The sequence below is a fragment of the Arvicola amphibius genome, chromosome 9 (assembly GCF_903992535.2).
Source record: "Arvicola amphibius chromosome 9, mArvAmp1.2, whole genome shotgun sequence".
Classification (NCBI taxonomy): Eukaryota; Metazoa; Chordata; class Mammalia; order Rodentia; family Cricetidae; genus Arvicola; species Arvicola amphibius.
Window position 1 is genome coordinate 111956570 of NC_052055.2, and position 144179 is coordinate 112100748.

Genomic DNA, 144179 nt, shown 5'->3' on the forward strand with positions numbered 1-144179 from the left:
TAGGCAATACCAATATACAACAATAAATAAGTAACCTGGTGTGGTGGCGTGCCTGTCACCCAGCAGTCAAGACGTGAAGACAGAAGGATGGTGTAGAACAGCTTTAGGCAACACAGTGAGTTCAAGGGCATCCTGACCCTGTGTCAAAAAAAACGAGGGCTGGGGGGTGCAGCTTACTGGCAGATTGCTTTCCCAGTGTGCGCAAGGTCCTAGATTCAACTCCCCACCATCAAAAGTCAAAACAAAACCCACAAAAACACGGCAAAGGGAAATTATCCATTGGAAAAGTGTCTGCAGTACAACCATGAGAACCTGAGTTCGGATCCTAGGAACCCACTTAAATAACTGAGAGTGGTAGAGGGTGGCTGAACCCCTAGCCCTGAAGAGGCAGAGGCTGCTGGATCCATGGAGCCTTCTGGCTGGTCAGTTTAGCCAATTTCTGAGCTCTGAATTCACTGTCTCTAAACAAATGAACAAAAATAACGTAGGTGGATTGGTGCTGGAGGACTGGCTCAGGGGTTAAGAGCTTACTCTTCCAGAGAACCCAGGCACAATTCCCTGCACCCACAGAGTGACTCGCAACCATCTGTAACTCCAGTTAGTCCCAGGGATTTGACACCCTGGCCTGGCCTCCTTGGGCACCAGGCATGCATACAAATGTGCATACATAGTGCACAGACATACATGCAGGCAAACACCCGTACATGAAGTAAATACAACTAGGTAAACCGGGAGGTGGTGGTGCTCAGCTTTAATCCCAGTACTCAGGAGGTAGAGGCAGACAGGATCTCTGTGTGTTCGAGGCCAGCCTGGTCTAAAATGCGAGTTCCAGGACAACCAGGACTGTTATATAGAGAAACCGGTCTTTTTTAAAAGGATTTATTTATTTTTATTTTATGTGCATTGGTGTGAAGGTGTCAGATCCCCTGGAACTGGATTTTCAGACAGTTGTGAGCTGCCATGTGGGTGCTGGGAATTGAACCCAGGTCCTCTGGAAGAGCAGTCAGTGCTCTTAACCGCTGAGCCATCTCTCCAGCCCAAGAAACTGGTCTTGAAACAACAACAACAACAACAACAACAAAAAACTATATAGAGCGCAATAAAGGAAGATACTCAGTGTCAACTTTTGGTTCCACATGAATGCATATGCATGTGTACATACATCCATGCACACACAACACACACATACACACACCTTCATATATGCGCAAAAACTTAAAAACAAAACCTAAAACAAATTCTCCCCTCCAAGCTCTCCTCTTCCACATCTTTTTTTCTTTGCTGTTTGCTCTCTTTGCTCTCATCTCACTTGCAAGTCTCATCCGAAGATACTTTCTTCCCTCTGGCCTTCATCTACGCCTAGCATGGAATAAAAAGGCATCTACTGGAAGTTCAGTCTTCAGAGTCAGAGAGGGCTGACTTTGACTCCCAAACCCTCTCAGAAGCAGCTGGGTGGAACTGGATACGGTACTTAGCTTCTCCGAAGTTCACCTGTGGTTAGGTGGGGTAGCAAGCGACTCTGTGCTGGATTGAGGTGAGTCGAAGCGGCATTTCCAGCCACTGCAAACCTATTGCTGGAATTGCCTCAAAGAAAGCTAAGCTTTCACGGTCAAATTTAGCCTCCCACCTGCACAGCTCCATCTACTGGGTGGTGCCTGTCTCCTTGTTGACAGTCCCTTCGTTTTCAAAGTCTTGGGAATCAAAGCGGAGGCACAAGGAAAGAAGTGTCCGACTGGGTCTTGCACAGCTGTCCCTTCCAGAACTCAAAGGGACTCTATTTGCAGTTCATAGTTGTGGCATTTCCTTCTCTTCACTTCCACAGAAAACTTTGAGCCATTGCTCATGGTGAGGGCGGAGGCTTGGCTCAGTCAGAATCTGAGAGCACTGTGTGTCATAATATATAGAAACTCCGAAGATGACACTTAAAAGCCATTAGAACCAACAGCCTAGTGTATCAGCGTGGTCATGTATAAAATCCACATCCCTATCAGTGGTTTTGCTGGTATTGCTGTGCAATAGTGAATTATCTGAAATAAGAATCAATGTAAACCATTTATAGTAGGCACCAGGAAACCAAAGGCCTAGAATATATTTAGCCAAAGAGGTGAAAGATCTCTGAGGTGAAAATTATGAAATACTGGTCATGAAAATTGAAGATAACGCACACATACATACACCCACCTACAAACATACAAACACACATACATGTTCACAAGATGTACACACTCCCATACATGCACATATGTGCTTACATATATACACACAGAGACACATACGCACAAATCCATACACATACGCATGAGTTGAAAGATATCTCTTTATAGAATGGAAGCATCAATATCATTAAGACACTACTCAGCAATTTGCGGACTTGATAAGATACATTTTTCACAGAACTGGGAATAACAGTTGTAAATCTTTATGTGGTGGGGGTAAATGTCAGTCACACAACATTTAACATAGTGGAAGGTGTTGAGAGCATGTGACAAAGTCATAGCCATCAAAACAGGGTGGATACATAGACCAGCCGGACAGAACCGAAAACCAAGGGCATGCTCGCATCCACAGCTCCTGAGGGCTTTCATCCTTTCTCTTTTGAGACAGGCTTTCTTGGGGCTCAGGCTGATCTGGAACTCACTGTGTAGCTGAGGCTAGTCTTCACCTCCTCCTGCCTCCACCTCCCGAGGGTGATGTGCGTCACCATACCTGAGTGTCAATTGATTTTTGGCAAAGGTGCTAAGGACACACACTGGAGAAAGGGCGACTTTCTTCATTTAGATTTATGAATATTCATCCTGTTCTTTGGGTTTGTAATTCGGTTCTCTTCTGTGTTGCATAAATGGTTCTGTCTTGTTTCTGTTTTCCTTTGTAAAGTCATGGTCCACATCTCTCCTCCCTGCTTTTACATATTTGTTTTAGAACAATGACTTTACTGTGTATGTATGTTGGGTTAGCATTTAATAATTACACGTAATAACGGGTTTCATCATGGTGGTTTTATACATGTATATAATGTATCTCCATCCTATTTACCCATTACTCTCCCGTCTCCTTCTCCCTCCTGCTAACCCCCTTCCAGTCTCCAACTGGTCTGTCCTCTACTTTCATGTCACCCCCCCGTCCATGACTCAATGAGTTTCATTCGGCTTGTTTCCAGGACACGGGTCAGAATCATCTCCCTCTCCAAGCAACAGAAACTGCCTCGAGATCCTTGGGGGTGGGAGCCCGGGGCCGGGGCTCAGGAATCCTTCCCCGATAACAGGTTTCACTATACACTGTACCTCACTCCCTCTTCTCGGCTAGCTACACTGTTTTCCTCCCCTGCCCCCAGCCTCCTCTGGCTGGACCCTTTCCTCCCCACAAATGCCCCACTTCTCTGTCTCATCATATAAGTGTGTAGAGATACATCAAGATTTTTGCCTGCAAAAAATGCTGAATTTTGTCTTTTTATACTCTCATTACCCTCTCTAGTTTCCCTATCCTTTCCTTGTAGACTCCTTGCTCCCCCTCTTAGAACCCCTCTACTTTCTTATGGTGTGTGTGTGTGTGTGTGTTTAAATATAGGTTCTTTAAATATAGGTTCTGCATATGAGATAAAATACTCAATACTTGTCCTCCTGAGTTTGGCTTTACTGGATTTAACACGATGGTCTCCAGTCCGGTGCCATCACTTCCCAGCAAATGGCTGGATTTCACTCCTCTCTGCTTTCCTAGTGGGTGTGTGCCACATTTTCTTCCATCCATCCAAGGGAGCTCTTCCCTAGTGTGGGGTTCTAGGCTCAATAACTAATGCCACAATAAAGTGGGAAGGAAAAAAAGAAAATGAACTCTCGATCATTGTTGGTGAATATATAAATTAATATAGACATTATGCAAAAACAGAAGCCTGTTCCTCAAAAGATTAAAAGCAGAAATATGGTACGGTCCAGGATTCCCTTCAGCTCGTCCAGGCACAGAAAGACACTTGTCTGTGGAAGGCCAAACAGTTCTCACAGGAACGGGAAGTAGAAGGCAAGCTGGGTACCAGGAGCCCCGCAGAAAGGCAGGTCCGTGGATTCCACTTTACAGTGTTGCACTGCCACAGTCCAGCACCAGGGGGTAGGAGAATCACGAGTCCAGAGTCTGAGGCCAGTCTGAGCTGTCTGGGGAGACCCTGTCTTTATCAAAACAAAAATCCCAGAATTAAGAAGTCCCGGTGTGCTGTCTGTGGTAGAGTGCCCACAGATGGAAGGTATAAGTTGAGTACCTCAAAAAGCCAGATCAAAGAAGGTTTTGTTGTGTTTTATGTTTAACCTAATTTAAAAACGACACAAAATCACATGTATGTATGTATGTATGTATGCATGCATGCATGTATGTATATGCATATAAAAGCAGTACTTGCTACACTGTTAATGTTGCTTTATTTTGTATCCCTTAAGGTTCATTTATAAAAGGAAACACTGGTGGGGGAGAGGGAGCAATAAATAAATAAAACAAACAAACAAAAAAAGAAATAGCATGTGTTGTTTAAGATCCTTCAGTGATGCCCTAAGGCCTGGGCACTAGATTAAGGCTATCTACTTTTCTCTTTGTCTTCTTGTTGTGACTTATTTAAACATTTGGAAGATGAAAAAATTATGTGAAAGACCCGCAATTGTATGCATACCACCTATATTTAATGTATGTGTACATATATATTATGTATAATGCATATACAGTATTCCATTTCACAGAAAAACTATGCTAATTATACTAATTATACTTATTTCTGAAGAGACAGTTCCTATGCCACAGTTTTGTGTGACCTTTTAAAAAGGTTTATTATTTATTTATGTGTGTGTGTACTTGTGTATGGATTTGTACGTGTAGGTGCAGGTATGGTTGGAGGTCAGAAGAGGGTGTCAGATGCTCTGGAGTTATAAAGAGCTGTGGGGCATGGGTTCTGGAACTGAACTCTGGTCCTTAGTAAGAGCAATCAAACGCTCTTAACAGCTAACCTATCTCTCCAGCCCAGTATTTATGGTTTTTAGTTATTAGTTTTAAGACTTGATTTTGCTATGTAGCCCAGGCTCTCTCAAACTTGTAATCCTGAACTCAGCCTCCACAGTGTAAGGATTACAGGCTTGCACTACCTGACCAGTCTCTGTGTATATTTTTTAAATAGTTTTGTTGTGTATTCATGAAAAGTGGCTGTGTAGCTGTTATCACTGACTGTAATATTACTGTGTCTTTTTTATTAAATTTTTTTGAGACAGGGTTTCTCTGTGTAACCCTGGCTGTTCTGGAGACCAACCAGGCTGGCCTCGAACTCAGAGATCAGCCTGCCTCTGCCTCCTGAGTGCTGGGATTAAAGCCCTATTGTCTAGCTTATTACTATTATAAAATATTAATTTATACTTTAAAATGTCACATTTATCAGCTTGCTAGTTTCTTTCCTTGTACGGTTTGGGGACTTACTAATTTGTATGTGCCTGCTGAACAATTTAAAATGTTTGATGCTTTTTATGAGCCCCACACAATTTATCCACTGGCTCAAGTCAGTGGGGATTTTGATTGTTTAGGCTTGTGCTACTACAGACAAAGTGTCATTTACGACTTTTGCTTTCCAGATCTTACAGCTGAGCAAAGGTTCTTCTGAGGGCCACTTTGTGAAGTTTGTTCTCTCCTTCCACCTTTCAGTGGGTGGTGGGGATGATTCAGGTCATCGGGCTTTTGCAGCAAGTACCTTGACCCTCTGAGCCATCTTTGCTGACCCAAGCAAAGGGTTTCCTGGGTAAAATTCTAGACACAGAGTTCATGGCTCTCACAGTCCACACACAATCTTCTCTGCATGCTGCCAAGTCACCTAAACTGCTGCTCCAATTCCCAGTTGCTCCTTCTTGTTCAAATTTAGTATGATGCCTCATACTGCTTTGTTGGGGCACTTTTACCCTACTGGTCTTTTGATTGTATATTACTAGTTTCCAATTTTATGCTTTTGTTTGTTTGGTTGTGTGCTGTATGTATCTGCATGTGTATGTGTTCCTCATGCTTTTTTATACTGCTTTAAAATCTTCCTTCCTTCGTTCCTTCCTTCGTTCCTTCCTTCCTTTCTTTGGTTTTGGTTTGGTTCAGTTTTTCGAGGCAGGGTTTCTTTGGGAAACCATTCTGGCTGTCCTGGAACTCACTCTGTAGATCATGCTGGCCTGGAACTCACAGAAATCTGCCTCTGCCTCCCAAGCGCTGGGATTAAAGGTATGTGCCACCACTGCCCGACTACTCTTTTTTTTTTTTTTTTTTTTTTTTTTTTTGCTGCTTGGTCAATAAGTTTATTATCTTTATGAAAACAATCTTCATAGAAAATTGCTTTAGGTCTCATCAGCAGTTTGTTCCTGAGCTCTGAGGAAGCTTGCCTTCTTTTGAGCAACCCTATCTTTCTTCTGGGCAAGAGACATTTTGGGACAGTTCCACCTCTTCTTCTTCCCTGCTCTCTTGGGCTTCTTTTCACAGACTGGATTCTCTCGCATAGCAGCATGAGCTTTCCATACATCTCCTCATGTCTGGAGTAACGCTGTTGTTCATGTACTGAGAACTGTTTCTTGTAAGCATCCTCATCTTCCTCCATTAGGTAATGCACGTAGCCTGCAACATTCTGACCCATGATGTGCCTACGATGTGCTTCTTGCTTTCAGAATCATACCCAGGAAATCATTTGGTACTATGAGGAATAGACAAGCCTCCATCCACAGCTCCCTTCAGGGCCCCGAAAACTTTATTGCCAGTTGTAGTTCGGGCAAGACCTGAATCCAGATAGCAAGTGAAGGCCCCAGGCTGACCATCGACGCCTTCCACATTGTATTCACCTCCAGTCACCTCCACTTGGCCTTCATAGATCTTGTCCATACCAAACCTACTGAGAAGCCTGTGGGCCAGCAGCAGGCCGGTACAATAGGCGGCAGCGTAATTTGTCAGGCCAGCTTTCACTCTGTACTTCGGCAGTTTGTGTGCTTAAGCTGTGCAGACTATCATATCCCCCTCTGTACGGGCACAGGCAATCTGGCAGATGATGTCTCTGTTAGTAACATGAACTATCATCCTGTATTTGGGTGTGTTGTACTTATTCTTGTCCTGGATCCCTAATCGCTTCCGAGCATAGTAGTCTGTTTTACCCTCTCGCTGCCTTCTGCATCTCACTTGGTATCTCTTGAAGTCGGCCTTCTTCTTGACAACTTTCCCAAACCCCATCCTGCGGAACAGAAACCCCGCAATCGTGGCTCCACGTAGAACTGCGGGCCCGGCGGTGCTAGTGGGGAAAGCCGGCTACTCTTTTTTTATGTTTTTTTTTTTTCTGCTTTGAATTTTTAAAACTATTTTTCTTCCTGTGTTCGGCATTCCTCTTTAAGCTTTTTAAATTTTACACGTGTCCATTTTCTAAGCAGGGAGAGAAAGAAGTCATGGAGATGGATGGGTAAGGAGGTGGGAGGATCTGGGAGATGAGAGGTGAAACCATGATCAGAATTTACAGTATACAATTTTTTTTTATTTAAAATACAAAACAATTTAAGGAAGTTGGGCGTGAACAGATGGCTCTGGTAATCAGTGGTATAGTCACTGGCACCCTATTGTTATATTTAAGTCAGAAATCTGGCCACACAGGAGGTGAAGCAGCTTCTACCTGCTCAGGTGTCCCTGCTTACACGATTCCTTCGCCCTTTAAAACTGCCTTTGAGGGAGGGTCAAAGGAGTAGGTTGTCCCCTTTCTCCATGTGGATCTGGTGAATGGGTGGGTGGGGAAGACCAAACTCAAAGTGTCAGGCTTGGCAGCAGGTACTGTCCCCCGATGAGCCATCTTGCTGGCCTTTCCTTTTTTTAACCTTATTCTTCTTTATAAATTCTGCATATTAGATGGGAGTTTTACATATTTATGTAATCAAATCCCGGAGGGATCTAGGCAATCAGCTCTTTCCCTTTTGAGTTTGTGTTTTTGGAATCTTATTTAAGAATTCTCTCTTCAACTCAAGGTCATTAAAGTGTTTTGCCGTATTTTTTTTCTCTCTCCCTAAATCCTTGTTTTTGTTTGAGCCCCAAGTTGGCCTAGAAATCTGGCTGTCCCTACCTTCATTCCCTGAATGCTGGGATGTATGCGAACAAACCTAGCTTTTCTAAGCACTTTCACGTTTGTGTTTTATTCTTGAGTTGTTACTGGGAATGTATGTGGAATGGTTGAGGAAGCCAGTCTGTCATTTTCCCTGTGATGGACAGTGTGTCCTTCACTGTTTAAGCTCAGTAAATCTCTTCAGTGCTCCTTTCTCTGGTATTATTATTGTCCCACACCAAATTATGCTACTTCAATTACTTTAGCTTTATAGTGAGTTGCACTTGGCTTATTCTTTATGTCTTTATAGAATCTCACAGTGTAGTTCAAGCTAGCCCAGAACTCACCCCGTAGCCTAGGCTAGCTTCAGACTCATTAATCTTCAGTCTCAATGGTCTGGTGCTGAGATTTCAGCTGTGAACAACCAGTATGCAGCTATTCTTTACAGTTTAATGTGCATTTTAAGGTCAGCCTGTCAAAGTCCACGGAAAGCATGGGGAAAGGACTGTAATCGCATCAAATGCAAAGATTACTCTGGGAGAAACTGACTTGTTAACACAGCAATCCTGACTGTTTTATATAATAGATGCTCTATCTATTCATGGCCTTGTATGTGTTTGCTTGTTTGGGTTCTTAAATTTCTTTCTTTCCCATGTTTATATGTGTTGTATGTGTATGTTCTTGTGGGAATGTGCGTGCTGGTGCATGTGCACACGTGTATGAGTGCATGTGGCTGACAGAGGATGATGATGTGAATTATCTTCAATGCCTCCCTGCCTTGTCTTTCTGAGGGTTTTCCGCTGAACCTGAGCGCATCTATTTGCCTATGCTAACTGACCAAGGACAAGGATCCACCTGCCTCAGCCTCCATAGAACAATTTAAGCTGTACCTCCACCTGCCTGGTTTTTATGTGGGTGTTGGAGCTCCAAAGGTAGGTTCTCATGCTTTTTGCAAGTCAAGCACTTTAAAGACTGACTCATTTCCCTCACTCCCTTGTTTGCTTGCATTTAACTGAAAGTTTAGACTTTTCTCCCTCAAAAAAAAAGCTATGTATTTTTTGTTATATTTATGACTTGCAAATTTTAGTTGTTCTTGGTTCCTAGGTTTTAACTGATTTTGGTATCTGTTATAATTCAGATCTTGAAGGCCACCCTCCTAGGAGTCATGTGTAAAGCTTTGGCTCTCAACCAGTGGCACTGTTGAGGGGTGGTAGATTCCTTCAGAGGGGTACTTAGCTGGAGGGAAGGAGTTCATTGGAGGTGTGCCATTGAAGGAGACGTTGAGACACAGGCCCCTTCCTCTTTCTTTCTGCTTCCCAGCTGGCCTGGCGTGAACAGGCTTCTTATGCCATGCATTTCAAGCAAGATGAACCATGCTGTCATAGGCCTGAACAACAGGGCTGGGTGACCATGGACTAAAACTCCAGAAATCGTGAGTCACCCCATCCCTGATTCTCTGTGGGCAGAACTGTGCTGTCCTTTCCTATCTATCCTGTTTTGGTTAAACACTGAGATTAATAATTTAATGACTATAATCAGGTAAGTGGTTTCACCATAGAATGCTATCCTTTGCTTGTTCGTCTGGTGCTGGGAACCGAACACAGGGCTCTGGCAACAGCAATGGTCTCCCACCACAATCCCCAGGCTCCCTGTCGTCATGGTTAGACTGTAGCTAAGAATTTCAAATTTCATCTTTCTGTTGTTTGTTTGCTTCTGATTCCCGTCTTATCTAATATCTATTATCTTAACTCCAAAAGGCTATTTGGTCTCAGTTAGCAGTGATGGGTGGGCATACTTTAGGGGTCTCTGTGTATGTCAACATTTTCTTGGGTTTTCATGTTGGGATGGGGTGAGTAGGGGGCGGGAAGGGAAGGAAGCAGGAGGAGAGAGGCTCAGGTCTTCTTGTGTAACATACAGAATTTCACCCAGCCATGCTAGGTGTGTTGTTATCCAGCTTGTTGCTGCATCAGGTACTCTGGGACTGGGTTCTCCTCCACAGCAACAGATGCTCACAGAGAACCCTCACTGGTACTTCTGAGGGTAGGGAAGGGAAGGGCATTCACAGTGTTCAAGGCAGAGATTCAACTCTCCTGCCATATTTAAGGTCATACTTCTTGGACACCTACGATCCTAGCATCCTGGAGGTTTGAGGACAGCCTCAGCTACACAGGAAGACCCTGTCCCTAAAACAAACAAATAAACAGAATTATACTCAATTCTTGGTTTTCTGTACATGTCTATTTTTGGTTGAGGACAGCCTCAGGTACATAGGAAGACCCTGTCCCTAAAACAAAGAAACAAAATTATACCCAACTCTTGGTTTTCTATAGAGGTCTATTTTTCTAAATGTTAGGAGTTTGCTTTTTTATTTTCTTTTTCTTTCAAGACAAGGTATCTCTGTGTAACCCTGGCTGCCCTGGAACTCACTCTGTGGACCAGGCTGGTCTCAAACTCACAATAAATCCACCTGCCTCTGCCTCCTGAGAGCTGGGATTAAAGGCGTGCACCACCACCTGGTTATGAGGTTTTTTCCCCCTTTTTTAAAAGATTTTTTTTCTAAAAGATTTATTTATTTATTATATATAAGTGTTCTGCTTGCATGCATGCCTGCACACCAGAAGAGGGCATCAGATCTCATTGCAGATGGCTGTGAGACACCATGTGGTTGCTGGGAATTGAACTCAGGACCTCTCGAAGAGCAGTCAGTACTCCTAACTTCTGAGCCCTCTCCCCAGACCAGAGGTTTTTTAAATAAAATTGTCATAAAGACAGAATATTGAAAATGATTATTTTTATGTCTATGATTTTCTATAGATTTCTATTTTTCTAAGTAGTGTAACATTTTTAAAAAATGTTATTAATATACAAATGTTGTTATAACTCTTTATCTAAACATTGAAAAAGTCCGTCCTATCTTCCAAAATTATAACGTTTCTTTGCGTTTATATTTTTGGGAAGGGGATGAATCTGGAGTTTGGCTTAGAATGCTTCATCAATGAATTATCATTGGGTGTATTGCTATATTTAAATCTTCAGTATTGTATGACAGAGAGGGTATGAGGGGTCTAACCTTTCCCCAGCTGACTCCCGTCACATCAGCAACATGCTCTGAATAATTTATCTTTCTCTTCTTTTGATGGCTCGAAATGACAACTTTTATGTTAAAGTCTCATTTGAATTACGGTCCTTTCTAGGTTTTTCTCCCCCCTCGTTTCTTTTTAAATCCCCGCTCCATCTCTCACATCATCTCATTTGTCGGTTAGGTGTGGCTCTGCTTTGCTCGTCTGAGGTTAATAATAGCTCTGCTCTTCATGCGCAGCTCTGTGGCGTGTCCCAGCACAAGCTCCCTTCAAAGGCCTTGCAGCGACAATCTGTTTCCTTCCCCCTCTCTCTACATCCGATCCATCTCAGGCTGTGTGCTAATCTACAGGAGGGAGATGCTACCAAACATGTACAGGGTTAAATATACTTTGTATTAGAGGAAACAAGTAACTAGACGACAAGTGTTTAAATTTGACAAAAGAAACCCACAAACCAACCTGAAACGAGCAGGGCACACACAGTGAAGCATTGCTTTTTGAAGGAAGCTAAAAATAAGAAATCCTTTAAAAATGATAGGGCTGCAACTATATATTAAAGGGAAGAATGGTTGGATTATAAGCAAATTATACCTATTTATTTGTTTGTTTGTTTGAGATGAGTTTCACTGTATAGCTGAGGCTAGGCTGGACCTTCCTACGTAGACCAGGCTGCCCTTGAACTCACAGCAATCTTCTTACCTCTGCCTCTGGAGTACTGAGACTAACCATGTCCAGCCACAAGTTACATTTACAGTACATACTTCATACGCAGAGCACAGCAAATTAAAGACACTCAGAAAACCTTCAGTAAGAGCAGAAAGACTTTCTAAGAAAGTACAAGGAAAAGGAAAAGTCATTCAGGGATGGAGGTCTCTCTCAGCTCGCCTCCGGTGGGCAAGGCCCTGGCTTCCATGTCTAGCACCATGAAACAAAGCAAGAGAGACGGAACAGTGTAAGCCAGCATGGAGGCAGGAATACGGAGCTAAGTGTGGGCAACACTAAGCAATGAACAGAGGCTTAAATGTCAGGCAGGTGAGAAGGTGTGTATGACAGAGGAAACGCTGAGCTCTGTTCATATTACGTGAGACAGGTGGGGCCGGTATCTGTGCTGTCTGTGAAAAGCCACCTCAAATAGGAGTTAGAAAAGCAGGAAAAGATGGGTCTGGATATATAGCTCAGCTGGTAGAGGGCTCCCATAGCACGCAACATCTCCAGCATGTCACGAAGTGGGCGTGTCGCTAACCTGACACACACCATCTCTAGCATGCCGTGCAGTAAACATGTTTTCTCACTTGGTACACAGCATCTCCAGCATGCCATGAAGCGGGTGTGTTGCTGCTCACTTGGCACCCACCATCCCTAGCATGCCACGAAGTAAAAGCATGTTGGTGCACATCTGTAATCCCAGCGCTTGGGTGGTAGAGGCAGAAGGGTCAGAAGTTCAAGGTCCTTCTAGGCTAAACAGTAAGCTCTAGACCAGTTTGGGCTACATGAGATCCTGTTGGGAAAAGCAAAAACGGAACCAGGACTGATGCACATATGAACCCACAGAGACTGTGAAAGCATGCACAGCGTTTGCACAGTCCCGGGGTTGAGAGGATCAGTGAACACAAGCTTCCAGGCCTAACCAGGACCTTATCTCCAATTGCAACTTGTAAAGGAAAAATCAGTTTTCTCCAGTGGAGTCTCACTGGGTATATAAACTACACTTCAGGGCAGGCCCCATGTCTAGCAGTAGATGGCAGCACAAAACGGATTCAATGGCAGTTTTGGAGATTTTCTTTTTTCATATTTTGTTTAGAAAACCTTACTGGTCTTTTACTTGTATATTTCACAATTTTTGTAGGTTTTTTTGGTTTTCCCTCTGTGTTTCTCATCTCTTTCTTTGTTTCTTCATTGTTCATCTCCCACCGCACCCACCCCTGCGTGCTAGAGAGAGAGAAAGCGGGCGATCGGATGGGTGGGGAGGATGTGGGAGGGCAGATTGCAATCAGAATATATTGTATGAGAAAAATTCATTTTCATTTAAAAAAATTTTAAGTTAAGAAAGTCAACAAGCCAACAAAACAAAGAAATCAATGAAAGAAATATTTATAAGTTCTGGCAACAAATAGTGGCAGCTGGAATAGAAAAGAGAAAGATCAGTGCAACTGAAGGTGAAAGGTCAAATGCCCATGAGGCGAAATGTCTGCTGGGAGCAAAGAAATGAATGAAAGAACTTGAAAGAAGCGGAGGCAGAGGGAGGAGACGCAGAAGAAGGCAAAACACGAACCTGGATGCACACGTCCTCTACACGAAAACGACAGCCGTGACACGCCGGAAACAGGTGGACACATCTGGGCTTCCGCACAGGGTCAGAACAACAGTAAGTTCGCAAGGGTGGGCCACACGTCAGAACCCCACCTTCTTTGGTAACCCAGCTAAGGCAAGGTGGGTTCTCTCATCCCAGCCTTAATCACTAAAGTTGAGTCCCACCATGCTCAGCACACAGTAAGTATAGCTATACATTTATATGTACACTTTTTTTATTTCAGAATACAGGGTAAAGAGGATACAGCAGATTTCAAGAGGGTCTAGAAATGGGTTGGGAGAAATGCAAATAGAGCCAGCAACAGGTATCCAGGGAAACCCAGAACAACCCCAAGGGAGCTTGCGCTGCAGAGGTCAGGCCGTTGGAAAGCGAGGCTTGAGATCCAAGGTGTCAGCTACTGAGGCAAGAGGGCAGAACAGGGTCAGACCAGGAAACGATGGGCTCAAGTCCAAAGAGATGAGGAGGCAGGCCGTAGGTCAGCAGTGGAACAGGCTGCATCAATGTCCGGAGACTGAGCTGAGCTGAAGCCCCAGGAACATTCCCTGCCTGTCAGTCCTTGATGCCCACTCCAGTTATCAGACATACGGTGGTGAGACCATTGCCCTCACGGTGCCCAGTCTATTAATGTAGGTAAGGGAGCTGAACCCTTTCCCTGGCCCGACACGTCTTATAAGCTTTCGGTCCTGGTTTTCCTGATACTGTTTTAATACATCCATGTGGCCTTCTGATCTCAGTCCTGGTAAATCACAAGGAGGCTCCCTGTCCTCTCTCAGGAATGTCTTTATCAGGCTGCGGTGTCAGTGGTGCCACACGGATGAAGCTCACCTGTCGACTGGGGGCACAGTCGCCTCCGCCCTCCAGAGTTAAGGGATGCTTGGAACATGGAGTCTCTCAGGGAAAGACACAGCGTGAAAACCCAGTTTTACATAATTAGGAATAATTTACAGTAGAAGCAGAGCCTGGTCTCAACGCAGTTTTTCCTTCCCTCCGTTTGGAGACTGAGCTCTGAGCACCGTGTCTCCCCAGGCTTCTCAATCTGTGGTTGGTTCCGGCCATGCATGCAGAAGCCACGGCTGTGTGTTTGAGTACGACACAGGAGGTGAGCTGTAGATGCAGTAGGACTTCGGGTCAGCATGTAGCTGATTGTGACTTCTGTCTTTCCCTTGTTCATGGTTTGACCTTCGCGAGGCATCTACCTGTTCTGGCCATCCAAAGATGAGGAGCAAGAAACCTGACCTTTCTGGGCTACTGTGACATCCACTGGGGTGATGCTGTAGGGAAAATGTCAAGAGCGCCATATTCGCTAGAGGGCAGAGTCCTATGAAGCCCAAAGCCTAAGTGGCTAAGTGAAGATAAAGGAGATACTATGCTATTTGTACGGGAGGGAAAGCACCAGAAAGCCTATGTCACAGCACACTTTTCTGCCACTGCCTTGGCCTATCTTCCCATGTTGCCAAGGGGGAGGCTGTATATCTGTGTCATTGCTGCCGAACACCATGGCATATCTTTTCTCCCATGCCTAATGTTTATATATATATATATATATATATATATATATATATATATATATATGTATGTATGTATGTATGTATGTATATATTCTACATTCTCCTTCTGCACCAGGAAGGTATGAACCAAGAAGGATGAAGAGAAGGGTGGGGGGCAGCGGAATGGCAGGGCTGTTCCTACTGCTTCTCTCATTCATTCCCAGAGTCCTCCTGTCACATGGGCGGGCGGGTTTTGCTCTTCTTATCCCTCTCCAGTTTCCTCTGAGGGAGTTTGATATAACAACGGTCGTGCAAACAAAGCAGCCTCGCCCTGTAGGAAATGGTGGGTCGATTGGGATTATGATTAAACTGTAGACTCTGCTCAAGGAAACAGCTTTTCAGACATGAAGCGGTCAGAATTCCTGTGGCCTGGTGGCATGCTATTCAATACCAAGCGATGATGAGTAACTGGACACCCTTAGGTGCTGGACGAAAATTATGTGTTGTCATGGCTAGGAGCAAGCTCCTGCTCCAGGCTCCAAGAGCCCAGAGTCAGAATAACATGAAATGCTTCCTAACCAAACGAGCAGCTCTCCCGAAAGCCAAGAGTCCGGGCTGAGGCATCTGGCCTTTGCTTCAGTCTTTATGGAACAGGAATGTGAGCTGGGGTGTGCTGCTGTGGTAAAGCACTGGCCTAGCATGTTCGAGGCCTTGGGTTTGGTCCCCAGAGCTGTGGAGATCAGCTTTGCTTGAATTTTTATTGTCTGTGTACTGTTCTCACGCAATAAACCTTGTTTTACTCCTGCCCAGTGGGAGCCCTTGTCCTAGTTTGTAGAATGGAGGCTGCTTCAACTTCATAAATCTCTAACAAAGGCCAATTAGAGTTGTAACTAATTCCATCGTGTGTTCCTTTTGACAAATATATAACCTGTGTTCTATTTTCATGACCACGCTGTGAGACAGTCCTATTACTTCTGTGTTCGAAGGGTTCAGGAGGGTTAATGACCTGACCAAGTGCTCTAGCATGATTATTATTATATATAATTAACACAGTCCCCTCTGAAATTACATATGGTGTAGCTTAATTTACAAGAGACATCTGCTCTCTCACGCTTATCGCAGCAGTGGTCAGCCATGAAGTCAACAGCAGTGTGTGTCAACAAATGAACAAAGGAAACGCGGTACCTGTGAACACCCGGTGGAGCCTGTCAGCTGCTGTAACACAGATGGAACCTGACAATGCGCTAAATGAAGTAAGCCAGATGAAGAAAAACAGGCATCCTGCAGTTTCCCTCGTAGACAGGTCATTCAGAAGGTGACCCATGGTCACCGGAGGTTGGGGACGATAAGGGGGTGGAGGGATGGGTGCTCAGTTACAGCTAAGGAGCAAGAAGCTGTGTGTGCTATTTCACGGTAGGGTGACAAGGGGAACAGTCATAAGGTACGCATCGAAAAACAAAACTAAAAAGACTTTGTGTGTCTTCATCACAGAAAAATGACAAGCGTTTGAAGACTGGGATGTTTGTATTGATTTAAACACTACATGATGAATAATTGTATCCCAACAGCATGTGATCGTCCGTATATGCAATTATCCTTCTATTGTAATACTGGGGACTGAACCCAGGGCTGTACCTATGCAAGGCAAGTGCTCTCTCACTGAGCTACACCAGCCATGCAGTTTTTATTGTTTTTATAATCTGGCATCAGTAAAAATTTGTTTTGGGAGACTCAATTACACTGTGACCCCCGAGTTTGTGTTTGTGTTGATTAAATAAAATCAACCTTGGGTCAGGAGGTGGAGTCAGCAACCAGCTAACAGAAAGTAATCATAGAGACTGAGTCAGAGGGAGTCTGGAAGATAGAGAGATACACAGGAAGTAGTAGGGAGAGACGTTTTGGTTTGGTGGAGCAGAAGGATGCTCTCTTTCTGAGAAGCTGGTGAAGACGGAAGGTCAGCTACTTGCTCCTCAGCCTCTCTGAGCTAGCAGGTTGTCACCCTGGCCTCTGACTCCCCAGTCTTATTGATAAACAGAACAATAGAGATATAGTTGATTTAGTTAAAAACTACATTTGGTGGCAGCTGCAGGAGGTGAACAGCCGCTGCCCGAGAAGTGGGCTAGTAACTGTGGACTCACAATTACTGGCTGAAACAACAGTAGATTTGGGTGCAGGCCACTGTGTTGGCAGAAAATAAACAAAAATAACAAGCCAACACTGTTTGTACAGAGGTCAGGGGAACATTTGGCTTGGACAGCTCCTCACTGTGTACTGACAATGGCTAAGCAGCAACCACTGATTTTCTACACTCTCCAATGAGGTCCTGGTAGGTAATACTCCAGTGTGTTCTGGTCTCCTCTGCCCCGACAATCAGGGAGGACAACTCAGTCTCCAACTGCACTGTACAAGGCAGGGAAAGACACAGCTTCTCTTTTAAGACATAGCCCAAACTTGTGACCTTTGTGCCTTGCCCCGATTCCAGCGTGGACCCACAGCAGCTGGCAGTGGGGCGCATGGCTGTGTGCACACAACCCGAGGAGTGAGTTCAGGACTGGGGCTCTGAAATTGGCCACACTTCGGCCTTCCCGATCCTTTCGGAGACTGGGTGAGGTCTGTGGTGCCTTGTTGGCGGTACTCTGCTTTATTTCATCTGCTGGCTGAATTTCATCTTACACACACACACACACACACACACACACACACACACACTCACCTACAACACTGATTATTGACTGGCCAATTATCCGCGTATCCCGTGTCCTAACCAGCTGACACGTATAACTAACCATCGCAGAGAATAACCTTGAGAACGCAACATTGAGAGTATCTGACTTGGACTCTTGCAATCTCGACACACACCCGTGCCTGCCATCATGGCCAGCAGGCTGTGCAGACCAATACCGGCAAAGTCAAGCTTGCTCAGGGCAGTGTCTTTTTTGCTTACAGTTTAGAAAGTACGTATTTGTCCTTCCCTCTGTCTGACCCTGAGCTGACCACTTTGCCCAGACTGTCCAGGGACACAGAGGCAAACCGTGCACGCAGGACAGATGGCAGAGAGCAATGGAAGGTGGAAAACTCCTTCACATGACCGAGAGGATGAGAAAGGCCAAACAGACAAGGAGCTCTGGCCTTCAAAGGGACAAAAGCCCAGACTGGTGTGGAAGGGCTGCTGCTTCAAAGGGTCCTGGCCTAATTAACAATGAGGATCCCACCGGAGTATGTCCCAGCCCCAGAGCCTGGCACTCTTTGTGGCAGCAGCTGTGGTTGTCACAGCTCTTGAAACAGCTTTGGAAGCTGTGACTAATGCTGAGATCAGGAGAGGGGAGACAAGCTGCCAAGGCTGGCTATCTCCTTGTGGCGTGGGTGCTGTTTGAGCAGCGCTGTAGACAGTGGTCAGCTCAGCAACTAAGAGGCTGTCCAGACTATGGAGTGGGTAGGGGATTGGCTGGAGAGATGGCCCAGCCATTAATGAGCACTTGGTGCTCTTACAGAGGTCCTGGGTTCCAGCACCCACATCAGATAACTCATAACTGCCAATTCCAACTTTAGGGGGGATCTGATGACTTCTCTGGGTACCTGTGCTCATGCGGTACACACAGACAAGTAGGCAAATGCATATACATGGAAGTAAAAACCATTTAAAAATTCATTACGCATATGCATTTGTGTCTGTATGTGGGTATATGATCATGTATCTAAGTGTCCTTGGAGACAAAAATCCTCTGGAGCTGGAGTTACAGGTGGTTGTGAACCACCCAGTGTGGCTGCTGGGAACCAAACCTGGGTCCTCTGTGAGAGCATTAACTGCAGATTTGACCTCTAAGCCATCTCTTTAGCCCCAAAATAAAGTTTTAAAGGGGAAGGGGGTAATGACAAACGAAGTAGGTGCCCTTGTCATGGGGTGATGGGCTGTGTCAAGAGAGCAGCTGCATCACAGGGTACCACACCTCTCTCTGCTGCCCCCTGAGCATGTTCAGAACAGCCTGGGGCGGTGGTGGCGCACGCCTTTAATCCCAGCACTCGGGAGGCAGAGGCAGGCGGATCTCTGAGTTCGAGGCCAGCCTGGTCTACAAGAGCTAGCTCCAGGACAGGCTCTAGAAACTACAGGGAAACCCTGTCTCGAAAAACAAAAAAAAACAAACAAAAAAAAAAAAAAAAAAAAAAAAAAAACAAAAAAAAAACAGAACAGCCTGGAGGAAGGGGTGTGGCTTTTCCTTCTGCAGTGCTGAAGGTGAGAGAGCACTCTAGCAGCACCCTCAGCTGGGTCGAACTTGGTTTCCTGGTTGTTTTTTTTTTTTTTAATATTTATTTATTTATTATGTATACAATATTCTGTCTGTGTGTATGCCTGCAGGCCAGAAGAGGGCACCAGACTAGTTGTGAGCCACCATGTGGTTGCTGGGAATTGAACTCAGGACCTTTGGAAAGAGCAGGCAATGCTCTTAACCTCTGAGCCACCTCTCCAGCCCCTCCTGGTTGGTTTTTTAAGCCAGCTAAGCCACAGCTTTACTGTTGACTGGATACATTACAGCCAAACCTGTCAGGGCAAGTTATTCAGCATGCTTTCCTGGCTGGGAAAGAACATACCACCCAAACCAAACCAATCAAACCAATCAAACCAACCAACCAAACCAACCAGCCAACCAACCAACCAAACCAACCAACCAACCACCCAAACCAAACCAAACCAAACCAACCAACCAACCAACCAACCAAACCACCCAACCAACCAAACAGCAAAAACCAACCCAAATTCAGCATCTGTAGCTTGCCAGAATACAGAAAACAAACAGGTAAAATAAAGAAACAAATCAAAATGGATTTTCAGGTTTGGAGAGGCAAAAATAAGAATGTTGGTTTCTGGGCATTATATGTAGCCTTACAGCTGCATTCCATTGCAGGCGTGGGCTCGAACCAGTACTCACTGAGCGCTGCTCTCAGCACTCACAATGAACGACCAAAACTTTTAAACACTTTTCCCTCGGGCATTAGAAAACTACTGGTTATTTCCCAAACCAGATGTTCCGAACCACAGGGAAGGTGAAAATGTCAGCTGCTGAAAGCAAATCTCGCTTTATGGGGACACAAGGTCAAAGACTTCAGTACACAACCAGATTTAATAAAACACAAAACATAATTAGGGTTCTGTGTTGTCAGTACCAGAGGCTATGCACTAGGTGGCACTCTGAGCCAAGACTGAAACGGAAAGAGCAAAAGAGCGCGCGCAATCTAGGGTTTGCAGGGTTCTGACAGAGGGTGCATTGAGTTGGAAGGGCTAAAGATGAACAGACTCAGAAAAGTTCACCGTGGGCGAGTGTGTTGGAAAGACACGACAGGCTGAGAAATTTATAGTCGCATTGATGAGTTGAACAGGTAGCTGGACTGTGTCAACAAAGAACGGAGAATGTGGATTCTGGAGACACAGTGCTGAGACGAAGGTGGTCAAGGCCAGGGCTACACAGGGAGAATCCTGGCTCAAACAACAAACACAAAAGGAAACAAACCCAAATAAATACAAGAGAAAGGATTACTCTGCAGGGACAGAGGACGTAAGAGATTGGACTTTAAAGGAGCTGGAAGGCTTCCTGAGTTTAAAGGATGCTAGCACCTGGAGCACACTTCTGGAGACAAGCCTAGCCCGACAGAGAATTCGGGCTTGTGATGGAAACAGAAGATACAACCTATCCCCGTAAGCAGGCAGGCAATGCTAGAAATTATTTTCAATGAAAAACGAAACAGGGAGCCAGCGAGACGGATGCAGCAGGGCAAGGGCTCACCTGCTGCCGAGTTCTGACCTCGTATTAGATCCCAGACCATGGAAAGGTGGAAGGAGAGAATTGGGCTCTTCCAACCTCCACATGTGCCTGCCCACCATTCACACACAGGAATAACGAATGATAAACTGGGAGATTCTACACACGACTTTCAATACTCACCTGAGGCCTTGGGCGTAATCAACTTCATTGGCTCTCCTTAGGAGACACGGGAATAGTCTGTCACCAGAGTTCCGCACACAGCATTTCATCTGCTTCCTGGCTGTGGATGCCGTGTGACCAGCTGCCACAGGGGAATGCACCCCTCTACCTGTGGGCTATCTCTGTCACAGGAAGGAGAAAAGTAACTAATTCCAGAAACATCAGAGGCGACAACGCACTGATCGGCAGACCTGCTGAGGTGAACCCTGGGCCTTGCAATGCGAGCAGGACTAAATTGCTGAGCTGATTCCCAGCCCAGACTTAAGCTCTGTAATAAACCTGGGCTTTGCTCAGGAAAGGTGGATGATCAGCAGAAATTCATCCTTTGGGAATCTTCCTTCAAGATGGTACGGCTTTCACCTAAAGTCATGCAGCACTGCCCTTGCTCTGGACCCATGGCAAGTTGGAAAGCATTCAAAGCAATTACTAACTTTCCGATGAACCCATATGTGCTGAGTCACTATCCGATTTGAAACTTAAGTCAAGCATCAAATGGCACTGACATCAACAACACATTCTAGAGCTTTAGATAGGAGCTTTGGCTTGCTGCGGCTCAGGCTTTGTGAGTTTGCAGAGCAGTTAAAAATGGTAGGGACAGATATATGTGGATGGCCTGCCATCTTACTTTGTCAAGGAAAGTAACTTAGGCAGGGTGGTAGTGGCGCATGCCTTTAATCCCAGGACTCGGGAGACAGCGGCAGATGGATCTCTTTGAGCTGAGGTTAGCCTGGGCTGTTTACATGGAGGAACTCATCTCGAAAAACCAAAATGGAAAAAAAAGAAAATTACTTAAGAGGAAACGATACCACTACCAAGATTTCATTGAAGAATACTTTGTAAATATTACTTTGTAAATATTGGAATGCCTTACAATAAAAAGTAAATTCATGCTGATGACTTTTTATTATTACTTTCCTTCCTGGATAGCTAAACATTTAGTCAAAATTTGGGGACCAAAGTCTCATGTCATTTAGCACAATCACATCCACTTAAAAAGCTGAGAAGTGGCTCCTGCCTGTCAGGGACAGGTCTTCCTCGGAAGCTTAGGTCTGTGACCCTAGCAGGAGAGAGGCCGAGACAGGCCTGTGTTAGCTAGCCTGTGTCACACAGTAAGACTCTGTCTCTAATAAATACATCTTGGCAACTAGCAGAATACACTCTCAGAGTGTGATACCACTTATGCTACTACTGGGGCCCTCAGCAACGTTTATCTTAAAGCCAAATGTCACCATAATGGATGGAAAAAAAGACAAACAAAACCCATTTACCTAACTGGCAGTGGCTAATCATTTATCAAATAAACCTTACTGTATGATGCCATAATTGAATGCTTATCTTTTTGGTTATATATCACAACTGTGATATCCAATTATGGGGGTTACACATCTGACAGACAGATGTCTCTGCATCTCTAACATGGCCCTTCACCACTGGAAACCAAGAGAACTCAGACCTTTCTGTGGAAAGTGAGGGCAGTCTTCCAGCGGTTTTCCCCTTCCTGGGGGAGACAGCCACATAGTGTATGCTGGCTGCAGACAGTTTAGTGGTAAGCACCTGCCGTGGTTTGCATGAAGACAGTCAGGATCCCTAGACCCCCCAGAAAAGTGATGTGAGGCCTGGAATTCCAGCATTAGAATCAGTGCTGTGGGGTTGGAGGAAGACAGGAGGATCCCTGGAGCTCCTTGGCCAGCCAATGTAGCCAAATCGATGAGACCCAACAGCCTACACATGGGACCACATACCCCATATGTGAAGAGAGCACACTGCTCATGGGGCTCAGCTCCTCAAGTGAGGAGGACATGAAGCCTTGGGTGTTCAGGCAGAGCACCAACTGTGCAACATTAACAGGTCTTCGAGCTTTGTAAGGGAAAGGCTGCACAGCTGATGGGATCCTTTTTATCTTCAAAGCTAGTTTCTTTTACTAGCGTGAGCCATGCACTTGATTATCCAGGGTGGGAAAGAATGCTTGACTGGAAACTTGTTACTCTCTGCAGGGTTATATGATTTCGAGATCAGTATACTTGAACATGGGTATTGAATCCCATAAGGCCTTCAGTCCGATGCCCTTCTACTATTGGGCTTAAGTCCTATATGACTTTTGTTTTGTTTTTTGCACATATGGATGTGTATAATCATATTCACATGTATGCGGTGCATGTGTGCGCAGGGGTATGTTCAAAAGAAGGTCTGAGATTGACACCAGTGTCTTTTTTGATAGCTCTCCACTGATCTGAGGCAGAGCGTCTGATTTTACTCAGACCTCATTGATTCTGGCTAGTCCAGTTGGTCAGCTTGCTTGGCTGATTCTTAACCCCTGCCTCCCAAGGCTGGAATGACAGGCAAGCCGCCATGCCTTCCTGGCTTTTACACAGACACTTTATCCACAGAGCCATGGTCCCAACACTCTTTGTGACTACTTAACCAACATCACTGTGGTGGTCTAGATTTCTGCTATTGGTGGATCAATTAAATATCCACTAGAGAGGAACACAAGGAAGTTGTTGCCCCTTTATGTTGACCTGGGCGTTTTTAGGGAGAATAAACATTCAGTTAATTCTGACTGAAAACATGTAAAACACACAAGCTGAACCCATTGCCATCACCTTGGCCACAAGGACAGACAAGGTCATGGCAGGTTTCCCTATGCTGTAATAAATCAATGCAACTGATCACACTCCATCACCTTCCAAGTTATCTAGGTAATCTGAAAAGGTGATTTTTTTAAATTTACAAGTACAATGTACATGACATGATGTTGAGAATAAGTTAATACGTTACCCTCAGATACAACTATACTCTAAGAGCCATTATTGTAAAGGAACGGATCCTTACATGACCAAAATAACCCATACAAAACCATGAGGTTGGTTTAGCCTTTCTTTTTTATGCTCTTTCAACAAATGTGCACCACGATGCTCCAACAGCAAGGCAAAAGCCATGAATACAGACGCTGCGATTTGCGAGGTACCAACCACATCTAGAACCCAGGGAGGCCAATCAGACAGACTGAGTTGTCTCATTAATTAATTAATTCTAATTAAACGATCAGGTGACATCACAACACTCTGGGGTGCAGCACTGAAAATGTCCATTAAGTTTCTTTTTTCTTGATGATCAGAGGTCCCACGTTGTCTCCAGTTTCTTCGTTATGTTTTATGTGAGCCCCATCACAGAATGGAAACTAGGAAGAGAGAAAGACTGTAAGCTGTGTAAGCTCCACATCAGTCTCTGCTCGCAGCAGGGGATAGGGATGACTGATTCCCACATATCACAGCTTCTATTTTTCTTGGCAAGCAAAGGTACTTCATTGAACAGGAGGAAGAAATGGACGGAGATAAAATCCAGATTGCTACTCAAACTTCCCTGATATCTGGTGACGCATGCTAAAGGCTACCACTCTAGGGACCTATGCCTTTTGCCTATTTACAAATAGGCAAAACAACAACAACAACAACAACAACAACAACAACAACAACAACGAGGTGTGTGCCGAGGGTTTAATCCTAGGTTTTGTGCGCACTCTACCCACAATTATGCCCATGGCTCTACTTGCAAGAGTTCAAGTGTATTCCATTAAAATCAATTTGTAGTTGGGGATAGTAGTACACACCTGTAACGTCAACATTTGAGAGGCAGAGGCACAAGAATCAAGAGTTCAAGGCCACATAAAATCCTGTCTCAAAAAACAACAAAACAAACAAAAAAAACCCAGAAGAAAAATCAATTTACTATGACCCCTATGCCAACCATCCTTGCTGCAATCTTTGTTCCAGCTTTTCCATTTTGCTCATCCCTGAGCCCCTAGTGTTTTTCCCTTTAATGTATTTTAAATGGGTCATGGAGACATTTTCTTTTGGAAATATGATTATAAATTCCCAATGTTCCTTCATCACAGATCTAACTGACATTGTGTCTGCCAGTGTTTTCCAGAGAGGTTCCAAGAGCCAACTTCTGCAGGACACGGACTTGCTTCCTCTGTGCTTCTAAAACAGATCAGGGACTGATCTGAGTCACGGCAACTTTTTATTATTATCATTATTTTATTTTATGTGTATGGCTATTTACATGTGTGTGCAGTGTCCATGAAGGCCAGAAGAAGGTGTCAGATTTCTGAACTGGAGCTACAGAGCTGCCACATGTGTGTTAAGAACAGGAAATGGCAGCCCTGGGTTTTAACTGTGGTGACAAAGAGTATACCTGGGGGGGATACTCTTGAGCGACGCTGCTGATCTACTCACAGTTTAATAGGCATTTAGGGCACCAGCTTGTACCTATGCTTGATTCTTTCTGAGATCTTAACTCTAACAAAGTCCTTATCCACTTATTGTACAAGTCAATGCCAGAAAGTTCCCTCCTGCCTCTGCGAGCCCTCTTTCCCTGTCTATTCTCACCGACAGCAGTTCATACTGGTAGCACTCGTTTTTTGGTAACATAAGCTTTCACTGACTTGGACACAGAGTTTTAATTATTCTGTTGAAATGGCAGCAAAAGGTCAGCTGCTAATTGCTTAATCCAAGAGTCTCCCCACCATCACCCACTCACCTGGCCATGCTGCCAGGCCAGCTCAGCACCAGAGCCTGGAAAACCCTCCTTCCTGCTCTGACACTCTGTCTTAACTTCTCCCGCAGGGCCTGTCCTATCTCCTGACTCTGTGCCCAAATGCAGAACATTCTTTGAGATTTCATCTCTGATTCTTATCGAGTCCATCGAGTCCACCGTGACTCACCAGTTCTGCTGGCCTCCCCTGCCACCTTGTCCCTAAGCCACGCCCACTGCTCCTGCACATGAGCACCTCAAACTCACTCTTTGCAACTGAACTGCTTAGCACTGCTGTGGAGACATTAGCTTTTCAACCTGAATTCCACGTTTCTGGTGAAGATGCCCCTTTTAAACCACACACTAAGACCCTGCAGTTTCCTCCCCAGTCTCCCTGACTAGTCCCTGCCAGGGCTGGAGAGACATCATTGGGTACGTGTGTGCTGCTCTTTCAGAGGACCTGAGTTTGGTTCCCAGTACCCATGTCAGGTGGCTTACAACTACCTATAACTCTAGTTCCAGGGGGACCCAACTCTGTGGGCACCTTCACTCATGCACATACATAAATAAAATGAATTAAAGCCGGGTTGTGGTGGCCCACGCCTTTAATCCTAGCACTTGGGAGGCAGAGACAGACGGATCTCTGTGAATTTGAGGCCAGTCTAGTCTACAAGGGCTAGTTCCAGGACAGCCAGAGCTACACAGAGTGACCCTTTCTCAAAAAACCAAACCAAACCAGACAAAACGAAGGAAAACAAGTCTTTTTAAACAGTCACTCTTTTCCGCGGACCCTGTAGATTTCTCCACACTTCCGCAGCTAGCATTCTACGGTACGTCATGACTGAAAGACCCATGGCCCAAAGCATGGAGCAGTTTGCACACTGGGTCTCCTCACAGACTTCACCTTAGGACAGCACTCCGTAGGACTACTGGTGTCTGGCACATGTTGAGAAAGCATTCCTAATGCCTGCATATGCTCATGCATGTGTTTCCCATTCGCCAGGGGCAGTCTAACTCTCAGAAAATTTTAGCCCACGGCACAAGCACTCCCATTCAGCAATGCACCTGAATTACACATGCCGGGCTCACCTGGGACACCAGTGTTTGCTTGTGAGCAGGGTCACACACTGAGCAGGCTTAGGAATTTACATTTCACATCACTGATGGAAGAGCTTCTGCGACTGGGGAAAGTCTCCATTTTTGGAGCCGGGCAGTGGTGGCGCATGCCTTTAATTTCAGCACTCGGGAGGCAGAGGCAGGCGGATCTCTGTGAGTTCGAAACCAGCCTGGTCTACAAGAGCTAGCTCCAGGACAGGCTCTAAAGCTGCAGAGAAACCCTGTCTCGAAAAACCAAAAAAAAAAAAAAAAAAAAAGTCTCCATTTTTCCTTCCTATGGTTTAATGAGCAGCAAGAACGAAGCCTTTGTAGGCCCAGCTTTGAAAACAAGTCTAGTCTACAGAGCACCGGAAGATGATGTCCCCGTAGCTCCGGGAGTACCTAGAGTTCACTCTACTCCATATCCACACCAGGCCTTGTGGGACACATGACATCTCTTAAACTGTGTTTTATGAGTACTGCTCCTGCACGAGGCCTGAGTTTGAACCCCAGCTCTCAGCTCTCGTTGGGCAACTGTAATTTGAGCTCCAGGGGCTCATCAGATCCCCCATTGGCCTCTGCAAGCATTTGTGCTCATGTGAACATATCAACACATGCACGCACACATAGAGTATTGAAAACTAAAAAGTAATAAAATAAATTACTCCCCCAAACACACTTTCTAGTAGGCATTATATAGCCCTTTCTATGTTTATGACACAATTCATGGTAGCATTCTCCCTGTGGCAAGCCTTCAATATACCGCCATTTCAGAAAATGGTAATTGAAATTTTGTGGGTTTTTTTTTTTTTTTCCTTTTTCTAAGATCTAGTACTAAACTCATGGCTTCTGGGAAGTTCTCCGCCACTGCCTATACTCCAAGCTCGGCATGCAACAGCCTTGGAAATCAATTTTCCACAAATGTGAACAGCAGCCCATTCAGAGACAGCACTGGGTCTCTTGGGACATCAATCCAGAAGTCACCCAGTCAAGACGTTTAGAAAGAAGATCCCACTGTCCATGCTTAGAGCCTGCAGGTGTCACTTCCATCTGACAGAATAGAATTCTTATCACATCAAGTAGATTTTAATGGATTCAAAATTGCCAGGTATTTAATTATAGGAACTGCAGCTAAAAGAAGGCTTAGGATATTTCCCAGTAAGGAATTTAAGCCAGGTGAGGTGCTGTACACCTATAATCCACACTTGGGAGCCAAGACGGGAAATCTGGCACCAGTACAAGGCTAGCCTGGCTACAAGAGAGCCTCTGTAGGTCCATGGGCTACCCAGCAAGATCCTGTCTCACACACACACTTGCTCGGTCTCTTTCTCATTTATACTCAGGCTGCAGACGTTCCTCCTGAGATCCCCTTGGAGAAGAATTCCCAATGGAAAATCAAAGAGATTTTTCCTTCATCTTGGGGACATAAGATGATGGTTAACTCAGCTTAACTCAGTGAGGGTATGATGTAATACAGCTGTGTGGCAGCTGTGTATCTGAGAGACTATACTCCACAAGACTAGGGGAAGCTGCGTGTGGTGGGGCAAGCCTGCAACCCCAGCACTGGAGGCAGAGGCAGCAGGGCAGCCTGTCTGAGCTGCCTAGCGAGACCCTGTCTCAGATGAACCCAGCCTCACACGGGGGCAGCGCTCACCTTTTTGGACCTCCAGCAGCGGCAGTACACGGCCTTATCTCCCAGGTCCTCCATGTCAAAGGCGTGCACGACCTTGGGGTTGTCTTTCTGGATATGGAGGTTCACCATAGCTTTGGTACGATTATCTTTACCATAGAACTTTTTGTAAGCCAGGTAACCGAGAGCAGCCGTGCCAGCAGCAAATGTCACGGCTGCAATCCACTCAACTGCAACAGACAGGGGAGGCATGGAGTTAGAGACAGAAAAGCTCACGAAACCTGACAAGCATATTTTTAAAATCACATTCATTTCTTATTTATGTGTAGATGGCAAGGGCTCACAGCACACGCTGAGGTCAAAAGGCAACTTTTGGGAGTTAGCTTGGAGTCTCCCTCCATCACGTGGGTCCTGGAAATCTAACTCAGGCTGACAGGCTTGGTAGCAAGCACCTTTACCTGCAGATGCATCTTGCCAGTCTGGTAACGATTTCCAGTGTTAATAAATGACCCAAGCCCAGCGGCGCGGCAGCCCTCTTCTCACGGCTTTCTACAGCCCTCACTAATACAGATGTGGTTTTCCCGCTGGATGGACAGCTAAGCTAATCTAAAGGAGGGAAGGGCAAAGATGACAGAAAAGGGACAGCAAGGCTTGATAACCTTTCAAGTGCCCACTAGCATCTTCAGCAGCTCGTGCACCTGCAAGTGCCTACTGCTTAAAGAAGAAAACTAAGTCTGAGAAATAAGATCCAGGTTATAAACAAAACAGAAAGATCAGGAGGTGATGGCTTTCACTAGCAAATAAGCTCACTTAAAGAGCAAAATCCTGTAGTGGCTCTGAAATGCTTTAATTTACCAAAACCGCTACAGTAACACAAACAGAACCAGATCTAGACAAGACGAAGAAAGACCTGTAACCCCCACCTCCCCAATCGCCAAGCATTCCCAGGATCTGCCTGGCAGGGTTGGGTCTGGGTCAGAAGTTATTCAAAGGCAACCAAAATGTGCAAATTACTTCCTCATAAACTACAAAGCAGACTGTAATAGTTTCATATGAAACATTCAATAAATTCTTCATTTCTATTTTCTTTCTGAATTTCTAAAACTTCATTTTGAGCAAAATATTATTCTACTTCCTAATAATAATAAAAATTATTGGACTAACAGGCCATGTATTTATTCCTTCTGCATCCAAGGACTCCTTAGAAACCCAAGTGCTTAGCAGCTACCCCAGCTCCAGGCAGTGAGTGCAGAAGCCAAGTTCAGCATTATCTGGTTGGCCTTAGCCTCAGAGGAGAGTTGTCTAGTCCCAGCATGGAGGGGTTGCAGGAAGAAGTCGAACAGGGTCAGGAGAAACACACTGGCTGCTTCCTAGCACTTCCTCAGTCAGGTCTTCAGTGTCTGAAATGAGTTCCCAGGCTATCAAATAAAGCCCTAGGGAGATAAGTACAAGAACATTTTATTGCCAAACACAATCCCATGGGCACAGTGGACCCCAGGACGTTTCTGCTGTCTCACAAGTGGGACGGATCTGATGGTGCCTACACAAACCGCAACTGGAGCTCAAGCCTTGTTTCTTTCTTTCTTTCTTTTTTTTTTTTTTTTTTTTTTTTTGAGACATGGGTTCTCTGTGTAGCCCTGGCTGTCCTGGAACTTGCTCTGTAGACCAGGCTGGCCTTAAAGTCAGAGGTGCACCTGCCTCTGCCTCCCGAGTGCTGGGATGAAAGGCGTGCTGGAGCTCAATCGTAACAGCTTCAAGTAGAAGAGCCTTCATACCACGCTAGCCCCTTTCATTTTAGTCTTCTCAATTCTTAATAACTTCCATCCAACGTTTCTAATGGGCACACTCTATGGATCATGGGCTCTGTTTTCAACCTCATACAGCAACACCTTTCTCTGTGAAAACCAATTTAGATTGGCTTCCATCCCAGGTCATTTCCATTTCTTCTTGCTAGGGCACCTAAAATAAACATTAACTGGTATTTTGTTATTCTCAGGTGCCACATGACCAGTGGTCACCTGACACCTTCAAACCTTTGACCTCATCGGGAAATTCTTCTTTTTACAGCACTGGGAACTGACCCAAGGCTTCTAGGCAAATGTTCTGCCTCTACGCTGAACTCCAGCCCTTCAGCATGTCTTGTAACTATGTATTCTGTGCACATTTCTCTTGAACACCAGTGTTCAAGTGGGGTTGAAATTTAGTTTAGTTTGCCGGACTCCCAGCCTTCTCCTTCTACAAAGAGTTCAGGAAGAAGCTGCAGGTAGCTACAGCCAATGCGAAGTCACTCACAATTCAGATGGAAGAGTTTGAGGCCAACCTTAGCTAAGCTAGACATTGGACCCTGTCTCAAAAGATGAAAAACCACAATGTCACAGTGTCTAGCGACATGTAATCGGAACTCAGAAGGCAGCTAGCTATAAGCCTGTGTCTAAATTAAGATAGCACAACTCCTTGAATATTGTGATCCTAGTTCTTTTGTTTCAGGAACTTAATTTTCCAGGTATATTAACCCACCCCTGATGCCCATTTGCTGTAATGGAGCCCAGGCTCCACCTCCTGAGAAGCCTTTTATATTTATTTTAATGATCCCCACAAACTTCAAATGTACTGAAGTTTGTAGAACAATTGGCTGGCATTTAGTTCAAGGTAGTAAACATTCTTCTATTCTCTCTTCTCAGATTATGATATTAATATACAGGCTGACATTAAAAAAACAAATCCCAAATAATCTTTTTACCCTTCTCCAGATTTTTTTGACCAGGGGGAGAAGGCAAGCAATGAAAGAGGATCGGACATAGAAAGTCAGCCATACCATAGATGTGGCGGAGACAGATACTCAAGGGTGTCTGTCCCATGGAATCAATATACAGGCTCTGTGACCACCCTGACAAGTGTCACAGTACCGCAGGGGTGCTGGAGAAACAGCACTGAATTCACCCCAACGTGAGTGCTCTAGACTCACAGAGCTACATAAACCTAGGGTGGGGGGGTGAGAATTCTAGTCTTCCTTCTTCCCCAATTCTGATTTTCTAATCTTCATTTAGGAACAAATTGCTATGTTTCCAGACAGAAGAAAAATGTTGCTATTTTATAACTCCATTACTGCACCCTCCGTTTTTTTTTTTTTTTTTTTTTTTTTCTGGCAGAAGTGGGCAAATACCCCCTGGTAACTCCAGGGCAAAGAAGGAAAGGGAAGTACAGAGACAGATATAAAACGATTCAAAGCCAACCCGGGAGGAGAAAGAATCAGAGAGTAAGCAAATCACACAACCCAAGAACACTCAGTGCTCGCCCTGCCTCTTCAGGTGGGGAGCACTCAGAGCATGGCAGAAGTCTCTTAGGATTAGTAAGACACCACACGCCTGTCGGGCTGGAGTTCTGCATTCACCACCAGACACTGAGCGCCCACTGGGGTCCTGCTCTTCACACTCAGAGCATGGCAGGGTCAGTCTTATGTTCATTCACAACTTCAGAGACAGCGCAGGACTCTTGAGAGGCTGAACTGCTCTCTACTGGCCCTTTCGATACTGAGCACTCTCCTGCCTCCTCCAGGGGCTAGCCTCTATCCTTTCCTATCTATATACAGTTCTTAAGGGTGGCCTCTTCCTGTAATCAGTCAAACCTGTTTTCTTCTACATAAACACCATTAAAGGAAGATTAGAAACCAGGCAACGGGGCGACAAGCTCTCTGCTTCCTCCTGCTGCCGTGGGCTTGCTTTATAGCCTCTGGTTTTCCTTGGACGTGCTCCTAAACCCACAGTCCTCTTTATGACTGACTGATCCCTCCGATCTGCTTTTCCGGGAGGATGAATTTGCTTTGCCTTAGAAATCTCACCCTTCTTTTCCTTTAGACTAGTTTCTGCCCAAAGGACCTTCACCTACCCACTACCACCAACTGCCACAGAACCGGAATGTGTGGGGGTCAGGAGAGGGGGAGGGGCACCATGCTGAAACCAAGCCTTCCAGGTCTGCGGCTTTTTTCCCTCAAGGTTTGGTACATGTGGCATCAATGTCAACACCAAGGGAGCAATATATAGTGGTAGATGACCAATTCACCTTGATTTTCACCTATCCCTTCCATGGCCTCAGTGTTCCTATACCTGAGCTTTACTTTCTCAGACTCAGAAAACAAAAAAGCATCCATCAGCATAGGGCACCGCAGACACCCACAGGATGCACTGGGTTATTTCTCCTCATTCTAGAAACTTCCACCAAAGACAACAGCTCATATTTCAGTTCCAGCTCCAAATCCCACTGCTCATTATCCGCTTACTATGTTCTTGGTGTGACCTGTACATTCTTTTGCAGAAAAAAAAAAACACTAAATAACTGTGCAAGACTCAGAAAACTTACTGAGTTAATAAACTGTGATAGAATGACCTGGGGAGAGAGAAAGGAGTTTGAAGAAAGTATGGATATAAACAGTGTCTAAACTGATGGGCCAGCACTAAGAGCCTGTGATGACCCAGGCTTGGAGTGAACAACAAAGCACACAAAAACACATAAATCCCTCTTTACAACCTGTGGACAGGCCCAAGTAAGAAAGAAATGGCAGGGCAAGGCAGCCGCCATTAAAACACAAGGCTTAGGGCTGCCAAGAGGGCTCAGAGGTGTAGGTGCCTGCTGCCAAGTCTGTCTCCCTGAGTTTCATCTCCACACTGCGGGAGGAGAGAATAATGCCCACAAGTTGTTCTCTGATCTCCGCCCAAGTGCTGTGATCTGTGTGCCTCCCATCCTCGACTCATACAAAATAAGTAATTTATTAAAAAGAATTTTGATTTGAGAGGCTGGTGGGATAGTTCCATGAGTAAAGGCACTTGCTGGGAAAGCCAGATGACCTCACCTACAGGACAGAACAGACTCTACAAAGTTGTCCTTAGACTGCTACTCTGCTCAGCAGCACACATGCCTCCTTCCATACCAGCAGATGCATGTCTCCTTCCACACCAGCATCATGCATGCCTCCTCCTTCCACATCATGTGCACACACACGTGTGCCTGTGCACACAAACACACATAGAGGAAATTATTCAGTTGACCTGGCTTCTTGGTTTTAGAGATAAAAATAAATCATGGTTGACTTTTGGCTGGATAGAGTAAATCATTTATATCAAGCGTGTTTTAAAACAAGTAGTCAGATGTGGCCACTTATATCTTTAACACAGCACTGGGAAGCAGAGTTACGCAGGTCTTGGTGAGTTTGAGTCCAGCCTATTCTGTGTAGGGAGTTTCAGGCCAGCCAAGGTTGTATAGTGAGACCTTGTCTCAAATAAATAAACAAACAAAGCAAATGAAAACAAGCATTGGTAAGACAGCACAAGATAAGGCTATCTAGAGAGCCACGAGAGAATGACTTCAGTCAGTCTAGTGGAAATGGAAGGATGAAGGACGACAGTTGGCTCTGTGAGGTGTAGAGAGGCATTTAGATCAGAGTGAGTCCAGAAAGGCAAGAGGAAGAATCACGAGATTGCATGCATGGGCACTGAAGGCCACTTTCCAGAAACCAGAATGAGCTTATGGGTACATGCCCAAACTGTCTCATCCTGACTAGGGGAGGGTCTCAAGTTCTATTGTTCTGCATTGCCTCTAACCCTAGTCCTGGTCTGACACCCACTTAGTGTTATTAACCACTTTCCCCATGCACCCAAGGCTTTCCCTCCCCAATATAAAGAATTCTGCGAGCATAGACATTCTCCCTGCCCCCTTTTATTTTTTTTATTTTATTTTATATTTTGTCTTGCCATAGCAAGACAAAATTTGTTACATAGCCCAAGCTGGCCTCCAATTCTTTGGCTCCAGCTTCAGCCTCCTGGGTTAGCAGGTTATTTGCAGCCACACCTGGCTGTAAATCAATATTTTATTTTTCAACTAAATACCAGTAGGAATGTGACTCTGGGGGTCCAGGATGTGGCTCAACTGGCACATTGCTTGCTTTGTAGGCACGAAGCCCCGAGGGAAATCCCTAGCGCCAAATAAACTGGGTGTGATATGCATACCTACAATCCGAGCACCCAAGTAGAGGCAGGAGGATCAGGAGTTCAAGTTAGAAGGCAGCCTGGGCTAAACAAGACTCTGTTAAAAAAAAAAAAAGAAAAAAAAAAGCAAACCACAACAATTTTATGAGGTACAAGAAGTAAACTTTAAAAGGTATATTGCAGGGGCTGGAGAGATGGCTCAGCAGTTAAGAGCTATTAAGACTGTTTTTCCAGAGTACCAGGGCTCCATCCATCCCCAGTACCCATGTGTCTGGAACACCAGTTCGTGGGTAACTAACTGATACCCTTTTCTGGCTTCCATGGGCACATCATGAATACTGTGTACCACATAGCCCAAAAACCCGTACACATTAAATAAATAAATCTTAAAAGGGGGGCATTTCTTTCCAAGGCATTCTGTATTCCAGCTTTGAGGGGGAAGGAGCTGGAAGAAGAGACTTGCAAAGTCTTTGGGACTTTCCTTGTGGTCTTCACAATGATCTCTCTGCTGTTCCTATTTTTAAAAAGTTACCCCATATGACAAAGGTAAGAATTTATGTTGGAGCTAATTGGGAGTTCCAATAAGAGGTTTTGTATACCTTCAAGAACGGTAAACTAACAGAGAGCCACCTTTGAGATTCCTTGTGCCCACAAATTAAGCAAAACCAAAACTTTATCTTCGTTTCAACAGCATACTAAATCAAGGCCTAGCATCTGCTCATACAGTAGGATCCCAGATTTCAAACAAAAACCTATTTTGCCATCAGGGTTCCCTTTGTCTTGGAGAGGGGTGGAGTGGGGGTATGGGTGGAAGGGAGGGGAGGGAAGGGGGAGGAGGAGGGGAGGAGATAGAAATCTTTAATAAAAAAAAATGAGAAAAAACCTATTTTGCAATCTCTTGGCTCACCTCGCACAGTGTTCCTACAGAGTTAAGGCAACTGCACCACAAATCATATGAATGTTTTATTCTATGCAATAGTATTACTGCCAAGAACATTTTTTACAGGTGTGGTGGCCCAGGCCTATGGTCTAGGCACTGGAGAGGTTGCTACAGGAAGATTTTGAGTTCAAGTCTAACTTGGGCTACAAGGAAAGATAATCTCTCAAAAACAAAACAAATCCACCAGATTTTAAAAAGTCATAAAGACAATTGAAACTCACCAAAGTGAATGTATTTAAAGGAGTCACGATGGCTATCCTTTGGAGTAAATTTGCAAAATTTAGTAACTTAAAAATGTTTGGGCATTAGCATGATGGCTCAAGGGGAAAAGGTGCTTGCTGCCAAGCCTGATAACCTAAACTTGATTCCCAGGACTCACATGGTGGGAGGGAATCAACTCCGACAAGTTGTCTTCTCACTGCCACGTGAGCCATGGCACCAGGGACACTCACACAAATACATGTTAAAAATAAGTAAAACAAAAACGTTTTTCTCCCTTTGACATGCCAAGTCGGTCTCGCCGACCTAAGTAAAACCTTCCAGTATACAGAACTCAACTACTACACAATTAATGTCCAAGTTAGAAATGGCTACAGAATCGAGCACTATAGACAACCAGTATTTGCTGGATGAATCAATGGGGCTCATCGTAACTTTTACCTTTATTTAACTAAGGTTAGAGGTAACCAAACCCTGGGGTGTGGCATTCTATACCTGGGCAGAGTCTATCGCCCATATTGTATAGCCTGTGGCCAACTTTAACATAAAACCTTACAGTAGCCAACTTTCACAAATTCTCTAAATTTCAGCCAGATTTCTTCAAAATACTGTTTTCAAGGCTTAGGGAAGAAAACTATTTTCAGTTGTTTCTTGGACCACTGCCACCAGTGGCCGGATGCAAGATGCGTAAGAAACTGGGAAATTGAAGACCTCGGTCGGATTGGATTTCTTCACCTTAAATTACAAAGCCAGCAAAATATCTACGACATGACCATTCCCGGACGCCAGGGACGCAGAAAGCTGCCAGTTTCCCCACACCGCCTTCTCGGTGCCCTGGGAGGGACTAAGGGGCAGAGGAGTTTTGGGGTGGACTGTGACCTGCTAGCCTGAGCCTGGCTGGGGAAGCGGTCCACGGTCGGGGATGCTGGCCCACACCAGCATCCCATGAGCTCCGGGCAGGCCTGCGCCTGTCCTTGTGCAGGTCAAGGTGACGGTCGCGATAAAGGTGGCGGGGACCCGGCCGCGGGCAGCTCACCTCGCACTGAGGAGTCGTAGCCGAGGCCCATGGTGCGGGCAGCGGGAAAGCCGTGGTAGGACCGCGCGGGCGAGCGCTGGGGACGAGGGAGACCCGGGCAAGACGCGACCTCCGGGAACACTTCCAATCACTGCGCAGGCGCCGCGGCAAGCTGGGGGTGGGGGGGGAGCACGTGTGAGGGCGCGCCGGTAGAGTCGCGCATGCGCACTGGCCCCAACTCGGGGAACGGTGAGGATTTGACAGCCGCGGGACAGCCTTGGATGCCTAGGCGGTGACTGCGTCTGTGCCAACTGGGCGAGACTATCCAGGCCGGGTTTTACAGGTGGTCCAGTTGTGAGCGGTTCAGGTGATTCAGGACTAGTACCGGCAGGACTGTCGCCCTATGGTCTGCCAGTTCTTTATGGCCGGCCATAAGCCCGCTTTGGCTACAGGTAACGCAAGGTGTGGCCAGCTCAATTGTGGGTCCCGCCAGACCAGACTTTGCTATAGGATGCCAGTGCAGACACTGTCATTGATGGACCCTACACTGGGCCTCCATCCCTTGTCTTTGACCTTGCCAGTCATCCACCCAGAAAGTCCCAAGAACACCAAAACAAAAACAACTTGCTCCGACTGGCAAGGCAGTTTAGCAGTACTGTGCTTGCTCAACGGCATTGTGCTTGCTCAACATGCACAACGCTCTGCCTTCAATTCCCTGCATTGCCTTGAATAAATAAACATAAATGTCTCGAGTGTTCGTCTCTTAAAAAAAAGTGTTCACTTAGAAAAATGACTTAGGAAGCCGCAGAGTCTTAGAGATTAAGAGCACATATAGCTTTTTGCATAGGACCCAAGTTTGATTCCCAGTACCGACGTAGGTGACCTGCTCCTCTGGCCTCCTTGAGCACCGGCATACACATACAATTAACATTTTTTTTTTAAAAAAAAAGAAAAGTGAATTAGGATTGACTGTCAATCTCTAACACAAACTCGTCAAGAGGACGTTGAGGGAGCGGTTCGACGGGGTGCCAACTGGAAGGTGTGAGAAGTAACATCTTCAATCCGGATGCTCCAGCCTCTTTGATCTGGGAGGGCAGGACGTGGTGGGAGGTCTGCCTATAACCAGCCTCGTCTCTGGGTAGCCCTGCCGCCGCCTCCCAGGCTTGGTGCGCCTATCCACTCTGGGAAAGCACCTGGATGCCTGTTTGCCCGGAAAGTTCTGGGGTGCAGGGAAAGACGCAACCAGTCGGCAGGTAGGACAAGAGTCCAATCCTGCGGCCTCTGAGCATGCTCAATGCTGTCCGGTAGCCGGTTCAGACTCAGTCAGACTCAGAACTTGCTCAGTTCGGCGCGGCACCGGTGGAGGGATGAGCGTGTCTCGTCGGTGGCTTCTGCGCATGCTCACGGAGACGCTGGCTGGGGTCCAGTAGGGTAGCCTCTGGGCATGCTCAACACGGTGGGGCCGGATCCAGGCTAGTAGCTTTTGCGCATGCTCAGAGGTGGTGCTGTCCGGGCCGGAGCGAAGCAGGTGGGGCGGGCAGAGGCGGGGCCGAGGCGCCCTTATCCCCGGCGCGGGCGGCCAGGGTTCAGAGTGCGGGCCGCGGAGCGGGCAGCGCGGTCTCGGTATGGGTCCGCGCGCTAGGCCTGCGCGGGCGATGCCGTCCGGTCCTCCCTGACGCCTGACGCCGAGTGCCGCCGCCCCGATGGCCGCCGAGCCCCCTGCGCTGCGCCTGCGGCCGCCGGGGAGCGCCGGGGACAGCCCGCCAGTGCCGCGCCTGCTCGGAGGCTGCGTGCCGCTGTCGCATCAGGTGGCTGGCCACATGTACGGCAAGGACAAAGTGGGTGAGTGCAGCCTCGGGTCCCCTTCCCCGGTCTCCGCTGTACCCTGTCGGGGCAATCCCCGGCCTCCGCTGTACCCTGCACCGGCAGTCCTCGGCCTCCGCCGTCCCCAGCTTCGGTGGTCCTCGGTACTAGGCTGTCGCCACCCCGACAGTCACCGGCCTCCACTGTCCCCACCCTGCAGTCCCAGGCCTCCGGATCGTGGTCTCAGCTGTCCCCACCGTGGCTGTCCCCAGCCTCCCATCCCGATCTCAGCTATTCAAGGCTCTTCTATTCCCTATCCGGCAGTCCCCGGCCTCCGCTGTTCCCGATCCAGGCTATCCCTAGTCTCAAGTCCCCAGCTCCCGCCGTCACAAGCTTCCTCTGTCCCCGGGGCTCGGAAGCCAGGCGCCCCCAGGAGCGGCTACAGGCTCCTGGTGGCGCGGAGAGGCGTGCCCCTTCGTCCCAGGGAAGGCGAGTGTTGATTGGAGAAGGCGTTGTTAGTAAAAATAAGGAACTTGGTTTTCTTGTCTGGACCGGGAAGTAAATTCTCCCTGGAGCTCAAGATCTGTTTATAACCGGGAGTAGTAATTGCAAAAAGGACCCAAATGCATATATACGATGCCAATCCGATGCTTTTCTGCTTAATGCAGCTGCATCGCTGGAGGGGAAGAAAAAACAAACTGCTGTATGTTTTTAAACTTGCCTTGGCTCATCCGAGATCACTCCCTGTCCCTTGAGGAGGGTTCTCGTGTCTTTGATTGCGCTGGGAGGCGTGGTTCGGCAGTGCAGAACCTTGCCTCCTGGGTAGGCTACCCGCCCTGACTGTTACATAGATCTGTACACATATAAAATATACATTTCGTTCCTTGTTGCATTTTTATAGACGTTTCCCTTGGACATTTGTCATATGTTGTTTGTTGAAATTCACGATTTATAGAACAGCACAGGGTCTACTCCAGGGCAGAGACTGTGTAATTCCATTCCCGCGACTCACAGCGGACCATGTGGTGGACCTATAAAGAATAGGATGGACTTGGGACTCCTGTAGATATCTGACCCGGAACAACCGTTAGAGACGGTTTGTATTTTGCTGATAAAGTGTTTCAGGTTTAGGCTGGTAAGCTAATACGTTTTCTTTTTCTTTCTTCGGCAGTATAGAGGATTGATTTAAAGACCTCAAATAGGCTGAGTAAGAGCATTACCGCTGACTGACCTACATCCCCAGCGCTCCTTTTTCCTTTAAGATAGGGTTTTCCTGAGTGCCACTTGGAACTCTCTGTACCCTAGGCGGGCTTTAAACTTTCGATCTTCCTGAGTGCCGGAGGTATAGGCATGAACCCATAGGCTTTGCTAAGGTAATACATTTTAAGACAAGCGTGGCTAAGTGACACACCTAAAGTCTCATTGCTAACAGTGTCCTCAAAGCAGAAACCTGCACCCACTATGTGTTGTGGCTGTGAGAAGCAGCATAGGGACAGACACGAGCTCTGCTATGTGCAGGAAATGTTGAAAGACTACGTCAGAGTTAAGGAACTACGCTTTTGAGGTTCTTGGCTAAGTAAGATATTTCCTCCTATGCATCATATCTGGAGTACGCTCACCCCTGAGTACAGGGTTTCTACAATGTAAAGGCGGAAGAAAGTGATTGTTTCCCTGGCCAGGGTCCTGGAGGTCTGCTTCTGTGCAAAGAACAGAACCAAATAAAGAGCATCTGTGATCTGTGACTGGCACTTGAGACTAGCTCATGATGCTAGCAGCCTCTTTAGAGTCATTGGTCATTGATTACAAAGTGTCCTGAATGTGTTCGCATTATAGACAATGCTGAAGGAGCTAAATTTCTCAGCCGACATGCCTAATTGAAAGAATAATCTAGATTGCAAAGAAAGTTGTTCCCAATTTTAGTATTAAGATTTTTTTTTTTTATCTCACTAGATTCCTTTGACTAGGAGAGATCAAATTCTTCATGTTGTACAGCAGTCTACTGCTTGTTGCTCTGGGCTCTCAGATACTTACCCTGTGGATGGCGCTTTTATCTTCCCTGCTCATAAACAGATAGCAAAGTAGTCAGCAATTCAAAGTTCAGCTGTTTATTAGTGTTCCTCCAACTGCCACATCTAGGTCACATAGTTGAGACCAGTGGTTCTCAACCTTGCTAATGCTGCGACTCTTTATCACAGTCCCTCACGTTGTGGTGACCTCCCCCCACAACTGTAAGATTTGTTGCTACTTCATAACTGTAACTTTGCCACCATTATGAATCGTAATGTAAACATCGGTCTTTTCCGATGGTCTTAGGCGACCCCTCTGAAAGGTCTTGGGACCCACAGGTTGAGAACTGCTGGTACAGACCCTACTCTGCGCTGCCTTTGCTCTTGATAAACTTTTGAAGACATCGTGGGTGTTTGCATTTGTTACCATCTTTAACTGCGTCACTCTTGCTATGTAACTGGAGCTTTCATTTTAGGATTGATCTTTTTTTTTTATTCTTTGTTTAGCTTCTTGTCTAGTCCATTATCCATAACATCTTGTAACCAACAAAGATAAATATCCATAATCCATTTTTGGAGAATGTGAACGTAGTTTTCCAGGCTACTTCCTACTGATTGGGGGCGGGGGGGCACTGATAATCTTAGGGGAACCTAAAGAAGATTTAGAATTATGATCAAGTCTTGACTGGCGTATTCTGTGAGGCTTGATCATCTCAGCCAGCAGTCTTGAATCTGTTCTGGATGCGGAACTCAGACATCTGGGCCATCCACTCCTATTGGAGATTTCTCAGGGGGGTGTCTTCCTTGATCAAACCTTATTTTTCTTAGCTCAGAATGAATCCACAACCTCTCATTTCCTTTGAAAACAAAAACAAAATCTCTTCTCCAAAGTAACCTATCTTTTGACTTAAATTTTGAAGTCAAAGCATTTTTAAAATATGTATGTTCGATTAATCCAACAACATTTATAATCAAATGTCTTTTAGCAGCTGTTGCTCCTTCTTCAGCATTCAAACAATTCCAAGAGAGCATAATAACACATAGTATCCAGATTCTCTGTGTGTTTTCCATCTTTATGTGGCTTTATTTTAAATTGTATTTCTTTTATTTTTACTTTTAATTTTTGGTTTTTTTGAGACAGGGCTTCTCTCTGTATCTTTTGCTGTCCCAGAACTCATTCTGTAGATCAGGCTGTCCTTGAACTCAGAGATCTGCCTGCTTCTGCCTCCCAAGTGCTGGGATTAAAGGTGTGTGCCACCACACTCAACTACTTTCTTTCTTTCTTTTTTAAGGACTTTATCCTTTTTCTTTTCTCTCCCAAGTATACTTATATTTTTAAACACACTGTAAACCATTTAGAGGTTTTCTTCATCTGAATCTATCTTTATGGTATATCTCTCTTTTTCTGACCACGTGAGTCTTTAATTTGCTAAGCATTATAGCCATAGCTTTGACCCCTGGATCCACCCCATTTTTTAGCTTTCTGAGATTCTAGCCTCATGGCAGAAGTACTGGTGGGAGCTAAGTTTATTGCCACAACGCTTTGGAGTTTCAAGGTCCCTGCTACCACCAAGAAGCATGCTGTGGGCTATTCATAAACACCATTTAAGTGTTTGGTGGCAGAGCCTCTTAAAAGAGCTGCAAGGTTTCACAGCTAAAGCCAGTCAAGGAAGCCTCTCTTAAATGATATGCGTGCTTGTCTCTAGCAAAGAGAGCCCACCCAAGGAACTGCTGAGATAATAAGCTGTGCTTAACTCTATTCTTTTCTGTCTAGAATTACTTCCCAAGCTCTCTCAGGCTTTATGTGGATGCAGTTGTCCACGTGGGCACCATTTGTTGACTGAAGTTTCTGTCCTGCCCAGTCCTGCAGCTGTTAAGCCCCAAAGAAATACAGAGGTCTACTACATTAATTATAAGCTGTTGGCCTAATAGCTCAGGCTTCTTATTAACTCTTTTTTTTTCTTTTGGGTTTTTCGAGATAGGGTTTCTCCATGGCTTTGGAGCCTGTCCTGGCACTAGCTCTTGTAGACCAGGCTGGCCTCGAACTCACAGAGATCTGCCTGCCTCTGCCTCCCCAGTGCTGGGATTAAAGGTGTGCGCCACCACTGCCTGGCTCTCTTATTAACTCTTATAACTTATATTAGCCCATAATTCTTGTCTGTGTTAGCCACGTGGCTTGTTACCTTTTTTGGCGAGGCAGACACATCTTGCATCCTCTGTGTCTGGATGACGACTGCCTTAGGATTGATTGTTGTTGATTTAATTATTTTTTTTAAAAAATGAAAAACACGGAACTTAGAAGAACCCAAGCCCTTGAACAAGCATAGCCGAGAGAAGGCTGTTAGTATTTCTGACCCCACTTTGGTTGGTGTTCTTGACGAGATCATATCTCATCAAAAGAACATTGAAAATTTAGCTTTCGGGATACAAAATATTTGGCTCCTAAAAATCATAAAAACAGCTCACAATCCTTTAGGAATATAAACAAGTGGTGCCCCTTACTCTGATTGTCCTAGATTCAATCCCTGGTGGCAGCATTCTGCCTGTCCTTGGGCCATTGTTTCCGGGTACTCACTATACACGTAAACAGCATCGGAACCTTCACACAGACACTACAGTGGCACAGGCTCTCTTTTGGTCTGTCCTGTACCTTGTAGTAAACCGTGTTCATTTGATGTATAGGTGTTCCTTGACTTGCGATGGGGGTACTAACCCTCACCAAACACACTGCTGTCTGGTGGCTGGTGGCCATCTGGGAGCTTCCCTTTGCCCCACTTCAGAGCGTCTCCTACAGAGTGCATGGATCTTTGCTTACCCGTTCCTCTCTTGCTGGATGCCCTTGAGTTTGCTGTAACAGAAGATGCATTAGACATTCCTGGACACCATAGCTCACCTCGCACATGGTAGCACCGAAATGCAACAGCTATGTCGATGTAGATCCCCAGAGTTCTCAAATGTTTGTTTAAGATCCCTTTAATGCTTTAGTATTTAACACATACCACTAGTTTCACTTAGAGCCGGAACTGGTGCCTTGACCAAACTTGGTATGCAGAAGTGAGGCAGCTGGTGGGGGCAATGAGGGTCAAGCTGACACCCCTAGTAGGAACCCTCACAGATATTCGACATTATTGGTCTGCTTGTTCTGAAGTTAGTACAAAGCTCTGTAAAGCTTTCAAGAGAGCTGCAGGGACAGCGGAGAGAGGGAGGGAGGCATGTTGCCCAGTCTGTGTTCTTAGTTCCTCTCACGTGACTTTTTTTTTCCTGAACTTTTCCGTAAGTAGGTTGCATATGTCCTGCCATTTATATAGTGACACTTCTGCGTGGATTTCCTAAAAACATCCATATTCTCTTCTGCAGCCAGGGTGTATTTCTGGCATGTGGGGATTTAACTGATACAGCTCCGTTGTTAGAATCCTCATCCTCATTTAGACAAGTTTGGGTAAAATGATTTATCCCTCTCGTGCTCCACCGGACAGCAGCCCTCCACCCTTACCACGGGCATTCGGTTATGCCTGGCCGTGTTTGCAGCACAGCCTCACCCTTACCACGGGCCTTCGGTTATGCCTGGCCGTGTTTGCAGCACAGTCTCACCCTTCCTCTTGAATGCTGTTGACACTGAAGAACACATGTTACGTTTTGCCTTTCAGGAAATGCTGTCCCGTCTTGAGTTTACGAAGGTTCCATAGAATGAGATTCAGGGTGTAAATTTCTGACTGGAGCAGAATGCTCATCTGGAGACCCACAATAACTGTCTGACCTTTATTAGTGGTTAATTTATTATCTGGTTCGGGGATGGTCCAAGTTCTCACCCTGTAGTTAGTATTTCTACCCCTGGAATGATGGGTAAGTCATCTGTGATAGACCCTTGAAGGTCATGTGGGGGTATCTGGACCGTCAGACCTCACTCCTAGATTTTGATGCCTAGTGATGCTTCTGGTTGAAGCAGACGGTTGTGAAACTACGATTTCCCCTTAGTTCTCCCACTGCCGTTAATAACCACGTTCTAAGAAATCATTCTCTTTATTCCTCTGCTTGTACATTATTATTTATGACCCATCGGGACTCCGTCAGACCCAACCACAGAACTATGGGGACTTTCTTTCTGTCCCAGGTTACCAAAGAATGACATTGGCCCTCCCCAGCTATAGAATTAGCCTTTTGTTCAAGATGCCCTGGCTCCCTTTTTAGTGGGAAATGCTGTTTCTGTTTTTTCTTCCTCCTCCAGTTCCTTGATTGAACTCAGGGCCACAGGGTCACTCTCCTGACCCAGGAAGTGACCCTTGGAATCGAAGACGGGTGTTAGGGGTGTTGGTATTGGGGTGTCATCTCTGGCAGGCCCTTTGTGGATGCAGCTAATGCTGTGTAGATATTTTAGAAGTCACAACTGCATAACTACCGGGGGCCTTCCTTTTCTGGACTCTCAATTTGCCTTTCTCCTCTTCCCCAGTGAGAATCCTGACTCCCAGTGTTCCCAGTCTATTTGTTCTGTTGCATATTGATATAATTTTTAGAATTTTTATACCAAGATTTGAACTGAAAACAAACTACAATAAGTAATTCAAGGTCAGGGGTTTTTTTAGTTTATGGTTTATTTGTTATATTTATGTGTATGTGTTTGTGCCTGCATGAGTTTAGACCCACTACATTTGTGCGGTACCTGTGTAAACGAGAGGGCATTAGTCTCCTGTCATTGGAGTTACAAGTGATTGTGAATCACTTGATGTAGGTGCCGGGATCCGAACCTGTGTACCTTGTACAAGCAGTCAGTGCTCTAACCTTTTTTTTTTTTTTTTTTTTTTTTGGTTTTGTCGACCAGGCTGGCCTCAAACTCAGAGATCCGCCTGCCTCTGCCTCCTGAGTGCTGGGATTAAAGGCGTGCGCCACCACCGCCCAGCAATGCTCTAACCTTTAAGTCATCTCTCCAGACCCATGGTCAGGATTCCTACACAGGGATTATAAGATTAGAAACTGCTCAAAGGGTTTTTTGGGGGATTAGAATTTTTAATTGTCATTTCTTTCCCCTCCCTTTTATAGCAATATTTATTAGCACTCTACTTGGTTTTGTTTGTTTCTTCTTGAATTAGTTTCCCCATTCCCATTTTGTTGCAAAGGTCAAAACCATAGCTAGAAAGGGTCGGGTGGTCTGGTGCACGCCGTTAGATCCCAACACTAGGGAGGCAGAAGCAGGCAGATCTTTATGAGTTGGAGGCCAGCCTGGTCTACAGAGCAAATTCCAGAGCTAATCCTCTACCATGTTCCTGAGCACTCTTCATAGGTAACATATTTTGATATTTCCCTATGCATCCTTTCTGAGTCTCTTTGATAATAACACTTTTCCCTCCTCTGCCTGACACATAGGGTGTTGTGCCGTAGATAAATTTCTGCAGGTGGCTTTAAATGTTCACACCATCACCTAGAAACTTTTTTTTTCCTTCATAGCTCTCTGTGCCCCAGGGTGTGCACGGACCCTGGTTTATTCAGCCGGTCTCTTGGGTCTACTCTGGCTCACTGCTCAGTGCTGAGGAGTAGGCATCAGGATAACTGAGTAAGCATCCTACTTTCTATTTCAGGGCTGTCTTGCATTTTTCTGCCCCTTCATGGCCAGGTGTAGATTTTCAGCCCCTCCTTACTTTCCCTAAGCAACCCGATGACGTCCCGCTTGGCAGTGCTTTCTCACATCACAGATTGCTCAGAAGCAGTTGATTTGATTTCAATACCACTTTGAGCCCTCCAGAGCTCAACCATGTGGCACTTTCTTTCTGCCTTACTTCTCTAGTTTCTACAAGTGAGTGCCCGTGTTCACCAGAGAGAGGTCATACACAGAGTTCACTAGGCTTCCCGAACTATTTAATGGTACTCTTAAATTGTTCTGACTTTTTAACAAACTTTTTGGGGGGAAGACTTTCAAATATATAAAACATTGCCAGAATGACAGGAAGCCAGCTGTGACTTATTACGACGTGTCGCTACGATGGCACCATGCATGCAGGTGATGGTTTGTAGAACTGTTTAAGAATGAAGTATATTGGGGTTGGAGAGATGGGTCGGTGGGTAAGAGTACTGATTGCTGTTCCAAAGGACCCAGGTTCAATTCCCAGAACCCACATGACAGCTCACAACTGTCTGTAACTATGGTCCCAGGGAATCTAACACCCTCACGCAGACATGAATGCGGACAAAACACCCATGCACATAAAATAAAATTAAATAAAATCTTTTTAAAAAGAATAAAGTATATAATGACCCTTTGTTTTAATAATTATGTATCTCCTAAAAATACGATATTTTTCTTGCCTACTCAAAACAGTACAATTCAGAATATAGTGTTTGGCAGTTGCCGTCAGTGCAGTGAAACCTGACATCAAATGTGACCCGTGGCTTCAGAGGCTGATCTGAGGCAGGAGCTTGTGTGGCGAGCCCTTCATGGTATCACAAGGCAGTCAATTCAGTTGTCACTGCTGTTAGTGCTCTGTCATTTGGAGCAGCCTTTTTTTTTTTTTTTTTTTTTTTTTTTTTTTTTTTTTTTTTGGTAGTGCTGGGGAATTGAACCTAGAATCTTTTGAACTAAGCACACACTCTACCATGGAGTTATTACACACCCAGCCTATATGTTTTTGACCACGAATTTATCTTATTTACTTATTGTGTATGTGTATCTGTGTGTGTGTGTGTGGGAGGGTGGCATGTACATGTTCATGTGTGTGGCAGCCAGAGGTTTCTATTAAGAGTGTCTTTGTCAGTCTTGCATTTATCCCTCCCTTATAGGCATAAACGTAGTTATTTAGGGGGCAGTGTGGAGGGACATCATATCTATTAGTAAAACAATGTTAATAACTGCTCTAGAGGACTATGGACTCCTCAGCCTAAGAGTACCAGGAATTAATTCCCTCCTTGGAGAAGGCCTTCAATGCAATGAGAAACAAGTGGTTGATGACTTTCATCCCAGACTTGGCACATCTGTCTAACCAGTCAGTGTTGTTCCACACAGAGGCCCATCACCGAGTTAGACTGTTGGGGGCAGTTATCCATGGCAGCCTGCCTAGCACCTTCTGGCCCGATGAGGGCTGGCCGGGAAAGAGTAGGTTCTAGCCCATTTCTATCTCGATTTCTCTGTGTCCTACAGCGAGGGTATATGATGTCTTACAGTCTAGCCGAGGACAGGTCACTCACGGAGCTAGGACCTTGGACTCTAGACTATTGGCCAGCAGACCCTTGTGGGCATCATGTACAGTGTTTTATGTGGGTGTTGCGAGGGTGGGGATGGTGGTGTCAGAATTCAGATCCTCATGATGGCCCAGCAAGCATTTTACTGACTGAGTCCTCTTCCCAGCCTACGTTTTATTTGCATGTATGTGTGGTGTATATGCATCTATATTTGTGTGTGTGCGTGTGTGTGTGGTGCAGGCTTGTGGAGACCTGAAGCTGATATCATTTGTCTTCCTCTATGACTACTGTTTTTATTAAGGTAGGGTCTCACGCTAAACCTGGAGCTCAGTGACTCTAACTACTTGGGCTAGCCAGTGTGCATAGGCCTCTGTTGGCTCTGCCTCCCAGTTGGCAGCCACCATGCTTTCTTGGTTGTATGTGGGTTCAAGGCATCTAAACCTGGGCCCTCATGTGCACCGTGAATGCTTTATCCATTGAGCAGCCCTCCCCACACACTTTATTTTATTTTTTTAAAATGTATTTATTTAAATACTTATTGAAGCAGAGTCTTCTATAGGCCAGCCTGGCCTGGATCTCACTGTGTGGCAGAGGATGTCCTTGGATTGACCCTCCTGCATTCACCTCCCAAGTTCAGGATTTTAGGTATGCACCACCACACCAAATGTGACCTGTTGGCAGCATCTGAGGTGTGAGATTTTCACATACCTTTAAAGTGTCTGATTGTTTCATTATGATTCGTGTCAGAGACAGATTGCACAGTTCTGATTTGTGAGCTCAAGTGTTTTGGATCATATGGCACAGGTGATCAGTGGCGGTGCCGTCACCATAACTTTGTTCATGTGGCTAAGTGCTGGCTGTTGGTATTTCCACCATGGGATTAGCCTTTTTTGCCATTGTAATTAAGTAGCTTGGGAGGAATATTGAGTGTCATACACCCCTTTCCTTCCTTAAGTAAGGTTGGAAGCATCCACTGAGAACTGCCAAGCTCCTGTTTCTATCACTTGGAAGACCACACCAGGAAGCATTCACGGGTTTCTCCAGTAGTTGGCGTTGTGCCCTGGGGACCTGCTTTTCTCCCCGTGCATTCTTTTTAGGTTGTACTAGGATGTCTCAGTGTTCAGTCAGCGGATATTACCCATATTGCTGCTGCTACTTTTAATCATCACCAAAATGCCACTCTCCTAAATTTGGACAGTGGCAGCTTCTGGAGGCTTGCTCCCCTGTCTTTTTGACATTTCCTGTTTTTAATTTTAAAGTGTCTTCTCTGCTTCTGGCATAAAAAAGATGATGCATGCTTGTTTTGTGTCTTCCCTCTTGCTGTCCCAGAACTGGGAAAGAACTGTCTGTCTTTCAGAGATGAGCAGCATTTCTAACCTGGATTCCAGGTGTGCTCAGTGCTTGTGCATGGTTCTGCTTGTCCTTTGAGCAGCCTGAAGGAAGAGACCGATAGTCTCATACTTCATGTATCGGGGTTCTGTGTTTTACCTGCATGCATGTGTGTGCGTGAATGCACGCCCTGGGAACTGCAGGTGAAAGACCCCCAGTGTGGGGAGACTCAAACTCAAGTCTCGGGATAACACGACCCCCCCAGTAACTCACGAGAGACTGTCCTTGCTGCAATCACGCGAGGTTTAATGATGAGATGAGACGGGAACCAGTGCACTGGGGCCGAGACTCATAACCCATGCAGGGGAAGAGTTCGACCCTGAGTGACCGGGAGAAGGAGTTTTTAAGGGCAGAAACCACAGCCCAGTGATCCGAAAGGGGCAGGGAGGGTGTAGAAAATTCCGAGAATACCAGTGATGATCACAAGGGGGCAGCTCCCTGCCTCTCAAGACCACTCCCAAGGTCATAATCAGCTAGTTCCTAAAACACAGTATTCCAAAATATCAATGATAATCACAAGGGGGGAAACTCCCTGTTTCTCAAGATTATTCTCAAGATTACAATCTAACTTTATCTTTAGCTAGTTCCTGAAACACAGTCACTGAACCAGCTAATCCTAGATTTCTGATTCTTCTCTTCCTGCTTAGATTTTTGGCTATTTTCTTCCTGCTTGGGGTGGGGGTGGGGAAACCTGGATTTGTCTAGGGCTTTCTTTGGGGGAGACCTGGATTTATCCAGGGCTTTCACAGGCAGGGGCCCCGCCCATGCACGAGCATGAGCAGCCTCTCCCTGGGCCTGGGCCTGTATTTTGAGCTCAGCATCTTAGGCCTTTGTCTCCCATCTTCTCAAAGCATTACTGTATTTACTTGTTTTGAAATCCTAAGTAAACAGTGTTGCTGGAAAATTGTTCTCACATATGTATTGTTGTTGTATTAATGTTACCTTTTTTTGTTTTTTAAAACAGGGTCTCACCCTGTAGCTTAGGATGGCTTGGAGCTCCTGTGTGTCTGGGTTATACTAGAGCTCATATGGGCATGAGGCACCGCTCCTGGCTTTTGGCTTTTACCATTGTTTATTTTTCATTTTATTTTTATGAGGTTCCCACCTCCCCACTTTGTCTGTGTACCACTTGTATACCTCTTGGGCCCATGGAGACTAGAAGAGGGTTTCAGATCCCCTGGAACTGGAATTGCAGACTGTTGTGAGTCATGATGTCGTCTGGTAGAGTAGCAAGTGCTCTTAACTACTGAGCCATCTCTCTGGTACCTTTACCATTTTTTTTTTTTTTTATGTTTGCAATATGGTTATTTACTTTTTAAAGATGGAATGTTATGTAACCCAGGCTGGCTTTGAACTCATTATGTAGTCAGGTGACCTTGAACTCTTGATACTCTTGTTTCCCAGTTTCTTCAACTGGGATTAAAAGTATGTGCCACCATGCCTAATTTATGCAATGTTGGGGATTGGGCTCAGAGACTCTGGCAGCTAGGCAATCTCCACACCTGTGGAGCTATTCCCTGCCCTTGTGATGGTATTTGTTTGAGGTTATAATCTATAACCCTCTTAGACCGACTTCAAAACAAACAAACAAAAAAAGCTGAGAAAGATACTATCTTATTTCCTGAGAAATTTGATGAGATTACAATTGCTGTTTTTGTTTGTTTGATTTTGTGTTGGGAACAGTCACTAGGAGGCCATTTTGGCCGCGTTTGGATGGCTTCCTACAGCACCACCCACTCTTGCAATGCTGAAGATTGAACCCGCAATGCTGAAGACTGAACCCAGGGCCACAATGTTTTCAGTGCAATGCAGGGACATCTCTTTCTCAGCAGCCCCTGCCTCAGCCCTGGCCCCTAGATTTGTTTCTTTCTGTGTCAGTTTTAACAAAGTGTATTTAAAAAAATTTGCTGCTGTGACCCTGGTGAGTCTCTCCTTCTCCTCTGACTGTTCATTTATTTTCTAATAATGATATGTTTCCTTCTTTTTCCATGATCTGTTGAGCCAGGTACTTATCCGTTTTCTAAAACAGCCACTTTTGATTTCACTGGTCTTGTCTGTTGTCTTTTGACAAAATTGTTTATCGAGACTTGGTCTCACTGTATCTCTCAGGTTGACCTTTAACTCCTGACCTTCCTCCCTTGCTTTGGGAGTGGGGGATCACCATGCCCAGTGTCTGTTTTTATAGAGTTGGCTTTTTGTTCATATTATGTGAAGTTAATACATCTTTCATTCTTTAACATATTACGTGTGGTTCCTCTTCCTAAATGATAGAAATATTTAATGCTTTCTTTTTACATTTATTTATTTGGTGGTGGTAGGAGATGGGAAGGTGCCCGTGTGGAGGTCAGCGGATAACTCGTGGGATGTTCTCTCTTCCATCACGTGGTTTACAGAGGTTGCACTCAGGTCCCTAGGTTTGGCAGCAAGTGCCCATATCCACTGAGTCTTCCACCAGCGGCGCCAACAGAAAGATTTAAAGCCTCGCTGTCACGTGGAGACTTTCTCATTGCTCCTGTGCTTTGATCCGTGTGTAACTACAGCGGTGCTGTTTATTTTCCTATTTGTTAGCATTTCCCCGCAAGTCTTGCTATTGCTGCTGTGGTTTGAGGACATCCTCTGCAGGATTCCAGTCCTTGCAGATTTGAGACTTGGTAAATAGAAATGCTTGAAGGGCTTGTGTGTTCTGCTGGCTGCAGTTCTTTCTGCTGTCCTGTCTTCCAGACGACCTGAATGTGCAGGGATTTTCTACCTCAGCTGGGACAGTAGCCAAAAGATGAGAGCTGCATACAGCTTCTCTACTGTATAAACTGGCCCATGTTTTGCTGTTCAGGTTTTATATATTCATTACAATGGCTTCTCCACCAAGTACCCAGAAAGTCTTGGTGAATTTGTGTATTGTTTCAGTTGTCACTTTGGCTCCTTGTATCCTGAAACTGTATTAAACTTTGTTACACATCTGTAATTTTGTATCTTAATCAACTGGCATTGTCTTTATGAAACGTCTTTTTTAAATATGAAAAGACTTTTTTTTTCCCTTGAGGCTGGAGAGATTGCTCAGTGGTTAAGATTGATTTCCCAGTACTCAATTGAGTCAGTTCACAGCGGCTGTAAAGTCCAGCTGCAGAGGATCTGATGCCTGAGTCTGGACTCTCCAGGTGTCTACAGACGTCCACCCCCCCATCCCCTGCAGGCACATATGTGTGCAGAAACACACGTATACACACATTTAAGAAGGTTGAAATCAAGGTTCCTTCTCTTGGAACGTGCCGTGTGATGTGCTGTTTGTGCAATTATAGTCCAGCTATGACTGGAGTTTGCTAGTCCTGCCTCCCTCCCATCCTTCCCTTCCCATTGAAAGGCTCAACAGGGCCTTTGACTGTAGGCAAGTACTGTGCCCATGGGGTATGTTCCCAGCTCCTTCCTTCCTTCTTTCCTGCCTTCCTTCCTTCCTTCCTTCCTTCCTTCCTTCCTTCCTTTCCTTCTTTCTCCCTCCCTCCCTCTCTCCCTCCCTATCTCCCTTTCTCCGTCCCTCCTTCTCTCTCTCTCTCTCTCTCTCTCTCTCCTTTCTTTCTTTCTTTCTTTCGTCTGTCTTATAACCCATCTTTGTCTTTATATTTGAAGTGTGTAGAGGTTTGATTTTTTTTTTTCCCATGTATTTAGGATCCTAGTTGTCTTTGTGGATAATTTTTTTTTAAATTTTATTTTAGAACATCTTAGTCTTGGTATATTTCTATGATCTCTCATTTTAAACACTTTTAACATTTAAATAACTCCATTATTTTTAAATACCACATTTATAATAATTACCTTAAGTAGAATATGCATTTGTTTTAGTATGTGCTTGTTTTCTGTGGTACAATTTTATTTCCGATAATAAAAGGATTATGTGTTAGCCACTTATGGTGACCCATCAGAGAAAGCTATAAAAGCCATCTAGAAGCTCGAGGTGGTGGTGCACACCTTTCATACCAGGACTCAGGAGACAGAGGTAGGTAGGTCACTTGAGTTCCAGGCCAGCCAGGGCTATAGTGAGACCCTGTCTCAAAAAAAAAACCAAACACACACATACACAAAAAAGATCCTAATATATGTTTGATAATTTCTGGAAGGATGAAAAATGTAAAGATGAAAATTGAAATTACGTAGAATGTTCCTTTTACATAAACTTGTTTTGTCAATATGCGGTGGTTATTTTTGTTTTGTTTTGTTTTTTTTTTTTTGAGACTGGAAGGGTCTCACACTGGAGCTTTGCTAGGCCAGCCTGACCTTGAATTTGAAATCTGTGCCTGCCTCTGCCTCAGGGTCCTGGGATTAAAGGCGTGTGCCACTGGACCTGACTTCTTTTCACAGAAATTCTAACAGGATGTTACAGTCTTTCTGAATGCTTGCTGACATGTTGAGTTTTTGCAACAGCGATTATTGTGGAAAGAGACACACAGCATTGAACTTCCTGTCAGCGTACAATAGCATCAGTCTGAGAACTGTAGACTATTATTTGTTAATGCATTGTTTTTATGCATGTGTGTATGTGTCCCTGCAAAAGTTTGTTTGCACCACGTGTGTGCAGTTGCCCGTGGAAGGCAGAAGAGGGCATCAGGTCCCCTGGAGCTGGAGCTGCAGACGTTGGGAGCTGCCTGATGGAGTCCTGGGAGCTGAACCCGGCACCTGCAAAAGGGCTGCTGCGGTCTCCGGGGCTGAGCATCTCTCCCGCCCCAGTCTCAGACTTGGGTGTCTTCATCTTTGAGAACTCCATACCTGCTGAACACTTGCCTGTCCTTGATGCTAGCCTTTGTCAGTCATCATTCTGTTAAGAGCTCGAGCACATTGGATGCTTCGTGTGAGTGGAATCCAGCAGCACTCGGCTTTGTGACGGGCTTATCTCAGGCACCATCTGAGGCATTTTGTTACTGCAGCTGCAGCTGGCCCTTCACCTCCGAGCCTCGTGGTTTTGAAACGGGCCTTAGGTATTAGTTCGGGAGCTGCTGACTCACCAGAAGATTGCCCTCAACTGTTGTTTGACGCCAGTTTCCCCTCGTGTGCTCCGGCCTCCGAACTGGAGACACACATCTTCCAACCCCTTACCTAGGTGTACTTGATTATTGCTGGCCTGGGACTCAGAGCTAGGCTTAAAGGCATGTGCCAGCCTGCATATCCCTTTCTTGTTTATTATTTTTATTATTATTTTTTTTTGAGACCTCTTTGTAATGCTGGCTGTCCTATGTAGGCCAGGCTCTCTAGAACTCTGCTTTCCTCTGCCTCCCAAGTGCTGGGATTAAAGGCGTACACTGCCATTCGGCTTCCCTTTTATTTTGAGACAGAGTCTTGATCAGTTACTCTGCTGGCCTTGAACTTGTGGCAGTCCTTCCGCTGCCGTCCTTGATATTCCGCTAGTTGTTGGCCTCTCTTAAGGTTCATTTTGCCCTTTTCTTCTATGATAATTTGATTTACCCACTAAATTATTCCCATCTCACGTGCTGTGTTTCTCAGTTCTGGGATTTCCCTCGGTTCTGTCGGTCTCTGCACTTTTCTCTGATTTCTGTAGCATACACGAGATTTTGTTGAACACCCTTGCTTCCTTATTATAATCATGTGGCCATCTTACGTCAGCGTCTGTTGATTATGCACGTTCTTCCTACTTTGCTATTGAACATAGGGCACCCTGCTTACAGAACTTCGGAAAGCAGAGTGAACGGCGGCTCTGCTTCCATCTGGAGGGCCCGTGTTCTCTTGGCAGAGCTCCGGGGACCGTGCAGTGTCTTAATTACGGTCGTTTGTCCTAGCACCGTGGAACCTGCTGGTTGGGATTTGGCTTTGGTCTTAGGTGCCACAGTCGAATCTTCACTCACCCTGGGACTGGGATTATGAAAACTTGGTTATGTTGTTTGCACCCCGTGCTCTGTTCCTGTGGGTTCCTGTGGGGTCTTGGATCCAGTCTGCTACTCCACCCACCTGGTTGCAGTTGCCTGATTGGCTGCTTGTAAATACGGCATGTCTGGGAAGCTCCTGGTTGTACAAACCAGGCACCTGCCATGAGAGGCTCAGTTTTCCCCTCTGGGATTCAACCCAGGCGTCTGTCTATGCATCTGTTGTTCTCCATAGCTGCAGGAGTGGAGGGCATACTCGCCCTAAATTCCTTTTTTTAGAAACAGGTTTCCTTCCAGTCATTTTTAGTTATATTAGACTAATCCCAACTTCGCTGAATTTTCTCAACAGCCAAGCTTTCCCTTACAACTAACTGTCTCTTTCCTTCTGTCCTGGTGTCTAGATTTTAGACTTCTGCTTTGGTTCTCTAAATTAATGCATTTTTGCCATGGTCAAGTTCATGTCATAGTGGTGGTGCATCCTTTATTCCCAGCACTCGGTGGCAGTGGCAGGCGGGTCTTTGTGAGTTCAAGGCCACCCTGCTCCACAGAGTGAGTTCCAGGACAGCCAAAGCTGTTATTACACAGAGACAAAGAAACCATGTCTGAAAAAACCAAGAGAGTTGGGGGGGACAACAATAATGAAAAAGTTAATGTCACTTGACAAAAAGAGGTATAGATACAAGTGGAGTGTCTTGTAAAACTCTAAGTAGACTTTGTCCCAATTGTCATGGTTCTGTGACATCCCAGCAGATGAAGAGTGAAGATTTCAATATGTAATGAGTGCTGGTGTGCCTAAGGTGACTTGGAAAGAGACTCTGGTGTTGCACGGACAGATTATAAAAAGGCATCTCTGACTGCTTCAGGCTGGGACTTTGCACAGCTGTGCACAGTACGTCTGAGCTGGGAAGATGAGGGGATTATAAAACATTGCCAAATATGAAATTCGTATATGGCTACTGTAAACACACATTTTTTCTTGTTTATAAAAATGGGCTGGATTTGTGTTACTGCTTTTGTTTTCTTTTATTTAATCATAACATATCATAGAAAATCTATTACTGAGAGTTTCTAGAAAATCCAGGGGGTCATGAGAGACTCTCACTAAGGGAGAAGAATGGAAGATAATAAAGCTTAAATGTGCGCGGGTCTCTCTTGTAACACAAGTATTGAAAATGTTGGTTGAATGTTGAAACTTCTGCCAACAAGTAACAGGAAACTTTCCCATTTATGAAAGCCTGTGTTCCCTATGAAGGAGGGCCACATAAGCAAAGCATTGACCGTCGCCTGATTTCTGTTGTGCAGCATACTCCAACCCCCAGACGGTACCGTTCTGAAACAGCTACAGCCACCGCCGCGGGGCCCCCGAGAGCTGGAATTTTATACCATGGTAAGTGGTGGAAGTGCTTGTTGTCTTACATGCTCTTTCGTGTTGCGCGGTGACTCAGAGTGAGAAACGTGTTTGACAGCATGCCCCGGGTCCCCGCGTAACAGACAAGCTTCGTGCTTTGTGGAAACGTGTTTATCTCCCAGGGTTTCTGCTGCAGCCTGGTATTTTCTGTTTTTGTTTCAATTTCACATCCTAAAGATTATTATTCTGAGTCACTGAGTTGATTTCAATCAAACTGGTCGGTCGTGACCATGATCTGAAAAAACACGTAACAGAGAGTTTGTCGCTCTCAGAAATGCTAAGTTGGTGCTTTTATTGCAGCTTCTTAGAGACTTGTTTTGCTTTGCCTTGTCAGGCAGGGTTTCAGTGTATCCAGGCTGGTAGAGGACTCACGGTGCCTGTGCTCTAGCCTTTCCAGCGCTGTGAGCCACCGTGCCCTGCATATTCGAGTCTTCAGTGTTTCTCTGCTCATTCCTGATAACTAATTCATCATATGACGCAGGAATACTTTTAGTGTGTTCACAGTGGTCGTGACCACCATTATTTCTTAACTTCAAAACATTTAACCACGTGGCTCCCCGTTCCCTGCCCATCAGCCGCAGATCCACTTTTCCTCCATGTGCTTGCTGGCTTCTGTGTGTCTTCCTTGGGCGACGATTGCTCAGATGTTTCCCCCATTTTGCAGTTGAAGTGTGTGTGTGAAAAGTTCAATTCCATCCGTACAGTAGTACGTGTGGATACAAGCCCCTGCCAAACGCCCACTGATAGGTGTCCTTGCCGTTCTGTAGCTTGTCCACTGTCTTGGTAGTGTTCTTTCAAACACAAAGTCATGAACTCAATGAGACCCAGCTTATATCTGTGCTTATTCTGGTTGCTATTTTGGGAAGGGGTTCTCATGCATAGCCTAGTAGTTTACTAGGAAGCCCAGGGCGGCTTCCGACTTGCTGCACTCTTTTTCAGTTTCCCACGTACCGCGATACAGGTGTGCACCCCCACACCCAACTATAATTGGTGGTGTTTGGGCTTGTATGATTCTCCTCGTCTGATTAAGAGAGCAGAAGGTGCCTCCCTCCACCCCACTGGGAGCTCCTTTTCCCTCGTTGTTAATCACTGTTCTGTCCCGTGTTGTCTCTCTGACCCTATGAAAGCACCCTTCCATGTTGCGCACACCCAACACAAGGCGTGGGCTGTTAGGTGGTGTGCTCACTGGCCAGGCAGCCGCAACAAATAACACAAGTTATTGTTTGGCTTGAAATAGAGAAGCGAAGTTTTTCCACTCGGCATCCTGGTCAGGCATTTCTCTCAAAGGCCTCTCCCCTTTCTGCCCATGGGCTGTCTCCTCAGCCTGCCTCTGTGGGTTTTGTGTCCTAGCATGCTTCCCTGGAAAACACCCTCAGCATGACGAACCCTGCCGTCTCCAGATGTGTCCACATCTGAGGGCACTGGGGTTGGGTCACGGCTCACCCCGTAAGGGATCGATTCCTCAGCAGTGCAGATTTGTTTCCGTGCCTCCTGAGCGGGCCACGACAAGATCCTGGGCTTGAAGACTGGCATTAGAGCTCTGTGCTCCAGTCTTCGGTGTTAGCGAGGCTGTGTGACTGTCGTCTGTGAGGGGCGTGCCCACGCTCTGCGCGGATGAAACATGTTTTGCTCATTTAGTAGGCATTTCTCGGTAGGTTTCTGGTAGAAAGACAAGAATCGATTTTCTTTCCCTTTCCTCTTAGCTATGAATTGTTCAGCTCCTGGTCAATGAAATCTATCTATATGTGTCCTAAAAGTCGGTTGTAGTTTCATTTTAACCTGTGTGCTGTGCTCACACATAAAATCATGGCCGTTTAGATGTATGTTAAAGCTGGCTCTCAAAGTCTGAAATGAATAACAACTTGTCTCATAGATATAAAATAGATAATATGCAAAATATTTAATTTAGTGAGAAAGCCAGACAAGTGTTACAAATGATTCAAGGAGCCTGGCAAGATGGCTCAGCCTGTAAGGGAGCTTGTCTCTAGGTCTGATGACCGGATTTGATTGGGATCTACACATTGGAAGGAAAGCATTGATGTCCTTAGGTTGTCCCCTACACATACACTAAATGAAACGAAATATATAAAAGTAATTATTTGTAAAAATACAAATAAAAATGGCCCAACAAAAGTTAGCCGAGTTGCCCCCTCTCACCCTACACAGACAGAATTTACTTCTTCGTGTTCAGAGAACTATTGTGTATTTCGGTTCATTTATATACAACTCACAGAGTGGCAAAGAGTTGAAGGATGTTGTCAGGTGGGCCATACCAGGAGACTTTTGCGGATCACCAGGTCGGCGTGCTGTAAGTAGTGGTAATTATAGAAACCCGTGCCGGGTGGTGATTACGAGTCTGTTATACTTGTTCCTCCTGAGGGGTCACGGAACCTGACCAGCACTGCCCCTCTGTTCAGGTTACGCCGCTGACTGTGCCCGATGCTGTTCTCCTGGAGCTGCGGAAACACCCTGCCAAATACTATGGCGTCTGGTCTCCTCCCACCGCACCAAACGGTAATGCAATTTAAGTACATTTCGTGCTTTAGCTCCAAGCTTGGCCTTACGATGGGTCTGTTTGTAAAGGCTGTAGGACATGGAGCGAGTGTGCTTCTCTTGCCTGCCGTCGCTAAACAAAACTCGCAGGCACTTCATCTTTTTAGCACCGTTTCTTGGAAGAACGTGGTTCCACATTAACCGATATTAATCTGTTTACAATCCCATGAGGCCATCTTAGTACTGTACTATATTGCAAATTTCCGTTTCTTATCTAAAGAATAAAACATTACGAACCCACACAGAAAGAAATGCCTCGCCGGCTTAGCTTCTGTCTCCTGCCTTACACCCAACCTGCAGGTTTTGACTTTCAGTCCTTGGAAAACCCGGGGAAGTTCCACAGTGGAGAGAACAAGGACCTTGCGCATCTGTCTCACCTGGAGGCTGGTGATGTGTTCAGTTCTCAGAGCTTCAGGCTTTGCTGGTGCCGGTCTTGGACGACCATATTGTAACAGTTTGAGCCTTAACTTAGTGTGTTCAGATGTCACTCCTGGGGTGTCTTGGGCTCCTCTGTCTGGGAAACTCCTCCTAACTGAGCCGTGATCAGTCTAGGGCTACCCTAGACTGGCCAGCCCTGAATAAACATGGGGTATTTAAGGACTGCCTGTCCTTCATTATCATAGAGCAAGCAAACGAGTTGAGGGCTCTGTGGTGTTCAGGGTGACTGCTGGCTTACCTGAAGTGCTCAGGCCTAGCAGTGTTTCCAGCCTGGGAGTATTTGTTTAGACAGATGTGTCTGAGTAGGACAGGACCCATCTCCAGACTGGGGACTCAATTTTGTGAAAACTGAAGACTTTTTTTTTTTAAATTTTTTTTTTTTTTTTTTTGAGACAGGATTTCTCTGTGTGACAGTCTTGGCAGTCCTGGAACTAGCTCTTATAGACCAGGCTTGTCCCCGAACTCACAGAGATCCACCTGACCTCTTCCTCCCGAGTGCTGGGATTAAAGGCGTGCGCCACCACCACCTGGCTTGAAGGCAGTTTTATGGCATTTGTGGTGTGCTGGCCTGGTTTAGACTGTAATTCTAACCTGTGCTGCCATTGTGGGAGTTTCCTTTTGTGCCACTATATCTGTAATGATTGTGGCTCATATTGGATTTCAGATGTTTGGATTAGCAATGTTAGATTCATTCGCTCCCCGTTTTTTTGTCTGTCTGTCTGCTCTCTGGTTTTAAAGGCCTTAGTCCCAAATATATGCAGATGTTTATGATTGAGAAAAACTTTCTGAGTAATCACTCACAGACGGTAGTCACTGCCCTAGGTCCTTGTTTGTTTGTTTTTAATTTCTTGAAACTAGCTCTCATTATGTTGTCCTTGTCGTCTTGCCGGTGCTGCCTGGATGCTGAGATTAAAGGCATATGCCGCCACAACCACGGCTCCTCATTCTCTGTTTTCCGTTACCTGTCACCTGTGCTTGTGAACATTACTTTCTGTTTTAGCATCTTTCCTTTCCCCTCTGCCGTAAGTGGCACTTCTCAGGAATGCCACTCATGAGACCAGAGAAGGAAGCTGGCTTATCCAGGTCCCGTGAGCTGTGCTGACACTGCAGCTTGTCCATGAGCAGTTAGTGTGAGGACAGTGTGGGTAGAGGTCTGGGTAATGAGATACTCAGCTGAACAAGTTTCTCGGTCGGGTCTGGAGTGATGGCTCAGAGGTGGTTAAGAGCCATGGCTATCTTGGGTTCAGTTCCCAGCACCCTCAAGGTGGGCTTCTAACTGTAACTCCAGGGAACGCGAGACCTCTCCTGACTTTGCAGGTATCGTACACACCTGGTGCTTATGCTACTTGCAGATAAAAACAGTCATACACAAAATAAAAAAAATTTTTAAGAAGAATATTTTCTGAGAAGAGTCTTTGGAGGACATGATGCTCATGACATAGAGAAACATAAACATGCATCATACGTCGTGTGTGTATGTGCATGCGTGGTGTTTGTGTGCACTCACATCAGTGTTGCATTATTCTTTTTTCTTTTTTCTTTTGGAGATAGGGGCATTTCGACATAGCTCTGGCTGTCCTGGAATTCACTATGTAGACAAGGTAGCCTGGAACTCACAGAGATCCACCTGCCTCTCCTCCAGAGTGCTGGGATTAAAGGCGTGCGCCACCATGCCCAAGCCATTTTCTGTTTGCCCACCGTCTCTTTGCTGTGGATGAAGCGCATTAGGAAAGAAATGCAGCATCAGGAAGTGGTTGTCGCGTCTGGTGCAATTCTTTTCTTCTAGTCTGCAACCTAAACTAATCCCTAAGGCTTTCTTTAGTGGGAGCAAAGGAGGGAGGCACCGGTGGGGTTGGCAGCAGTGTGAGCAGGTGTGTGTGTGGTGTGTGGGTGTGTGTGTGTGTGTGTGTGTGTGTGTGTTGTGGTGTGAAGTGGGGAGACTGGAGACTGGAAAATACATCACGATGGGCGAGCACTTGCAAGAGCCCGCTTGAGCCTGCATCGATTGCATTTTGCCGTCTTAGCTCTTTTCAGCTCGAGATAAAAATCAATATGTAATAAATAGATGTTCTCGTTAATGTTTAACTGTGGGCCAAGGTTTAAGATTAGCTTCAGGGTGGAGGGTATCTGTTATCAAGTGGCTGCTTGAGTTGTGATTATGCCTTTTTATTTTGTGGTTATTACGTTGTATTTTTCTTCCTGGGCAGGGGAAGAGTTTGCTCCAGGGAATTAGCCTGCATTTGTATTTATTCTGGAGGCTGCGGTTTAGCTCGCACGCCTGGTGACCTAGCATGGGTTTTAATACCCGTCAGTCATGCTCATATTTAATCCTTAGTGTGTCCTTGCAGCCCAGTGCTCAGTGAGTACCAGGCCCTGTTGCAGATAGGATGTTACTTCCATGCCTCAGGAGCAGCTCTGGAGGGCAAGGCTTAAATGCTGCTGCCCGTGTGCCTCAGGGCAGGGCCTTATCGTGTGAGGCACTTCTTGGACTGTCCTCACACATCCTCAGCCTTCCTATTCATTATGCCTCTATTTCATGGTGGGCCTGTGACTCTGTATATGCCATGGGTAATGCTAGACGACACAGACCAACTAACACTTGACGTGGTGGAGCTGCCATTCATTTCTGCACATGCTCCAGGCCCTTCCCCTCTCTGCCTTTGTCCCCACCAAAGGAATCACTCACTTCTCACAAAGGGAATGCCATGTTGTTGCATGATACCAAAGATCCGCAGAATTGTCACAAGCAGGTCACCCTCTGAATCCTAGCTCCAAGCTCGCCTCAGATGTTGTCCCAGTGCGGTGACTGTGGTTGGGGCCTGGGTTCCAGATCGTGACAGGAGCTCTTCTGAGGTCTGCAGGCTGCACTGGAGTTGTAGTGCACCATGCCACACAGTAACATTGGTGACACACTCAGCTGTACCAACTGGAGGCCAGCCCCACATCCGTACCTCCTATATGTCAGGATCTCTTCCATTCAGTCCACAGTTCATTAATGGTTCCGTGGGGGAAAACACTGCTCCACCCTGGACCCACAGGGGCCTCCATGAGGAGACATCTTTTGTTACGGGTGTGCTGTTGCCTCAGAAGACAGTCCTGTAGACCATGCCTTTGATCCTTCCAGACTGAGTTCAAGACTGACCTACTTTGACTTGCGCTTTATTCTACTTTCTGAAAGGGTTTGCTAGTGACATTTTTCAAAGTGAAGCAGTCTTCAGGTTGATAGACAAGACAGCTGTCAGTCTCGCAGTCTGGCACTCAGGTTATGGCCCGCTCTCTTACTTCTCTCTGTCAAAAGCTGTGTTAAGCCATGTGCGAAGAACACTTGTGTTCCTGTCTTTCTGTGTGTCTCGGGACAAGCTCTCACTATGTACGGATAACAACGATGCCCAGGCTGTCTTTAGTCTACAGTGTCCCTGCCTCAGCCTTCAGTGCTGAGATGACAGGCACGCATCCCCATCCCCAGAGGCCTAGACCTCTGCATGCCTAAAGCAAGCTTTGATGTTTGGTTTTTACAACTTTAAGAAAAGATACAAATGAGAGTCTTAGCTGTGCAGTATTTCACTCCTCTAGTCTCAGCCCTGGGAAGGCTGAAGTGGGGAGTGCTGTGAGTTCAAGGCCAGCCTAGGGAAGACCCTGTCTCAAAACACCAGAAAAGAAAAAAGGGAGGGAGATATCATTCTGATTTCCGTGTGTGTGTGTGTGTGTGTGTGTGTGTGTGTGTGTGTGTGTGTGTGTGTAAAGCAGAGCCAGGGAACAGAAAGTAAACACCTAGTCATCCTCAGAAGGCCTTCACCTCATTTTCATGTTGAATGCCAGTTTGTCTAGCAGTGATGTAGTTAGTCCCAAGCAGAGACACACGAGAACCCAGGTACGTTAAAGAAACATGCACTTGGCTATTTTAGCTAAACGCAAAGTAGAACCATGGCGTTTGGGCCCTACCTTATTGAGACATGACCGAATCTGTTATAGTGTAAGGCGGGCTGGTTCCATAGTGTCCAGTGCCATGGGAATGAATGGGAAAGGCGACACCCATGTTTTGTAGGCCTTACTATATGGGAGGAGAAGAAAGAACAAAGTGGGATTTCTATGTTGGGTTTGCAGGTCATTGTCTAAATTCTCAAGAGACACGCATTTGACACATAGAAATCAGCCTTCCACTGAGATGTGTGCGTGCCTCCCTGCTGACAGGATACACTCATACCCAGCCTGACTTCAGTATGACTCAGTATGACATCATCTCCAAGTTAAGGGTGATATCGCTGCGATTCTGGGTATCTCCGTGTTAAGGTCCTTCGCCTTTACTGTTGATGCTCGTCAACACTGTAGTGAGGGCAAAGCTATCCTTTCCCAGACTCTTCATCCCGTGGTTGTCTTTTCAGGCTCAGAAGCTTGGCTGTGTCCAGCTGAGCTTTGTCCACTTGTCCTTTACTATTTAGGCCTGCACTGGTGCTGTGTCCAGGCCTGTTGTCAAGGTACCTGGGCAGTTTGTTTCAGGTTCGGGCTCCTAGGCTGCCTGTAGTGCTTTTCCAGACTGCTGTCCCGTTTACCGTGCAAATCTGCCCACCCTGCTTGATCAAGGGATAATGTTTACCTCTTTACCCCTCATCCTTTTGCAGAAGGTTTAGCCCTGTTAGGTCCGAGGGCCTTGAGTTATTCTTATTTGGTTCCATGCAAACATCTTTATTGGACTTTCCAAACTGTGCCAGTCTGAGTGGGACAGGAAAGAGGGACATGCGTTAGTGCACACGGTTTCTCTTACTCTGGTACTTTTTGCTTGGTTTAGAGGAAATGTATACTTTTTCCAACTTTACTATGTGTGCACACGCATACATTTTGCATGCATGCACATATCTGAGCCATCACATACATGTAGCAGTCAGAAGACAACCTTGGGTGTTGACTCTCAGCTTCTACCTTGTTTAGGATGGGATTCCTTATTGGCTGCTACATGCGCCAGATGGCCAGCCTGCAAATTCCTGAGGATGTTACCTCTGCCTCCCATCTCTCTGTAGGAGGGCTTGGATCGTAGACTCTTTGTCCAGCTTTGCGTGGGTCTTCCTGGTGCTCGTACACACCAACCCACTCCTCAGCCCTGACAACTAAAGCATGAATCGTGATCTCATTGAGAATTTTGACAGGGTTGTTTTCCTTAGGAAGAGACAGAATTCTTTCTTTCTTTCTCTTTCTCTTTGCACCTGAGTCCTTGCTGTCAAGGTAAAATGCAAGAAGAGGCTCTTGTGATGTGGCGGCAAGTTTTCTGTGAGCGAATGTGTGCGGGGCTCTAGGTTGGGGACAGAGCAAGCCGTGCGTTTGGAAGAAGCAAGGGGAACATTGGTGTCATTTGGATTCAGTCCCCAGTTTACCAATGTCAAACGAAGGAAAGCGACAAAATTCTTAAAATACTAGGAGATCTCATTCTGAGCCCAGATGGCAGTGTGTTCATAGGGAATAGTATTTCCATAGCTTCGTAAGGCTACACATTTTCTTTGCTCCAGTGACGTCTGCCATCACACAAGGAGGAATTTCTCTGATGTCTATGCTTGTTAAGGACTCTGCTGACTCTAGATTTACCGGAAGTCTTTTCCCCTCCAGCATTTGTTCTTTGTTTTTCTCTGGAGGTTTATTTGAGTGATATGATTGCCTGTCACTAATGAAGGTTTTTCTCTAATAACAGATGTATACCTAAACTGGAAGACGTGACTCATAAGTTCAACAAGCCCTGTATAATGGATGTGAAGATAGGGCGGAAGATCTATGACCCCTTTGCCTCCTCAGAGAAAATCCAGCAGCAGGTCAGCAAGTACCCTCTGATGGAGGAGATCGGGTTCCTGGTGCTCGGCATGAGGGTAGAGTGGTTTTCATGAGCTGTGCGTGCTTCCCTCACACACCACGCCAGGGACTGCAGTTCTTATCTCAGTGTGAGTAGATAAGAACGAGCATCCTGTGCTTTTCGGTCATCCGTGACCTGTGAGCTATGAGGGCAGAGGTTTTATGTCTTGCTCACTGGTCTGGTCAGTCACACTGGTCCTGACGCCTAGTAGGTAATTAACACATAATGACCAGACCCTAAGATGGAGACACCAGTAATTTTGTCTTAAAGACGTTTTAAGTTGGGCTGGGCTGGTGGCCCATGCCTTTAATCTTAACACTTGGGAGGCTGAGGCAGGCGTATCTCTGTGAGTTCAAGGCCAGCCTGTGAGTTCAGTGAGTTCCAGGACGACCAGGACTGTTCCAGAGAGACCCTGTCTCGAAAAGCCAAAAAAAAAAAAAAAAAAGGAAAAAGAAAAAAGAAGTTGTTTTAAATTTAAGTACACAATAAATATTAAAAGCTACATATTCAATTATAGCTTCCCTATAAGAAAATAACTATTTTATACTTTGTTGTTGTTTTTTGTTTTTTTTTTAGGAAAAAAAAAAAAACCAAACAAACAGGCATACTGTGTGGCCCTGGCTCTTCTGGAACTTGCCCCCAGCCGGCCATTGGTAATGTCTTAGGCCACTGGTTCCCAGCCTTCCTAGAGCTGCGAGCCTGTAAACAGTTCCGCATGTGGTGGTGACCCCCAACGTAAAATTATTTTCATCGATACATTCCCTCCCCACCCCCCCCCCCCCCACCCCGCGACAAGGTTTTCCTCTGTAGACCAGGCTGGCCTAGAACTCACAGAGATCTTCGTGCCTTTGCCTCCTGAGTGCTTGGAATTAAAGATTCCACCACCACACCCTGGGCTTCTGGACAAGCTCTCAAGGCTGAAACATGCCTTTAGCTCATTTCTTTTTCTCGGCTGTTTGCATTTGTTAATGACTTGAATAATTTTAATCTTTTTTTCATTTTATTTTTATTTATTTATTTATATGTTTTTTCAAGACAGGGTTTCTCTGTGTAGCCCTGAGTGTCCGGAACTTGCTCTGTAGACCAGGCTGGCTTGGAACTCGGAGATTCAACTGCCTCTGCCTCCCGAGTGCTGAAACTAAAGGCGTGCACCACTGCCATCCGCTTGACTCTAGAATAATTTTAGATGTAAATAATAAAAGACATCATATCAAAAACATTTTTTGGAAGCTTTTTTTTTTTTTTTTTTTTTTTTTTTTTTTTTTTTTTTTTTTGGTTTTTCGAGACAGGTTTTCTCTGCAGCTTTAGAGCCTATCCTGGAGCTAGCTCTTGTAGACCAGGCTGGTCTCGAACTCACAGAGATCTGCCTGCCTCTGCCTCCCAAGTGCTGGGATTAAAGGCGTGTGCCACCACCGCCCGGCTTGTTTTTGTTTTTTGAAGACAGCATCTCTTATAGTTCAGCCTGGCATCTTTGCTGTGTGGGTGAGCTCACCTTGAACTTCTCATCCTCTTGCCTCTACCTAATACCAAGTGCTGGTATCACAGGCGTGTGCAACCACACCTGCTTGTGTGCAACCATACCTGCTCATACCGATGCTGGAGAGTGAACCCAGGGCAGTCCGCAAGCCGGGAAAGGATCACTGTGTTGTATTCCAGCTCCTCTCCACTTTACCTTCTTTTTCTGTGGCCGAGTTTCATGTAGTCCTTTGCTTCAAACGTGCTTTGGAGGATGACCTTGAACTCCTGACCTGCTTCTACCTGAGTGTTGAGGCCTGTGTTGCTGAACTCAGCTAAACTTGCAATATTAGGAAATGCTCTCATCTTGGCCCTGTAAATGTGTGATTAATTTTGATGAAATGAAATAGATAATTCTATCATATTGAAAAATCTATATTACTCTTAGCAGCTTTTCAGAAGTGGGGCTCCTGAATGCTGGGTGCTCTTTTAGGCCTGTTCATGTGACGATATGGTTCTCTTCACATCCAAATGAAGGATTTTGTATCTAGCCGTGAATTCACCCCACATGGCCAAGGGAACCCCTATTAGTGTTTGAATGTTCACTGCTCTTTTATTTTGACAGGTTTATCATGTTCATTCTGACAGCTACGAGACACAGAACCAGCACTATGGAAGAAGCTTAACAAAAGAGACGTTAAAGGAAGGTGAGCCCTGGAAATGAATGCTTTGCTTTTGCAGTCAGCAAGATGCTTCTGATCACACGGAATTCTCCTGTGGAATAACGATTCAACTCATAAACTTAAAAAAAAAACCTAAATAGACAAAAGTAGGTTCACCATCATCCCTGAACCCTAATATACCCAAGTGTGAGTTGTGAGCGCCCCTTCCTTTACACCTTCGTTAGTGTCGAACTAGTGAGCTTGCTGGCTCACTTGCTTCCTACTTCTGTGATATGATCCCTTAGACAACCACCCAGCAAGAAGCCTTTATTCTGCTTCTTTTCAGTGTGTGTCTCCTTTGGTAGTGTGCCGAGTACCTTCCTGTACTATGAGCACTAGTCATTAGGGGTGAAGGCTCTAGGGAGGGACCAGCTTGACTTCTCCATGTTCAATGAGTTGTGTAGGTTCTTCAACAATAGGGCCTTACCATCAGTTTGTGGGTAGCAACCAAGAGCCTCGGCAACTGCTTGGGTTGCTTGGGGGTTTCCCATGGGGGTCCCTGTAATGGTCTGTCCTGTCCCTTTAAAAGACAAGCCATTCCCACTCCCTCCCCCATCTGTCCACCCAGGTAAGCTGATCTTCAACTTCCTGACTGAGCCCTCCCTTTCTGTCTCTCTCCCAAAGAGGTAGCTGCCGCTGTGGCTCTTCTCCTCTCCCCCCTCCTCTCTCTCTGTCTCTCTCTGCTCTTCTTCCTTCTCCCCTTCCCCACTTTTCCCTTTCTCCCCCATAACCCACTAAATAAATATCCAACCTCACTCTGCATGGCATCCCTATCCATCTGTCTCTCACCCGCCATGGCTGTGAATCCTCGTGGGACTGGTCACTCCATCTCAGTCTCTCACCCCCCATGCGGCTCCCTGTTTAGGCTCCCTGCCTACAACCCATTGGTCCTCATGGCCCACAGGCCACTCGGGGCTCCCTGCCTGGGACCAGCTGGGTTTCGTGCCTGCTGCTCTCTGCTGCCACTCAGGGACCTGCAGCGTTTCACCCCTCGGGAAACAGCACTGTTTTATTTTACCATTACAGTACCTTTACTCAACAACTCAGTGAGGTGCGGTCCATTCCTTCAACAGGATGTCCATCTGCGGCTTTGTCTCCCCATTTGGTGATTCCATTTACATCACCTTCATAATGTGGACATATTTTAGGAAGCTTCTGCTGTATTAGGTTTCCATATGACCCTTCAGATGGCCCTTACTTTTAGCTGTCCCCAGATTCCCCATGTCACCCCCCCTCCACCCACCTCCTCCTCATTTGATCCTTCTGCTCCATTCACCCCCATCTTAGTCAGTGTTCTGTTGTGTGAAGAGACACCACGATCATGGCAACTCTTATGAAGGAAAGCATTTAGCTGGGGCTTGCTGACAGTCTTCAGAGGTTTGGTCCATGATCATCAGGGTGGGGAGCTTGGCAGCAGGCAGCCAGACATGGTAACTGGGAGTTCTACCTCAGATCTGAAGGCAGCAGGAAGAGGGAGCCACAGGACCTAGCTTGGGCCATTGAAACCTCAGAGCCCACCTGCAATGACACACTTCCTCCTACATGACTGCACCTACTCTAACAAGGTCACACCTCTGAATCTTTTTATTTAGAACCATTCCCTGGTAACCAAGCATACAAATCTATGACCCTATGAAAGGCCATTCTCATCTAAACTACTACCCTGTCCATCCATAACTATCCTATTTCTCCTTCCTAGGGAGATCCAACCCCAGCCTAGTCCCTTACTGTACTCTTAACCCCTGTGGTTATGGATTGCAGCCTACTTATTGAAGAGTTAACAGCTAACTTCCACATACAAATGAATGCATACCATATTTGTTTCCTTTGGTTCTGGGTTACCTTGCTGAGGATTTTTTTTTTTTCTAGTTCCATTCATTAACCTGCAAATGTAATGTGTTTTTTTTTTTTTTTTTTTTTTTTTTTTTACAGCAGAGTAGTACTCAATTTTGTAATTTACTACATTTTATTTATCCATTCATCTGTTGACAGACCTTCAGGTTGTTTCCAATTTCTGGCTGTTAAGACATAGTTGAACAAGTGTCTCTGTAGTAGGATGAAGCCTTCTTTGGGTACATGCCCAAGAGTGGTATAGTTGGATCTTGATGTAGATCTATTCCTGGCTTCCTGAGGAACTGCCACACTGATTTCCATAGTGGCTGTACAAGCGTGCACTCCCACCAGCAATGAATGAATGTTCCTCTTTTCCCACATCCTTGACAGCATGAGCTGTCGCTTGTTTTATTGATCTTGGCATTTTACTGGTGTAGGATGACATCTCAAAGTAGTTTTGATTTGCATTTTCCTGATGATTAATTTCATTTCCTAACAGTTTGCATCGTATAGTGAGGGAACAAGTTATATAAAAGCACGTTGCCTTACCTGTACATTCCCAAGTATGATTAAACATTAAGGTTTAATCATTAATGTTAAACAATAATTAATATTATTCCCATGTATAATTTAAAAATTTTAACATTTATTTATAATATATATGTTATATATATGGATTATCCTCCTGTATATACCATGCTTGCCTGGTTCCCATGGAGGCCAGAAGAGGGATCAGATCCCCTGGACTAGAGTTGTACATGGTTGTGAGCCCCACGGCAGGCCTTGAACATGTAATCTTCCTGCCTCAGCCTTCTGCATTGCTGGCACAGGCCTGCACCCCAGGGCTTAGAGTTCCTTCTCAATGCCATTCATAGCAAGAACTAAAGTACCTGTCTACCTGCAGTGAGTGTTTGCCTTAGGGATTATGCTTTGATATTGTTATCATTTAAGTAATTTTTGTTTTGTTTTCAGTTTTTCAAGACAGAGTTTCTCTGTTTAGTTCTTGATGTCTTGGAACTTACTTTGTAGATCAGGTTGACCTTGAATTTAGAGATCTGCCTGCCTTTGCCTCCTGAGTGCTGAGATTAAAGGCGTGGGCCACCACAGCACAGCTCTATTATGAGTTCTTCATCAGAGCACTGATCTAAGTTTCTACGTGTCATTTACTGTATAGCTAATGATTTGATTAACTGGAAGGCATGGTGTGACAAAGTGAAGAATTTTATCTGCTATGAGCTCACTTGTAGCTGAAGTTTTTGTTGGGACCACTGGCTCCAAAATAAGCACACAGAGACTTAATTATAAGTGCTTGGCCAATAGCTCAGGCTTGTTAACAGCTAACTCTTACAACTTAATTAACCCATTTATATTAATATACATCCTGCCACATGGCATTACCTCTCTTTCATCTTACACCTCCTGTTTCCCCTCCATGCCTGAGTGGGGACTCCTCTCACTCTGCCTTCTTCCCAGTGTCCTTAGTCTCCCGTCTAACATTATCCTGTCCAGCTATTGGCCAGTCAGATTCTTACTAAACCAATCACAGTGACATATATTCACATGGTGTAAAAGAGTATTCCGCACTCACAACAAGTGTCAGAGGCACAGTTTGACCCGATCTCGGATGTATTTCGTTTACAGGTGTCTCCAAGTTTTTCCACAATGGCTTCTGTTTAAGAAAAGACGCGATTGCTGCCAGTATTCAGAAGGTTGAGAAGATTCTCCAATGGTTTGAAAATCAGAAGCAGCTTAACTTTTATGCAAGCTCATTACTGTTTGTTTATGAAGGTTCATCTCAGCCAGCTACTACAAAATCCCACGAGAGAACTTTGGCCGGGAAGTTTCTCTCCAAAGGCCACCTGTCAGACGCAGGTGTCTTGGAATGCAATAACAACTTTCACCTGTTTAGCTCCCCGGCCAACGGGACATCAGTAGGCAAAAGTTTATCCAAGGTGTACGCAAGGCACAGAAAGCTGTACTCCAAAAAGCACCACAGTCAGACTTCACTGAAAGTTGAGACGCTGGAGCAAGACAACGGGTGGAAAAGCATGTCCCAGGAGCATCTGAACGGAAATGTGCTGTCCCAACTGGAAAAAGTGTTCTACCACCTTCCTGCGGGGCGTCAGGAGACGGCAGACGTGGAAGTGCGGATGATAGACTTTGCTCACGTGTTCCCTAGCAACACCGTCGATGAGGGCTATGTTTACGGTCTGAAGCATTTGATTGCTGTCCTGCGGAGTATTTTAGACAGTTGAGTCTTGCTGTGGTCTGTGAAGGAGTGGCCCGGTCACCGTGGCAAGCCGCAGGCGTTCCCTGTGCACCTGTAATGCTCTGTATAAAGTTTGTATTGTGAGTCAGCGTTCTATTTGTCTTTATACTTTTGGTAGAAGGTTAACTTTTTTATATTCTTACTCAGGAATACTAATTTGTTCATTAGAAAACTATGAAGACTAAAGAAACAGGAATGTCGAGCAGGGAACGTGCGGGACAGGGAGTAGACAGCTGTAACACTCTGGCAAAGTGCAAACCGTTTTGCAGTCATTCAGAATTCATGTCGCTTTGTGTAGCCTGTCACCAAGGAACCTGTCCACCCAACCTTGCCGGTGAGCCGTGTCTAAACTATGACGCTGTCAGGCCATCCCCTTAATCTGGAAGGCACAGGCTCTTTTCATCAGGACCAGTGTGCCCGAGCTCCCTAAAACTGGAGAACATTTCACACAGAAAATGGGACTGTGTGGGCTCCCTGTTAAAAGAGCTGCAGATGAAAGGTGCTTCAATGGGCGTGTTCCACCAGCAGGGTTCCCCACAGTTCCTCCCCGCTCAGGGCTGCTTCATGGGAAGGCTGAGTGAGGCTCATGGCCGGCAACAGCAGCAGCAGTCTTGGAACTAAGAGCACAAATATTTCCTCCCCGGGGTCAGGAGAAGAGGGATTGTTTGTAAAGAACAAATTACTCTGTTATGCAAGCTGTCATAAAGGGCGGTGCTTTTTATTACCAACTTGAGGCTTCGGAGAGGGGCATGGTGGAAACTTGGTTTATTTCTTCTTTAAATAATTTTTGAGAGTCTGTTCCATTTTTTAAAAAATTCATTTTTAAAAATGTATCCCCATTTACTTTCAAGCCTTGGCGTAAACACCTTTCTCAGAGTTTGGTTAAGCGGTGACAGAACCATGGCTGCTATAGGCTGGAATCCTGTCTCGGTCTCACGCCCACAGCATCTAACAGAGAAATCATAATTTATTTTCACTCAGAACAAGGGCAGGCAACTTTTCCTTGAGGAAATAGATTTGTATGTGTTATGTTTATTTTACACCAACCACCTTTTTCAAATTAACTAATTATCAATAAGACTTTTTTTTAAATTGAGATTAAATTTGCAAATCCTTTTGCTGTCAGTGCTTTGCACTTTGACTCACCGATGGGTTAGAATAATTGAACAGCTTGTCATTTCTGGAAAATATTTTTGAGTTATGACTTGACTTTTTTTTTAAACCCTTTCCTTCAGAATTACAAATAAAACTGTTACACCCTAGAACCATTTTCTCTAATGTGGAAGGGATTTTAAGTTCCTCTTACTCTCCTGACCCCATCCAAGGACCGTTTGCAAATGTCCACACCCAAGTGTGAGCCTGAAACACGCGGGGAGTGATTGGGGCTTGTGCTTCTGTGAGTTTCCACTCAGGAGGCTGCAGGTGTCCCCACAGGGCCTTCATGTTCTCTGCCCAAGCGCGTACTGGCTGTAGAGAGAGGGTTTTGTTTCTCTCATTCTATGGGAGTGAGTTCCAAGCTATAATTACTAGAAAACTTTTGAGTTTTAACTTTTTTTCTTACAATGTTGACTTGTTATCTGGATGTGATTTCATAACTCTCAAGCTCATCTGGCGAACACTATTTTGAATCTTAAGAGGCAATTTGGGGTAGTGCCAGGCAATGTAGGATGAATAAGTCAGCTCAAGTACTCAGAGCGCTGGGCACAGTTTCGCTCAGTCAGGCCCTCCGTCGGCAGCTGTTTCGGGCATTTCGGAAGCCAGCATCCTGCCTTTAGGCTTTGTCTGAATAAAACAGGAAGCGATTCTTAGCTCTGCTTTTCAGGGAAGGGGTCAACGTTCAGTTCTTCTTGTTTACATTTTACCGCTGTTGCCCTCTTTATGTTACTTTTCGATTATGCTTTTCGATGATGTGATCGGCGTGTTTATGTAACCAACCTGTGGCGTTTTGTAGTCTGTCCTGTCTTGTAAGATGATGCTGAGATTTGCCACTTTGGGGAAGAGGCATCCATCACTAGCCGAGCGTATGTGAACACAGATATTTAAGAACTAAGCAAATGAGGAGATGGCTTGGGCTGATGGAAGGGCTAGCTAGCTCCCCCCACCCCCCAACATGGTTTTAGTGTATTTCTTATGGGGTGCACTCATGGAAAGGACTTTTAAGAAATTGTGGATGTGAATATGTTTCTCAAATAAAAGTTTAAATTGTAAAATAGTTTTATAATAAAGTATTTACATTAATTATTTTAATATGGATGGAAGTTGCATAAATTATACTTGTTAAATATTTAAATCGTCTTTCAAGAGAGTTTTGAAAATGTGTGTAAGTGGTTCTGATAGCGTGGTGTTAAATAGTCTGGGATGCTTTGCTCTGTGTGTCTGAAGGGGGCTTGTGCACTCTGCCTGCACACACTACAGGTTGCTACTGTGGCCCTGCAGGCCGCTCAGCTGAGTAAGAACTGGTTTCTGAATGTTGATGTAACTCAGTAATGACACTCTCATTTCATGGTTCATTATCTCTCCCGATGCTCTTCCCGTCGGGCCTAGGAACTATAACATTTGGGGGGAAATGAATTTCCATAATTCACTTGCAATTTTCTCGCTGATTTTGGAATTTGGAATGTGTGGCAGGAGGGAGGGCTGGACCGTGAGGTGACAGTCGCTGACTGTTAGTGCCACACCACCCGAGGTCTGCTGTCCAAACCTGCTTTGTTTAAGCTGTTTACAGGGCAGTGCCTCTCTTCCAGACCCCGGCCTTGATTTTTGCACATTTGTAGCTGCAGTTGTCTCTCCCCCCCCACACACACACATCGAGTCCTTTTAGAACGCGGTGACCCTCAGGGTGGTTTCTGGAGGCCTGGCCCTCGGGTCACTCGGATCCCTTCACCAAGGTGCGCCAGTCAAGCCGCTCTCAAGTATACATCTGTGAGCCCGTCGAGGCTCCCCATTCCCAGCGTCCTGTCTGGACAGAGTGGCTGCTCAGGACTCGCATGACACAGAGATGCTCAGACGCCTTCACAGAAAGCTGCCGAGGCTAGTGCTTGGGGTAAAGATTACGTGGTGAGTGCTGAGTCACAAATGAGGCTGAAAATTATTTTGACTTTTGGGCCGAGACCAAGCGAAAGTGGGTGAACTTACAAGTGCAGCATTGTGGCCCCCCCATTCGACTCTCCAGCCGGTGGCAGTTAGAGACGGCGTTAAACAACCTTACAACCCACTTTTACCTGGAAGGCGATGCCTGGTTTCGCCTCCAGAACAATACTAGCATAGTTGTTACTGAGGTCGCCCCTTACCAGCGCGAGCATCTTAGGCCTCAGATTTCTAAATCACCAGTATTTCAAGTTTGTCAGTGATGAAGTTCCTTCTTCACTTCAGAGTAGTTACATTATAACATAAAACACTGATATTTTGAGAAGGAGTTCACATCTTTGCTGGCAATATTGAAAGTCTTCCAACTTGTTTTGTTAAAAACAGCCATGATTCATGCCATTAAGTCAGTAGAAAGTCGAATTTTTTTTTTATTGTTATTATTTTTTTAAAAAATGTGTCATTGTAGCTACACTTTGGCCTGGTATCCACTTAGAGGATTAACAGTTTAGTTGCTGAAGGTAGGGTCTGCGATCCCCTGTAGATGAGGAGGAGGGCATCCATAGACACTTTGCTGTGGGATCTGTACCGGAAGTTGTACCCAGGTTGTGCCCACAGTAGCGGCAGGCGGTAGCGCAGCCCTCCTGTGCTCGATGAACGAATGTGTTGCTGTGTGTGGGTGTAGATGTCTCAGAGTCTCTAGTTCTCCTTCTCCGTGTTTGTAATTTGTACCATCGACAGGATATCCTTGGAGTACAAGGGTCGTCACTGTGTTTCTGGAGTCATTTAATGTGATATGCCAATTTTTATAAGTGATATTTAGATAATTCTAATAACTGTATATTCGACAACTTATTAAAATGTTTTGCATTGGAGTTTCTTTTCGTTAATTACCACGTTTGAACAAACGGATGGTGTAAAACACGCAGCGGATGTTTGGGTGCTGTGGCCTAAATACGGTGTGAGCAGGAGGCATTCAAAGAGGACTGAGTTGGGAGATGCTCACTGAGTGAGGGGGCGGGATCAACTCCTATGAATTTGTTTTTCCTATCATACAAAGTAAGATCTTGGGGAAATTGCTGCTGTTATGAAAGTGCTTTGGGTGTTGTTTTGTTTTAGGAGACAGACTCACTGTGTTGTAAAGGGAAACTCATACCACAGGAATGGGGAGTCTGTGTCTGGCGGGAATTGTCCAGAGAGAGCGCACACCTGGTCCCTCTCAGTTTTTCTTCCTAGGTTCCAGGTAGCCACGCCTTAACTGGGTATGACTGGTTAACACCAATGAGCCTCCCCATCGGTTGGCTTTTAAACAAGGTTATCAATAGCCCAGGCTGACCACGAAACTTCCTATATAGATGACAGTGGCTTTGAATCCTGATCCCCCCTCCCCTCCCCTCCACAAATGCTGGGGCAGTGATGATGATTATTGTGCCAGCATGCCTGGCTTGAGATTTTAGAAACAGGGTTCCATAAGTCTTTCTCAAGATGTGTGCTCTCTAGTAATGAGGCAAAGCAAGCCATGGGTCTAAGCTGCTCCCCAAGGACTGTCACCAGGGATGACAACTGGTAAGACTGGCTGCTCAAGTCCTGAAGAGAGCAGAGCAGATTATCACAACCACAGTCCCTGTGTCATAAGCCAAGTACGAAGACCAAATGCTGAGGGGAACCAAAAAACGGAGGTAATGGGTTTGCTGAGAAAATGCTGACGGAGTCTGGCCTCCGCGGCCTCTGTGGGACTGCGGGTTGTGGGGCTGCACTCGGATGCAGCAAGACTTGAACACCATCCCCTGGGTGTGGCGAGTGCAGGACCAGCTGGGCTGCCTGGTAAAAGGAAGAAAGAAATAGGCAGGGAAGTTGAGGTAGGATGATCGCCACAAGCTCGAGGCTAGGCAGGGTCACAGAGTAACAACTCCATCCCCCATCTCAAACAAAATTGTAACAACGACAATAAAATGGATTTGAGGTGTGAGAGGATGCAGCCAGCGATGGCTCAGTGGCAACCCTTCTCAGTTGGAAGGTGGGACTGCTAACCTTGTCCCGACCTCAGCTCTAGACTCGCCTTTTTCCTTTAGTTGAGCATTGGCCTTGGCTGTACGATTGCTAACAATGTTGCCAGTTCGGGAGTTCTGTGTGAATCAGAGCACCCTGGACATCCTACAGGGCATGGGCATTTTCATTGTAAATCACCATTGGGCAATTGGTTCCTTTGCCCCAGATGTTTGCTTAGGCCAGTGCCCCACCACCGCGCTATACCCGCAGTCCTTATAGCTATTGTTTAGGGACCTGAGGGGGCATGGCATGGCATGGTGCATAGGAGTGTTATGTAAGCAGTAAGGACTGGTATTTGAATTCCCAGCACCAGTGTAAACATCAAACCCAGCCATGGCCTCGGGCGCTTGTATGTAATGCAAGCTTTGCGGGCAGAGACAGGCAGATCTTGTCAGCCTGCCTACCTGAAAAACCGATCTCGCAGGTCACTGAGAGAGCCTGTCTCAATGCAATAGAGACACCCACCTCCCTGCTCTAACCTCTGAAAGAGCAAGCACACTTGCAACAATACGCCCCACTCCCACCCCATACACATGTAGCTATTACTTATTAAAAAAACTGACAAAATCCCTTAGGATTCCCCCACTTCCCGCAGTTCTGGGAGTTGAGTTGCCCCCCCTCCCATGTCAATAAAAATTGACAAAAATGGAATTATTTTGGAAACAATTGCAGTTTCTGTGCCAGGCATCAGGTTAGCTCTGAACAGTGTCATATAGGGTAATGGGGACCAGAATTCCTATGGAGACACAGGCATGCACACACGCATGCACACACATGCGCACGTACCGCATGCAGGTGTACCATTGGGGAGGCAGGTGACTGACTGGGCAGAGAGCCTACATGGCAAGCCAGATCTGACTGGCTAGTTAGGCTTCTCACTGCTGAGCTGTGTAAAAAGTCTATAGGTACTACTTTCAGTTGCCCATCCGGATCTAGAATGTTCCGTGGCTTGACCTTTGGCTGAAGTCGTTGGGCTGTGTGCTTTCACAGGATAGGCACAAGGAAGGGGTCAGGTATGAGAACCTCACCATGCAGTGTAAGGACCATGGATGTAAACATGGATGGAACAGGCGTCCACCTCACGGGTTCGGGTACCTTTCAGAGGAAACCCTCACATCTGTAAAGAAGCTGCTACAGTAACTTGCAGTCCTCATCAGTTTCAATTTGCAGCTTCCCTCCCTGGTGGTGTTGGTACCAACTCCTTGAGGTTAAATCAGAGGAGAGAACAATTACTTCAGGTATTGGGTGGGCCTGGCCGTCCCAGCAGTCACTGACACTCCATCCCACCCAAGTATAATCGGCTTAACTCTTGTAGCAAGGCTCGGAGCTGAGTGGGTGGATCTGCTCCTGTGGGCTCCTTAAATCTCTCTATTAGGAGGTAGGCAGTTGGCTTTGCGCTCTGGGGTGTGGGCCAATGAACTCAGGACGTTCTCCGCCTATGCTAGCCTAGGGCTCAGAGGAAACTGGAGCATGCAGACAGGCTGCAAACTTGATTTGAGTCATAGAGATTGCCAAGTCAGTCCCTATGGGATGGCATCGGAGAGGGGCTCTGACGGTGGCCACAGCAGAATTAGCCACAGGCTCCATCCTCAGACCATATACTGGCCGAGGTGAGACTTGCCTTCTCATGGTTCTTGGTTTCATTGGGCAGTCCTGTCTTATCGTAAGATTGGATACTTATTATAAATACCATTAAAAATCTCCCTTTTGCCTCTTACCCAGATTCCTCGCTGTTACGCACCTCAATTTTAAACTTGGAGTGTTATCCTGTACATCTTATACATGAATTTCGTGAACTTCCTCAGAGACGGCAAGTGACGGCTGAGTATTTTTTCATGTATACAGAAACTGTTAAAGAGAGAGTCCATGACAGTTTTGGTTCTATATTTAGCACAGTGTTTGCTCACGATGTGGCTGTTGAACTTTTCTCCTGAAAGAGCAGGTTCAGTTTAGGTGTGAGAGCTGCTTGGCTCTAATGCAGGATTTGAGCTCCAGCATACTTCTTGGTTATAATTACCCTCCCCTGTGTGTTTCTCATGCATTTCCTCCGGACAGAGGAAATGCTAGGTTTTTGGTTTTTGAAACAGGATTTCTCTATGTAACAAACAGTCCTGGCTCTCCTGGAACTAACTCTGTAGACCAGGCTAGCCTAGAGCTCACAGAGATCCATTTGCCTCTGCCTCCCGAGTGCTGGGATTAAAGGCGTGCGCCACCACCACCCAGTAACATGTATTTATTTTTATCTTGCATGCATTGGTGTTTTTGCCTGCATGTATGCCTGTATGAAGGTATTGCATCCCCTGAAAAATGGAGTTATAGACAGTTGTGAGCTGCCACGTGTGTACTGGGAATTGAACCTGAATCCTGTTGAAGAGCAACCAGTGCTCTTAACCACTGAGTCACCTCTCCAGCCTAATGCTGTTTTTGTTTGTTTGTTGTTGTTGTTTTTTAAGCAAGTATCACTGTTTCGTGTTCCAAGGACTAACACCTCGTCTAGGAACTGTATAAAAACAAGTTCAGTGGGGTCTCAGTTTTGGAGGCAGAAAGGTGACCCCATCTGCTTAACCTCAGGACAGAGGTGTTCTGCTTGCGTCATGGCACAGGGCCTGTGGTTGCAGTTGGGACTTACAAAAGCGATCATGTGGAACATGGGAAGCAAGAGATAATTCAGAGGCCTTGCTCAATCACTGAAAAAAAAACAAAACAAAACAAAAAAAAAACCCTCCTCTGCTCAGAACCAATCCACTCCAGGAAGTCAGAATTAGTCTATTCTCAGGGTGGGGTCCCCGTGACCTAAGCACCTCCACCTAAGTAGGTCCCACTTGTGAAAGGTCGCACCATCTGTCCTCGTGGTTGCACAGGGGCTGGGCTTTCAGCCCTCAAACCTTCCCTATAGTGAAGCAGTCTGCCCAGTGTGCTCTGAGTACGTTTTGCTGGCATAGCAACAGGACCGTGTCTTTGTGGAGGAATGATGCAGTGGTTAGTGTTTTGCCAACATGGTACAGGCTGGAGTCATGTGAGAGGAGGGAACCTCAGCTGAGAAAAAGCCATGGTAAGATTGGCCTACAAACAAGACTGTGGGGACATTTTCTTGATTAATGATTGATGTGGGAGGGCCTATCCCAATGTGGGTGTTGCTGCTCCTAGGCAGATGGCCGAGCAAGCCCTGGGAGCAGCCCACTAATCAGCACTTTTACGGCCTCTACACCCATTCCTGTTTCCAGGCCCCTGCCCTGAGTTCCTACCCTGACTTTCCTCAATGATAGACTCCAACCTGTGGGCTGAAATGAACCCTTTCCTCCTCAGGTTGCTTTCGGTCACGGTGTTTATCACAGCAATAGAAAGCCAATTAGGACACAGGACAACAGGCAATACTCTGGGCTTAACTCACTGAGTCATCGGGCTTAATCTTGGTTTCTGGATTGCAGCCTTTGCGTAAATCGCCTGACCTAAGGCGGATGAGTAGACAGGGTGCTCAGTAGCTGTAGTGTGAAGCGGCGGGGCTGTGTCCCGCCACCCGGCTAGCTTTACCCAAAATAATTACACGGAAACTGTATTCTTTTAAAACACTGCCTGGCCCATAGTTTCAGCCTCTTATTGGCTAATTCTCACATCTTCCTTTAACCCATATTTAGTAATCTGGGTAGCACCACGAGGTGTGGCTTACCAGGAGAGATCTTAACCTGCGTCCATCTCGGAGAGGAGCAGCATGGAGTCTCACTATCGTGACTGCCTGAAGCGTCTCTCCAACTCTACTTCCTTGTTCCCACAATTCTGTTCTGTCTACTCCACCTACCTAATTTTCTGTTCTTAAAGGGCCAAGGCAGTTTTCTTTATTAATTAACCAATGAAAGAAACATAGACAGATAACTCTCCTCCATCAAGTAGCTGTGAGTGTCCCATGTGACTTCTTCCTTCTCCGTTTTTGTAGAGATCTTGCTTCTACAAAAGGGCTGTCACCTGTCTGCTTCTTCGCAGTGACAAAGTATCTTTTTTTTTTTTTTCTTGGTTTTTCGAGACAAGGTTTCTCTGCAGCTTTTTTAGAGCCTGTCCTGGAACTAGCTCTTGTAGACCAGGCTGGCCTCGAACTCACAGAGATCCGCCTGCCTCTGCCTCCCGAGTGCTGGGATTAAAGGCGTGCGCCACCACCACCCGGCTCGACAAAGTATCTTTTTGAAGTAAACCCACACAGAGCATGGAACGTGGAGAACCTCTCCTCTACCTCATCTTCAGACAACCAAAGGATATTTTCCAAGTAGCAAGTGTCCTTCACTTGATTACAGTAGTCTTTTCAAAAGAAATACCATTTCTTGGTATTTTCACAAGGACTTGTCTAGGGTAAGTGGTGGCTGCCCCACCCACATGCAAATAGCGTAGGGCCACTTAACTCTTGGTTCCTTTCTTTGAAAGAACAAGAAGGTGTCTGTGAAGATGGGGCCATCTTCACGTTAGTTACCTCTTCACCCACCCCCACGCCCAATATGGTCCCTCACATACTTCCCTTCCTAGCGTTTTTTTTCTTGGCGAGTTTCACGTGCACAGGTGTCTCTTCACAGCACCCTAACCACCCCGTCTCTCATCCGTGTTCCATTCCAACCGCTGCTCTCATCCCCACTTCAGCCTCTCACCTGAATGGGGGCGCCCTACCTGCAACAATGTTACCGACTACCACTTTCTATCCACTGTGTTCTCTGCTTCCTCTCTCGTAGGTGACTCCCCCTTCCCCACCCCCCACACACAGGCAAGAAGAACAGAGAGGGCAAAGCCAGGGCGTGTTGGAACTGTGAAACCAAGGCACAGCTGGCCTGACCTCAGCAGCTAGACAGGACGCGGTCATTACTAGCCGCCCCCACCCCACACAGACACACACCCCATTGTTGTATCCGTCATATGGTCATATTAGCCTGGAGAATCTCTTTTGATTGCTGCTACTTTCTTAGTGGGGAAAAGGGGGGGGGGCGGGTGAATTAAGAGAGGGTGAAGGGCCTGGTGATAGGGTTCTGTGTGGGAATGGTGGTGTCATGTCTGCGCTCCTTCACAGAACCCAGGGACTGTTGTCATTTGACGCCACCAGACTTGGAGTGCTGCCGGGCAGCTGTGCCAGCTGTGCCAGCTGTGCCAGCTGTGTGTCCTCCACACTTTCAGCTCCGAGGCACAGGTGTTAAGTTGGTGGAAAGCTGGAGATAACCAGGGTTTGGCTTTCCAATTATATTGGTCATTTTCTTGTGTGCGAAAGGGTAGGCCACACCCGAGAGGCCAGAAATGAAATTGGCCCCAAGTGCAAGGTGGGTCCAGAAAGCCTCGTCCTAAATGCCATGGCTCCATTGCCACCAAACCACTAGGGCAGGACTGCTGGGACAGAGGGCAGAACTGACCCCAGCAGGTGCCCCAGTCAGACACCAGGACCAGTTGCATGCTGGGAAATCACAGGCACAGTGACTTACCCTAGGTGGACTGCCCATGCTAGGCGGGTTATCTATTTGTAAGGTACACAGTCTGTTTCTATGGAGACAAAGCAGTCCATCACAGGTTCAAAGGCAGACGGGCGGCGCTGGAAAGGGAAATGTCTTCTCTGTAGAGGTTCAGGGTCTTCCCCAGCCTCCGTTCCTAGCTGCCCACTGCATTCATTGCGAAGGAAAGATCAGAGTTTGGTGTCCAAATTCAGTTTCTTCGGAGCTGGTCACATTCTTGAACACCCTCCCTTAACTTAGACGACACAAGCCACTCAACCAGAAAAGCACAAGGTGTCCCACTTTTCAGTTTGCTGGTTCAGATTCTTTTAGGCAATAACTGACTTCATTGAGAAGTTAAACTGTGAGCTGAATGGTGGCTATCAGCTAATTGTTACTGAGTCCTTACTCAGCTCCAGCGCCCAAGAGGCTCCAAGCCGTTGGCCGATTAGCAAGGAAGTACTGCTGACTACCATACTCCGAGTATAATTCAGCTATGCTAGAACACTCAGCGTTTCAAAAATACTTAGAGAAACTGTTCAGATTCCTTCCAGCTCAGATCATGTCAACGGTATTCTTCCATTGGACTTCGTAGCACAATTTACACGCACGTTTCACTTGCGTTTTTCACACACTCTCAATCTATTTCACTCGCCAATCTTCTGGGTTTGTGCAAACTTCCAGTTTCTGCCTTCCCCTCAGTGCTCTCGGGGCTACCACCGTTGCTCGCTTTCCTCTCAGTTCCACCCCAGGCTGCTCAGCGGAGCCCTGATTAGTCCAGCACCCTCCACCCATGGCCCTGTCTTCACCCCGCTCAGCAACAAGAAGAGTCACTAAAATGCAGATCAAACGGCTCTACTCAGCTCAGGGTCCTACATTAATTTCGCCCTGCACTTGGGTCGAATCTGAAACCCTCACAATCTCTTCTAGAGTCTTCTATTCCCAGGTCTGTGACTACTTCTCTTATCTCATTTCCTGCCACTCCCGTCATGCTTAGTACCCTCCTGGCGGATGAAGGACCTGCAATCCTTTTATTGCAGCTTGTCATCCGCACTCCTGACTGTCGCGTGCTCTCTGACCTCTGAGAGCTCCAAGTGTGTCGTGGGCAGGAAGGTGTTCCCTGGGTAAAAGGCCTCTTTACATGGGGCCTCTGCAGTCTGATTCTGTTTGACCGGCCTCAGGAGCTTTATGTGATTGTTAGCTTTAATGGGCCCACATCTAGGTTTGTAAAACCTAGAGTCATCTGGGAAGAGAATCTCAATGAAGAGGAGTCATGTGGAGCGGGCTGGCCTGTGGAAATGTTTTTACAGTAGCCGAATGAAACCGGACACTAACCATTTTGTGGTTTGTTGCTTCTATGCTTCTATTGAGGCTCAGGAAATGATACCTCCAAGTTTGGGGCTGCAGTTCTGAAGAGCTGAAGGCTGTTGGAGAGCCCAGAGACAAGTCCCCTTGTGCCCTCCCGCTCTTCTCAGCCCCGCTTCTCTTTCTTCTATGGGACACACCGGAACTTTTCTCCTCCAAAACCAAAAGCCGTCCCCTGGCCATCAAGAAATTCTGTGACCCACCCTTGTCTGGTGGAAATAGGATTGTCTAGAAGTCTTGGGTCAGGTTCGGTTTATCTGCCGGTTAAGGGATGAAAATACAGGAAATAGGTTACAGTTGCAGCAAGCAAACAGGTTTTATTAAAAGCGAAAGTGCACGCAGTGTTCACACCTCCTCCGCGCGCGCTCCTCACAAACTTCTCACGCGTGGGAAGGGGATCCTGAAACAGAAACACAGTTTCCTTCTGGAAGGCTGGGGCTCTTCATTGGTTTCGGTGGCCTGGAAGAGGTCCCCTCCCCTCATTTTGGATTGGTCATCTTAAAGAAGAGGCCGATGATAGGCCCATAGCTCCAAGTGGGGACCGACTTTGGGCAAGGTCCTGAGTTCAATTCCCAGCGACCACATGGTGGCTCACAACCATCTGAAATGGGGTCTGTGTGCAGGCATACACACAGACAAAATGTTGTATACATAATAAATAAATAAATAGATAGATAGATAGATAGATATTAAAAAAAAAATAGAGAACCTCCCAGGCTATAGCTCTCCCTTCTCTTGAACCCCTGAAACAAAGCACGATGGATAAGTGGGTAAAGGCAGAAAGAGGGGAAAGAGGCCGTGGTAAACAACAAGACGGCAAAACTTCTTTCTTCACCCCTAAGACCCGGCTCTACTTCAGCTTCAGCGGCGGTGACGGCAGCGCCCCCTTGAGGTTGAATTAAACCTCTTCTGGTCTGTAGTCACACACACAGACAGAATATTGTAACATAATAAATAATAAATAAATATAAAAAATGAAATATGCCTGGTGTGGTGACTTTTGCTTGTCATCCCAGCACGCAAGAGGTTGAGGCAGGAGGCTTGCCATGAGTTTGAGACTAACTTTGGTTCCACAGTGGGTTTTAGAGTCAGATTCTTTCTAGACAAAACAAAACACCAAAAAAAGAAAAACAAAAGGTGTTTACAACAGGAGAGCTGAGACAAGAGGGCCTGTTCTGTCCTACATGGCATCGCAACAACGGGGGGGGGGGGACTCCGAGCTTCCGCCCTGTGAATGTGCACAAGTGACTTGTGCTGGCTTGACACAGTCTCAACTTGACACAAGCTAGGGTCAGAGGAGAGGAGAAGAGGAGAGGAGAGGGACCCTCGATTGAGAAAATGCCTTTTTAAGGTTGGGATGTAGGCAAGCCTGTAGGGCATTTTCTTAATTAGTGATTGATGCGTGAGGGCCCAGTCCATTTAACAAACGAGAAGGGTGTTCAGAGGGCAAAGTCACCATAGTTTGCCCACGGTCCTGTTAACAGTACGAATCAGCCAGAAAGGAGATCTAAGCTAGGCATTTGTTCTTATGCATTATCATTACGGCGTTCACACCTCAGTTTACACAACAACCAAAGGGTCCTTTTTTTTTGAAGGAGTTCAATCTAAATTTAAGACGTTTATCTCAGCTCTTTGGACAACTTGACAGGGGACTTCTAGATTTGTAAAGAAAAAGAAAAGAAAAAAAAAGAAAAAATACTGTCCATTTTTTTCCTGCTGCCATGGAAAGAAAAAATAATCTACAATAGAATTAAATGCAAAAATATACATAAATAAAAAATATGGGTTTATGGGCTCTTGGAATTCATGGTATACACTGCATGATAGAAACGAAGAACTGAGGTTGGGTTGTTTTCATCTGGGAGTCCTGCATACTCAAGAACAGATTTTTTCTTTTCTTTTTTTTTAACGAATGGATGTTTTAATGTGTGCTGAATTATATTGGCTAATAAGTTATATTTATGACATGATGGTGATTTTCTGATGTTGCCAGATAGGTCTGAGCGGAGAAAAACTAGAATGTTGGAAGTTTGGTCTGATTATATAGATATAAAATGTGAACCTATATATAAGGAGGGAACTTTCTTATGCACCGGTATAAGATTCACCATAGATGGAAAGTTTTTTGTTTTGTTTTTTTCCCATAGATTTACTAAGATTAATTCAAGAAATTCTTAGTAAATTTTTTTTTTTTTTTTTTTTTTTTTTTTTTTTTTTGGTTTTTCAAGACAGGGTTTCTCTGCAGCTTTAGAGCCTGTCCTGGAGCTAGCTCTTGTAGACCAGGCTGGTCTCGAACTCACAGAGATCCGCCTCCCTCTGCCTCCCGAGTGCTGGAGTAAATTTTTATTTAAGTTTATAAGCCCCTGAATCTTGTTTTAGCTTTCCATCCCCCTAAGCTCATTTTAATGTAAACCTAAAGACTTCGCTCTCTCCAGCCTCTGAAAAAAACACTCTAGTGCCACCTCGTGGTCATTACATGAACTGCAAGTTGAAAGTTGCTAAGGCGTTGCTGACATCCTGGTTAAAAGTTCTACCAGCATCTAGTTCTTGTGGGCTATCATTAAAACTTACTTTCAAAGCATCCACACCCTCATATAAAGTCCTTACTATATAAATATTTCTAGGTGAAATGTCAAAGCGTGAATTTTAAACACAAGGGGCACTCTTTATTGGGAGCCCAGGATGCTTAGGCATGCCTGGGTGAGGCAGGGATGTCGTGGCTAGCCTACCCCTTGAAATTAAATGCTTTTCTCCCACTCATGACATCGATTATGTTTGCAGGGGTTGGCGAAACAGCGGTTGACTCTAAAACTGGGGACTTTACAAATGAAAATATATAGGGATACATGAAAACAGAGGACTGGTTATGTTTGGGTATTAGAAGAATCAGTGAAGTTTTCCTTTTGGGTTAGTTTTTCTCTTGAATGTGTGCATATGCTCTAGGATAAAGCATAATAAACTGGATTTTTTAAAAGGCAATGTAAAACTTCAAAACACTGCAAAACAAGCTTGAAAAAATTAACTTCCCACAACTATCTTTTTTCTTTATCTCCCAGTGTAGGCAGTAACTCCATTAGGCCTGGGCTGAAGTTCAGGGCACTGGGGTGTGGGGTGTATTGACTCAGCCTAGAGTGGCTTTTTTACAGGAGACCCCACAGTTGTCTAGTCTCACGGAGCTCAAGATTGTAAGATTCATCGATGCACAGTGGAGTGGGTTATGGGGTGAGGCACACATGACCTCGATAATGCTCTTGAAAGCAGTGCTGTATCGCAGAGAAACCATCCAGAAAAACAATAATTTTAGCAGGGCTATATAAGTAGGAATATATAATAACAACAGCCCAGCTTAGATTCCATTCCTGCCTCTATTCTTTTTTATATGATTTAACTTATTTTTTGTTTTATGTGTCTGTGTGTCTGGGTACCTGCAGTGGCCAAAAGAAGACATCGATTCTCTAGGTGCTGGAGTTACCTGGCAGGTGTGAGCTGCCCTGTGTGGGTAGGGTTCTGGTTTCGGAACTGGAGTTGGGCCAGCTAGTTAATGTTCCTGGCAATGTGGAGATAGATAATAATAATAATAATAATAATAATAATAATAATAATAATAATAATAATGATAATAATACTTGCCTTGAGAACTAGATGAATTGAACATTCATAGCCTCTACTTAGGGCTATGCCAGATCTTGCTGGCCTTGCATTACGATTGCCTGTACTTTCTTAGAGTTGTTTGGTTGAGACCTGCCTTACCTGTGACTCCAGGGACAACCTGGTAACATTACTGCCGCAGACGCAGATGAAAATGGTGAGGGCAAACTTTCTGTATAAGCCCCTATCTGCAAAGGAGGGCCAGCAATTGACAAGTGGGGCCTCATCAAATTAAAAAAGCTTTTGCATAGCTAAAGAAAAACCCAAATCAGTGACTAGGAAGCCAACAGGATGGGAGAGAATCTCTGCCAGCAATATATCTGACAGAGGATTAATATCCAGAATATATGAAGAGCGCGCGCACGCACGCGCGCGCGCACACGCACACGCACCTCAATACAAAGAGGCAGACAGCTGAAAACAAAACAAAGTGACCTGTTAAAAATTGGCCTTGGAATCCAAACAGTGTGTTCTCAAAGGAAGAACTAAAAAAAAAAAAAAAAAAAAATGGAGAAGACGCATCACACAAATGTAAATGAGAATGCAAGTCAACACAATGCCGAGATTTCCTTTTACCCCAGTCTGAATCGCCAAGATCAACTAACCAACCCACAACCACTGCTGTGGGAAGTGTGGGGAAAAGGGAACCCTCAATCACTGTTGGCGAGATTGCAAACTGGTGCAGCTGCTCTATAAACCAGCGAGGAGAACGCTCCAAACCTAAAAATAAATCCACCACATGACTCAGCTGTACCTCTCCTTGGCACAGGCCCAAAGGACTCAATGCTACTCCACAGACACTCGCTCAGTCATCTTTTTGGCTGTTCTATTCACAGTAGCCAGGAAATAGAAACAACCTAAACACCCTTTCCTTCAGTGGATGAATGGATAATGAGACAATGGTACATATCGTACTATTCAGCTATGAAGCAAAGAGAAATTACGCACTTCGCAGGTAAATGATCAGATCTGGAAAAGATCACATTGAGTGAGTTAACCCAGACAGACCTACATCACATGTTCTGTCTCGTTGGAGGCTCCTATCTTCAAACGTTCGGATATGAGTACGTATCCTGGAGTAACTACCGAGACAAAGAAAGTGAAAAAGAAACAAGATCAGGAGCAGCAATGGCTATTGGGGTATCAGGGGTACAGGTGCTTTGGAGGAGGAAATGGGAGAACGGGACTTTAATTAGGGAGGGGGAGGAAGACAAATGCGGAAGAAGGAGAGAGGAGGGTAAAATTGCAATTAGGATGTCTGGAAAAGTCATAAGGAGTTATATTATCTGCCTAAAAATGTCCTATAGTACCTGCATGTGCTTGTATAAATATACATATAAGGAGTTTTCTCATCTGGCTGACAATGCTTCCTTCAAGAGCCAAAGACCATCTAACAAAACCCCAACACCAGGCTTTTTGAGGTTTTTTTTTTTTTTTTTTTTTTTTTTTTGGTTTTTCGAGACAGGGTTTCTCTGCAGCTTTGGAGCCTGTCCTGGTACTAGCTCTTGTAGACCAGGCTGGTCTCGAACTCACAGAGATCCGCCTGCCTCTGCTTCCCGAGTGCTGGGATTAAAGGCGTGTGCCACCACCGCCCGGCGCCTTTTGAGTTTTTGATCAGGGTTTTCCAAGAGATGTCCAAAGCGTAGACTATTGCTTCTGGTTGCTTCCTAGAGGTTGAAAGCATAACTCTGAAGACACTGTGTACTTCAGACTCAGGACCTGCAGGATCCAAGCTGGTTTTGTCTTGGAAGTCTCCTCTCTGAGGAATAGTGTTCCTCATCACAGAAGGTGCCAAGCAGACTTCCAAGTGAAGAAAGCATCCAACTGTCCTATCCAGCTATGAAGCCTTTGACTTAAAACAATGACTGGCCTGGCATGATAACCCTAATGGTGCAACTGTGGCATGGTTACCTTGAAAGCAACCAACAGCTCTCAAATCGGACTTAAGGCTCTCTCAGCAAGAGGGAAATGTGAGCTATGGGCATCCAGCCAACTGCTCAGGGCCAGTGAAGTCGTGGACCTTACAACCACGAACATACAACCGCCACTTCACTAAACTCCCATGATTTCTCACCAGGTTCTAAGTATTTATCCTTATATATCTCCTTTCATTAAATAACCTTCTTATAACAGATAGCAACCACAATTACAGAAAACCAGAATGTATCAAAAAGCACAGAACAAGTGACCATGTGGTGCCCAAACCAATAGCTACATCTACAACACAACAAGGGTTAATGAGCATAACAAAAGGGGGTGGGGCAACGGTGAAAACCAGGGGAGTAGGAAGTTTGCTGTGAGATCACACCTCCTAGAAATGTCAGAGAAGCTACACCAGTGGAGTCTTATTCACACAGCTGCCTAAAGGAGACCCTAACAAGGATAATGACAATAGATATGCTTACATGGGAGAGAATTCCAGGGGTCTTTCTCGAGAAAGAACTATAGGCAGCTCAGGAATGCTGAGAGCAGGGGTGGGGTGGGTGGGTGGGGAACCGTCTTCCCCAGGGAAGAGCCCCACAGTTGGTTATTCAACACCAAGTTGTCATTCCTGAAATGCTCTACATATAAGTAATATCATATGAGCTGATCATATTGTATTTATATGTTTAGGAACACACATATACATACATAATATATATGTATGTGTGTGTAACAATAATTGAGTAAATAGAAGACACAAGTTTGAGAGAGAGTGAGAAGCGTATGTGGGAAGTATTGGAGAGAGGAAAAGGATGTAATTATATTTTAATTTAAAAAAAAAAAACAAAAAACAAACCGAGACAAGCTCAGAACAGTGGCACGAAACACTGTCCGAGGTGCTGAAACCACAAAGTTTGGCAGGGAGTAAGAGCTGGAAACCGTAGTTACTGAAATTGCGAGCAGGTGAAGGCATGAACACATACATGCATGGTCTCACAAACCTACGCAGAAGAAGAGAAGGAGGGGAAGAAGGAGGAAGGAGTGAGGAAGAGGGGAGCCAGTGAACCTATTCCAGACAGGCCAGAAAGCACAGTGTTGGGACTGTGACATGCATTTACATGTGTGTATTTAAGTGTGTAAGTGTTTATGTTCTTGCGTGTGCACATGTATATGTGTGCATGCATATACATGTGTTTACTTAAGTGTGTAGATGTATATGTTCTTTTGTGCGCACATGTATATGTGTGCATGCTTGTGTATACATGCGTGTACTTAAGTTTACAGATGTATATGTGTACATGTGCTTTGTATGCTTCTGTGTGCACATGTACATGTGTGACTGCCTTGTATACATGTGTATTTAAGTGTATGGATGTATAGGTGCATGTGAATGGTTGTGTGTACGCATGTACGTGTGTGCATACACGTGTGTTTTGGGAGGGAATTGTACACTTTTTTCAACCTCTCAGTGGTGTACATCACTCTCATTTGCACCTCATTCCTCAGCAGTTAGGACTCATAACTAAGAAACAAGGTCCTTGAGGAAGGAACAGGGTCACGTGCGTCTTCTGAGGACAAAGGATAGCACTGGTGTCTCAACTCAGGCTGTCATTACGAAGAACTGTAGGCTAAGTGGCTGGAACAAGAGAAATGTATATTCTCAGAGTCCAGGAGGCTGCAGGTGTGAGATTAAGGGTGTGAGCATGACCATGTTCTAGTGAGGATTCACTTTCTGGATTGCAAATGGCCTCTCCCTGTGTCCTTACCAGGATGAAGGCAGTGCAAGACCATGGAGCATTCTATAGAGTAAGCTCTCTGGTCTTGTAAAAGAACCCTAACTGCCGTGGATTATTATTATTATTATTTTTTTGTTTTTCGAGACAGGGTTTCCTTGTAGTTTCTAGAGCCTGTCCTGGATCTAGCTCTTGTAGAGCAGGCTGGCCTCGAACTCAGAGATCCGCCTGCCTCTGCCTCCCGAGTGCTGGGATTAAAGGCGTGTGCCACCACCGCCCGGCAGTGGATTATTATTTTAAGGTGTGTTACATTTGTTTATGCGGTGGAACATTCATTTAAACGATGCAAAGATGTGTTGCACTTGTTTAACTCTGTGAAGCTGTGTTACTTTGCCTGCCTAAAACACCTGAGGGTATAATCAAGCGCTGAATGACCAATAGCAAGGCAGGAGAAAGGATAGGCGGGGCTGGCAGGCAGAGAGGATAAATAGGAGAAACGAGAAAAGGAGGGAAGAAGGAGCAAGAGAAGAAGGAGAGGAGGACATCAGGGGCCAGCCACCCAGCCACCCAGCCACCCAGCCACCCAGCCACCCAGCCAGTTACAGAGTGAGTGTGAAAGTAAAATATTCAGAAGAAAAGGAAACAGTCCAGAGGCAGTCAGGATAATTTAAGAAAAGTTGATAGGAACTAAGACAAGCTAAGGCCGAGCACTCATGAGTAATAATAAGATTCCATGTGTGATTTATTTGGGAGCTGGGTGACGGGGCCCCCCCAAAGAACAAAGAGACAAAAGAGTAATAAAAAAACCAACGTCACCTAATCCCACCACAAGACCCCCTAATTTCCTCTGAAATAATTAAACACTAAACTAAAGATAGTTAACATGTGGGGTTTTCGTTTGTTCTTGTTCTTGATTACAAGATAAGGTTTCTCTGTGTAGCCCTGGTTGTCCTGGAACTCGCTCTGTAGATCCAGCTGGCCTTGAATTCACAGAGATCCGTCTGGCTCTGCCTCCCAAGAGTGCTGGGATTAAAGGTGTGTGTGCCACCACCAACTGGATAACATGCACTTTTAAAAAATTTGCATAATTCTTTTTTTGGTCATTATTTAATCTCCTAAAGCTACCTTTGACTTATTTTTCAAATCCAGACTTTATATGTGTGTGTGTGTGTGTGTGTGTGTGAATGCTCTATCTGCAAGTACACTTTTATGCCAGAAGATCCCACTAGAAGTGGCATCAGATCCCACTAGAAATGGTTGTGAACCACCATGTAGTTGCTGGGACTTGAACCCAGGACCTCTGGAAGGGCAGACCAGTGCTTTAAACCGCTGAACCCTCTCTCCAGTCCTAGGTCCAGACTTTTAAGCAGCAGAGACCTCTTTACCTCCAGTGATCTGTTGGAGGGTTTTACATGGCCTACGTTCTCCACAGAATCTGAGAACTGAGCAAGGCTATCTCCTTCATGAGCGGACACGGGCCACTCTGTCTCTTTTGGGGTATTGGGTACCCATCTTTCCTCACGAAGCTTTGAAACCCGTTAGGCAGTGTTTATTTCCCAGACCCTCTGCTTGGTGGTCATGAAGCCAAGTTCTGCTCAGTGGGATCTGAGGGATGGTGATGACGTCATTGTCCCAATCAAGGGTCTCCCTGCCCTTGTCTTTTTAGTCTTCTCTGTGTGCGCGAGCGCAGGTGGTCCTCACCTTCACCCTGTTTAAGGCATGGTCTATTGTCTTGACACTGCGCACGCCTGAGGATTCACGGCGAAGCTTGGAGATTGTACAGAGAGAGTGAACACGCACTGTAGCCAGGCGGGGGTTGGAATTTTTTTCAGGAGAGTTGGGAAAGCATCGGTACCCGTGGGTCTTAGCAACCAGGCTCTTCATTTCCCTCTGCCCCACTGGGTAGACTTTGTAAGTACGTCGTCATCTGGGCTGTGATGCTGATTCCTTAACAGCAGCTCCGGGATCATGCTGCTTAATAACATCTCAACGTTGTCATGTACACTACCAGTTACCATAGCGACATGATCTGATCTGAAATGATACATTTCCAACATCATTATTACTCTCCAAGACATGTCTCTGGTGAGCGTCTCGAACTATGCGGGTGACGGGTTTGACAGCTCTGGCTGTCTGGCTCCTGCTTTGATCTCAGTTTAGCGTTATCTTTAGGATTCTCGGGTGATGTGTTTGGAAGCATCTGGCTGTTACACCTTTGCTTTGGTCCTTGTTTACTATTCTCCTGGATGACTGATTCCCTATTGGTGGTATCATCACGAGAACCAACGTGAATTACAGCTGCTTCTGAGTGTTCTGGAATTAGGAAGTCAAGCCCACCGTTTTCCTTCTGGTGTGTCTCACTTAACCTCGCATGAAGACTTCAATGTTTCAAGAGCCGTTGACTACCTAACAAAAACCTGTGACCAGGCGTGAGACACCTCCTTTCCAGTTGTTCGTCAGGGGGAGTCCAGGAGACTCCCAAAACAACATAGGCTTTTGCTGCTGCTCATGGTTGCCTCCCAGAGGTCAAAGGGAAGTGCCTGTTGCTAAAGACATCACACAGTCAGACATAGGACTTAGGAGATTTGAGCTGAACCTGACTGGAAAACCTTTCTGAGGTCTAGCTTTTGTAGTACCAGACGGTGCTCTGCAAACTGCGAAAAGAAGGCAATCTATAGTCCTACGCTGTTGTGATGCCTGAGACCCGTGACAGTGACGGCCTGAAGGTGTCATAGCGGCACTTGTACGCAGGCAGTAACCAACAGCTCTCCGGTTGGACTTTGGGCATACTTTAGGATTTCCCTCAAAAGGAGGGAAATCATGCCTGGGACTAGAAACAGAGCCCAAATACCAGGGAGGGAATGGACCTTAGAGGTCAGTTTTATTTTCAGCTTGAATCTATTTTCGGTTCTCACTGCCGCTTTACTAGACCAGAGTAATTCCTAATTCTAGTGTTCATCCTCCCCTGACTCATGGAGCACCCAGCCTGGACTCTGCAAACCAACTGGAATCTCTCATTGTGCAATCCGGGCTCCTGCAGACAGACTCTTCTGTGCTCTGGGCTGACTTCGAGGCTCTAGAATCAGCTTAATTTAGCCTTTGGATATACGCTGTACTAACAGGGCCAAATGTTCTAGCATCTGTGAAAGATGTATTCTGCATTTGGGGTTATGATCTTGATTCCCCAAGCTTCCCCATTGTGTTGGGTAGTTTTACGTCAACTTGACACAAGCTAGAGTCCCTGGAGAGGAGGGGGCCTCAACCGAGGAGATGCCTCTGTGTGACTGAGCTGTAGACAAGCCTGTAGGGCGTTTTCTTAATTAGTGGTTGGTGGTGGTGGGAGAGGGCCTAGCCCACTGCGGATGGTTCCAGCCCTGGATTCTATAAGAAAGCAGACTGAGCAAGCCAGTAAGCAGCACCTCTCTGTGGCCTATGCATCAACTCTTGCCTCCAGGTCTCAGGTCTGTGTGAGTTCCTGTCCTGACTTCCTTTAGTGGTGGGCTGTGCCGGGGAAGTGTAAGCCAAATGAACCCTTTGCTCCCCAACTTGCTTTGGGTCATGACTTTCCATCACAGCCCTAGGAAGCCCGGCTAAGCCATCGTGCATCATCTTTCTCTCCTTTTTGTTTTCTTCTCTCGTGTCCTTCTGTTCGCAGATCATCAATTCTCTTGAAAACCCGCAGCTTACAACTCACTCCGCACTCCATTTGTGAGCCCCGTTCAACACAGTAGGACCCCTGAGGGCTGGGAAAACAGGGGCCGTGTTTCTTCAGGTGATTTGATTCAGTCCTCTGTGTCTAAAAAAGGAAACTTTTTATTTCTTTCTGCCCTTGGGGATGGTTCTTGGTTTCATTGGGCTGTAGCTTCATCTCTGGCAAATGCACGTATTTGGGTCCGGTCAGGAAACGGAAACTATGCAATGGTTTGGACCTGGGAAGCATGACATAAAAATTATGAAGTCCCTATCGAAGAGTTAACTACCACATGTATGCAAACCTCCCAGCTGCCATAGAGCTCAGGGAGAGGTCATACAGATGGATTGGGAAGCAGCTGGGGACAGCTCTTTTGGGACAAGGGTGTGGCTGTAGCCAATGAGTGGAAGAGATTTTTGCTGGTCTGCTGTCCCTGGGCAAGCAGCTCCTTAGGATCAGCTGGGCACAGTGAGCGACATGGTGCGGCTTGAGTCTGTGTTTAGAAGGTTCTGGCCAGGTGATAACTACGCTAGACAAGGCCAGTGCTTCCAGGATGAGGGCTGAGTCTTCTGAGCACACAGGCGGGGCCAACTGCCAGATGCCCTCACACTCATGTCTGAAAATGCAATCAAAGGAAATAGTCAGAGAACCCCTTCCTTCTGGGACATTGCTGCTGTGTTCCCTGCAGAAGAAGAATTCATAAGAGATCGGCCACTGATGCAGAACGTGAGTCGAATGGTGCTAAACAACGCGATTTGGCACTTACTTGGTTGACTGCCGATGTACAAGGTCTCCTTGCTTGTGCTTGTAGTTATCTGTGGTTGGATACTCTGCGACTATTAAAACACATCGTGGTTCAAGCAGAACAACCGCCGTTGTGCTATGGTGCTGTCGCAGTCATGGAATTGAAGACTTCTCGGGGCGGATGTAGGGACTTACTTCCTCCAGAGGATTCCTTCTGTGCAATATTGGTACCCAAGCAGCGGTTTTCTTCGTGGTGAAGGAATGAGAATTTCACTCGGCCCCCATTTCACACCAGCTGTGCCTTGATAAGCTTGGGGATGAGCCAGGGTCTTCTCATCTATTGGTCAGTTTCTGGCTTTCCCTCTTGGGAACAGGATGTAATGAACAGCACATGTTATCGGCCAGGGTTTCTGTATTGGTTCCCTTCCTGTTGCTGTGCCGGAATCCCATGACCAGGGCAACTTATCGAAAGGAAGGGTTTATTCGACTTATGGCTGCAGAGCCCACATGGCAGCAGGCATGCATGGCAGCCAGAGAAGGAAGCCGAGACGCTTCTATTCCCAACTGTAAAGCACAAAGCTGAGAAAGTAAAACTGGCAGTGAAACAGGTTTTAAATCCTGCAGTCCTGCTCCCTTATTTATGGTACTTCCTTGAGCAAGGGTGCACTTCATAAATCTCCCTAGACAGCGCCAACAACTGGGTACCATGGGTTCAAATGCCTGAGCCTACGGGGGCATGGGCCATTCTCATTCAGACCACCACTGTTTCTTCCTCAACATCTTCTTAAGGAAACAGCAAGTTAGCTCAAGTTTCCTTCTTCTAGATATTTGTTCCCTGTGGATTCCAGTTCATTTCAGTTGAAGGCTGTCATAGGGGTGAGCGGGTTCCCTGCTGTCTTAAAGAAGGTGTCTAGCGATAAATTATTTATGTTAACGTGGAGCACATCACACAGGGGAATGCGTTTTTATATACGGATGCCTTTGCAACTTCGTGGAAGAATTTACCACTGAAATGTTGGAAATTTCAGCGCAAAACAGGTCAGAAAAGTCTAGATGAGACATTCTTGCTGGCACGGTAAACCAGCCTCTCCTTTTTTGTGTGGGCAAATCAATATTTTTATAGGTGGAAATACATTCTCTTTGTCAGTCAACGTATTCTTTCTCCCTTGCTCTTATGTGAGACTGAATGTTTCTCAACACTCTGATTAAATTGCTTCTTGCTTGAGATGCCACTTGCTAGATCGCTTAAGAATATCAATACCTGAGGGGGGAAATATCAACGCATCTGAGGGAAGGAAGGTGATTATAAAATGACAGAATGAAATCTTGATGACCTCATTTTATCTGGATGGCTGTTTTGGCCTGCCCATGTATGCATTCAGTGCCTGAGGAGGCAAGAAGACGGCGCTGGATTCCTGAGACTGGAGTTACAGATGGTTGTGAGCTGGTCTGTGGGTGCTGGGAATCGAACCTGGGTCCCCTGGAAGAGCAGCCAGTGCTCTTAACTACTGAGCCATTTCCCCCAGGCCCATTATTTGTGTTTTGGGTTAAAGCGTCATGTGTCCCAGGATGAGTTCAACTCAATATATAGCCAAGGGTGAACATAAGATCCAGGTCCCGCTGCCTCTGCCTCCTGAGTGCTAGGATTACAGGTATGTGCAGGGTTTACGCGTTGTTAGGGATTGAATCCAGGACTCTGTGTATGCTAGGCAAACACTCTCCTCACTGAGCTGTACCCAGCCTTGTGTTTGTTTTATAAATGAATATTACGGGGCTGGAGAGATGGCTCAGAGGTTAAGAGCACTGCCTGCTCTTCCAAAGGTCCTGAGTTCAATTCCCAGCAACCACATGGTGGCTCACAACCATCTGTAATGGGGTCTGGTGCCCTCTTCTGGCCTGCAGGAATACACGCAGACAGAATATTGTATACATAATAAATAAATAAATAAATATAAAAAAGAATTGATTAAAAAAATAAATGAATATTACTTCTTGCAAAACCAACCCTAGAAAGCAGTTGGACAGTTTTTTTTCTTTTTTAAGGATCCCGCCCCTGTATGTTTTAATCCATTGGTTGTCTTCATATCCGTTTTATCTCTGACAAGACTGAGCTCCCAAGGTCCTGATGAGGAGCAGAAGGAGAGAGAACATGAGAAAGAAAGTCAAGACTGTGAGGGAACCTCCAGCTGGCGACAGATGGGGAAGGTGACTGAGCCCCACATTGGAGCACTGGACTGAGCTCCCAAGGTCCTGATGAGGAGCAGAAGGAGCGAGAACATGAGGGAGAAAGTCAGGAACGAGAGGGGTGCGTTCACTCATGGAGACGGTGGGACAGAACTAATGGGAGATCACCAACTCCAGTTGGAATGGGACTGATGGATCATGCGACCAAACCAGTCTCTCTGAATGTGCCCAACAGCGGGGGCTGACTGAGAAGCAAAGGACAATGGCGCTGGGCTCTGATTCTTCTGCATGGACGGGCTCTGTGGGAGCCTTCTCAGCTTGGTCGATCACCTTCCTGGACCTGGGGGGAGTTGGGAGGACCTTGGTCTTAGCATAGAGTGGGGAACCCTGATGGCTCCTTGGCCTTGAGAGGGAGGGAGGGGCGGTATGGGTGGAGGGGAGGGGAGGGAAGGGGGAGAAGGAGGGGAGGGAAGGGGGAGAAGGAGGGGAGGGAAGGGGGAGGAGGAGGGAAGGAGATGGAAATTTTTAAATATAAAAAAAAATAAACCATGAGAAAAAAAAAGAAAAAAAAAGAAAATTTAAAAAAGATTCAGCGTATGGATTATAGTCAGTTGGGTTGGCAGAGTGAGGCATGATGGGAAAGAATTTACAACTCGGGAGACCTGTCAGTTCTGTCTTTCAGCTCCGAGTCACGTAGTGGTGTAAGAGTTGGTTTATCTTTCCTTCCTTTCATGGTCATTTCTCTAGTAGACTCTGAAGATTTCCATAAAAAACAGAACAAAAGCAAGATTTAGGCTGAAGGCCTCCCCCAACCTTTTCTGAAACATTTTCATAAAGCTTCGGCTGGCCTTCTACTACACAGCCAAAGGTGATTTTCAACTTTTGATCCTCCTGCCTCTGCTTCCCAAAGGCTGGAATTATAGCCATGTGCTACCATACATGGTCTGGGGATAGGTTGCAGGCTTCATGTATGTTATATCCAAACGCTCTTCAACTGAGCCGCAACCCCAGCCCCAGCTTGAGAGCTTCAAAATGCACATTGACGTCTGTCTGTGAACCTTGCCTGGTTGTGCCAGGGTCGTGTGTCTTTTCTTTTCCTTAGACCTTGGGCAGGCGAGGGCGGGTGTGGTGGGCAAGGGCTTTCTGTTCCATTCGAGAATTAAGGAGACCATTGTCTCCCGGTTGTGTTCCTAGGAGACTGTCTGACTGTCAACAGGTCCAGTTTTCTAATCCAAGGCTTCTTCTGATGGCCATTGGCTCTTTCCAGGTTCAGCAGATCACGGGACACTCCCTTCATCTGTTTGTGTTGGTTGTGCCTGGTGGGTGCAGCATGCAATTGAAGAGCCACTGCTCAAGCTGGTCCTGCCCGGAACCTGGATGAGGTCAGAAGTCTGTTCTTACAGTGGTGGGCAGGATGGTACTGTCAGTATCACCGTTAAAGCTCACTGTGTTTTCAGACAGTTATTACCCTGGAAAGCTTTGAGAGGAAATCAGGGTCATTTGTGGCTATATATTCCAGTGGTCAGGATCTCTTTGGAGATCCTCCGCCCACCTGCCATGTGACAATAGGCAACACTTTTGTGTTTGAATGTGACTGAATGCTATTTCAAACAGAGAATACACCAAGGAATGACACAGACTGGTAAAAAAGGAACCTGTGCCTTTAAACTGGAAACTGGAAAGAGTTGGGCACCTTTCTTTAAATGACACGAAAATTACCTGTCTATTTCTACCCGTTGTGAAATGGAGTTTACATACGGAACACAGGCTGGGAGTTGGAAATTGGTACATTTTTTTTAAAAAAATAGCCATCTTTTTCGGAACAGCTATTTCTCTTTTGTACGATAATAACTTAAAAGATACTCAGCAAAATAAGCCTGCCCCATGAACACCGTGACCCAGCCAATGCCTGTGACCTTAAAAAGGGATGGTTATTCAGGTCTGGTGGCTGCCTTATAATTCAGCTACTCTGGAGGGCGAGGCAGGAGGATGGCAAACTCAAGCCATCTTGTCACAGATAAGTTCAACTACAGCTTGGGAAGTTTAATGAGAAATTCAGTTTCTGTCTCGGCGTGGACAGTAAGGCTGGAGAGATGGCTCAGTGGGTGAAGACACTTACCTCCAAGCCTTGATGACCTGAGTTCTGGCCCTTGGACTAAGATGGTGAAGGGAATGAACTGGCTCCTTCGAGTTGTCCTCTGACGTCTGTGCGTGCACACACACATACACACACATGCATGCATGCACACACACATGCACATACACATATGCACACACAATACACACATACACGCATACACACATACACATGAATGCACATGCATGTACGCACACACACGCATGCACACATGCACACACTCATGCACACATGCACAATACACACAAACACACATGCACACACACACATATATATACATGCACACATGCACGCATGCACACACAGGCATGCACGTACACACATGCACACACACATACACACATGCACACACATACACATACATACACACATTCATACAATGTTTTATAAATGTTTTTAAAAATGTAAAAGGAAGACGCTGGCTATAGCTCAGTGGAGGAGTGCTCTCCTAGCATGCAAGAGATCTAGGTTTAATGCCCAGCACCACAAAGAGAAGCAGCAAGAGGGTTCTAGGTGTGTGCTGTGTGCACACACACGTGTGCATGCGAAGTGTCAAGAGGCTCAGCGCTCCAACCACAGAGCCTGAGATGGTTCGTTGGAGTGGATGGTGGAGGTGGGGAGGTGAGGAGGAAAATATTGTTATCTCCACTGGCTCCTCTCTGCATCCATTTCTGGCGACCCTTCTCCAGTGCAGGAGTGAGGGTATGGTCTGCCTCCGGTTGCATTTTGGTGTCTAAAGGTCTTTTTTTTTGCCTTCTGTATAATGGCTATTCCTCAACAGTTCTTCGTGATAAATTCAGGCCATTTTCCATCTGAGGAAACCTAGTTGAGAGATTTAAATGTCTTCATCATTGTCTCTGAGTTGATGGAGCAGCTTAGGTCGGCAAACTGCAAGCATCAGATAGAACAAGATATTTTATGGGGACAGGACGTTCTGATGTTAATTGTGTTTTGTGAACGTGAATTTCTTATGTCAGCTAAACAAGCCTGTGGCTGTGAATGTGTGGTTTTGGCTGCCAATTTTGCGGAGCCAATGTGGTGAGCATGAGCGCCAGGTAGGGGATCAGTAAATATTGAATTGATTTTTGCTGCTTCTGTTTTATTTAAGACAGAGTCTCACTACCTGTCTTAGACTGTCCTTAAACTTAGGGTCCTAAATTTAGGGATCACGGTGTGCACCACCATGCCTAGCTGGATTAATTTCTCTCAGTCTTCAATAAGTGACTAACTTATCGTGATGAGTAATTAATGGTGTGACTGTTTGTGTTTTTATAGATTTAAAGCAGAAACATCACTCCATCACTCCTTATTATCCCTATATCCTGGTCTTCAGCTATGAGAAAATTGAAATGGTTTACACTGAATGCCGGAGAGTGTTATTCAGACTTTGGACACTAGGTGGCAGGCATGCTCTTGCTAAAATATGATGAGCAGCTTTGCAGCCATTGCTTGACAGAGAAGATGGCTCTTTTAATTAGAGTCATTCTCCACACAGGATGTTCACACTGAAGCCGTCATCTATTTTCAGTCCCCAGGGAGCATGTTTCCACGTTATTGATGGCTTGGCTGGGGAGGATTTTGTATAAGTCCTTTAATTCATTTCGGTAATGGAACAGAGTCACCGGATCCTGGCCTCCCACTCTTCCGTGCTGAAGACTTGGAAATAGATTAATGTGAACTGAGAGTCCTGATGTAACAGAAGTGCGGGGGAGGCAGAGGCAGGCAGATCTCTGGAGTTCAGTGGCCAGAAAGTATAGCCTAATAGATGGGCATCAGACTGAGTGAGAGACTTTGTCTCAAAACACAAGGTGGAACATGTCCTAGGCAGCAATAACTCAAGTTGTCACTGCTGAGAACCAACTGAAAAGAATCTCAGTGGATTAACTATCTTTACTAAGTTGATATGTAGGTATGAATACGGGAAGTGGCGTGATTGTTAATTGATGAAGGTGCCCACTGTGGATGGCACCTTCCCTAGGTGCCTAGACAGGTGGTCCCGGGCTTATAAGAAAGCTAACTGATCATTCTATAATGCAAAGGATGTGGCCAACAAGACAAAATGGCAGCCTACAGAATGGGAAAAGATCTTCACCAACCCCACATTGGCCAGAGGGCTGATCTCCAAAATATATAAAGAACTCAAGAAGTTGGTCATCAAAAGAACAAATAATCCAATGAAAATGGGGTATAGACCTAAGCAGAGAAGTCTCAACAGAGGAATCTAAATGGCTGAAAGAAATGCTCAACATCCTTAGCCATCAGAGAAATGCAAATCAAAACAACTCTGAGATTACACTTGTAAGAATGGCCAAGATCAGAAACACTGATGACAACCTATGCTAGAGAGGTTGTGGGGTAAAGGGAACATTTCTGCAATGCTGGTGGGAGTACAAACTGGTACAGCCCCTTTGGATTCAGTGTGGCCATTTCTCAGAAAATTAGGAAACCTAGCTCAAGACCCAGCAATACCACTTTTGAGTATATACCCAAAAGATGCTCAATTGTACCACAAGGACATGTGCTCAGTTATGTTTATAGCAGCACTGTTTGTCATAGCCAGAACCTGGAAACAACCTAAATGCTCCTCAACTGAAGAATGGATAAGGAAAATGTGGTACATTTACACAACGGAATACTATACAGCAGAAAAAAATAACGACTTCTTGAAATTTGTGGGCAAATGGATGGATCTAGAAAACATCATATTGAGTGAGGTAACCCAGATCCAGAAAGACAAATATCATATGTACTCACTCATAAGTGACTTTTAGTCATAAAGCAAAGAAAAACCAGCCTACAGTTCACAAATCCAGAGAACCTAGACAACAAAGATAACCCTAAGAGAGACATACATGGATCTAAACTACATGGGGAATAGAAAAAGGCAAGATCTCCTGAGAAAATTAGGAGCATGGGGACCATGGGTAAGGTAAAGGAGAGGGGAGAGGAAGGCAGGGGAGTGGGGAAAATGTATAGCTCAATAAAAACAATAACAAAAACAAAAAATAAAGCTAGCTGATCATGAGCTGGATGCTAACCAGCTAGCAGCATTCTTTCTGCTCCAGGTTTCTGCTGTGTGCCTGCCCTGGCTTCTCTCAGTGATGCACTGTGTCTTGGAGTGTAAGCCAAACAAGTCCTGCATCTCTTAAGTTGCTCTGGGTCAGAGTGGTTTTTTTTTAAATCATAGTAATATAGATAAAAGAAAACAATGGAGGAAAACACTCAGCATGGACTTTTGCCTTCCACACACACACACACACACACACACATATATATATATATATATATATATATATATATATATATATATATATATATACAATCTATCTATCAATCATCTATCTATCTATCTATCTATCTATCTATCTATCTATCTATCTACCTACCTATTGCTGTAAGTCTGTAGACATAGTCTGTTTTGTTCCCAGCTGCCCAGACCCAAATAATCACACAGAAACTATATTAGTTACAACACTGCTTGGCCAATAGCTTAGGCTTTTTATTAACTAACTCTTATATCCTAGATCAACCCATTTCTAGTAGTCAATGTATCAAAACGAGGCTGTGGCCTACCTGGTAAGGTTCCAGTGTCTGTCTCCTTCAGCAGCTACATGGTGTCTCTCTGACTTCACCTGCTTTCTCTATATATGTCTTCTAGCCTGCCTATATTCTGCCCTGCTATAGGCTGAAGCAGCATCTTTATTAACCAATGGTAACAAAACATATTCATAGCATATAGAGGTGAATCCCACATCAACTGTCTGTCTGTCTGTCTGTCTGTCTGTCTGTCTGTCTGTCTCTCTCTCTCTCTCTCTCTCTGCTTTGACTGCACAGTATATCAGTCCACAGCTATGATTGCTGGATCACATAAAGGACTGAGCACCTCAAGAACATGGGGTTCTGTTTATACTAGTAAGATATTTATGCTCTGTCACAGATTCCAAGATTAAAGTGTCGCGGAGTGTGAGCGTCACCTTCTGTGGTCAGCAGTGTAATCCTGTGTTGTTTATTAGGCTCCCAGAAGCAATCAGCAAGGCACTGGGCATGAATGAAGCACTGGACTGAGCTGTGCCAACAGGAGATTAAGGGTCTGTGTTCTCTGGAAGGGAAAGCTGCAGTATGTGGGGTGTAGAAGTTCTCTGGCTGTCGAGGGTTGGCCCTGCAGGAGGAGGAGCATGATGAGTTGATCCTGAGGTTCCTAAAGCGCATTTAGTGTGTTTTACAAACTCGCCATAGTGACCCAGGCTTACTGTGTAGTAAGGAAGAGTCTAGTTCCCAGTGTCACTCTTCCTGGTGGAATGTGAGTCGCTCTGCCAATGTCAGGGTCATATTGTGTTTCCGGGAACACTGATACTATCTAGGTCCCTGGCAAGACATAGGTTCCTGTTCATGGAAGTTACACTGAATGACATCCCCAGGACACCACATGAATAGATTAAAAGTATACTTTGAATGATCACCCAATCTGAGTTAATCACGTCCAAAGTTAGTCAGCACTATAGGGGAAATTTCAGTGGCACCATTCATTGCTGTGTACAATTAGTGGAAAAGTAAACTTCAGAAGTATACTGATTGAGTACAGCTTTTATGTTTACCATTGCATTTTATTTGGTACAGTCTTTCCAATACCTAAATGATATATTTTTTATTATTCACCTTAAAATGATGAGTTTGTGTTAGGTGAATTTTATTTCAATAAAAAAATCCATAAAAAGCAGATTTTTCTATTGAAAAAGTCTCCCTGTCTGATACATAACAAGTATAAAGTATCCATCAAAATCAGCCTGTGTTTTAGTGTAAGTCACTGGGGCTTTTATATGCTCTGTGCTGCCCAACCCCAGGTGAGCACATGTAGAATTCTGTATACAATATAGGACATGTGATGAACTGCGAACTAGTCATGTTTAGTGTTGTCTGCTTGCCCTTCTACTTAATCAAGCTTGGAAATATATGACTTGGAAACCAGTATTTACAGAAACCTCCTTTCAGCTGCTAATCAATGGGCACATTGATCTCCAATGCAAAAAGGCAGGACCTAGGAGAGAGGTCTTTATTCAGGGCAGCTAAACCATTTCTCAAGAGGGGCAAGCCTTGATGTTTTGCATGTATCTAGGATGGGTTGCTTTGGAGAGATGAGTTCTGATAGCACACATTCAAAAAGCTTCATGAAGCCAGAAGTAAACATTGCATTTTCCAAAGTATAAAGTAATCACAGACATTGTTAGAGTCTGTCATTTTTTTTTTCTCAAGGGAGACATCTCATAAATATTCCTCTAGAACTTATTTGTGTGTTTATAACTGGTGCAGAGGTGCAGTTGTTGGCAACAGTCACTTGTGGGATGTTGCCTCTGTGGTTTTTCTGTTCAAAGCCATAGAAAGCCAGGGACAGTGCTCACAATTTTCTTTGGAAAGAATAATGCAGCTTGGATGCTGCAAGAGAGGCCAGTGGGACAGATGGAAAGGAATGGCTTAGATTTTGGCAGCTAAACTCTTAACAAAAGTCATCAGAGGGCACACATCACCCATAAGATGAACTTGAGGAAGTCCCAGCCTTTGTAGAATGTTGGGGCAGCTGGCCCAATCCCTGCGTTCAAGGGCGTGGCTGCCCCAGGGGAGAAAGGTACCCTTAAAAAGACTGGGTCCCGGAAGGACGACCCTGTTTTTGTCCCCCGCGTTACCCTCTGCTTCGCTGGACCCTTGGCTCTGTAAGTTCCCTTATTTCTCCTTTTATTAAAACTGATTTGTTCTAAAAAAGGACTATTTTTGGTTATTTCCAAACTTCTCCGACCGCCACTACAGTAGAAATCATGCTTTGTATTGTTTACGGAATTATGATCAAAATAAATTTATTCCCTCTTTTCTTGTTTGTCTGTATGTGCAACTTGCATATATTTGAGTGTGCATTCTGGAGACAGAATTCTCTATTGTACTCTCTTTTTTGAGATAGGGTCTGTCACTGTACCTGAAGCTCACTGATTCAGGTAGAGCTGATTGACAACCAAACCTCAGAGACCTGAACCTCTCTGTCTTCCCATTGCTGGGGTTCCAAAAGCATCCCACTGAACCAGGCTTTTGTATGGTTGTTGGGGACTTGAGCTTAGGTTCCTACACATGCATAGCAAGCCCCTTAACTGCTGAGCCACCTTCCTAGTCCCCCTGTCTCCTGTTTTTTGAGTTTCAGTAACTAATCAGTTATGAACCAATTAGATAACATATCCATGTTGTATTTTCCAATGATTGATGGGATAAGATGAGTTTCCTGGCTTCCAGCCTTCACACTTAGACTCCTTTCTTAATGAGAGGGGTTTTCAATGATGAATGGGCCAAGACATCTCATTAGACAGGAGGGTTGACGGATTGGTGCCGTGCCATTGAGGGACCTGATAAATGCCAACTGCTTTATTTGGTTTTCCAAGAAACAATTTGCTTGTATTATAATGAGGATGGCAGGGGAACGTTCTGGATGCCGTGTGATAGCCCCGCTCACGAGGAGTTATTGTGGCACGCTTCTCTGCATTGATTCTGACCACGTCAGCAGATGGGAATCACCTAGGATAATGTGGGAAGTGTGACGAAGGGCAATGACTAGCAAGGCTCTCCATCCCCTTAACGGTGTCATAAATCAGCGCAGTGTGAGAATTCATTCTGAGCCCAATTTGGACAAGAGCCAGAAAGCTTCTTGTCTGTTAAAGTATTTTTTTGTTGATTTCTGCCTCACTGCAAGTTATTACAAAGACAAAAGTTGTTCTGCATAGACGCTCTGTGTTGCCGCCCTCCAACTTTCTCTTTTGTCCTATCTTGTTGACTTTCATGGCAGAATAAAAAGGGAAATACAATTATGTCTTATACATAGTTTTTATTTTTCTATCAAAAATGAAAAGGCAAACCTAGACCGAGGACGTTCTGGATTTCCTGGTTTCTTGTGTGTGTGAAACTGGAAAGGTTTCCATTCTCAAAGAACGTTAAAAAAAAATAATAATGTGGTCCTTGTTACGTGACAAACATCTTCTGCTTCTCAACATTTATTTTTAACGTGGATTACAAAACTCATTTTGGTTTGAGATATTATTTTAAAGAAGAATTTAGTTTTCTCCATATGGTCTGTGCTCCAAGCTTTTCCATTTCTTTCCTGTCAGTGCCAAGTTGATCATTGAGACCCTTCCCTGTTCCTGCTCCTACCGGCAGCCTGCAGCTGTCCAAGGTCTGAAGTCCCTCTAGGTCTCGCTTCAGGTTGATCGTTGGAGCTATCTGTGAAGCATCAGCAAGAACCCAAGATGCACCCATTTCATCCGCGAAAATCCGCTTTAGATTGCCCTTCACTGTTATTTTTTTAAACTTTTATGTATTTATTTTGTATTTTATGTGTATAGATGTTTTGCCTGAATTTAGCCTGCGCACTATGTGAGTGCAATACCTCTAGAGGCCAAAAGAGGACATCAGGTCCCCGGGGACTGGAATTCCCGAAGGTTTGAGCTGCTCTGTGGATGCTGTGGATCTAACTCCGGCCTCCTCTGGGACAGTGAGTGCGCTTACTTGCTGAGCATTTGCTTCAGATGGTGCTTTCAAAAACGTCACCAGGAGCTTGTAACATGTGAATGAAATTTAGAGCACTTGCTTTAATTTCTTTCTGTTATCACTCAGCCCCATCCCCGCTGTGTACAAAGATCATTAGTGTTGTTTTAAAAAAGTTTTCCGCCTGAGTCGGCAAGATGGCTCAGTGAGTTAAGGCACTTGCAAGCCAAGCCTAACTACTGGAGTTTATCCCTGGGATCCAGGGATCCACATGGTGGAAAGAGAGACCCTGTAAATTGCCCTCTGACATCCACATGCATACTGTGGCATGTATGTACATGAGCAGGATCATTAACACACATGATTGACAAGTGAAATTTAAAACTTAAAAGTGTCTCTCTTAGCATAGATAATATATGGTGTTTGTTAGTTAAATAATCAATACAGCCATGGCTTTTATTTTATGACACACATACAGTGGTCTGGGTTAAACTCCGGTGTGTATTTTCTCCCTCATTATGATTGATTGCTTTTAATGATACTTAAAATGTATTTCTGATAATTTTGAAATCATAGAATTACCAAGGATATAATTTTCAGCTCAACTGATATAGACAACTTGAAGGAAATAGGAAGGAGAGAAAGAGTGTAATTATAGTTAGAGAAATAGCTGTATTCTTAGACTTGAGAGGAATATGGGGTAAGAGGATGTTGACCCCAAACCTGGGAGTATTATTCCAATGTGATCATGCAGAACATACAGAGGGAATGGATATATTAATGAAAAGGCCATGGAAACGAGGAACAGTATTGGTCATCCTCTGGTTCTGGTCCTAGCACCGACAGCAGAAACTGTCAGAATAGTCTGCTTTGGCTGTGTAGAGCATTGGTTTGCGCATCCTAAGCACATGTCTGAGGTTCAGGAACAGTAGTGGCCTGCTTTACGAGTTGCCTGTTCTGGAATTTAAAGTTATTGCTTGAGTCTCTCTCCCTTGTGTACCTGACCACATACCTGACAAGAACCAGCCAATTGGAGGAAGGGCTTGTTTGACCCATGCTTTGAGGGAACACCGGAACAACTTGTGGCTGCAGCCATAGGACCAGGGTTGTTTCCTAATATGTTGGCAGACCAGGAAGCAAACATGAACAGGAAGTGGGGTCCAGCTATTCAGCTTCAAGGCTCATCTCTCTGCTTCCAGGTAGTAATTCCTTCGTGGAAACTCTGCCTCCCCTCCCCCCAAAACAACCCAAACCCAAACCAAACCAACCAATCAACCAAACAAACAAAAAAATGACACTACCAGTTTTTGGAGAGTGTGTGTGGTGCTCAAGCCCAAGAGCTTATGGGAGACATTTCACACTCAAACCATCATATTTTTCTTGCAAAACTGGGAGAGGATATGGTTGGCCCAGATAATGTAAAACCGTAGTAAAGGTAGGTTCTTGTGTGACATTAAAGGTGTGGGTCCCTGGCTCCCTATTTGCTTCCCAGTAGGTATCAGTGACTCTCATCTGTCTGCGTCAAGAGCAAGAGCCAGAGGACCTCAGCACTGATGGGTGAAAGAGCGAGAGGCTCCGGAAACCCCAAGGAAGAAATACCACCTCCAGGGCTACTTGTCCCCTCTGGTTGGGTAAAATTGGTCTCAAAAGAGAGAAGATGGGGGCTGGAGAGATGGCTCAGAGGTTAAGAGCACTGACTGCTCTTCCAGAGGTCCTGAGTTCAATTCCCAGCAACCACATGGTGGCTCACAACCATCTGTAATGAGATCTGGCGCCCTCTTCTGGCCTGCAAGTATACATACAAGCAGAACACTGTATATGTAATAAATAAATAAATCGAGAGAGAGAGAGAGAGAGAGAGAGAGAGAGAGAGAGAGAGAGAGAGAGAGAGAGAGAGGACAAAATTGCGGTGGAAACTGGAAGATTCCTCTCCAGCAGAGGGCAGACTTGTCTTCGATCTCCAGCATCAAGGACTCAAAGGAATAAAAAGAACTTGGTGTTTTCTTGCAGGGGTCTTAACACACACACACACACACACACACACACACACACACACACACACACATGCACGTGTGTACAGAGGACAGGGCCAGTCCATGTGCAGATGCTTTGTGTTTAGGAGGAGAGTGAGTTTTGAAGCTCAGAGACACATGAGTCCTGGATCCATTGGCTCCACCCCTGCCACTGATTCTCTGATGTTGAGATGCTTGATTCTCTCCTCAGGGTTTTTTTTTTTTTTTTTTTTTTTTTTTTTTTTTGCCTCAAATGCTGCTCATAACATGTTTTAAGGTGATCCATGAGACCTCACTGTATGTCACCTGGGAGGCCATCTTTCTATTTCTAACTTTATTGATATTGGCATAGGTTTATTGGCTCTCCGTCAAGATTATAGACCCTGCAGTCAATTCACCTGAGCCTTGATGGGCAAAGTTATTAACTGCTGTTTTTGTTGTTTTTAGTAAGATGATCAATCTTTCTGGACTTTACAAAAGTAATGTTACAATCTGTAGGGTAGTTGCATCTGCTCCGTAGAGTTGTGGTAAATACATAAACATGGTAAATAAATAATAGTATAGTATACATGAAATGACCTTGCTCCCTGCACAAGTGGCTGCTCAGTATGACATGTTTCCTTTCCCTCTTCCTCTGCCTCCCTAAACCAGGTTACTATTTCCACCAAGTACATATAAAAATAGCAGCAATAACATTATGCAGCTTTCACTGACCAACAATTATATGCTAGGCACTGTTAAGGCATGATTTAACTTGGCTTGCAGATGGATGCTGTGGTTTGTGTATAATTAAACTTCTCATTTGTAAGTAAGATATTTTGAGGCCCAGGGGATCCAGTAATTTGTCCAAATGACACACTAGCCAAAGATGAATCTAGGATATTAACCAGGCTCGCCTACCTCCTAGGGCTCTAAGAAGCCGAGAGCTGAGCACTTGAATTCTCTTAGCAACTCAAGTCTTCCGTCCATTTTAATTAGCAAATGAACGTGACTATCAGATGGATTTTATGTTTCCCTTTAGCCATAGAAAGAGTAAAGTCAGGACTGGGGGTGGGGGTGATGGCAGAGTGGGAGAGTCACTGGTTATGCAAGCATGAAGACCCCAGTATGTATCTTCAGAACCCACCCGAATGCCACAGAGTGGGTATGGTGGCTTGCCTATGATACTAGTGCTTGGGAAACAGAGATGGCCATCCATAGGTCAATATGACCCACCCACCTCACAAAAATGGTGAACTCTGGGTCCAACTGAGAGATCCCGACTCACCGTATAAGCAGGAAAATGATCAAGAAAGAGACCTGATGTAAGTCTCTAGTGCCCACGCCATGCACATATATCTGCACACATGTGTACACACACACACACACATGCATCTATACACATGCACACACATAAACACCCCAAAATAGGTTAAAGTCCCCTTTTGTGGATAAAGCAAGCAACCTTCCCATCTTTTTTTCTTGGTTTGATCTGCTCGCTGCCTGGGGTTCATTTAGAATCTGGTTTCTTCACCAGCAGCTGCTTTCCCTAGAACTGAAGTCAGTCCTCTGGCAGAGGAAAAAGATACAAAGTGGAAGCTTGGGCTAAGTGGCCCCATTTTCTACATGTGTTTCTAGTCCTAGCAGTTCCACACTTTGCAGAAGGCTTCAGGCAGTCCTGCTGTGACAGGGCACAGTAGCCAGAGCAGCGTGTGGCTCATGGCCGCACTCCCATCAGGAAGTCTTGCTTAGAACTTAGCATAGACTGTGCTCTGTTACCAGGGACTGCGGGCTATGCCAGAGACTCATCTACAAGCCGGTGATTGATGGAATAAATGGAAGAGAGCGAAAGACAGACTCTTGGCTCTTATGTGGGCAGGCGGTAATCAATCTATGCCAGCTACGCAGAGTAAAAGACCCAGGACCTAGAAACAGAGCAGCCTTTCCCGCCAAGAGCTTAGCTGTGACACAAGATCTTCTGTACCTCAGGGCAAAAGCCACCATGGGTCAGATTGTTCCTCCAAGGGTGGTATTGAAACCCCTTTATGAAAAATGTATCAACCTCCAATGTTAGCCCTTCCTGCCCTCGGGTATTTGTTAGGTCTTCATTCTCTGGATTGGATGCCTCTTTTGATGGCTTAAAACATCTTCTACATTTTTTTTTGACTTTCCACATCTTTGGGCTCTGTGGTCCAGTGGGTGTATGTGTTAATAAGGGCAGTCTGACAAAACAACAGACCCAGTACAGGACACAAATGAATATTTTCTTATTCATGCAGAGACCGAGAGTCCCGGCTCAAGCTGCTGGCAGCTTGAGTTTCTGATGAGCTCTTTCCTTGTATCTCGCAGACAGCCACTGTGTCCTGTGTCCTCTGCAACAAAGAGAAGAGTCCTCTTGTGTCCCTTTCTCTTCTTCTGATGATAATGATACACATTCCTCCCCTAAAACATCACTTTACTTTTGAAAACTCCCTATGTATCCCATCTCCAACGTTTAGTATTATTAATTGGATAGCCTCAATCTAACAATGTTAGGGAAGCATAATCCAGTCTATTACATTGTGGGTTTTCTCTAGAACATGGTACCCTTCCCTGCTGTAACGTTTTTGGATATGAATGGAAGCTCCCAGACTCAAATACAGATAGGGACTTTAGGTGAGACTTTCTGTCTCCAGGAGTGTCCATAGGCCGAGACAATTGGAGTCTTCTTTAATCTATACCAACCGATAGATTGCTAGGGAAGTCTTGTAGTGTGACAGGCAATGCCTCTGGCTTGTCTTTGCAATGTAACAAGAACATAGCAGATCAGCATGGGACCAAGGGAGGTGTACAGGATTGTTCAGTTGTGTCCTGTAGCTCAGGGAGCTGGGTTAGGTTGTATAGATTGCATTTCTTTACTCTTTCTGCATGAGTGTATGTGTTTATAAGAATAAAATCTGCTTGCTTCAGACCCTTTGCCAAGGACGCATCTAGAGGAAGCGCTTGGCACTCTGAATTGTTCATTTTGTTTTTAACGTCCACAACTGGCAACACCAATGAGATATGAGTCTCTGGGGATCTGTAGGACTGTTGTTACAAAGTCCCTTCTGCCAAGTGATGTTATGCACAGGGTAATTAGTGTTCAGTGAGCGGCCACTTGAGTCTCCTATGAGAGATGGTTGTTTTTCCATCAACATTGCTATAATTATTGTTTTGTGTGTCTCTGCCAAACTTGAGTGGTGACCATAAGGGACATTACTACGGGGCTGGGAAGATGGCTTAGTGGGTAAGGATACTTGCTCTGTAAGCATGAGGACCTGACTCCAGCACCCATGTAAAAAGTTGGTCATTGTTGCACATGCCTGCCACTCCAGCAATGGCGAGCAGAGACATGTAGATTCTGAGAACTCACTGGCCGGTCACTCTAGCCCAGATACAGAGCTTGTGGTTAAGCGAGAAACCCTGTCCCAAAGCTCTCAAGTAGAGTGCAATAGGGAAAACATTCAGCATCCTTCTTTGGCCTTATCATGTTTAGGAAAGGGCTTACACAGAGGGCGGTGGTGGTGCACACTTTTAGTCCCAGCACTTGGGAGGCAGAGGCAGGCGGATCTCTGTGAGTTCAAGGCCAGCCTGGTCTACAGAGTGAGTTTCCAGGGCAGCCAAGGCTGCACAGAGAGACCCTGTCTTGAAAAAAAAAATAAAAGAGAGCGCTTACAACACATGCATACTCATGTGTATGCAAAACACACACATGCATACACACACATGCACACATACAGAGAAAGAGAGAGGGGGAGAGGGAGGGAGGGAGGGAGAGAGAGACAGACAGAGAGAGAGAGAGAGAGAGAGAGAGAGAGAGAGAGAGAGAGAGAGAGAGAGAGAGAGAGAATATGGCTACCTATCACCTGTCTCTAGTTCAAGCCCTTATTACTATTTGGCAAGCACCCAACATCCCATGAATCAAGGACTAAGGCTTTGATTCTTAAGTTAGCAGAGTGCCTAATTTTGATGGTCATCTTGCTTAGATCAAGAAACACCTAAGAGGTTAGGTTTGATTATGAGGTGTCTAACCTAATGGCTAGCTTAATCCACGGGTTGGGTAAGCATCTGGACAGATTCCTGGGAGATGGTGCAGAATCCTACCTCACTGGAGAAAGTGGACCACTGGGGTCTGTATCCTTCCCTCATTTGCCTTCATCACTTGCTATTTCAAGCCTCTCAGTTTCCTGTCTTCCCAGAAGCCAACAGCTCTCCTCCACCGTAGGCTTCCGTTGTCCCTTACTCTGCCTGAATGTCTGGTACTGGATGACAATGAATACAGCCCTTTGAAGCTGTGAGTTCAAACAGTTCCCACCTCCCTGAAGTTGTTTCTGTCAGATGCTTGGTCACAGCCTCCTGAAAGCAGCCGACAGAGCTGGCTGCTTGTCCTTCTGATTCAGGAAAACCAGCAGTGGTCGGGCGGTCCGCGGTCCAGCTAGTGCTCCAGTCGCATCCTGCTGAGTCAAAGTTGTTACGTTGGTGGCGTTTTGTTTACTTCTTTTTACAAAGATGCTTTTGTCTCTGAGAAAGATTTTTTTTTAATCTTATTTAATCTTAATTACCCATCTAGAGTCCAAATTACATCAACATTCCCTTATTTATTAGGGCTTTCCCTCCTTTTAGGGTTAGCTCATGTTGATGTTTCATAGGCTGTTAGGATCCAGGAGGTGGGGTCTGGAACAAAATTGTCCCTTTGAGAAAACTGTGACAACAGCACAGCCCTGACCATGATGCTCACACACTGGGACAGCAACTTCATCCTTCATTTCTTTGTGCTGGCCTTCTGATGCTCGCTTCATATTTGAATGAGATGTAAAAAATAAGATGATCTCACCTCTCTTCCTCCATCCTGTGATTTTGTTTGTCAATCAGAAAAGAATCCCGCTTTTAGGGAGACTCATTTATCACTGTATACAATGCATTATCCCATCACACAGTGGGTCCCTCACACTTTCTAAGATGATGTGCCATGAAGCCTTGACTAAATATCCCACAGAACAGTCTGAGGATGTTCAGGATGTCTGTTTTCTCATCCTGTTAATTTCCCTGAATAAATGCTTAGTGAGAAAATTGCATGAACCACATTTTATTTAAAAGTTTTGATGGTGGAACTCAAGGGGCCATCAATCTACCCGTGAAGCCGTTCTTCAGTTTATTATCCATTACTTTAATTCAATTACGTTTCTGCTAATTGTTTTTGTCCCAATACATTTTCAAGGAATACTGCCAGCAGTTTGCTTGTTATACTCTTAAGAATTGATTGTCTCGCTTCTAATTAATAATAATAGCAAGGAAAATGGCTGAGTGAGGCTGTGACTATTGATGGCATGCCAGTGTTCCAGGATGGGAATCAGCTCTCATACAGAAATGCCATTCATTAGTGAGTTAATCTTTATAAACCGCTTTGTAATTCAATGAGCCCAGGGATGAGGCTACTGTCTCGGTTACTGCGTGGCGATGCTTGAGAGGCTGCTTCACGAGAAGGGTCCCACATCTAACTGGATTTCACCCCAGGGAGGAGCTTGATGGTTATGTAAATGAGGGTTAACGTAGTTACAAGTCACTTTTTTTGTTGCCAGTGTAAAATATCCTGACAAAAGCAAGTTAGAGGAAAAAAAGGCTTATTTTAGTGTAAAGTTCCGGGGCATAGAGAAGGTGTGTCAGGAACAGGAAGCTGACTGCATTCTGGAAGCTGATAGAGAGAGAGAGAGAGAGAGAGAGAGAGAGAGAGAGAGAGAGAACAGGAAGTGGGGTCAGGATACCCACCCTCAAAGATCACCCTAGAGATATCACCTCTTCAGCAAGCCTTTGCTACCTAAACCTTTTGTGATTTTTCCAAACATGGTCACCAACTGGGGAACCAAGTATTTAAAATGTGAGCCGGTGAGGGGATGGCTTCCTTGTTGTGTATAAATACTGTTTACTAAACACTAGTGGAGTAGACCTGGCTGCATTTGATAACAGCATTAAACATTGCCATGACGTCAGAGACTTGTAATGACTTTTCTGTGAACACCCTACTCCTCCTTTGGAGGGAGGTTGTCTCAAAGGCGAACATCACTCATTCGGGTCTCCTTAGGAAAGTGTTCACTTCCAAGTTCTAGAAATGGCATGGGTGACGACGGGAAGTGGATTAAATGCTGTGAATTGTGTTTTGTTTGTCTACACAGGCTCAGCTTTAGCTCAGGCCAACGTGGAACTAACTAGGTGGTCCCACTTGGACTTGGGTCCATAACAACCTTCCTACCTCGGCCTCCCAAGTGCTGGGATTACAGGTATTAGCCACTATATCGAGCTCATGAATTGAACGCTTAAAAAACAATACGTATTATATTACGTATATTTTACCAGAAAAAATGAAAACCAGGAAAAAGGTCACAGAAAAATAAGAGTTTATTGTCAGGACTTAAAAATTGTAAATATTTGGCAAGACTAAACAGGAAAAAGGATTGGCAGCATATAAAAATGCCAGGTGTGGTGGTAAACTGTAATCCTAATACACAGGGAAGACAGAGACAGGAGGATTGCTGCAAGTTGAAAGTCAGACTTGGTTGCATAGTGAGACCCTGTCTTACCAAAAACAACAAAACAAAACAAAACAAAAAACAAACAAACAAAAAACCCAGGCAAACAACAATAACACAGAATACAGCAAGTAAATAAAGATACTAAAAAGGAAAAAAAATGAGTAATGTCTATAGAGATGATAAAAATTTTACAATAATGCCAATAAGCTTTGTTTGGGTGCTCCTGTGCCTGATGGAGAGATATTCCCATAATGCAATGGTTAAGACTGATGTAGAGGTGCACATCTATAACTTGAGTCAGAGATGTTGAAGTGGGAAGATGGAGAGTTCTAGACTACCCTGGACTACAGAATAAAATCCTGTCTCAAAACAAATAAATAACCCCCTTACACCCTTGTTGTGGGGGGTCATCATTCAGCTTTCCATAAATGCCAAGAGAAACAGAGAAGAAATAGAGATATTTATTATTAGAATTTGTGTGGAATGGGTGAAAATGAATAATGTCCAGAGGCACTTTCTCTTAAGTGGAGGCAACTGGGCGCTACCACTCTTGAAAACTATTAATGACTTACTGCTTGTATACAGTCACTTTCCTAGTTACTATGACAAAAAGCCCAGCAGAAGCACCCGAGGAAGGCAGGGTTGATTTTGGCTCACAGTTTGATTGGCTGCCTGTCTTGTTGTGGGTGGAGCTTGAGGCAGCTGGCCATGGTTTAGGAAGCAGAGAGAGAGAGAGAGAGAGGAATGCAGAATGGCATTCCTCTCCCTCTCTCCTTTTATTCAGTTTAGGACCTGGATCGTGGGTTGGCGCTGCCCGTATGGATTGGGGGTGTCTTCTCACCTCAGTTAGCTTCATCCAGACAATCGTGCACAGGGATGCCCAGAGTCTGGTTTCCTGGGGGATTTGAAACCCTGACAAACTGACAATTTTGTTAGCCACCAGGCTGCTAATTATGCTAAGTTTGTTGTTGGTGTGCGTCAAGTATTTTGAAATCAGCTAACATTTTAGGAAAGTTTTTTTAATTAAAAAAATTTAAAAATGCAGTCTCTGTTTATTTGAAAATGATCTAGAGAAAATGGTGGGGTCAGGGGTTACAATCACAGTGTGAGTGTTGGGCTCAGAATCTGGCAATTCCTTGGTACATTTTTACTTTTTTAAAACTTTTATTTTTGTTAGTTCTTTGAGACTTTAACGAAATGTCTTTTGATCATATTCATCCTCCCCACCCCATTCTTTGCAGATCCAGCCCCTTCCCATGTAACTTTCTGTCTTTAATTTTTTTTTTTAATTTAAAGCTGGGTGATGGTGACACACACCTTTAATCCTAGAACGTGGGAAGCAGAGGCAGGCAGATCTCTGAGTCTGAGGCTAGCATGGTGTACAGATTAAGTTCTGGGACAGCCAGAGCTACACAGAGAAACCCTGTCTTGAAAAAAATTTATATTTTTAAAAAAACCTATCAAGGCCAATTTGTGTTGCCTTGATATTGATATCCAAATATTCTTGGATATGTGGCCTTCCACTGGAACATGGTTGACTTACCTAGGGCTGCATTCTTAGGGAAAACTAACCCTTTCTTTCCAGTAGCTAACAACTGCCAATAGCTGGTGTGGGAAGTCCTTCTGTATATGTGTTGCTTTTATCTGCCTTGGCCCGTGATAAGGTAGAGCAGAGCTAGGTGGGGGAAAAATAAACTGGATGCTGGGAGAAAGAAGGTGAAGTCAAGGAGATGCCATGGAGTCACTAGAGGAGAAAGACATAAGCAGACAGCCAGAACCTTGCCAGTAAGCCACGAAACTTGTGGTAAAATCTAAAATATTGGAAATGTGTTAATTCTAGATGCTTAAGCTATTGGCCAAGTAGTGTTGTATATAATATAGTTTCTTTGTGATTATTTTGGGTTTAAGCAGCCGGGAACAAACAAGTGGGTAGCCTCCCACAACAAATAGCTCCTATGCTAGGGGTAGAATATCATGCCCAACTCCCTTCTCCATGCTGGGATTTGGTCTGGCTTGGGCTTGCTATGACAACCACAGTGAACTCCTATGTGCAGCTTCCCTGCTGTGTCTGGAAGACAGTGTCCTTGTAGTCATCCACTGTCTTTAGATTTTACACTTTTCATGTCCTATCTCCCACAACGACCCCTGAGCCTTTGGAGGAAGGGGTGTGATACAGATGCCCAATTTCAGGCAGAGTCTCTTTATTTTCTACCCTTCGACCTGAGTCTCTGTGTTAATCACCATCTACTGTAAGCAAAAGCTTCTTGGATAAGGATTGAGAGATGCTCTGATCTTCGAGGATAACAGTAAATCAAGTAGGATTCAGTTTGACACTATGTCAATTTATCATCATAATGTAGGTTGGTAACACCCATGACCATGATTAATGTGCCACTATTACACCAGTGGGTATGTTTTGCCAGGCTGGTTGTTATTTACTTGAAACTTTCAAAATGTATATTAAGTAAAGCCATGTAATAAAAATTACAAACAAGTCTAATTTGTATATTTCTTTGCCTCTTGAACCCTGTCTCTCTATGGTCATAGAGACTGGCTCAAACACAGAATGCTGACATTTGGTGTCATGAGTGTGATGGTTGTCTCTTTGGGTGATGCTCTTCGGGGAAGAACTTTCAAAGGATACCTCAAGGAAAATAGAATTTTCATCAAGTCATCATGTTTCTATAATGATTCACAGCCTGCATACTAATTAGAGGTAAAAATCTTGAAGGAAAGGAACTGTGGAAATTAGCTGGTCAGTTGTGACCAAAAATTCCCCTGTGGAGACATAGTGATCAGGAAAGTCCCCATTGCTCACTAAAGAGCTTGAAATGCCAGAACTGCTGGCCTTATCGTATCCACTGTTAGAAAAGGAATTTGGCTTTATCCTAACTTCCCCACATATTTCTGTGAAGGAGCAGGTTGGCATTTCTTCTGGATCCCATGGAAGGTCAGGTGAAGGCTGCACAGATATCTACGTTCTTATCTCTGGAATACATGGATGTTACCTCATGGCCAAAATGGTTTGTTAGAGCCTTCTCTTAAGACTGGAGGGGGAAGAAGGAGGGTGATTGGGGGAGCAGGAGAGGAATGGGAGGAGGGGAGGAAGTGGAAATTTTTGAATGAAAAAATAAATAAAAAAATGGTTTGTTAAATGTGTTAAAAAAATTTCAGGACCTTGACAAAGAGGGAGGACAAGGGGCAGGTCAAGGGGGAAGTCAAGCGGGAGATCAAGCGGGAGGTTTTCCTGGTTTCTCCAACTGGAAATTAGTATAAACACAAGATTTCCTGCAAGTAGAAAGCAAAGGGTGGTTGTCTGACAGAGGAGTTGAAGTAAGTGGAGCAAATGTGGCCTGTGGCTGTAGCTCAGTTGTTAGAGTGCTTGCCTAGCATACACAGGTTCCTGGTTCTGATCCCTAGAGCTTTAGAAACTGTGTGTAATGCACACCCATAATTCCAGCATCCAAGAGGTGGAGACAGGAAGATTAGAAGTCCTCTTGTCTTCTTTGTGTACATAATGAATTTGATGCTAGCCTGCACTACATGAGACTCTTTCTCCAGTCAACCAACACCAAGCAATTTTCTAGGCTCTTCCTGGCTTTCTCCTAAGTCTTCCTTGGGATTTTTTTTTTCTGTCTGTGTCCTGGTTCTTCCTTTTCTTCTGTAGACACCACAGTATCCCATAAGGTAGAATTCTGATCTGGTGGTTTGGTGGCCTGTGGCTGTGTCTAGTGTCTCAGGGAGGTTATCATGGTGACTAGGGTTTTCAGAACGAGTTGAGCGCTAGATTGCTTGGTGAGTACTTCTTTGAGGTGTAGTTTGAAACATCAGCTTGCTTTGTGAGCGTCTGACTTCTGTTTAGGAAGAGTGGATAGGGATTCCTTACTGGCAGAGGAGCTGTTTTTCATATTGCTTTATTAGGTTATATCTGAAATTCAGAGATTTGTTATTTCCAGGATTATAAATATAAATTATGGAAGCAAGTGGACAGGTAGGAAGCGAGTGGGATTATTATCCTGAGGGACCCAGGTGGCAGCATCATCTTGTTGGAAGGGCATCTTTGCCCTGTAGACATCTGTTCAGACTAAATATATTAGCTAATTGTACTTGTACACGGTACGTACTCCAGTGTTTGACATTTTATCTTGGCTACCTTGGAGGACTGTCTAAGACTCTTGTGTGAGATCATTGGCTTCTAAGTTGTCTAACAGGCTTTGTGACAATCTACCTGTGGTCTTTCTATCCAAGAACAGTAGAAGAAGAATAATCACAGTGTGTGTTCATGTGTGTACCCATGCATGTGTGTGTGTGTGTATATATCCATGCATGTGTGCACCACTGTACGGGCCTGGAGATCGGAGGTCAATTTGTAGGAGTTGGTTCTCTCCTTTGACCATTTAGATCCTAGGGATTGAATTTAGGTTCATTAGGCTGGGCTACAAGGACCTTTACTCATTGAGCCATCTTGATGGCCCCTCAATCAGTCTTTAACAGCAACATCAAAGCACCAGGGCTCTTCCTCTCCTGCTTGGGATCAATGCCTTGGGCTTAAGGTTAAGGGTGCCTGCTGCATTTGCAGAGGCCTAGAGTTTGGTTTGCAGTGGTCATATTGGACAAGGTAGTTCATAATTGCCGGCAACTCTACCTACAGGGGCTCTGATACCTTTCAAGGGCACCTGTGCTCGCACGTACGCGCGCGCACACACACACACACACACACAGAGTAAATCTTAAAAGATCAGTGCCTTGATGCAAGTAATGTTGCATCCTGACCCATTATCCTGACACCTAAATAGTTATTTAATTTGTATGGTAGCCTGGAGGGGTCAATTTTATTACCTTTCAAAGTCAGAGGTATGTATCGAATTGTTTATGGTAGCTTCCAGTGACAGACATTCAGCATAACATTATTTATTCATTCATTCAATTATTTTTGGTATTAGTATTTGAGGTAAGGTCATCTGTTTCTCAGGCTGGTCTCAAACTTCACGGCTCATGTGACTCTCCTGTTTCAGCCTCCAAGGTAGTTGGGTCAACAGGCAATGACCATTGTACCTGGATGTCCCATGATTTAAACTGGAGCCAGAGGGAAGTCTAGGGACTCCTTCAAGCAAGATGAGGAAATGTGGCTTGAATAAGGTGGCTCTATGTGAGGAGAAATGCTGTGTTAAGTTACCATGTCATTTTTACAAAGTCATTTGACCCAGCGGGTCTGCGTTCTCAGCAGAAGTGAAGGCGTCAGGTTGGGTGAGCAGCTCCCAGTTCTGGCAGTAGATGGAGCAAGGCTGTGAGAAAGAATGGGAAGTGTGTTGCAAGTCAATTGTTAGACTTCTCATTTGAAGGGGAGATGCTTAAGGATGGAGAGACAGCTCGGCAGTTAGGAGCACCTGATGCTCTTCCAGAGGACTAGGGTTTGATTTCCAGCACCCACATGGAGCTGACAACTGGCAACCATCTGTAACTCCAGTTCCAGGGGGCTCAACACACAAGATCCTTAAAACAACAGAATTTTGTTAGAAATTCTGTAGAATGGGGTTTAGAGTGGAGGCGACAGCTGGGTCTTGGTCCTCCTGAAGCTTCTGAATTGGGGTGTGTTGAATAGGGAATGCTCAGCAAAGTAGCACCCAAGACAAGTGAGTGACTGACAGGCGCCTGACACCAATTAGATTAGTCAGTGTGTAATGCAAGCAAAGCCTCCCAGGATGGAGTCGTCTCTGACTTTACGTGGGGGGGTTTTGGATGTTGGATCACTATCGTTTCTTACTCAGGGCTCATGGAACCCTTTGTATAACTCAGAGGACTCTCTAGCTGGGATGTACCTACCTCTATCACTTCCTAGAGTGAGTATTTCCTTTAGGAACCCCTTCGGTGCTATGGATCCAGAGTCCAGTAGAGGTCCAGACCCATCCTCTTCCAATGTATCCACTTCCTCACTCACTGTAAGGAAAGCTGCTGGAAGTATGGACAACCCATTAGAGCCAGGGAATGTTTGCTTACTAAAACCCACCAGTCCCTCAGCATCTCTCTCCTAATACTACCCGCAGTCTCGAATTTGCACGCTTTTTAGTTCCTGTGTGATATAATGCCGGTTCCCCTTGTTTTGTCTTGTGTGCTCTGGGGATGTTAACGTTTGCTATGATTTCAGTGAGCAGTTCATTAAATATGTGCCGGTAAATATGATTTAAAATTAGGCATATTAGTCACATTTTATTTATTTCTAAAACATCTTAGTGTGTGTATGTATATGTGTGTGTGTGTGTGTGTTTGTGTGTGAGTGTGTGTGTCTGTGTCTGTGTGCACCTTTGCCTGCCATAGGGCATGTGTGGAGGAGAGGGTAACTGGAGGGAGCTGGTTACTAAATCCAATGTTAGTTCATACAGCTTCACTTTTATATTTGAAAATAGCTTACTGAATATCAGGAAAAGACATATGTATTTCAAGAATACAGAGTTAGTAATTTATAAACACTCATGACTTTCATTTGGACCCATTCAGGGCTAAACCGACAATGGCATTCTGCAGCTTGCAGTTGGCCTGGCTTTTAACTTGCTGTGATCCGATGAAATATTTTAGCTTTATCCACCTTCTTGTGTTTTCTTTGTTATTCTCTGGCACTCCGGGCGTCAGCTGGAAGTGTATTAAAGGCCTCAGAAGCTGTGATTCTGCAGCCAGCGTGATATTAGAATGGAATTGATTATCTGGAGGTGTTTGCATATGAAGGGGCCCCCCTACCTATTCATTTCCATTCTAAGCTACAAGGAAGGCAGGGGCTTGTTAATGCCTTAAAGGATTTGATCTCTCTGCCCATGTGGCTTCTGATGCAAGGATGAAGGCTCGAAAGCCATAAAAGGGAATCATTAATAAAGGCAAGCGGGACAGAGGTGGAATGCTCTAAAATATCATACATTATCTTCGGGCAGAGTAAAAATAACAGAGAACGAATTCAGACCTACTAAGGAGAGACTGTTGCAAAGGCTGATGGGGCAGGGAGTGGGTGGGAGAACTGTCATGGCAGAATTCTCTGGCCTTGTATCGGAAGCCTCCTGAGCCATGTGGGAGCTGCTCTGAAACTTGTAATTGTTTTATAGGAGGTAAAGCAGGTGGAGGGGAAGAACTAGGCATGGAATCAGCAGCCAGCACGTGATGCGAAGGGCAGCTGAGCTGAAGATGTTTGTCTTGTGGTCAATTGGTTCTCACCAGGCACCTGCTTTAGGGAGGCTTGTTCTGTTTTCCAGAAGCTTCCATCAGCTCCCAGTGCTTGCGTAAAGTCAAAGGTGGACAAAAATTCAGGAGCCCAGGAAAAAAGAAAAACCCTGAGAACTTGGTTAATTTCATACAGTGTGTGTCTTTGCTTAGATAGATGGGTTAGTGGGGCAGATAGCTCAGGTAATTACCGCTACAGCTAGCAATGGTGAGTCAGGATGGCTGTGTCTGGCTTGCCACAGATAGGCACAGGTGCCATTTAGAGCTTGCTCTCTGTCAATCATTGTCACTGAGCCTTTGTAGCAATCCCTTTTCTGAAGCAGGAAGGGGTGGGGTGGTGTTCTTCTGTGTTGTTTACTGACTTCTGCAGAAATGAAACATCCCCTCCTTGAAGGAGGCATTTAGGACTAAGGAAACTGATATAACTTGCAGGTTCAGGAAGCTCAGAAAGTTCGCTATTTCGCCAACCCCTCTCCAGGATTTCGTTGTCAGTAAGCAGTTGGGTAGAGGGGGGCTTTCGCTGATCCGCCTGCAAGTTGTGCAGAGACTCCAAAAATCAATTTTTGTGATCTGTCACCACACTGGGGGTGGCCTTTGCGTGTGACACAGCTGCCTTTGAGACACCCATGCTCCTGTAGGTGACCCCAATAAACTCATGGAGTCACTAAACTCAATCTGAATAGGATCATTTCTTTGATCTGTCGTTAGTGCCCTGTCAAGGGTGAGAGCTGTTTGTTCATGTCTCCTTAGGAAAAATCACATGGCGCTCAACCATCCCTGTTTCTCAGGAGCTCAGGGGTCAGGCAAAGTTAAAAGTTCTCAGCAGATAGTGCAGTGCAGGCTAGATTTGATGTGACATTCTCTTCGGAGAGAGACCAGAATATACCAGCCACCTCCAAACAGGAAGAATTTTGTTGAGTTGAAACAAGATGGTGTCAGGAAACTGGCATCTCTTGTCTTGCCCGAAAATAGGTTACCCACAGCTTTGCAAAGATGAAATGCTATTTCGTCCTACCAGGGAGAGCAGTGTTTAACCACCGAGAAGTGCCTCAGACCCATATTGGCTTGGGGATGATGTTAGGGGCCTGTACCCTCATACGCTTTGCTAGGAAGCCTTTTCTACATTTGACTTTCTTCAAAGTTACCACCAGCAGTGTGTCAAAGTCCTTTTTGTTGACTGGCCACATCTCAAAGGAACTTACTGTTCTGTGTTTAAGATGCTATGTAAATTGAAGTTCAAAGCAAACTCTTGGGGACTGTCTTTGTTTTCTTTTTCTTTTTTTTCTTTTTGGAAGTTGAACCTGAGAACTCCTGCTTCAGTTTTTCTTTTTTTTTTTTTTTTTTTTTTTTTTTTGTGTGTGTGTGTGTGTGTGTTCATGGACGTATGAATGGCACACGGAATATCGTGATTTATTGTTGTGATGAAACACGCTGGCAAAAATACAATCTTGGAGGAAACAGTTTGTTTCGGTTTTTAGTTTCAAATCTGTCATGGAGAGAATTCAGAGCAGGCACTCCAGGCAGGGACCTGGAGGCAGGAACTGGAGCAGAGATCATGCAGGAACACTGCTTCCTGGCTTGCTACCATGGCTTGCCCAGACTTTCTTAAACAACACAGGACCACCTTCCCAGAGGGTACCACCCACAGTGCGCGGGACTCCCCCATGTCAATCATTAATGAAGAAAATACTTTGAAGCCTGGATTATGTGCCTTTCCTAAACAAGAATGGACTCATAGTCTTTCTTTCACCCTCTCAGTGGGTCTCACTTGGCTCTGTTGCTAATGTTTTAGGCACTGTATTTTCCAGGACAGACAATTTTACTTTTTGGCTGTGATTTTCTTAAAAGGAGTCACTACAAGGCCAGCCAAATGAAATACCCCACCTTCCTTCTCAGGATAACAGGAGATCATGGGTAAAGGAACAGGATGGTGGGAGCCTCAGGTCAGTAAAGACACAGCAGATGGTTGTGTGTGTGTGTGTGTGTGTGTGTGTGTGTGTGTGTGTGTGTGTGCACTGCACAGGAACACCTTGTTCTCTAAGGAGGGAGGCTGTGATTACAAGGCTGTGAATACAGAAGGCTTTTAGGTGCAGGCTCCAGGATTTTGTTCGTCTTTAGGCAGCTGCAGATCTCTAGGTCTGAGTGAAGTGTTAGTGCAGAGATGGGAACAATTCTGTTCTGCTCTCAGTAAGGCCTCCTGCAGATCAAGGCAGTGAGGGTCACTGGCAGAGATTCTTTTGTAGGTTTTTATTCTGGCTCTGAAGCCATCTCTCTTTTGTTCCATGAGAAATGGAGTCACTGCCTACAAAAGGCAACAGGAGGAGGCTGCAGATATGTTTTTAGTGAGCTGTTGTGTCCCTGTGAGAAGACCTGTTGGGGCCATTTGTAGCCCAGCCAAAGAAGACCTTCTCATGTTAGCAGGGTCATACCGTCTGGTGCAGTTCCTAAAGGGTTGGCAATCGATGACTTCAGGTAACAGAACAGACTTATATGGAATAGATTTATGGTGAGAAACTTATATTGGTGTCTGTAAACAGGGCTAGCTATGATTACTATTTTAACAGTTTTGGAGAAGCGTTCAGAGGCCAGGGAGTCTCCCAATGGTGTGGAAAATTGTTAGTCGCAATTCTACCAAATACAGTGATTTGTAGATAGCCAGTCATAACATCGATGAATAATTTATTTGGTTCAGAACAAACTAGAAATGAAATACCAAGAGATTTAAAATCCTTATACTCTATGTGTGTTTGTGTATAAGTAGGTGTATCTGTGTGTGTAGGCTAGAGGTCCAAATCAGTTGTCTCTTCCATTGCTCTCTACATATTTTTTTTGTGTGTGTCAGGGTCTCTCACTGAATATGGAGATCTGTCATTGGTGTGACTGGCTGATCAGTAAGCTCCAGAGTTCTGCCTCTGCTCCCTCAACAGTGCTAGGATTAAAGTGTACGGCACCATGGCCAGCTGTTGTGTGGGGGCTGGGATCTGAGTTCAGGTTCTCATGTTGGAGTGGCAGACACTCTACCAACAAAGCCACTCCCCAGCCCCCTTGCTCTTTTTCCTTCCACCATTTAAAAAGAGCTGGTTTTCCTTTCTCACCTTCAAGTGTCTGTCTCCTGGGGATTGAGCTTATTTGTCAGGCTGGTATGGTAAGTGCCTGTACCCAATGAGCCATCTTGAAGGGCTGGCTCTCTTGGGGCTGGAGACATGGCTCAGTGGTTAAGAGCATTGCCTGCTCTTCCAAAGGTCCTGAGTTCAATTCCCAGCAACCACATGGTGGCTCACAACCATCTGTAAATGAGGTCTGATGCTCTCTTCTGGCCTGCAGACATATACACAGACAGAATATTTTATGCATAATAAATAAATAAATATTTAAAGAAAAAGAAGAGCTGGCTCTCTTACCAGTTCTTAACTTGAATAAGTCTGGATTCACAGGATTTTGAAAAAAAAATTTATAAAAGAAAGCCTCTTCCATCCTTCATTTCCTCAGTGATCCTGTCTTGCTTGTATAAATGTGATATGATATCTTGGCCAGGACAAGGAGAGTGAAACATTCCATAAGGTCCATGTGTTTTCAGCACACAACTGTGTGCATGTGTGTGTAAATGTGTGGATGTGCTGTATATGTGCATGTGTGTTTATACTTATTCTATGCATATTAGTCATATCTGTAGAATTGCAGAAATACCACTAAACTTGTGATATACAACTGTCCTGCAACTAAAAGGCTCTGTGCTGGCTATTTCTATGCCACCATGACACAAGCCAAAGTCAGCTGAGAGGAAAGAGGCTCATTTGAGAAAAATGCCTCCACAAAATAAGACTGTAGGCAAGCCTGTAGGGAATTTTCTTAATTAGTGATGGATTGAGAAGGTCCAGCCCATTGTGAGTGGTGCCACCCCTGGGCTGGTGGTTCTGGGTTCTATTAAAACAAAAATCAGGGCCGGGCGGTGGTGGTGCATGCCTTTAATCCCAGCACTCAGGAGGCAGAGGCAGGCGGATTTCTGAGTTCGAGGCCAGCCTGGTCTACAAGAGCTAGTTCCAGGACAGCCTCTAGAAACTACAGGGAAACCCTGTCTTGAAAAACCAAACAAAACAAAAAAAAAAAAAAAAAAAAAAAAAAAAAAAAAAACCAAAACCAAACCAAACCAAAACAAAAAAACCCAAAAAACAGGCTGAGAAAGGCAGAAGGAGCAAGCCAGTAAGCAGCACCCTCCATGGCCTCTGCAACTGCTCCTGCCTCCAGTTTCCTGCCCTGATTGAGTTCCTGTCCTGACATCATTGATGATGAACAGCGATATGGAAGCATAAATCAAACCCTTTTCTTCTCAGGTTGCTTTGGTCGTGGTGTTTCTTCACAGCAATAATGACCCTAACTAGGACAGAAATTGGTACCCAGGATTGTGGGGTTTGGCCATGACAGGCCTGACCATGTGTTTTTGGGGGACTGTGGAAGGACTCTGCTAGGAAAACTATTGGGTTTTCAAAGCTTGGTGAGATGTTCTTTGGGAGCTTCGGAGATAAGAACGTTGAGAGCAATGCAGACAACGGTGGCTTGGCTTGGGGAGTTTCAGAAAGAATTTTGAGAGTCTCTTAAATGACTCTGTCAGGGCTGTTTGTTACTTTGAGTTAAGAATCTGTGGTTCTGATTAACTGGGGCTGCTGAGTCAGCGGTGGTTCACAAAGACCAGGACCACTAAACTGAACCCCTTGCTTTACTGGGACAACTGATGCTAGTTAGGTGTGGCTGAAAAACAGGTAGTGATTAAGAAGAGGCCACACAAACCAGTTCCTTAAGCCTTTCTCTCTTTCTCCCACCCACATGGACACACACTGTACTCACCCCACGCCCACTGGCTCTGTTTCCCTCAAAGGCTCTGGGTAAAATGGCTTTGTGTGCCTGTTTTATGTGACCATAGCTTTTATTTTTCTAGGAATGGATGCCTAGCAGGATGATTGCCAGGCTGTATGGTAAGTGAATGCCCAGTGTTTAGAAATGCTGTCCCCTTAGCTACACGGTAGAGTAACCAAACGACCTCATGCCGACCTGATGTTGGTCTTTCTCATCTTTATTAGCATTTAGTATTAACACTCTTGCGTGTGTGTGTGTGTGTGTGTGTGTGTGTGTGTGTGTGCAGATGCACACGTGTCTGTGTTTGCAGAGACCAGAGGTCAACCTTGGGTGTTAGGAATTATCTGTTCACTCTGCTTTTTGAGACAGGACCACTCACTGGGGCATGGGGCTCACCTATTGGGCCATGGGTGTTTAGAGAGCCGCAGGGATCTGCCTGTATCTGCTTCCCCAGCACTGTGATTACAAGCCTAAACCACCACATCTGGGTTTTTATGTGGGTGGTAGGGGTCAAATTTAGATCCTCATGCTTAAGCAGCAAGCATTTTGTTAACTGAGCCAACTCCACAGACCAGCACTGTTTGTCTGTTGGTGATTTTGATGGTGCATGGTAATAGATCTTGTGGTTTTACTTTGCATTGGTGGTTAAAGACCTTGGGTGCTTCTGCGTGCTTTTTCTCACCCATGTTTAATTGGTGGTTGTCTTCCATGTCTTTAGCCCATTCTAATCGGTCTTTTTTTTTTTTTTAAAAACTGGTGTGTTTTGAGAGTTCTTTTTAAAAAAATAATTACAAATGTGTTTATTTTCAAACATATGGGTGTTCTGCCTGCACGTATGTCTGTGTACCATATGTGTACAGTGCCCATGGAGGACAGCAGAAGGCATCAGAACCCCTGACACAGGGGCTACAGATGGTTGTGAACTGCCCTCTAGGGGCTGGGAGTTAAACGCAGGCCCTCTGCAAGAGCAGTCAGGAATCTTAAGCCTGGAGCCATCTCTATTCTAGATACAAGCCTTTGGTCCGCAGATATGTGCACATCTTTCCTCCTAGCATTTAACTTGCCTTTCAGCTCCCGATGGAGTCATTTGCCAAGCAAGAGTTTTCAACACTGATGAGTTTCCGCTTATGACTTTCCCTCTCTGAACTGGTTTTTGCAAGCAAGTCTAAGATCTCCTCACTAAACTCTGTGTGCTCACGATTTTGGTTACCCTCTTCTAAAGGTTGCTCCCGGTTACTGTCCACATTTGATGCCGCCGTGTATCGTACATTAACTTTATAACAGTTGTGAGCTTTGGACCCAGATTCATTTTTCCTGGTGGCATCTAGCTTTCCTAGTGTGATTTGTTGAGAAGTTTCATCCTTCTTCTGCCAACCTGCCTTCGTAACTGCATTAAAATCAATTTGACATATTTGGGTCGTATTATGACTCTATTTCCAGCTTCTCTCCATTGATCTGTTGCCTGTCTCTGCTCCAGTACCATGCTCTCCTGCTAACTTGGACTGGGATGTGAGCTTTGTCTTGATTCCCTTAACTTTTTCAATCACATTTCCCACAGCAGGCTTGATTTCTTCTCTTCCCCCATTCTTCTCTCCATTTAGACTTAGACAACAACAACAACAACAACAACAACAACAACCACCCCTGACATTTATAAGATTTTTGGCTTATCTACACTAATTTTAGGCCAAGCTGTTCTCTACCAGAAAGGTCCTGTGTTATGAAGAAGGGAACGCTCCATTTAACCTAATCATAAAGCGTCTCCATTCAGCACTGTGGATGTGAGAAGGCTCAGTGGGTGGTGATGCTTGCTGTCAGGCTTGTCAACCCAAGTTCTCTTCCTGGGACCCATAAAATGGAAGAAAAGAACTGACTCCTTCATGTTGTTCCCTGTCCTCCATATATGCATCACAGTGAATGGAAACACACAGACAAGCACATGCCCCCGCCCCACTTTGAAATGAATGAAAATAAAAAAAATATAAAAGTGAAAGAAACACTCTGATGATTTGACAGAAAGTCCTGAGAACTGTTCTGGTCGGATCGGCTGACATTTCCTGCATCAGACTGTTTTTCAGCTCTTAACAGAGTCATTTGCCAAGCAGTTTTCAACACCAGCGAGCTTCAGCTTATTGCTTTCCCCCTTCTGAATTTGCAATCGAGTCTAAGATCTCCTCACTAAACTCTGTGTGCTCAAGATTTTGGCTATATTTTTTTTCTGAACGTTCTCTGATTTCAGTTAACATTTGATGCCATGGTGCGTTGTCAGGACAATGAGAATGGCCCTGATAGACTCCTATGTTGGAATACTTGGTCCCCAGTGAAACTGTTTGGGAAGGGTTAGGAGGTGTGGCTTTGTGGGAGGAGGTATGTCACTTGGGGTGGACTTTGAGCTTTCAAAAATCCATATTATTCCCAGTGTGTTCTCTGTCTCCTCTCTGTGATTCGATATGTGATCTCTCAGCTGTTCCTGTCGCCATGCCTTGGCTCAGTTATCAATTGACTCTAACCTTCTGGAACCATACACCCAGTTAAGTAAACACTTTCTTTTTCAAGTTGCCCTGGTTATGGCTTTTATCACACCATTAGCAAAGGGACTAATAAATCCTATTTGGGCTGCTGGAAGGTCGTTTTTCTCATTGCAGATTTCTCTTCCAGGAAGGCTTTCCCAACTCTCCTCTCCCCAAGCCCCTGTGTTTACCCATTTGTCCACTGCTCTTGGTGCTGCTCTGGCACTTGCATGGCATTTGCTCCTGGTTAACTATCCCTTGTGTAAAATGTTTGCTACCAGATTAAAACATTTTCTTGGAACTTTTGGATAGGGAGCTATGTTGAGGATAAGACTCAAGTTAAAGGCAACATTTGTTAATGTGTCATATTGGTCTGATCTACACAAACTGAAGATAATTCTACACAATGTTTTTAGGGCATTTGCTTTGACAGTGAACTGTCATATGTGATCACACACGGAGTTTCCAACTTTGTGGTGCCATGTTGGCATTAAGAAGGGCTTTAGAATTTGAATTTCAGTTTTCATTATAGATGTTGCTAGGGTTATTATAATTTACTCATTATTTATATGTCACTCTCTAAGAGGATTTGGGAGGGCCTATGAGAGCAGGGGCTGCATTTTAGATATCTGTGTTTTTCCAGAAAATAGCATATTATATGAGTATTTGGGACTATAGGTTTATCCACTTAAGAAGTGCCATAGGCAGAAGTCATGTGGTCATGTGTAACCCAGATACACACACAGGTCAGGTAGAAGTTTTGTGGTCACCTGCAACCTAGATAGACACACAGGTCAGTCTCGTGGTCTGGTAATCAGCCTGGAGAGAACCATGGGGTCTGTGGCTTCACTGCTTTCTTTAGGAATATTCAAATTCATTTTCTGAGAAAACAGCATGACATGAAAGTCGCCAATCCTGCAGGTAGAATGTCCCTATGGGGTGAAGACCGTGTCCTGCCCCAAGAGCTTACGAGATCACTGGAGTCCTGAGAGAAGCAAGAAAGGTCTGTGGGTCTGGAAAGGACCTGGATTCAGCAGTGTGATGTGGAAAAGGGGATCACTGGGCAAGCCCTGAGATGTATCGTTCACTGGGCAAACCCTGAGATGCATCGTTCAAATGCTTCCCTCAGCACGCACCATATTTATTTCATTTGGGTAGAATGTTATTTTTTATTTGGCTAATAGATATAGGGATCTATCTGCCTGTCTTTGCTCTCTCTGCAATAGGATTGTGAGCATGCACCATGGCATCCAGCTTGTTTTCTTATACATTTATTTATTTATTTTATATGCATGAATGTCTGTGTGAGGGTGTCAGGTCTCCTGGAACTGGAGTTATAGAGAGTTGTGAGCTGCCATGTGAGTGCTGGGAATTGAACTTGTGTCCTCTGGTGGAGCAGTCAGTGCTCTTAACCACTGAGCTATCTCTCTAGCCTCTTTTATACATATTTTTAAAGGTTTAACTTTTTGATATTTAGGTCTACAATAAATTAAAGTCTAGTCAGTTTGAGGTAGGGAGTGATTTTTTTCTACATAATAATTGTTTTATTAAGACATGTTGGTAAAAATGCTAAAACAAGTCAAGCTTAAGTCTCTGACTTAAGACAATGAAGACTGATTTCTTGCTTTTATGTGGCCAACAGTGTTGAATGAGCGGGCGCTATGCTCCATATGTCTGGGGCAGAAGTGACTTCTAAGTTTGTAGCCTTATCTTTTAAAGCCCACAGCCTCCTGGACCAGAAGTGAGAGCCCAGGGCAGGGCAGGGCAGGGCATCCCCCCCCCACCTCCACCTCTCCCAGTTCCTTTTATTTCTGATCAAGCTCCTAGGGTTGCCTAAGGGGGGCTAGAGGCGTAGGCTTCAGTGCTCATACATGAGAAGCCTGGGGTGTCATTGAGATCTGATAACATCAGCCATTGAACACTTTCGCTATCTCTTTGATCTCCTGTTGGAACATCTAAATTTGTGTCTGTTTAAGCAAGCATTTGTTTCAGGGATGCTTCCTCCCTTTGTCTGGATTTTCTCTCTTTGGCAAAGAGTCTACCATTTAGGTTGCATTTCCTGCTTATGTTTCTCAATATATGGTGTACCGAATTTCAGAGACAGTCGCCTCTCCTCACGGTCATCTTGGAGGTTGTAACTGTGTGACTGTTTCCGTATAAACATATGCTCAGAAGGAGCATGTCACGCTGCTTGAGAAGCCCTATCAGATTTAGTCTCAAATTACTTTTAATTTATAGATTAATTTGGCACTACGTGACATCTTTAAGATATCAGATGTTGCTGCCTGTAAATACTGAAGTTTTAAATCCTTCAACTGAGTTTTATGTTTCTGCTTACAAAATTCAGGCACACCTTCTTGCTAGATTTATTTCTGAGTTTTTTTAAATATATGACTTTAAGTAATTTAAATATTGTCTCTAAAATAATGGCTTTTTTTTGAGGTGGAACCAAGAGTTAAATTAGAGTTACTTGTAGGAACTTGGGCACTTTATCCACAGTTATAACAGTAAGGACATTATCTCTCTGTCCCTGGGCCACCATTATCTGTACACAGACCCCTCAGGGTGGAGGGGATACCCTTCACCCTCTTCAGCACTTGCCTACCGTTTCTAAGAGTGGCTTACATATAGGGTGGATTTTTATAGCTTCCCATTTTGTTCATATTATGATCAAAATTTCTTTCTGTGTCTAAATTTTGCTCACCCGGGTCTCCTGAATTCACTATGTAGAAAATTAGACAATATATAAATAAAGATGCTGTTCTTCCCTCTCCAATTTCTACACCCTTTTCTTTCTTTCTTTCTTTCTTTCTTTCTTTCTTTCTTTCTTTCTTTCTTTCTCTCTCTCTCTCTCTCTCTCTCTCTCTCTCTCTCTCTCTCTTTCTCTCTCTCTTTCTTTCTTTCCTCTGTCCTTTGTCTCACTTCTTTATCCTTTCCTCTTTGGGACCCTTCTCCTTTGCCTCCCCTCTCCTCCTCTTTCTCTCCTTCATTCTGCCTTACTCAGTGCCTCTCATTGAATTCTCTAATGCTCTCCTGGACTCAGAGGCAGCACCTTGCCTGGGTTGTTAATTGGTTTGTGGCAGGTGTTTAGTAGACCCCTTTGCATGGAAAGCAGTTCCCGTTTTCATACTGTGCTGAATTCTAGCATCAATAATTGGTGCTAACTTGGTTCCACCAGGACTTGTTTGAAAAGCGGTTTTCTGATTCTTAAGATTTCCTCCACAATGCTCACAAATCACTGTTTGCCTTTGTACATGGGTCATCCCCTTGTCCTGAGTATTTCCAGTTTGAGGTACTTTTAATGTCATAAACCTGTCTCAGTGTTTCGAGGACACACCCCTCCTTTTAAGCTTCGACCCTCATTTATTTTTCTATTCTGTATTTCAAAATCTACTTATACAGTTGTGGATAAAAACCTTCACACCCCTGTTAAGTCTTTGGTTGCTGACAATGTTTCTCACTATACAGAAGACAGAGCAATGCGTTTTAAGTTGATCCTTTTGTTCCAAACTATGGACAATCCAGTAATTATCTCCTCATAATATCATCAGGAAGTGTTAGCTCATTCCTATGAGATGACCCCACTCAGTATTCAGAAAACCATTTCTGCTATTTGTGTGCTATAGTACAGACTTACAGAGTAAGCCAAAGGGGCATAAGGAGAGAGCCAATTATTCTCTCTCTCTCTCTCTCTCTCTCTCTCTCTCTCTCTGCACTTACGGTTTCTTGCTCAAGAGCTGCAGAGACCTCCCAGCTTCGTTATCTCAAGACTTGCTGATTAACTGTTATTTCTCAGAGACAAGGGCACCCTTCTCCAATTTTGTTTGTCAGCAAAGACTGTAATGATTTCATTGTCTCCATCCCTCTGCTGCCACTCTGGCACTGGCTGTTCTGGAAACATCAGTGAGCTTTCTTAGTTAGCCGGTTAGCTATTGAAATCTTTCAGTAGGAATACAAATTGGGTTTTCTCTTATAAAAAGAGCAGAGGCTGAGCAAACTGGCGCTCCAGATCTAAGGCACCGTCTCCTTGGAGTTCATGTCTAGATATTTTGGTCTGAAGGGCAGAGACTTTGTAGAGGCCAAACGCCTGCTCGGTTGGCTGATCCTGTGGGATTTTGTGGGTGATAAGCTGCCACTGTTATTTAATGCCCGGTAGCAGATTCCATCTATGTATATGAACTGGAGACTCGAGGACATCAAATCCCAAAGCTTGTCTGGGTAATGGAAGCTCTCCGAAAATGGAGCCAAATCTCCACTTGTGTACTGCTAAGATTTCAAGTCCGACGGCTGAAGCCTTGAGTGGCCCAGGGTTTCCACATGCGTCAGAAAAGTGTTAGACTGTAAGGATTTTTCTGGAGAGGAAGAGAAAATGACCACAAATTAACCTCTTCTTCTTTGTAATCACTTTAAAAATGAATTAGGCAGAGACAGGGTAGCATGGAGCACGCCGAGAGTTATCTCCCCATGCGGCAGACAGACACACATCAGTACTGTATACTGACCACAGTAATCATTAACTCAGCAGAGATATTTAGAATATCTCTGTTCTAATATTCTAAATAACCCAGCATGTTAGCATTTAAAAGCTCAAATATGAGCTTTAAAAAGATGGATTTTTGTTTTAAGTGTCTGGGTAGTTGGCCTGCATGTGTGTTCCGTGTACCACTGTGTCTAGTACCTTGAAGAGTGCTGAAGAGGGAACTAAGTCCCCCAGAACCAGAATTACAGAGTAAAGTGCTTGGAATCGAACCCGGGTCCTCTGCAAGAGAAGCCACTGTCCTTAACCATGTAGCATCTCTCCAGTTCCTGAGTTGTTTTTTGAAACTAAAAAGTGAAGCACATACCTTACTTTTTGAGATGCAAAACATAAAGGAAATGTAAAGTTTTGAAACAGAGCCCTTGCTCTGTCCTACCTGGACCCAGGATTCATTTACAATATGTGTTTGGGTCAGCAAAGTGGGGTGGGTGGGTAGGTGGGGGAGGGAGCTGTGTGTGTCATTTTGCATGTGAGTGCCTCACCAAATTGGGGAAACTTCAGTTGTTACCATTTGGAGAATGGAGATAGGATAGTAGCACAATCTGGACATCTGCACACTTGTGTTTTGGGGAATGCGCTTCCAGTTAAAGAAAGCAGCAATGAGCAGGCAGAGTTAATGTCCGTGTGTCTCTTAACAACCTTCTAAAATGCAGTTGTTCATTCTTCGGACAGTCTAGGTGCTATCGTATTGTACTAACTATGTTTGCGATAATATTTTAAAACATATTAAAAACTATAGTTTTTCAGTTCTGTAACTCCAAGTAGGTTCAAACGCTTCTGCATAGTCAGCCCAGAATCTCCAGCCTCTGGAACACAGGCTGCATTTGGAGAATCTGGGGTGGGACATGTTATATGTTGCTAGATACTTCTCCATCCCCTCCAGATAGTACTCTTTCATCTTTCGGGCTGCTAAGCCATCTGTCTTAAGTTTTTTTTTCTTGTAGGAATGATGATGAAAATTGCTGTAATGGAGCAAAACCTTGAGCCTTGAGGTTCATATCATAGGCTCCCAATGCATAATAAATATGGGGAAGATGCTAACCCCTAAGTCAGAGCAGACCACCTTGGATGAAGACTTCTCTGCTTGTACAGGCTGTTTTCAGTTCTGAAAAACCAGCGACGCTCTGAAAGAGTCATGTACCTTTCCTGCTGCATGTACGCTTCTGTTGTCCCCTCATCCATGACAGGAAGTTGACTGAATTTCAAGACTCTGCACAAGAGGACATGAAGATGACTTGGGGTTAGGCATGGGTGGCGATCCTGTGTGACCAGTGGGGATCCAATAGTGGGTGGCAGTGTAGAGCGACAGAGTACCCTATCACCATTCCCATGGAGCCTCAGGCTAGCATTCCCAACAGATGCAGGCTCAAGAGGACTCAAGAGATTTCCCTACCATTCAGTAGAATTGAGAAAGTCTAAATAGGTGACAGCGCATGCATTGCATCATCTGTAGACTGAGTGATAGATCGCAAATGTTTATAATGGCATGCATATTGATAGATTTCTTTCTGGGTCCAGAGAGTAAAGCCCCTCACGCTTGTGGAAATGGGCCTGGTTAACCCTGATGTTGAAGGTGGACATACTGAATTCACCATTCAGAAAAGAGAGCTGAGAGTCTGTGGGCTGAATTTACACAAAGGGAGTGGTTCTCTGGGCCTCCTGACACCTGGTAGATGAGAAGGCCACTGTTTCGCCGTAGATGACGTAGGGATGCTTGGCTTCCTATTGCTAACGCCATTCACTGACTTCTGCTATGTATGTGACTTTCTATTCAACACAAGCTTCATCTGGGCAGGATTTCAACAGTCTCTTCCAAAGTCAAAGGACTGGCTGGGCATGTCTGACCCAGAGCTCAGGCGTTCCGGGAGCGCTGCGTGGCTGATGGGGCAAGGTTGTGTCAGCGTGATCTTTGAAAAATATATCATGAAGAACCCGCCGCTGAGGGAGCTCACTGGAGGCTGCCCTGATGCAGGTGTTCCATTGTGCAGTCCCACAGGGCTCTCACTTCACTCAGTGAGCAGGGCCAGGATTTGATGCGAAATTAACCAGAAATAATGGCAAACAAGCAGCACCTGGAGGGCTGGCTGGCTCAGTAAACGCTCTTTGACTGTTAAGTGGAATCAGGGGTATGGTCCCGATCTTATTCTTTAGCCATTTCTCCAGGCTCTGTAAGAACAGCTAAGATGAATGATTTCCATGATTTTGTGATACTTACGAGACACTGTTACATAGCAGAGGACAAGGTCCCAATCTTAGCTGGGTGGCCTTGGGTGCGTTGCATAATCTCTCTCTCTCCCTTATAGTAGTGGAGCTATTGATAGTCCCTGTCATTTATGATTTCTGTGCAGACGGAGTGAGATGCTGGTGCCAGGGTGGCACATGGTAAGTACGGCAGAAGTGTTTTCCATCGTCAGCTGAAGCGAATCTGGCACATTCCATTCATCTTCGGTCTTTGATGCGGCTGAAATGAGTACTGTTCCCCCTTCTCATTGGTTGCTATGGTTACTAATGCATTAATTGTACAGCTTGATGGGTTCACTAAGACAACACCATTAAGTGTGAGCACTGGGTATTTTTCTTGTTTCCTCTTCATTGCTATGATGAAACCGTCTGGCTAATGCAACGTAGGGAAGGAAAGAGTTCTTCTCTCGACCCTCTCTTCCAGGTTCACAGTCCCTCATTAGCAGAAGTCAGGGCAGGAACTCAAGCAGGAACTTGAAGCAGAAAGCAATAGAGCCCATTAACTAGCCTAAGACACCTTTCTTGTACAGTCCAGGAAAACCTTGCCAGGAAATAGAGCTCCTTACAGTGGGCTAGGCCCTCATGTGTCAGTTAACCATCGAGACAATCCCCACGGACATGCCCATAGGTCAGTCTGATCTGGGCAACCCCTCCCCTGAGATGCCCTTTCTCGATGACTCAAGACCAGCAGTATTCAACCATTGGCAAACACGTATTCCCGAGGGTCTTAGGAACCCTTCACCATTAAGCTGACTCTTGCGGCTCTTTCATAACTGTAACTTTGCTGCTGAGTGGTGTCTCAGTTCCTAAGACCACTGGAAACGTGGTTTCTGATGGTCGTGACCCACAGGTTGAGAACTGCCATTCTAAGCTTGGTTGAGCTGAACATTAACGCTAACTAGGACAGGCCTTGATAGTCTGTCTTCTGCACATGCTGGGGGCTGCATTTGAGGGGCCATAAAGAGCCTGGAGAAACTTTGGGAGATATCTCTGTTTAGCTATTTAGTGTGAAATAAATAGGAAGGTAATATACACATACAGGAGTCTTGATTTTAGAAAAATTAGCCTTACCCCTGAATGTTGGAAAGAGACAAATGGCCTTAAAAAGACAACAAAGAACGCAATAGCATGCCTCTAATTCCTATGCTGATGCTTTAGTAAGCTAGACAGAGAGGCAACTGCTAGGAGCAACTCATGTAGCACTGCCCCGTGTGTGAGCTGGGCATGCTTTTTAGGCCACAGCACCTTGGAAGGTGTCTAATGTCAGTGTGCCCAGTTCCTAGCTCTGTAGGATGCCGATGTACTGCTCAGGAGCTGTGTGAGAAGGGTCCGCCTCATGGGCTGCGAGCCGGTGTGCTCACCTTTATTAATGAGAATCTCTTAGAAAGAGCAGACATGAACTTCCCACAGCAGGAGAGAAGGCAGAGTTAAGGCAGGGGAATAAGGATAAGGTAATAGTTACCGGTCTTGGGGACAATAAGACGCTGATTGCTGCATGCATGATCTCATTTCCCCCTCCCAACGAGCTCAGGGGTCAGGGCTTTCTTTTACCACAAGGACACAGAAGACAGATAGTTGGCATGGAGTACCACTGCCTCTAAGCAGCCTGATTGGCAGCAGAGAATGGTGGAGCCTGGTGCATATCAGTAGCTCTGGACCAAGTGGAGAGTCCCTAAATGACAATCAAGGTCAGCTCCAACGCTGTCTGATTCCAAAGCCCAGGGTCCTTCCCTGCTGGAACGGTTGTTCCAGACAGCAGTCACGGCAGGGTGGTACAGGATATGCCCGTTCTTCTCTAAGAGCTGGTTCTAAGCTTTTATTACATGTCCACCATAGTGGCTTTGGTCATATGTCCCCATAAAATACACAGTGGAATCTCAATGACTGATAACAACCTATACTTTCTTTAGCTCACCAAAATTAAAATTCTTACCAATGGACCTTACTCTACTGAATGTCTTCTCTATCCTGGACCTTGATCAAGACAACTTCCACCCATCATTTCTAACCTTAATCTCAACCTTGTCAAACAGGCAACTTTAATTCCATTTTACACGAATTGGTGAGAGAAGTTAGAGATATGAGGTCTGAATGCATGATATCAACACTCCAAATTGGTTCTGGGCACCTACCGGGTATTGCTAAGAATGGGCAGTTCAAGGGTATTGGGCATACCTCAGGGACTCCAGGAGTACAGGTTTGGAATTCACAGCCAATTCTTCAAGGTGTGTGGGTTGTTGAATGGATATAGTGGTGGTGGCCCGCAGTAGGTCATGTTGCACCTCAGGATTAGCTCCGCGGTCAAGCAACTATAGGTGGCAGGTAAGTAGAATTACTTGAATAAATAATCACAAATTACAATCCATCAAAAACTTACAAATCTTAAGCTCACAATTCCCCAGGGAAAGATATTAGGGGAAATAGCCCAAGTATCTGGTTTTCAGATTTTATTTTTGGGGCTTATTGCATTGCACTTTTAATATCATCTAAAAACATATCCTAAAGGGGTCTGAGTATGAGTAGCTCAGTGGTGGAGCACTTTGCTGCTTACACAAGAGCCTCCGTTCATCCCGGGCACGGCTCTTCTTTAGCGAAGGATAAGCCAAGCAGTCCATCTTATAAGACGTGGCAGCTGTGAGTGAGATAGCAGGTATAACCGGTAAATGTAGTCTGACGCTGGGCGTGCAAGTGGAAAATTATACTAGAAACTGCCACTTGCATTTAGTTGCGCTCCGATGCTAAGGACCGGTTAAAGCTGATCTTGAACCATAACTCTCAGGTTTACTCTGTGAAGACCCAGCCAAGGTATTGGAGTTGACTTAATGCTGTATGTTTCCTCTGATTGTAATTGTGGCTTTAGACTGTGTACTCACTAGCTTCTCTCTGGTTGTTATGTGGGAGTTACTGCTTTCGGAGACCCCAGTCCCATCCTTAGGGCAAGTCACACTGGCCGGAGCCTCCCCTCCTGATGATTGCAGAGGTTAAACAGAAGAAAGCCTGCAACTCCTACTCCTTAACATTTGTGAATTTGTGGTATAGAATAGAATTGCTTCCTATGTTTCTGATGGGAGTTGGGAGTAAAGTTTTTATTGGTTTAGGAATTTTCAGAAGATTTTTTTTTATTTAATATAAAATTCATTTTTTAGAAAATACAGTGGAGAGGAAAACCTATGTTCTTCTTTGGGACCCATGTTTCTGTTCTATCAGATGCCAGTCCTTCCCTTTCAAAAATCTGGGTTTCTTGACCAAGTGAACCTTTCTCATGACATGGTGACATGGGTCGCCTGGAGCCCAGAGGTGAAGATCGTATCTCTCAGGAGTCAATTCCTGAACTGCAAGGGGCAAAGGACCTCAGGTTCCCTTAGCACCAAGCCCCCCCCCCCCCACCTGTCTTGGCAGTGACACAGGAACTTCAGAAATGGACTTGTGACACACACACTTCTTGATGTGCACAAAACCTATAAAATGTCCGAGAGTCACAGAAGTATTGGTCCAAGGCCCTAGGGATGCAAGCATCCTTCCCTGTATGCTCAGGATCATCAGAAACTGCTCCACAAACTAAATACAGAATAGTGATAAGACACACGAAAATTTATAATCTAAAACAAAGCAGGAAACACCAAATCGATAGAGACAATGCAGCGTCTAGTGAAAATCTTGACTAGAACCACACACTGGTGCCTGGTTTGGCTCTTGCTCTGTTGAATCGTGCTTTCCCGTAAACCCTCGAGACACGGGGTTTAAGAACACCCAGTTTGGAAGTAGCAACAGACCCTGCCTGCTATGCAGTTCTGCCTGCAACTCCCAGGGCCCATTTCCCTTCTGGATACGCCTTCCCTGGCTTCTGCATGCTTTTGTTCTGTTGACCCGCCCTGCGGGAGTCTCCTTGGAGACTTGTCATTGCTATGCCTGCTTATGTAGGCATGCTTACGAATCATATGCAATCATGTGCAGTTGTTTCCAAACTCCAGAAATGGCCTCAAAACAGGCCACACTGTGGTGCGCAGCCATTGCATTGCCTTTCGAGTCGCTGCGGCCAAACACTCTGATCGAGCAACGTAAGGAAGGAAGAAGGAACAGAGAAGAAAGGGAGAAGTAAGGGCTTTTCTGGGCTCTCGGTCAGAGGGGAGATAGTCCGTCACTTCATGGTAGACGAGGCAGCAGGTGGCTCCATGGTAGCAGGTGAAACTAGGCTTCTGAACCTGCTCAGATCTTTTTGAACGGGAAGCAAAGCACAGACTAGAAGTGGAGCTGGGCTATGAGCCCCCAAGTTCCTAACCTTCCAAATCAGCACCACCAACCAGAGACCAAAGGATCAGACAGGAGCCTGAGGGGACCATTAGTATAAAAACCCTGGCAGCCAGCTGGGCGGTGGTGGCGCACGCCTTTAATCCCAGCACTCGGGAGGCAGAGGCAGGCGGATCTCTGTGAGTTCGAGGCCAGCCTGGTCTACAAGAGCTAGTTCCAGGACAGGCTCTAAAAAAGCTGCAGAGAAACCCTGTCTCGAAAAACCAAAAAAAAAAAAAAAAAAAAAAAAAAAAAAAAAAAAAAAAAAAAAAACCCTGGCAGCCAACAGTCTATTCCCCAATTCCCAGGCAGCATCAGCATCAGCTGACCTCCAGGACTCTCTGCTATGCTTCCTGTTCTCTCCTGCTTCTCCCATACTTATCCGGATTGCTGGAAGTATTTTCAAACGGACAACTTGCACATGAGTTCTCATCTCTGAAACTGCTTCTAGGGAACTCAGTTTAAGACCACATCATAGCTGACTAGCCAGGAAAAAAAAAAAAAAAACCAAACAAAACCCAAGCAGTCTTTAGCCACACGCAAAGATGAAAGCTGTACTTGCGCTATTGAGGGTCTCGCTTGTAGACTAGGACTCTGGACCTTCAGCTGTTTTGATAGAAAAACAGAACAGCAGAGGCAGAGATCCACAGACAAGCACTTCACTGAGCTCTGAGGGTCTTGAGAAAGAAAGGAAGGAGGGATTGTATGAGCCAGAGGAGTCACAATGGGGGAACCCACAGAGACAGTGGACCTGAGTTTGTGAGACTTCATGGACGTTGGACCAACAGTTATGAAGCCTGCATGGGACCTGCCTAGGCCCTCTGCATGGGTGTGACAGTTGTGTGGCTTGGCCTCTTAGGAAGGCTGCTAACAGTGAAAGCCGGACCTCTCCCTGGAGCTTCGCTGGTTTTTGGTAACCTGCTCCCTATGCTGGATTACCTCACCGGGCCTCCGAGTTAGGGGAGGAGCTCTGTCCTGCCTCTGCTTGATGTGCCATACTTTGTGCAAGCCCATGGGAGGAGGAGCAGGTGGGGAACAGGACAGATGGGAGAGGTGAGGGGACAGGAGGAGAGGAGGGAGAGGAAACTAGTTGGTATGTAAAATAAATGAAAAATTGTTATTTAAATAAAAAATAAAATAAAAATTAAAAAATAAAACAAAACAAGTTCTGTGGATCCAACTCTTATCCCCTGGTTCATATTTACTGGATTGACCTTCAGACTGTGGGAGGCTGAGCAGAAACCCTCTGTGCACTCAATGCGACATTAACCCCTGTTGAGCGCAAGCACTTTGTCCCCATAGACTTATGCCCACATTTGTGACATTTGCTTTGCCTCCAGAGTCTGCTTACACTGTGGGATAAATAAATACAATGTGGTGAATTGTGGAGTTATCGCGGCAAATGGCAAGATTCTTCAAGGTTCTGTCTTCCAGGACGTGGGCTTGGCTGTAACAGCTCGACCAAGTTCAGCGGCACCGTGAAGTTGCACTTCTGGTCTTATTTCATCAAGAGTAATGGACCCCGCGTTTATACACGTTTCACGAGGCTCCTAAACTAACCTTTCCCCCAAGCCGTACGTGTCCAGGCATCCACGTAATGGGATGCATTCACAGCAGAGCCCCGCATGGTGTGAGCGATGTTACTATTCGCCGGCGGTCCGGGCGTGCAGCTCTTCCACCCAGTTGCACCCAATTTCACCGATCAGCGGCTCTGGCTGAGCTCCGCTCCCACAGATGCGAGAATTCATTTGGCAGGTGCAGAGAGGTGCATCCGCAAAGGAACCGCCGCATCCCAGAGCTCCAGGCAGGTGCTCCCCGTTGGCTGCTTTGGACCCCACACCGAACTTGAGTGTGAAGAGGCACATCAGCATGTTTTGGCAGCAGAGATGCTGATCAGTGTTTTGTTTTTGTTTGGAAAGGATGACTTAGGTTTCCATCTTTTTCTCCCCAAGCCTGCTTTCCATCACCTGATTCTTCTGAAATACCAGTAGGTTGTTCGTATGTGACCAGTCACTAGGCCATGGAGCTGGGGCTGGTCAAACAGAGACACAGATTAAATTAGAAACCAGTAAGTTTTCTCCATAGAAGTGTCTCACACTGTAATCATATTTATGGTTGGGATCATACAGAACCGTAAAAAAGTACTTCAAATGATTGAAATTTATAGAAAATTCCAAACATAGGACCAGGGTTCCCCTCTGACCTCAGCCCATGTTTCCTAAGATGGGCAGCTTAATCAGCTATGGAGGCAATACGGGTACAGTGTTAAGGATGGTGATGTTGGCATAGTATTCATGCCATTCACGAATACAGACTTTACTTGGGTCCCCCGTTTCCTGAGACTTTTATTCTTTTGTGCCAATCCAAGATCTTACCATGCACTTGGGCACCATATTTTCTCAGTTTATGTGATCCACGCTGCCCCAAACCTTGCGATGGGGAGAGGGGTCAGTCAGTAAAGCGCCTACCACATAAGCATAAGGATTTGTGTTTGGATCTCTAGAGCTCGCATAAAAAGCCAGGTGTGGTGGTGTGTGCTTGTAACCCCAGCACTGGGATGGAGAACAGATAAGAGGGTCCCTGGAGCTCATTAGTTAGTAGACAGCCAGAGTAATAGTTTTAGGTTCAGTGAGAGACCCTGTCTCAAAGAAAATAGAGGTGTAGAATGATTGAGAACTATACCTGATGATGTGGGATTCCCCTTTGTATGCTGTGAATACCATTGGTTAGTGAACAAAGTTGCTTTGGTCTACAGCAGGGCAAAATTGAATAAGGCAGAAATTCCAAGCAGATAGAGGAAGAAAGAAGGCGGAGTCAAGGAGATGCCATGTAGCCACAGGAGGAGAAAGATGCCCGTGTGTCAGTATCAGTAAATCAAGAGCCTTGTGATAAAATACAAAATAATAGAAATGGGTTAATTTAAGATGTAAGAGCTAGCTAGAGATACATTTAAGCTATTGGACAAACATTATTGCAATTAATATATTTTCTGTGTTATTATTTCGGGTCTGGGATGCTGGGAAATGAACAAGCAGTCTCTGCCTACAACCTGACATTAACTTCTGGCCTCCACATACATACACATACATATCCTAATGCACACATGCATGCACCCACATAAGCAAGTATATTTATATACATATACATGTTTTCCGGTACTGTGTCCATAGGTCTGTGTATTTGTAGAGTGAGGATGCCTGAGTTCCAGTCAAGCTTTTGTTGCCAGTTTACTGGGTAACTTAGCACATTTATTAACCCTTGTAGTTCCTTCTCTATTGCTTGGGCAAATGAATCCAACCTCATCTGTGTCGAGGATGCTATTGTATATCCTCACATGGTATTGTGGGGCTGGGGAAAGGGGAGTTCACACGGTAAAGCTTAAAGCACATGATCTTTGCTCCCTGCAGTTAGCCCTGGGCTGTTACATCATCTCAT

At 45.2% G+C, this 144179-nt stretch overlaps 2 protein-coding genes and 1 pseudogene across 3 annotated transcripts; 1 reads left to right on the forward strand and 2 right to left on the reverse strand.

Moving 5' to 3' along the window:
• Positions 1 to 6329: 6329 nt before the first annotated feature.
• On the reverse strand, positions 6330 to 7206 carry LOC119823776 (annotated as a pseudogene).
• A 16197-nt stretch (positions 7207 to 23403) lies between these two features.
• Cisd1 (CDGSH iron sulfur domain 1) lies at positions 23404 to 36500 on the reverse strand. The gene is made up of 3 exons (XM_038344163.1): positions 36344 to 36500; positions 28195 to 28400; positions 23404 to 24090 (listed from the first exon to the last, which is right to left on the reverse strand). Exons 1-3 carry the CDS (start codon positions 36372 to 36374, stop codon positions 24001 to 24003), a joined length of 327 nt encoding a protein of 108 aa, XP_038200091.1. The 5' UTR covers positions 36375 to 36500; the 3' UTR covers positions 23404 to 24000.
• A 1427-nt stretch (positions 36501 to 37927) lies between these two features.
• Ipmk (inositol polyphosphate multikinase) lies at positions 37928 to 71509 on the forward strand. Of its 2 annotated transcripts, XM_038343674.1 has the most exons (7): positions 37928 to 38164; positions 55850 to 55935; positions 58374 to 58470; positions 59709 to 59717; positions 64633 to 64796; positions 66861 to 66942; positions 70432 to 71509. In XM_038343674.1, exons 1-7 carry the CDS (start codon positions 38026 to 38028, stop codon positions 71043 to 71045), a joined length of 1191 nt encoding a protein of 396 aa, XP_038199602.1. In that variant the 5' UTR covers positions 37928 to 38025; the 3' UTR covers positions 71046 to 71509. The 2 variants fall into 2 exon arrangements, with proteins under 2 accessions (XP_038199602.1, XP_038199601.1); XM_038343673.1 differs by lacking the exon at positions 59709 to 59717 and having other exon boundaries at positions 55850 to 55937; positions 58375 to 58470; positions 64625 to 64796.
• The last annotated feature ends 72670 nt before the right edge of the window (positions 71510 to 144179 follow it).

What these genes read in the sequence shown, in the direction of transcription:
- Cisd1 (XM_038344163.1), bottom strand. Translation starts at nt 36,374, where the DNA reads ATGGGCCTCGGCTACGACTCCTCAGTGCGAG. An exon ending in CTACGACTCCTCAGTGCGAG is followed by an intron (nt 28,401 to 36,343) that starts GTGAGCTGCCCG and finishes TGTCTGTTGCAG; the next exon opens with TTGAGTGGATTGCAGCCGTG. An exon ending in GCTGCTGGAGGTCCAAAAAG is followed by an intron (nt 24,091 to 28,194) that starts GTGAGCGCTGCC and finishes CTCTCTTCCTAG; the next exon opens with TTTCCATTCTGTGATGGGGC.
- Ipmk (XM_038343673.1), top strand. Translation starts at nt 38,026, where the DNA reads ATGGCCGCCGAGCCCCCTGCGCTGCGCCTGCGGCCGCCGGGGAGCGCC. An exon ending in TCCTCCCACCGCACCAAACG is followed by an intron (nt 58,471 to 64,624) that starts GTAATGCAATTT and finishes CTCTAATAACAG; the next exon opens with ATGTATACCTAAACTGGAAG. An exon ending in AAAAGAGACGTTAAAGGAAG is followed by an intron (nt 66,943 to 70,431) that starts GTGAGCCCTGGA and finishes TTTCGTTTACAG; the next exon opens with GTGTCTCCAAGTTTTTCCAC.